General features: G+C 33.9%; 24 protein-coding genes, 11 long non-coding RNA genes, 3 other non-coding genes and 2 pseudogenes across 50 annotated transcripts in view; 22 read left to right on the top strand and 18 right to left on the bottom strand.

Annotated features, from left to right (window-relative positions):
• The window catches only part of LOC104703785 (uncharacterized), a 2,676-nt gene extending 1,360 nt beyond the window's left edge, over positions 1–1,316 (bottom strand). The window contains exon 1 of the mRNA XM_087457062.1: positions 1–1,316. This exon is cut by the window's left edge and continues 1,360 nt beyond it. Coding sequence (XP_087313188.1) covers positions 1–1,206 — 1,206 coding nt within the window. The 5' untranslated portion in view covers positions 1,207–1,316.
• A 2,191-nt stretch (positions 1,317–3,507) lies between these two features.
• On the bottom strand, positions 3,508–6,967 carry LOC104703783 (beta-glucosidase 45-like). Its single transcript, XM_010419856.3, has 12 exons — positions 6,636–6,967; positions 6,447–6,516; positions 5,963–6,021; positions 5,793–5,868; positions 5,511–5,585; positions 5,320–5,407; positions 4,955–5,207; positions 4,751–4,866; positions 4,427–4,685; positions 4,231–4,333; positions 4,030–4,138; positions 3,508–3,872 (listed from the first exon to the last, which is right to left on the bottom strand). Exons 1-12 carry the CDS (start codon positions 6,795–6,797, stop codon positions 3,686–3,688), a joined length of 1,557 nt encoding a protein of 518 aa, XP_010418158.1. The 5' UTR covers positions 6,798–6,967; the 3' UTR covers positions 3,508–3,685.
• A 1,537-nt stretch (positions 6,968–8,504) lies between these two features.
• LOC104703782 (beta-glucosidase 46) lies at positions 8,505–11,752 on the bottom strand. Its single transcript, XM_010419855.2, has 12 exons — positions 11,486–11,752; positions 11,307–11,376; positions 10,970–11,028; positions 10,763–10,838; positions 10,493–10,567; positions 10,301–10,388; positions 9,968–10,220; positions 9,761–9,876; positions 9,397–9,655; positions 9,194–9,296; positions 9,002–9,110; positions 8,505–8,885 (listed from the first exon to the last, which is right to left on the bottom strand). Exons 1-12 carry the CDS (start codon positions 11,630–11,632, stop codon positions 8,681–8,683), a joined length of 1,560 nt encoding a protein of 519 aa, XP_010418157.1. The 5' UTR covers positions 11,633–11,752; the 3' UTR covers positions 8,505–8,680.
• Positions 11,753–13,414: 1,662 nt separating this feature from the next.
• On the bottom strand, positions 13,415–16,754 carry LOC104703781 (beta-glucosidase 45). 5 transcript variants are annotated; one of them, XM_019228098.2, is made up of 12 exons: positions 16,575–16,748; positions 16,394–16,463; positions 16,149–16,207; positions 15,953–16,028; positions 15,728–15,802; positions 15,272–15,359; positions 14,908–15,160; positions 14,711–14,826; positions 14,355–14,613; positions 14,155–14,257; positions 13,956–14,064; positions 13,415–13,811 (listed from the first exon to the last, which is right to left on the bottom strand). In XM_019228098.2, exons 1-12 carry the CDS (start codon positions 16,731–16,733, stop codon positions 13,616–13,618), a joined length of 1,563 nt encoding a protein of 520 aa, XP_019083643.1. In that variant the 5' UTR covers positions 16,734–16,748; the 3' UTR covers positions 13,415–13,615. The 5 variants fall into 5 exon arrangements, with proteins under 5 accessions (XP_019083643.1, XP_019083645.1, XP_087316208.1 ...); XM_019228100.2 differs by lacking the exon at positions 16,149–16,207 and having other exon boundaries at positions 16,575–16,754; XM_087460082.1 differs by lacking the exon at positions 16,149–16,207 and having other exon boundaries at positions 14,908–15,069; positions 16,575–16,754.
• A 3,469-nt stretch (positions 16,755–20,223) lies between these two features.
• LOC104703779 (tubulin alpha-2 chain) lies at positions 20,224–22,685 on the top strand. The gene is made up of 4 exons (XM_010419854.3): positions 20,224–20,673; positions 20,999–21,233; positions 21,332–21,702; positions 21,792–22,685. Exons 1-4 carry the CDS (start codon positions 20,581–20,583, stop codon positions 22,443–22,445), a joined length of 1,353 nt encoding a protein of 450 aa, XP_010418156.1. The 5' UTR covers positions 20,224–20,580; the 3' UTR covers positions 22,446–22,685.
• Positions 22,686–22,937: 252 nt separating this feature from the next.
• LOC147941973 (U5 spliceosomal RNA) lies at positions 22,938–23,053 on the bottom strand. Its single transcript, XR_015563039.1, has one exon. It is a non-coding gene; the product is annotated as a U5 spliceosomal RNA (small nuclear RNA).
• A 546-nt stretch (positions 23,054–23,599) lies between these two features.
• LOC104703778 (glucose-6-phosphate/phosphate translocator 2, chloroplastic) lies at positions 23,600–25,908 on the bottom strand. Its single transcript, XM_010419853.3, has 5 exons — positions 25,281–25,908; positions 24,790–25,015; positions 24,453–24,675; positions 24,084–24,297; positions 23,600–23,936 (listed from the first exon to the last, which is right to left on the bottom strand). Exons 1-5 carry the CDS (start codon positions 25,773–25,775, stop codon positions 23,925–23,927), a joined length of 1,170 nt encoding a protein of 389 aa, XP_010418155.1. The 5' UTR covers positions 25,776–25,908; the 3' UTR covers positions 23,600–23,924.
• A 2,506-nt stretch (positions 25,909–28,414) lies between these two features.
• Positions 28,415–30,049, top strand: LOC104703777 (uncharacterized). 2 transcript variants are annotated; one of them, XR_015562701.1, is made up of 5 exons: positions 28,415–28,702; positions 28,791–28,919; positions 29,253–29,400; positions 29,483–29,637; positions 29,753–30,049. It is a non-coding gene; the product is annotated as an uncharacterized LOC104703777 (long non-coding RNA). The 2 variants fall into 2 exon arrangements; XR_015562702.1 differs by having other exon boundaries at positions 28,496–28,702; positions 28,791–29,139.
• A 1,584-nt stretch (positions 30,050–31,633) lies between these two features.
• On the bottom strand, positions 31,634–32,921 carry LOC104703776 (CRIB domain-containing protein RIC9). Its single transcript, XM_010419852.3, has 4 exons — positions 32,604–32,921; positions 32,404–32,501; positions 32,164–32,224; positions 31,634–31,966 (listed from the first exon to the last, which is right to left on the bottom strand). Exons 1-4 carry the CDS (start codon positions 32,662–32,664, stop codon positions 31,803–31,805), a joined length of 384 nt encoding a protein of 127 aa, XP_010418154.1. The 5' UTR covers positions 32,665–32,921; the 3' UTR covers positions 31,634–31,802.
• A 5,985-nt stretch (positions 32,922–38,906) lies between these two features.
• On the bottom strand, positions 38,907–40,309 carry LOC104703775 (putative dolichyl-diphosphooligosaccharide--protein glycosyltransferase subunit 3B). The gene has a single exon (XM_010419851.3). It carries the CDS (start codon positions 40,174–40,176, stop codon positions 39,112–39,114), a length of 1,065 nt encoding a protein of 354 aa, XP_010418153.1. The 5' UTR covers positions 40,177–40,309; the 3' UTR covers positions 38,907–39,111.
• Positions 40,310–43,218: 2,909 nt separating this feature from the next.
• LOC104703774 (uncharacterized) lies at positions 43,219–45,072 on the top strand. 2 transcript variants are annotated; one of them, XM_010419850.2, is made up of 2 exons: positions 43,219–43,737; positions 43,939–45,072. In XM_010419850.2, exons 1-2 carry the CDS (start codon positions 43,219–43,221, stop codon positions 45,070–45,072), a joined length of 1,653 nt encoding a protein of 550 aa, XP_010418152.2. The 2 variants fall into 2 exon arrangements, with proteins under 2 accessions (XP_010418152.2, XP_019083122.2); XM_019227577.2 differs by having other exon boundaries at positions 43,219–45,072.
• A 224-nt stretch (positions 45,073–45,296) lies between these two features.
• On the bottom strand, positions 45,297–47,611 carry LOC104705167 (acid beta-fructofuranosidase 3, vacuolar-like; annotated as a pseudogene). Its single transcript, XR_015562030.1, has 5 exons — positions 47,594–47,611; positions 46,374–46,673; positions 45,870–46,281; positions 45,679–45,766; positions 45,297–45,575 (listed from the first exon to the last, which is right to left on the bottom strand). The product of XR_015562030.1 is annotated as an acid beta-fructofuranosidase 3, vacuolar-like (transcript).
• A 2,232-nt stretch (positions 47,612–49,843) lies between these two features.
• Positions 49,844–52,698, top strand: LOC104703773 (defensin-like protein 54). The gene is made up of 4 exons (XM_010419849.3): positions 49,844–50,230; positions 50,325–50,405; positions 50,512–52,270; positions 52,423–52,698. The coding sequence occupies exons 3-4, from the start codon at positions 52,183–52,185 to the stop codon at positions 52,572–52,574; spliced, it is 240 nt and encodes a 79-aa protein (XP_010418151.2). The 5' UTR covers positions 49,844–50,230; positions 50,325–50,405; positions 50,512–52,182; the 3' UTR covers positions 52,575–52,698.
• Positions 52,699–55,289: 2,591 nt separating this feature from the next.
• On the bottom strand, positions 55,290–56,278 carry LOC104705166 (protein neprosin-like). The gene is made up of 4 exons (XM_010421142.2): positions 56,153–56,278; positions 55,990–56,043; positions 55,397–55,783; positions 55,290–55,301 (listed from the first exon to the last, which is right to left on the bottom strand). Exons 1-4 carry the CDS (start codon positions 56,276–56,278, stop codon positions 55,290–55,292), a joined length of 579 nt encoding a protein of 192 aa, XP_010419444.1.
• A 5,087-nt stretch (positions 56,279–61,365) lies between these two features.
• On the top strand, positions 61,366–63,152 carry LOC104703771 (uncharacterized). The gene is made up of 4 exons (XM_010419846.2): positions 61,366–61,586; positions 61,868–61,985; positions 62,734–62,831; positions 62,932–63,152. Exons 1-4 carry the CDS (start codon positions 61,571–61,573, stop codon positions 62,994–62,996), a joined length of 297 nt encoding a protein of 98 aa, XP_010418148.1. The 5' UTR covers positions 61,366–61,570; the 3' UTR covers positions 62,997–63,152.
• Positions 63,153–63,255: 103 nt separating this feature from the next.
• Positions 63,256–65,768, bottom strand: LOC104703770 (chaperone protein dnaJ 50). Its single transcript, XM_010419845.3, has 10 exons — positions 65,488–65,768; positions 65,319–65,381; positions 65,160–65,226; positions 64,930–64,989; positions 64,785–64,835; positions 64,603–64,683; positions 64,127–64,239; positions 63,917–64,034; positions 63,701–63,827; positions 63,256–63,581 (listed from the first exon to the last, which is right to left on the bottom strand). Exons 1-10 carry the CDS (start codon positions 65,604–65,606, stop codon positions 63,478–63,480), a joined length of 903 nt encoding a protein of 300 aa, XP_010418147.1. The 5' UTR covers positions 65,607–65,768; the 3' UTR covers positions 63,256–63,477.
• A 2,214-nt stretch (positions 65,769–67,982) lies between these two features.
• Positions 67,983–68,791, top strand: LOC104703768 (NDR1/HIN1-like protein 26). Its single transcript, XM_010419844.3, has one exon. The coding sequence runs from the start codon at positions 68,008–68,010 to the stop codon at positions 68,683–68,685; it is 678 nt and encodes a 225-aa protein (XP_010418146.2). The 5' UTR covers positions 67,983–68,007; the 3' UTR covers positions 68,686–68,791.
• An 821-nt stretch (positions 68,792–69,612) lies between these two features.
• Positions 69,613–70,914, top strand: LOC109125514 (cysteine-rich repeat secretory protein 1 pseudogene; annotated as a pseudogene).
• Positions 70,915–73,980: 3,066 nt separating this feature from the next.
• LOC104703767 (sulfite exporter TauE/SafE family protein 2) lies at positions 73,981–77,507 on the top strand. The gene is made up of 4 exons (XM_010419843.3): positions 73,981–75,055; positions 76,438–76,584; positions 76,679–76,834; positions 76,937–77,507. The coding sequence occupies exons 1-4, from the start codon at positions 74,276–74,278 to the stop codon at positions 77,243–77,245; spliced, it is 1,392 nt and encodes a 463-aa protein (XP_010418145.1). The 5' UTR covers positions 73,981–74,275; the 3' UTR covers positions 77,246–77,507.
• Positions 77,508–79,176: 1,669 nt separating this feature from the next.
• On the top strand, positions 79,177–80,734 carry LOC104703766 (putative transcription factor At1g61730). Its single transcript, XM_010419842.3, has one exon. It carries the CDS (start codon positions 79,338–79,340, stop codon positions 80,499–80,501), a length of 1,164 nt encoding a protein of 387 aa, XP_010418144.1. The 5' UTR covers positions 79,177–79,337; the 3' UTR covers positions 80,502–80,734.
• Positions 80,735–82,050: 1,316 nt separating this feature from the next.
• Positions 82,051–84,849, top strand: LOC147941972 (anthocyanidin reductase). The gene is made up of 6 exons (XM_010419840.2): positions 82,051–83,355; positions 83,431–83,597; positions 83,686–83,886; positions 83,968–84,127; positions 84,203–84,416; positions 84,535–84,849. Exons 1-6 carry the CDS (start codon positions 83,223–83,225, stop codon positions 84,686–84,688), a joined length of 1,029 nt encoding a protein of 342 aa, XP_010418142.1. The 5' UTR covers positions 82,051–83,222; the 3' UTR covers positions 84,689–84,849.
• Positions 84,850–86,034: 1,185 nt separating this feature from the next.
• On the top strand, positions 86,035–87,772 carry LOC104703765 (anthocyanidin reductase). Its single transcript, XM_010419841.2, has 6 exons — positions 86,035–86,293; positions 86,368–86,534; positions 86,628–86,825; positions 86,907–87,066; positions 87,144–87,357; positions 87,486–87,772. Exons 1-6 carry the CDS (start codon positions 86,161–86,163, stop codon positions 87,637–87,639), a joined length of 1,026 nt encoding a protein of 341 aa, XP_010418143.1. The 5' UTR covers positions 86,035–86,160; the 3' UTR covers positions 87,640–87,772.
• Positions 87,773–88,280: 508 nt separating this feature from the next.
• LOC147941971 (U5 spliceosomal RNA) lies at positions 88,281–88,395 on the top strand. The gene has a single exon (XR_015563044.1). It is a non-coding gene; the product is annotated as a U5 spliceosomal RNA (small nuclear RNA).
• A 1,216-nt stretch (positions 88,396–89,611) lies between these two features.
• Positions 89,612–89,727, top strand: LOC147941970 (U5 spliceosomal RNA). Its single transcript, XR_015563038.1, has one exon. It is a non-coding gene; the product is annotated as a U5 spliceosomal RNA (small nuclear RNA).
• Positions 89,728–90,207: 480 nt separating this feature from the next.
• On the bottom strand, positions 90,208–91,716 carry LOC104703764 (DNA-directed RNA polymerase subunit 10-like protein). Of its 2 annotated transcripts, none has more exons than XM_010419839.3 (4): positions 91,536–91,716; positions 91,335–91,393; positions 90,600–90,694; positions 90,208–90,488 (listed from the first exon to the last, which is right to left on the bottom strand). In XM_010419839.3, the coding sequence occupies exons 1-4, from the start codon at positions 91,569–91,571 to the stop codon at positions 90,463–90,465; spliced, it is 216 nt and encodes a 71-aa protein (XP_010418141.1). In that variant the 5' UTR covers positions 91,572–91,716; the 3' UTR covers positions 90,208–90,462. The 2 variants fall into 2 exon arrangements, with proteins under 2 accessions (XP_010418141.1, XP_087315469.1); XM_087459343.1 differs by having other exon boundaries at positions 90,208–90,452; positions 90,623–90,694; positions 91,536–91,702.
• A 38-nt stretch (positions 91,717–91,754) lies between these two features.
• On the top strand, positions 91,755–95,954 carry LOC104703763 (uncharacterized). Of its 2 annotated transcripts, none has more exons than XM_010419837.2 (3): positions 91,755–92,093; positions 92,336–92,504; positions 92,598–95,954. In XM_010419837.2, the coding sequence occupies exons 1-3, from the start codon at positions 91,980–91,982 to the stop codon at positions 95,828–95,830; spliced, it is 3,516 nt and encodes a 1,171-aa protein (XP_010418139.2). In that variant the 5' UTR covers positions 91,755–91,979; the 3' UTR covers positions 95,831–95,954. The 2 variants fall into 2 exon arrangements, with proteins under 2 accessions (XP_010418139.2, XP_010418140.2); XM_010419838.2 differs by having other exon boundaries at positions 91,803–92,093; positions 92,601–95,954.
• Positions 95,955–96,747: 793 nt separating this feature from the next.
• LOC147941969 (uncharacterized) lies at positions 96,748–97,779 on the top strand. The gene is made up of 2 exons (XR_015562893.1): positions 96,748–96,943; positions 97,519–97,779. It is a non-coding gene; the product is annotated as an uncharacterized LOC147941969 (long non-coding RNA).
• Positions 97,780–98,845: 1,066 nt separating this feature from the next.
• Positions 98,846–99,539, top strand: LOC147941968 (uncharacterized). The gene is made up of 2 exons (XR_015562687.1): positions 98,846–99,108; positions 99,256–99,539. It is a non-coding gene; the product is annotated as an uncharacterized LOC147941968 (long non-coding RNA).
• A 1,334-nt stretch (positions 99,540–100,873) lies between these two features.
• Positions 100,874–102,686, bottom strand: LOC104703762 (uncharacterized). 2 transcript variants are annotated; one of them, XR_754243.3, is made up of 5 exons: positions 102,550–102,686; positions 101,550–101,771; positions 101,417–101,463; positions 101,261–101,345; positions 100,874–101,163 (listed from the first exon to the last, which is right to left on the bottom strand). It is a non-coding gene; the product is annotated as an uncharacterized LOC104703762 (long non-coding RNA). The 2 variants fall into 2 exon arrangements; XR_015562686.1 differs by having other exon boundaries at positions 102,523–102,640.
• Positions 102,687–109,397: 6,711 nt separating this feature from the next.
• LOC147941967 (uncharacterized) lies at positions 109,398–112,028 on the bottom strand. The gene has a single exon (XM_087460330.1). The coding sequence runs from the start codon at positions 111,811–111,813 to the stop codon at positions 109,681–109,683; it is 2,133 nt and encodes a 710-aa protein (XP_087316456.1). The 5' UTR covers positions 111,814–112,028; the 3' UTR covers positions 109,398–109,680.
• Positions 112,029–112,452: 424 nt separating this feature from the next.
• LOC147941966 (uncharacterized) lies at positions 112,453–113,157 on the top strand. The gene is made up of 2 exons (XR_015562685.1): positions 112,453–112,682; positions 112,832–113,157. It is a non-coding gene; the product is annotated as an uncharacterized LOC147941966 (long non-coding RNA).
• Positions 113,158–114,192: 1,035 nt separating this feature from the next.
• LOC147941965 (uncharacterized) lies at positions 114,193–114,817 on the bottom strand. Its single transcript, XR_015561166.1, has 3 exons — positions 114,681–114,817; positions 114,554–114,601; positions 114,193–114,429 (listed from the first exon to the last, which is right to left on the bottom strand). It is a non-coding gene; the product is annotated as an uncharacterized LOC147941965 (long non-coding RNA).
• A 403-nt stretch (positions 114,818–115,220) lies between these two features.
• On the top strand, positions 115,221–115,921 carry LOC147941964 (uncharacterized). The gene is made up of 2 exons (XR_015562682.1): positions 115,221–115,374; positions 115,694–115,921. It is a non-coding gene; the product is annotated as an uncharacterized LOC147941964 (long non-coding RNA).
• Positions 115,922–117,319: 1,398 nt separating this feature from the next.
• LOC147941963 (uncharacterized) lies at positions 117,320–118,397 on the top strand. The gene is made up of 2 exons (XR_015562680.1): positions 117,320–117,459; positions 118,139–118,397. It is a non-coding gene; the product is annotated as an uncharacterized LOC147941963 (long non-coding RNA).
• A 211-nt stretch (positions 118,398–118,608) lies between these two features.
• On the bottom strand, positions 118,609–119,218 carry LOC147941962 (uncharacterized). Its single transcript, XR_015562684.1, has 2 exons — positions 119,109–119,218; positions 118,609–119,024 (listed from the first exon to the last, which is right to left on the bottom strand). It is a non-coding gene; the product is annotated as an uncharacterized LOC147941962 (long non-coding RNA).
• A 271-nt stretch (positions 119,219–119,489) lies between these two features.
• LOC147941961 (uncharacterized) lies at positions 119,490–120,074 on the top strand. Its single transcript, XR_015562681.1, has 2 exons — positions 119,490–119,639; positions 119,785–120,074. It is a non-coding gene; the product is annotated as an uncharacterized LOC147941961 (long non-coding RNA).
• A 2,090-nt stretch (positions 120,075–122,164) lies between these two features.
• Positions 122,165–124,617, top strand: TPS14 (terpene synthase 14). Of its 3 annotated transcripts, none has more exons than XM_019228168.2 (7): positions 122,165–122,459; positions 122,571–122,820; positions 122,916–123,294; positions 123,383–123,601; positions 123,699–123,837; positions 123,944–124,192; positions 124,280–124,617. In XM_019228168.2, the coding sequence occupies exons 2-7, from the start codon at positions 122,652–122,654 to the stop codon at positions 124,556–124,558; spliced, it is 1,434 nt and encodes a 477-aa protein (XP_019083713.1). In that variant the 5' UTR covers positions 122,165–122,459; positions 122,571–122,651; the 3' UTR covers positions 124,559–124,617. The 3 variants fall into 3 exon arrangements, with proteins under 3 accessions (XP_019083713.1, XP_087316185.1, XP_087316184.1); XM_087460058.1 differs by having other exon boundaries at positions 122,185–122,484; XM_087460059.1 differs by having other exon boundaries at positions 122,183–122,820.
• Positions 124,618–126,005: 1,388 nt separating this feature from the next.
• LOC147941960 (uncharacterized) lies at positions 126,006–127,184 on the top strand. The gene is made up of 2 exons (XR_015562683.1): positions 126,006–126,151; positions 126,958–127,184. It is a non-coding gene; the product is annotated as an uncharacterized LOC147941960 (long non-coding RNA).
• Positions 127,185–127,670: 486 nt separating this feature from the next.
• On the bottom strand, positions 127,671–130,206 carry LOC104703760 (uncharacterized). The gene is made up of 5 exons (XM_010419834.3): positions 129,796–130,206; positions 128,761–129,694; positions 128,431–128,526; positions 128,186–128,322; positions 127,671–128,055 (listed from the first exon to the last, which is right to left on the bottom strand). Exons 1-5 carry the CDS (start codon positions 130,023–130,025, stop codon positions 127,908–127,910), a joined length of 1,545 nt encoding a protein of 514 aa, XP_010418136.1. The 5' UTR covers positions 130,026–130,206; the 3' UTR covers positions 127,671–127,907.
• A 2,261-nt stretch (positions 130,207–132,467) lies between these two features.
• On the bottom strand, positions 132,468–133,415 carry LOC104703758 (uncharacterized). The gene is made up of 2 exons (XM_010419833.3): positions 132,863–133,415; positions 132,468–132,753 (listed from the first exon to the last, which is right to left on the bottom strand). Exons 1-2 carry the CDS (start codon positions 133,275–133,277, stop codon positions 132,698–132,700), a joined length of 471 nt encoding a protein of 156 aa, XP_010418135.1. The 5' UTR covers positions 133,278–133,415; the 3' UTR covers positions 132,468–132,697.
• Positions 133,416–134,905: the final 1,490 nt, after the last annotated feature.

Below are 134,905 nucleotides of genomic sequence, written 5' to 3'. Positions count from 1 at the left end.
TGTGAGGGCATGGTCATGAGTTTTTGGTTGGTCTACAACGAAGGGTATTGACTTCATCGCACAGATTGTATGCATTACAGCATCACATGTAGTACAAGAATACACCAGATTTATTGCTCTTCGTCCACAACATGAACACTCAATACTAGGAGCACTAGCCTCACGATAAGAGAGTTGTAGAGAATGCTCGGGATGATAAGGGTGATTGATTATAAATGGAGATTGGACGCATTCTTTGTGGTAAATTTGAGAAGAGAGTTCACAAAAATAATAGTCTGTGCCAGAATTTGAACCCCCGCATATCTGGCACCCACCATTAACATCGAAGACTTGATTGTTGCACCAAAATAACGGGAGTACTGAATGATCTTCATCAGTTATTTTTGTAGAGATATATTCAGGGGAATAACTAACCTCATAAGTGATAGAGTTGGATGTTTTTTTTGTACATCGTGGATAAGGACATAAAAAAAGTGGTTGAGAAGTGTGGTTGTGGCTGGGTGCTTCATCGTCGGAGGTTGGGCTGTGTGTTTGTGGTATGGGTTGGTATTTCGGGTGATGATATACAAGCTGAGATAGTATACTATCGTTTTCCACTTCATGAAATCCTCCCAAAGGTATCGACTTCATGGCACAGACTGTATGCATAACAACATCACATATGGTACAATAATATACCAGGTCAGTTGCTCTTCTTCGACAACATAAACACTTTATATCGGGAGAACTAGGATGACGGTAGGAAATTTGGAGAAAATGCTCAGAATGGTAAGGGTGTTTGATTTTAAATGGAGATTGGACGCATTCTTTGTGGAAAACTTTATCACATTTGACACAGAAATAATAGTCTGTGCCAAAATTTGAGCCGCTGCATATGTCACACCCACCATCGGCATCAAATTCTTTATTGTTGCACCAAAACAGAGGGAATAGTGGATCTTCATAAGACTTATCACTTCTTGTTGTAGAGCTGACGTATTCCGGGGAATAACTAACTTTATAAGTGTGAGAATCGGAGTCATCTTTTACAATTCGTAGAAGAGGACATAAGAAAAGGGGTTGAGAAGGGTGGTCGCGGCTTGCTGCTTTATCGAACGAGGTTGGTTTTTTGGTTTTTGGTATGGGTTGGTATATTGAGTGATAATATACCAGCTGAGATAGCCTATCATCGTTTTGCACCTCGTGAAATCCACCGATGGAATCCATGGCTTTTTTCCTAGTAATTTTGATAGCTTTTTCCTCTTTTTTCTTTTAGGTGAAAGACTTTTTTGGTATGATGTTCGTCTCCTGCTTGTCTTGCACATATACACAAACAAATAAAAGTCAACTTGTCTTGCGCATAGTTTCTTTTCTAAAATTGCTTTCGATCAGGCTCTAATTGTTATTTTATTTCGTGATAAATATCATTGTCTTATATTTTCTAGTTGCCAACTTGCCATACTACGTATATACAATTTTAGTGAAATAATTGAGCTATTTGAGATTTAAATATCATTGGCATTTGGTTTTTTTACTTTTATAGTATAGTTAATTTCCACCACATACTATAATTTGATTCTTTTTGACATTTAAACAACTTTGATGTAAAATACACTTACCACAACTGTATATATAGTACATTGCGTAATCTTCAAACTCCCAAAAATATTCGAGATGTTTTTTTTTTCAAAAATGATTCTTTTTTACATATGATTCAATTTTATCCTTTTTTTGTTTGTAATGACTATGTACCCTTATTTAAAAAATAAATAAGTAAAAAAAAAGTTATGCATATTTATAAATTGAAAACTTAAATAAATTTTTGGTTATTTTTATGACATGTTATAGAATATACTACAACATTATAGTTTGAAAATACAACATAAAAATTGATTTATAGAGATAATTATATAACTTTATTTTTGAAAACTAATAAAACATACATTCATATATCAATTTATATATATATATATATATAAATTCATAAGATTATTAATTTATATTAAGGGGACCATATATTTACATAAAGACTCTAAAAAATATTATTTTGTTATTTTATCAAATTTGGTTAATTTTTATATCAATCTGACTTTGAACTAAAGTAAATTATTATTTTATAGTGTTTATTAATTTATAAAGTATTAATTTAACAGAGGTTTTTACTTTACTTATAATTTCTATATACACAATCAAATAAAATTTAATTAATTAAAATATACTCCAACCTAATCAGTTTTTACCAAAATAATAAGGAACTCTCACTTTGAAAGCTTGACTTGAAAGTAGTGCTGAATCACGGCATTAAGTTTGTCCACACAAAAAAAACCATGGTATTTAGTTAATTTCTAACTTGGTAAGTTTTGTGACGTATGAGGAGGTGTGAGTGACTGTTTGAGTTATAAGACTTGGGAAAATGTCTCTGCAACTGATTCTACTGGAGTTCGACTCCATTAAATCGTGTTCCTCCGTTTAATAGGTATTAGTTGTGAATCGGATCTCATCGAATGATAACAAAAAAATATAAAACTCTACAATATGTTTTTTTTTATGTCGTGCAAAATTTATAATATATCCAAATATTTTAACAAAAGATGCGAAGATAAAGAATGCATTTGAAATTTGTTCTAGTCGTGAGCATTTTAGTATTGCACGCATCACTCGCTGTCTAGTAACACTGTATCTTGTGATTAATTAATCATAGTAAAGAAGTGCGCAGGTCAATGATTAACTGAGAATAATCTTTATCAAAAGAAAAAAGAAACTGAGAATAATAAGCTGCATCACGCAAGTTACAGCTGGAAGATTAGAACCAATCAACCTATTGGTCTCTACTCTCTAGGGATTAAATATTTACAAGATAATTGACTTTAGCTTAAAAGGACGTTCATGATTTATGACTAACAAACTACATTTAAATTTTATAAAGAAGACGATCGATCCACTCTAACAATAATTTATGTAATTGTACTAAGCTTCGATAGTTCAACTGTCGTCAGTTCCAATGATGCTGCTTGAAAGAAGACCATATATCTCACCTAATTATTTCAAGGTGGTAAGGAGATGGTAAGGAGATTATTGTCTGCTCTATATTTAGCACAAGAGATGGTAAGACCATCTCTAGTGGTCGTTACTCTTCCCAATTTCTCGTAATTAAAATTAATTAAAAAATACAAAAGGAAGAGAGAAAGAGAAGAACCGTTACTTAAGTTACTCGCTAAAGAATCGTTTCTCAGTCTTTTTTAACACATGTCTGTTTCTTATTAGTTATATATTAAAATATATTTTTTTTTAATTTTGAGTAACGGTGAATACGATTTCTCCGGTAATGATGTTCTAAGGAGATAATTAGCCTGTTCGTTAAGTTGTCGCAATAGTGCATCCTGCGACTAAAAATATAAAGGTTGCCAGAGTTTAAAACAAGTCGTCGCTTCCGTTAAATCCTTGAAATGAATCGCCGCTTCCGTTAAAACAAGTTGCAGCGGCAGTGTAACTATCGCTTGTTTTTCATGGCGATACATGATACACTGGTATTCTTCGTAAAAGTAGCCGCAGCGGCAGTTTTCACGTTTATTTGGGCATGTTAACATTTAAATTTTGGCCGCCGGAAGGAGACGCAGCGGCAACGTAACGAACATGCTCAATGTCTTTTTTTTTTTTTTTATAAGGAGATAATGTTATATAGACAAATATAGTCATATGTTTATATCTAATCATATCTTCTTCTAATGTTCTCTCCAATGTAGTTTCTGTACCATGAAGCTGAACGTTTCGGTGTCCTTTTGAGAGTTACGGGATCCACGTGATATAGGCCAAATCGAAGCTTGTATCCATACAACCACTCAAAATTATCTAATAGCGACCATGCGAAATAGCCCTTCACATTTGCTCCATCCCTACACGAAAAGTCACAAAATATTTACTCTACTAATAGATTATGCAAAATATATCGATGGAAATATCAGTGTGATATATATAAATTTGTTCGAAGGGTTAAATGTATGCGATTAAAATCCCCAAGTTGGCTCACTGCACAAATCACAGTCTCTTTACCTCATTGCTGACTGCAAAGCATCCAAGTATCCACTCATGTATTGTATCCTTTTTGCATCATTTAAAAGTTCTTTTACGGTTGTCTCGGGTTTTTGCAGGTCTCCGAAACCTGTAAACACCAATTTGTATCCTCGGTCAAATGTACATTCCAAATACATATGAATATGACTTGATCATTAATTGAGCCGTGAGGTCTTGTACCGTTTTCAGTAATGAACATTGGTATGTTATGGTATCTATCTTTTAGGTAATTCAACATTTTCCGAAATCCTTCAGGATGAATGTGCTGCCAATTTATATCGGTCTATCATAAAAAGAAAAATACTTTTCAAGTGGTTATACTATTATCGCGAGTGCGAAAATAATTTAGAAAAAAAAATGATGGAAATGTACTTACAGGTTCTCCAATGGTAAGATTGCCCTTTCGGTCTAACTTCAGTGCATATCCTTCCACTTTCGAAGCTCCGACTCCAATATTACAAGATGATAGCAAACAATCTTGAATGAAGTAACTTGTATAGTGATTAATGCCCACAAAATCTGATTGTGACTCCTTTAAGCACTCGACTTCCTTTCTTGAAAATCTTGGCAAGGCCGACCCAAGTATATTCACCATTTCTTTTGGATACTTTCCATATATAACCGGATCTAGAATCCTGGTATAAACAATTACATATTTAGTATGTGATTGTTAAATCTTAGTAATCATTATGGAACATACCAATTCGAATAAAAAGCTTGAGCTCTCTCTGCAGCTGCTTTATCTGCAATGGAATCACTGATGGGTTCAAACCATGATGTTTGCACTACAATGCCGATTATTCCCTTTTGTTCTTCCTAAAACGCATCATATTTTAATCAATATTTAGACCGAAATAACTAAATAAGTTTATAGACGTATTATATCGACCGGTTTGTTAGTTACCTTATACTTAGTTCGATATAATTGAACTGCCTTTGCATGAGCGAGGATTACGTTATGCGCGGCTATGAAAGGCTCGGTTTCCGAGTTCCCTTGACTACAGTTTCCGTACGGTAAGGAGCATCGAGATGGTGGAAATGTGCCTCTTAGATGGCTCAAAATTATTTGGTTGTTCGGTTCATTTAACGTGGTCCAGAGTTTAACTCGGTCACCAAAATGTTTAAAACATATATTAGCCAAGTACAGGAAATCTTTCCTTCAAAATTCAAAAGATGAAATTAGAGATTAATTAGTTAAAATTGATATATTTATTGGTCTTAATTGAAGGATTGATTGACTGATATAAGAGATTTTATTTAACTACTCACTGCATCTCAGGGCTTAGCCAACTTTGAAACCGGTTCTCGAGTTCTTGAGGATAGTCCAAATGGTTCAACGTCACAAATGGTTTGATCCCTAGATACATTTACCAGTTAGTTAAACTTCAAAATATATTTGCTAAGTTTATTGGTTCAAATAGAAATTACAAGTAAGGATAGCTAAATACAAACATTTTTACCTCTACTAATGAGAGCGTCGATTAATCTGTTGTAATACGTTATTCCCGAATAATTAATACTTCCAAATCTTCCTCCTGTCTCCCAAGTAATAATTTTTTTTACTGAATAACCGATTCGGTATTTTTAAACATATTAAAAATCGTAGATGAATTGGTTCATATTTCTTGTGTGTATGTAATAGATATCATGCTATTTTATATGATATATATCACATTATATTTTTAAATCACGAGAAGAAAAAATTCTATTGGTTATAAAAATGGTAAATAATAACTTCATACTTGGTAAAACTCTAGACCAAGAAATCGAAAATCTATAACTGTTGACCCCAAGCGAAGTCATTAATTGGATGTCCTCCTGCAGTAACCATATAGACAATTAAAAGTAATTAATCACGTTTTCAAAGTATACATAATATAAATACAAATTTATTATTTATAAATTGTTTGACCATAAATCGATGATATTGATCGACAGCCATGTCTCCATTGTTCGCATCACGTATTTTACCTAAAACATAAATTTTGTCAACAGAATATAACGATGGCGATTAATGTTTTTTTAATCAAGTACCTAATTGCTATAATATTCACACATATATACATATAGAGATATGTGTAGCTACTGTAGTACTTTTATCAACAACATACACACATATATACATATATATAGAAGACTAGTTGTGCTGAGGACCTGATCTAATTATATGAGCAACTTTGTATACACATATTATATTATAGCCAAATAAACCAAACTCGAATACAAAACATAATAAAATAATTAATTTCTTGTTAGGAAATGGATATTACATCGATGTAGCTAATCCAAATACCTCTATACCAGAACAATTTAATTTCGATTAGTTGTATTTTACATTTTGCTCTTGATTTTCTTCAAACTCAACAATCTTAACTAAACCAGAAATCTTTACATACCAGGATATTCATGCGTAAATATGTCCCAATTGTTCAATCCTTTTCCTTCGGCCAGGAATGCACCTTCATACTATTTACATCAAATATACCAAAATTATTATAAAAACAAAAAAAAAGTAAAACAAGTCATGAAGTTTTGTAATAAGATGAACTCAAGAACACATATACGAAAGAGATAAAAGGAAGTACCTGATAAGCAGAAGAAGCCGTGCCAAAGAGGAAATCAGAAGGAAATGAAAAAGAATCTTCTAATATGTTCTCTGAAGAACTTTGATTAAGACATGAACAATATACATTACACATTAAGCTTTGTAATGAGATGATCAATACGAAGATTGCTAAATCTCCCATTTTCTCTGGCTCTCTCGTGTTTATGTTTGTCTTCTGACTTTTGGTGTTGTCTTTATATATATAGTACTATAGTAGCAAAATATTAATCAAAACAAGAACCTTATTGATTTGATAATCTATATTTTTATAGGTTACATCTTCTTTTAGTGGAGATTTACATACTTTTGACTAGTTATTGCTTTGTGTTGTATATCTTTATAGGTTACATCTTCTTCCATGATTAAGATATTACTTTTAACTTTGATTATTTTGGCTTTAAAATATTTTTCTTATTTTGTGACCATAAAGAATAGGTTCGACTTATGTAAACTATTAATATACAATATATAAATAACTCACGCCACAAAGAGAAATAATCAAAGGATGCATGCCATCAACTGTAAATGCATAACATAGGAAATGCTCAACCACTAAGCTTCGTTATTCTGGATGCATGCCATATACTCCATCGATTTGAATGAGTTCTGTCTTTTGATATTAAATTTCCACATATACATATATGATGTAAAGCAATAATCTAGAAAAATTGAGTTGAATGCTATCACCTTTATAAAAAACGAAAAAAACAAGTTTTAATGCTTAGTTTTTTTATTTATTCAGTAACAGTCGATATCGATATGATTAGCGACAACGGTAGTGACAGCAACAACAATAATTAAGCTATAAGCGGCACAGTTTGTTTTTCATTCAATAGTCATCATCAACAACTACACTTTTTCATTTCATACTTATCGTTGTAGTGAAATTTGCAAAACAAACATAATTCAGTAGATGTACTTTACATATTTTTAGTTTTTTCCTCACCTTTTCATGGTAAATTGCATGTAACTAATTTTTTTCTTCTCTACAATATGTATATAAGAGGTAAGCCATGATAAAATTTCTTGGCTAAAAAAAAGTAAATCTCTTCCTTTTTGTATTTCTTTTGTTAAAACAATTCATCAGCTAAGCAATAGTGACCAATAGACCTTTGTATTTTTTATTCTTGATGGCGACCTATTCAACTATATACAATATGTATATGTTTCTGTTTAATTTATTTTGCTTAGTTTAGATTAAATCGATGATGGTGTTGCCTCGTCTATAATTGACTAACTAGCTCGTTGTTTGTGCAATATTTAAATGTCATTGCTTCTTTTAATTTATCCACTCTTGTCTTTCATTTTGGGTTTTTGGTATCAATTCGCCATGAAACTTCTTGATGATCATGATGTCTATAGCTATATAGATATAGACAAACTGACCACTAATTAGAGATGAACATTACTTTGAATTCATGGCCATATGTGGCCTAACACTTTTTGACCACCAAGTTGATGACGATTTCGTTTCCCTTGCTAGTTTCTACAATAGTTACTAACTTATAACATTTTAACACACTCTGGTATGTTTGCATCTATGGTTTCTTGTGGCTCTTAATTAATGTAATCACTTCAAAAAAAAAATATTTTCTTGATAAAGTAATCACTTTGATGTTCACCTATAATGTAAGAATAATAAGTTTCTAATACAATAATTGATTATTTATGTTTTAACACAGTTTAGTATGTATGTTTGCATTCATACATCATGGCGGATATTAAAACAATATTCGAAACAAAGAACAAATTTTCAAATTTAATGCTAAAAATATGGGCGAGTTTGAAATTATTCTAACAATAATTAATTATTATTTCCATAAAATAATCTTAATAGAGTACCCCAAACTTTTCATAAACACGAATTTGTATAAAAATTCTAGTTCAAGATTAGCGAATAGATGTGTATAAGATACACAATATACACATTCAAAATAAAACAACAATAAGAAGATTATTAATGAATCCTTCCTAGTTTTGACTTCTTTTGTTCATCAAGAACACTAATTAAGTCTTAATTAATTTTCATTTTAGATATTTATCTATGTGATCTTCTATATTCACGTGCTGTTCAATGAAGTTCTTGTACCATGAAGCGGATTGCTTTGGCGTTCTTTTCAGAGTTGCATAATCAACGTGGAATAGCCCAAATCGAAGCTTGTATCCGTACAACCATTCGAAATTATCTAGTAGTGACCACGCGAAATATCCCTTCACATTTGCTCCATCCCTATATAAGTGTTTGCGATTAACTTATTAGGAATTAGTAATTGCCTAATTGGTATATATCTTGCATTCAACATCTCTATATGTTTGAGATCCATAGTATATATACAAGTCGCATACCTCATTGCTGCTTTCAAAGCATCCAAATATCCACTCAAGTACTGTATCCTTTTTGTATCATGCAGAAGTTCTTTAACCGTCGTCTCGGGTTTCTGCAACTGTCCGAAACCTGTAAAACTATATATCGTTAATAATTTGTTCAAATCCATTTTAAAAAAATGGACGTAACCCAAGAAAATGAGGTAGATGTACCATTTTCCGTGATGTACATTGGAATGTTGTGGTACCTATTTTTAAGGTAATTCAACATCTTTTTGAATCCGTCAGGATCAATATGTTGCCAATTTACGTCGGTCTAAGGTGTGCCAAAAAAAACCAAGGAATTCAAAAATGATGTTAAAAATACTAAAGAATCCAAAAAAAAAAAAAAAACTAATATATACAAATATACTTACAAGTTCTCCGATTGAGACATTGCCTTTCAGATCTAATTTGAGGGCGAACCCTTCGGTTTTAGAAGCTCCATCTCCAGAATTACAAGCGGTGATCAAACAATCTTGGATGAAGTAACTTGTATAATGATTAATACCCAAAAAATCTGATTTATAGTTCTTGAGGTTAATCATTTCATTGCTCGAAAATTCTGGTAAAGCTGATCCAAGTATATTCACCATTTCTTCCGGATATTTCCCGAATACAACAGGATCTAGGATCCTGACATATTTTTGAACACATCATATCAGAAAAAAATGAGTTGTGAATATTATACCTACTCGTATATGAATTTGTTATGTTCTGCATAATTGTAACATAACATACCAGTTCGAATAAAAGGATTGAGCTCTCTCTGCCGCTTTTTTATCCGCAATGGAATCACTTACTGGTTCAAACCATGATGTTTGTACCACAATGCCAATGCTTCCCCTTTGTTCTTTCTACAAACCAACGTATATATAACGTTATTATCATTATATACAAAATAGTTAAAATTAAGTCATATATATGGATATTATATTGGTTTGTTACCTGATATTTGGTTTGGTATATTTGAACCGCCTTCGAGTGTGCAAGGATCATGTTATGTGCGGCTATGAAAGGCTCAGTTTCCGAGTTCCCTTGACTACAATTTCCGTATGGCATGGAGCACCGAGCTGGTGGAAATAAACCTGAACGATAGGCTAAGGTGATTTGTTGGTTTGGTTCGTTTAGTGTCATCCAGTGTTTAACTCGGTCTCCAAAATGTTTAAAACATATATCAGCTAAGTACCCGAAATCTTTCCTGATAAAAAATAACTAAGTAAATTAGTTTTAGAAGTTAGCTATGGTTAATTTAGTTAGTGGCTTAATTTAACAACTTACACCATCTCGGAGCTTAACCAACTTTTGAACCGGTTCTCGAGTTCTTGAGGATAGTCGAAGTGATTCAACGTCACAAATGGTGTAATCCCTGGAAACATTTACATGAAATAATTTAATATCTCGAAGTTGAATTTCTATATATGCATCATATATAATAAACCAAGATTTTTTTAAGAAAAAGTAGAAAAGTACCTTTCCCAATGAGAGCATTGATCAAATTGTTGTAATACTTTATTCCCTTATAATTAATACCTCCAAATCTCCCTTCTGTTTTTTCCCAAATACAAAAGGTACATACATTTGAATTTCATAAGATAAGATAAACAATTTGTTTTAATTTTCAACCAAGCAAAGAGATCGGTTTAGAACATTAGATATCTGAACCGATCGATTTGATGGTAGAATATTAAGTTTAAACTGAAATTAATTATTACAATCATGACTAAGAAACAAAAGACTTACTAGGTAAGACTCTCGACCAAGAAATTGATAATCTGTAACTGTTGACTCCAAGAAAGGACATTGATTGGACATCTTCCTGATCATATAAAGTAGCAGGTGTCAAAACGTATAAAGTATATCTAAAATAATAATAAAATGAACAACGGTTTTTAAGTATATATATTTAAGATAAAGGCACAAAAATATTATAACGAAATTCTTCTTAACCATATATCGATGATATTGATCCGCAGCTATGTCTCCATTGCTCCCATCAACTATTTTCTCTGCAATTTTCAATATAATATTGTCAATGAAATCAACATGCATGATAGCATTTACAAGATTAATTAAAACTTTGCCGACAAAATATAAAACAAAAGCAAAAACTGTAACTAATGAAAATATGCATGAATACATCAATAATTACAAATTAACATAGAAACACACACACTTACTTTGAACCCAGAACTAAACAACAGGATTCACTCAAAACATTAAAATCATACAGGATGAAAAGACAGAGAAAAAAATATATCAAAAGAATCCAATACAAAATACATACCAGGGTTTTCATGGGCAAAGACATCCCAATTGTTCAGACCTTTTCCATCGGTTAAGTACGCACCTTCATACTAAATACACCAAATAAGAACCACAAAGATTAGAAAACTAAAAGTATGAACTGACTCCAAAATCTGATTACAGAAGCATATATAAAAAGAGAAAGAAAAAAAAAAGTACTTGGAAAGCAGAAGAAGCTGTGCCAAAGAAGAAATCAGAAGGAAATGGAGATGAATCATCTGAAGTTTGCTGAAGACATGAACTGTAAAGAGGAAACAATAAGCTTTGTAATAAAAATATAATTGCAAAGTTGACAGAAATTTTCATATTTTTTTCTTCTCGTGTTTATTTCTGTGGTTTGGTACGTAGCTACTCCTATCTATACGTGTCTATATTTATATGAAAATTGGGGCAGTCTTGTCTACTTATTTAAAATTCCCCAATTTCTACCTACTGAATATATTCAAACTGTTAAATATCATAAACTATACATCAATTTGGTTACAAATAGTAAAATAAAGATAAAGCGTACCGTATTTTACAGTATATTATAATCAAAAGGTATTTTTACATGCATTATCATAAAGTTCAATAGAAATCATTAAAATTTAAGATAAGAACTCGTGCCTACCAACTCCATCTAGTTTCGTACGTTAATAATTTACGGATTTTATTTTCCACAAATATTATTACTTTAATTAGATATACTATTGTTTTTTTCTACATCATGTTTTTTCATATTAAATACTTCTTATCTTTCACAAAACGTGTCATTATTAAATACTTCTTCTCTTTCACAAAATTCATATTATAATTTATTTTAAAAAAAATTGTAATTTTGTGTGATAAAATAGATTTTAAAATTTGTAACTTTACAACGTGAAAATATGATTTATAGCTTAGTAGTTTGTAATAAATGCTGACACTGTTCATGGTTTAAGATTAAAAACTCAATATTTCACGTTATTGACAGCCTAAAATATTTATCAATTAATGTTATCCAACTTGTTAACAACAAACGTGTTCACTGAAAAAATCTTATAATATTACTCGCGTGTTAAATATTTTGACATTCGTCGCCATAATTTACGATTCTATGACACGACTAATTCAAAACTAACCTTTTTCTACAATTACTCAATTCCTTTGCAACATACTAAGAATTGGGAGATCTAAATGCAAGTAAAAAAATAAAAAACTTACGGTTTCGAACAAGAAGTGGTGGTGCGGCCGAGAATGTTGACCAGTTTGGTTAAGGAGTTGGTGGTCCGGCGGCTGTGGATAGGATCAGTTACGTGGCTTCCCTTAGCTTCATAGCTATCGTCGGACGTTTCGTATCTCAACTTACTTCTTTTGAAGTTTCCAGTGTCTGAAATTTTTTCACAGAACAAGGTAGCGTATACTGCAAGAAATACGAAAAGTAGGAGAGAAAAAATGATAATCACAATAGATTTATAAATTGACATCTTCTTCTTCTTATTCAACTCTTTAGCTATTTTTTTCTGCTGAATTTAGATCTCTAGTATATATATATCTATAAAATTTGAAGTTATCAACGATGGGGACTATACGATTAACTCAACCACGCAAACATTTTAAAATTTTAATTCTCCATTAAAATGTTGCAAATAAACTTATACTTTTTAATTTAAAAAAAAAAAAGATTATTAAACCTGATTTGTCACGAATAACTGTTATACAGTTTATATGGCAGAGAAGTTGACTTCTATGTACCTAGAAACGATCTTGTCGTAAAAAGACCAGAGGAATACATCAACCACGCAACCATATTAATATATGTTGCCAAATTTACGTTATCATTTGTTCCAGTGTCTTTTTCTTTAGTTTGTTTAACTAAATCGATAGTCTATCTGTAATTTACTAACTTTTTATCTTTAAGCAATACCTCACAGTTAGACATTACGTAGATGATTTATATTTCAAAATAGAAATGTTCAACAGTTTTCTTTCCAACCAATAAACGTGTATGGGTACTTTTGTAAATTAAAAAGTTCTGAGAGTGAAATGAATTGGAATTAGTGTTGACCCAAAGTAATATATTATTTCCTTTACGTGTTCTTCAATATGTTACAAAGAAGAAATCTTCAATAATTAAATTGTATAGTTCTCTTCTATTCACGTGTTCATCAGTTATCGTACAAGATTAGACAAATAATCATGTAACATATCAAACATTTTACTTTTAGAAGAAAAAACAAACTTCAATCATTCAACAATGATAAGTTTTAAACTTTAGTGGTTTGACTTTCTTTGACAATGTATACGAATAAATAAATGTTAATGTATTTGTTAATTATCAACGAGTTCTCTTCTATTCACGTGTTCTTCGATAAAGTTCTTGTACCATGAAGCTGATTCTTTTGGTGTCCTTTTAAGAGTAGTATAATCAACGTGGAATAGACCAAATCGAAGCTTGTATCCGTCCAACCACTCAAAATTATCTAATAGTGACCACACAAAATAACCCTTCACATTTGCTCCATCCCTACCAAAAAACAAAAATCACAACTTATATTAGAATTAGTAAATTGGCATTAGATAAAATGGTTAAAAAAACTAACTAAAAATGCATTGATCAAAATTCAGAACTGGATCGTTGCCTGAACTTTACGTAAATATAATCATTTACCTCATTGCTACTTGTAAAGCTTCCAAGTATCCACTGATGTATTGGATCCTTTTTGTATCATGTAGAAGTTCTTTATCCGTTGTTTCAGGTTTTTGCAAGTCTCCAAAACCTTCAAGCCATTAATAATAATTGTTCATTGATTTTAAAATGGATCATGACTCATTGACTTAATCATTGGTTAAATCTCGAGGTCTTGTACCGTTTTCGGTTATGAACATCGGTATGTTTGGGTACCTATCTGTTAAATAATTCAACATCTTGTGGAATCCTTCCGGATCAATATGTTGCCAATCTACATCGGTCTATATATCATACGATAAAAAATATTACTGAAAAAAAAAGCTTACTAAAGGAGTCGCGAATATTGAAATATAAGAAACTACGAATGAATGTACTTACAAGTTCTCCAATAGAAACATTGCCTTTCCGGTCTAATTTGAGAGCAAATCCTTCGGCCTTAAAAGCTCCGTATCCGGCATTACAAGAAGAGGTCAAACAATCTTGAATGAAGTAACTTGTATAGTGATTAATACCAATGAAATCTACTTTTGAGTTGTTTAAGCTCTTCACTTGATTGCTTGAAAATTGCGGCAAGGCTGTTCCAAGAATATTTACCATTTCTTTTGGATATTTCCCATATATGACGGGATCTAAAATCCTAGTATGTTAGAATACAAATAGATAAGACAATATATATGAGTGAACTATACTTAATATCTAGAAATAAGATATCATATTTAGTAATATTAACATACCAATTCGAGTAAAATGACTGAGCTCTCTCAGCAGCATCTTTATCCGCAATGGAATCACTAATGGGTTCAAACCATGATGTTTGTACCACAATGCCAATGCTTCCCTTTTGTTCTCTCTACGAAAAAACTATATTATATTTATATCTATAACTTATGAAAGTCATGTTTTATGTATATATATACATAAGTTAAATTACTTGATATTTGGTCTTGTATATGTTAACCGCTTTTGCGTGTGCGAGGATCATGTTATGCGCGGCTATGAAAGGTTCGATTTCTGAATTTCCCCGGCTACAGTTCCCGTACGGTGAGGAGCAACGGGACGGTGGAAATCTACCCGTTATATAGGCTAAGATTACCTGTTGATTTGGTTCGTTTAGCGTGGTCCAATATTTAACTCGGTTACCAAAATGCTTGAAACATATATCAGCTAGATAACCAAATTCATTCCTATTAAAATCACAAGCAAAAGACAAAAAAATGTTCATAAAATTCACTGCAATTGTAGTAATTAGGGTTAATATATAAATAGTAATTCTATATTTCTATTTAAACACTCACTGCATCTCGGGGTTTAACCAACTTTGAAACCGGTTCTCGAGCTCTTGAGGATAGTCCATATGGTTCAACGTCACGAATGGTTTGATCCCTGGATTCATTAGTGGTAACAACTTAAAAAATTACGTTAAATTATATGTTTGGAGAATAATTAATTAATCACTGAGATCATCTTTTCGGCAGTCAATATCTGAGATTATAGTACTCAATTAAAATAATACCCTCTAATAAAGCGTGTTATTTTAGCATTTTCACACAAATTAGTTATACATAATTTAATACTAATATTTTTAGCATTTTCTATATAATACTCTTTCTCTAATGAATGAAATCACATAATAGGAGTAACATTGAAATTTAAATAAAAATTTGCATTAAAAACACAAAACAACATTTTTATAAAATAGAAATATAAAACGGATTGAGTAGTTATAATAAGACGTAAGAGACCAATACTACCTCTACTAATAAGAGAGTTAATCAATATGTTGTAATACTTTATTCCCGAATAATTGATCCCTCCAAGTTTCCCTCCTGCTCACAAATAATAAACTTTGGTTACTTTATTCCCAAATAGTTAGATTCAGTTTCGATCTTTTATATCTATCATCTCTGGATAGTAATGATACAATCGATTTTTTTTATTATTATTACCAAGCAATGCTTAATTCAAATAGGACTTACTAGGTAATACTCTACTCCACGAAATTGAAAACCTATAACTGTTCACTCCAAGGAAAGTCATCAGTTGGATGTCCTCCTAAGCATATTATAGTAGATAATATAAAATAAGACATAATATCAAATCATTTCAGAATATCATAAGATAAAAACAAGTTGACAAGAAGGAAATATAAAAATTATTCATAAGAGAAATAACCCTAAATCGATGATATTGATCCACCGCTATATCTCCATTGTTCTCGTCAAGTATTTTCCCTGCAATTCCCATATATATATATATATATATATAATCTAAGCTATTCTAAAACTGTTTTTAATGAAAGATAAATCAAATGGAAACCAAAATAAAATACATACTTTTCAATCGAATAAGTGAATAACCAAAATTCTAAGCTAACGTTAAAAAAAAAACGAAATGGATACCAAAATCTTATTATATACCAGGGTTTTCATGGGTAAAGACATCCCAATTGTTCAAACTTTTTCCATCGGTAGAGAACGCACCTTCATACTTTTACATCAAATTACATAACAAAAAGAAGAAACATTATTTTTAAAAAAATGAATGTAGAAAAAAGTTTTTAAAATTATATAAAAAACCAAAGGGAATATAAAGAAGTACCTGGTAAGCGGAAGAAGCTGTACCAAAGAGAAAATCAGAAGGAAAAGTTGAAGATGAATATTCTAAAATGCCATTTGAAGAAGTTTGATGAAGACAAAAAATATGAACTAATAAGCTTTGTAGGAAGATGATAATTACGAAACTGGTTAAAGTTTTCATTGTTCCTTTGTTATCTTGTGTGTCTTCAGATATTGTTATATACTATTATATATACGTACGTACATGTAAGAAACGTGTGATCTTTTGGTCTACCTTATTGAGAAATTGTCAAAATCTGTCTACTCTATGTATAATATTTAAGAATCAACTGGGAAAAGTCGCCAAGTTAAATAGAGAAAACAACAAAGGTATATAAAAGGAGCAACGTCAAAATTGGAAAGGGTCTTGACTCAATAAATGTGGATAATAAGTTTGTCCCTAGCAACAAAATTTAATTTGGGGTCAAATTAGTTGAGAGAGTGTCCATTAACCATCTTAATTCTTAAAGTTACATAACGATATAATGTGTTCCATGACAAAAATGAAAGTTTTTTTTTTTTTTTTTTTTTTTTTTTGAACAAAGACAAAAATGAAAGCTTATGGGACCATTTTTGCTTCTTGTTTATCATTTTCTATTCATGGCTAGGGAGTAGGTGATGACGATGGCCCAGAATGGTAACTAACATGATTAGGTGTATTAATGTGGGATTATCCTATCCATGATTAACCAATGAATGGTAAACCGATTTATCAAAAATGGTGCTTGGTGAGACATAAAGCTTTATTAGTTCAATTAGTTTTTTTTTTGTCAAACAGTTCAATTAGTTCTTTTGTTTTTCATTTTACAATATGAATCTTACTGAGTTTTTAACAAATACTTTGAAAATTATACTCCGTCCCTATTCAAATTGATAGATGTTTTATTTTAAAAATTTTAAGTTTTCTATGCATTTTTATTATAGTTACTGATGATGAATCTACATTTCAAGATAAATGACTGAATTTAGTAAATACTATTGGTTAGAGTTATAGAAAATTATATATGAATCACAAAAAACGTTGTAATCAAATTTTAACTTATTTATTTAATATGTGTGAAAAATAAAAAGCATCTATTAAATTGATTCGGTTTTCTAATTTTTCTCCACAAAAAGTATCTCGTCAAAACATTGATTCTAACTTATTTGCCCAAAAAAAAAAAAAAAAGAGAGACGGTCTCAAAGCCTCTCTCTTGAGGTTAGTTTTTACTTTCTAGTATCCTCCTAATAAAAACAATCCTAAAAAACAAAGACAAAAAAAAAAGTCATTTGAATCGATGGTATTAGTAGGTAGGTATTGGAAAAGGAGTAAAGATTAAAAGATGTCTAGTCGGTTGTTTGCCCTTCGTTACCAAACCGAAAAAGAATAAGATTCCGTGAGTTGAGTAAGTTTGTCTTGCCATATCTTCGATAGATAACGTTTTTGTAATGAGGCGAGACGAGACGAGATGTGAGATCTCCCCATCACGTCCAATCAAATGAACGTAGCACTTGGGCCTTTTTCAGTGTAGTTGTAAAGATAATTTATTGTAGTTTTAGATGGTTGTAGTTCACCCAAAAATTATAAAAGATTATTTGATTTAAGACCCCAAAAATTATGTGATTAAGTCGAAACCTTAAATAATAAATACTTTATCTAGTAATTGACCAACAACAGTTTCCAAATCTTCTCGAATATGATATGTATAAATGTCTCCATCTCGTCCGCCGATAAGATTAGCACAAAATAATTGGAATCACAAGTTGGAATTGAATTACGTTTTTTCTTTTTTTCTTTTGGTGGGTGTCGTCGCACCAACTTCACAGAAAATAAGATCACAATCTAGTAAAATATTAATTTCATATTATTATTCGTCTAATCATTGTTAAATCAAACGCTCATTGTGATTTGTTTGTTGGAGATAATGTTCATGCGAATGCCACATGACCACAAGTCCCACAACACATGCATCATTTTTATCGGAATCGTCTTTAAAACAGCCAACGAAATACCCGGACCGCACAGATGACATGCATGTAATGGGCTATCCCGTCATAACTATTGGAACATTCATAACAAGCCCAAAAGTATCAGTTTATGACATTGAAAAATCCAATAGAAGCCCATCTAATTTGGTTATCTAAGCAAATAGTATATAGTCACGTAATGAGACGAATGAGACTATCCTTGTTTACATTCCATTAGAGGAGGATGGTACATACAAAAGAGCCGGAACTGAGAACTCAACGACGAATACAACAACGACATTAAGAGGAAAAAACCTAAAGAGATAGGAGATAGGGTCAAAGGAAAACTTGACCTTCCAACAACGCATCTACAACACAATAGTCGCCAAAGCTAAAAAAATGGGACCAAGCCCTTACCCATAGAAAAAGTTAGAACAAGTCTAACAAAACCCTCAGTACAAAGGAAAACGGAAAGACCATCAAAGTGATCCATACAATCTCACACCAAAGCGAGGCAAAATAAACTCCAAAGACTGTCTACAAAAATGCATTCCGTTAAGAGACATATAGTCATTCTAGCAAAGTTAAGCAGAGGTTGACATTGAAACCACCATCTTACTAACTCTCTCTGGAGCCGCAGACCCTTAGTGAACGGAATATAAATACAACAAGAAATCCAAAAGACAATTTATGCAAATGTACCTCAAAAGGATTTTTTCACATATTCGGCGTAGTGTTGGTTTGAAAACATTAAAAAACTCTAAAATGTTTTCGTATACCGGTTATAACTAAATTACGAAAATATCCTTAGATTTCAAATTGTACAACTTATTACCATTTATCGGGATTAGAGAGTCAAATCTAAAATGTTTAACCACTAGTTTACCGGACAAAAAGAAACATAACGTAAACATTTTTTAATTTAACGTACACATAAAATGTTGAAGTTTTGGATAGAAAAAAAAAGATTTAGAAAATTAGTAATCTACCGAGTTTGGAGAACAAATAAATACATTTGAGTAATTTGCGTCATAGTATCTTACTATCTTACAGAAAGAAAAAAAAAATTGTTACCTTCAATTTAGATCCCATTATTTTTTATTTGTTTTTTCAAGTCTTAGATCAATTTTTAATATTTGTATAGTAATATGAAAATAATATTTAACATTTTTATTTGATTTACAGGAAGAGATGAAGACATTTTTACTTTGACCAAAAAAGCTAAATTTGTATAGGATATGACTTAGATATAGGATAAATTTCTCAAAATACCATATTTTCAAGTTTTGTTGTCAAAAAATACACATGTTCCAAAAATACCATCAAAAGTATAGATTTTTAAGGATTTTCAGATTTATTTTAAAGATTTTGGTTAACTAATTTAAATTTAGGATACATTTTTTTTTTGTCGTCATTTAGGATATATTTTTTTAAGAGTAGGATTTTGTTTTGTTTTTTTTTTTTTTTGGACAAAAAGTTAGGATTTAGTGATTAATTAAGCTAGAAAAAACATGCTGAAGCTGGAAAGTGGAAGCCATGATGAACGAAAAAGACTCGGCAACACGAAAAACAATGGCCGTGCAGCCGCCAAAGATCAGTCAAAAGCTTCGTCAATCGAAGATTTTGGTTCAGTTCTCATCGTTTCGGTTTACTTTAAATATCGATTTGATCCGGTTTAATTCCCCACAATTGAAGGGATTTTTTTGTTTTTTTTTTTTCAAAAATAAAAACAAACGTTCAAACGAAGCGAAACGAGCAAAATTCAAAATTAGAAAATACACCAAATTACACATAACGTGGTTTAACAGCAACCTAATTACACCATTTACACGTGTCATATACGTGCAGATGGGAGGGATACGTTGGGCTTATAAATATAGACAAACACCTTTGGGGGAAAACCTAGAAATCAAAAAAAAAAACAAAATTCAGATCTAGAAAAAAAGAAGAGCGTCTTCATAAACGCCCTTCTTCTTCCTTCGTCGCTCTTCTTCTCTGTAAAATCTCAAAGTTTCTAAATCTTACCCTTCCCCGAAACGAAGATGAGAGAGTGCATCTCGATCCACATTGGTCAAGCTGGTATCCAGGTCGGAAATGCTTGCTGGGAGCTTTACTGCCTTGAACATGGCATTCAGGTTCGTCTCTTCCTCTTCCCTCTAATCTACATTCAGATCTTTGTGTTTTCGTGTGTTATGTAGATCAGATCTGAGATATTTGTCCCTTAAGTTTTTCGGATTCATCATTTTAAATGGCAGATCTATAGTACCTAGCTGTTTAGATCGATGAACGATACAACTCTTGTAGATGTTAGATCTGTGTTTGATTGCGACGCCTTGGTTGATTCGAGATCCGATTCTTTTTTTTTCAAAATGTAGGTTCGATTTGATTCTGTGTCTTGGATCTTTGGATCCTCTTATTGATTGTGGTGGTTTTTTTTTTTTGTATGTGGATTTTACACAGCCTGATGGTCAGATGCCGAGTGACAAGACCGTTGGCGGAGGTGACGATGCTTTCAACACCTTCTTCAGTGAAACCGGTGCAGGGAAACACGTCCCACGTGCTGTCTTTGTTGATCTTGAGCCAACTGTGATCGATGAGGTCAGAACTGGTACTTACCGTCAGCTTTTCCACCCTGAGCAACTCATCAGCGGTAAAGAAGACGCAGCTAACAACTTCGCCCGTGGTCATTACACCAGTAAGATACTCACTCATCCCTTGTTTTTATATCTCCCGTGTATTTTTTTTTGTTGATTCTATTAGACTAATTTGATTTTTGAAATCTTATTATCTCAGTTGGGAAAGAGATTGTTGATCTGTGCTTGGACCGTATCAGAAAGCTTGCTGATAACTGTACTGGTCTCCAAGGTTTCCTTGTCTTCAACGCTGTTGGTGGAGGGACTGGATCTGGTCTTGGATCTCTCCTTCTTGAGAGACTCTCTGTTGACTATGGTAAAAAGTCCAAGTTGGGTTTCACAGTTTACCCATCTCCACAAGTCTCTACCTCTGTTGTTGAGCCTTACAACAGTGTCCTCTCCACTCACTCACTCTTGGAACACACCGATGTCTCTATTCTCCTCGACAATGAAGCTATCTATGACATCTGCAGACGTTCCCTAAGCATTGAGAGGCCAACCTACACTAACCTTAACCGTCTTGTCTCTCAGGTATAGAACCAGCCTCCTACAATTAAACACTAATCTTGCTGCTGCTGTTTTGTTTCTAGTGTTTACTCTCTTTATTTATTTGGTTTCAGGTTATCTCTTCCTTGACTGCTTCTCTGAGGTTTGATGGTGCTTTGAATGTTGATGTCACTGAATTCCAAACCAACTTGGTCCCATACCCAAGAATCCACTTTATGCTTTCCTCCTACGCACCCGTCATCTCTGCAGAGAAAGCCTTCCACGAGCAGCTCTCAGTTGCTGAGATCACGAACAGTGCTTTTGAGCCTTCTTCCATGATGGCCAAGTGTGACCCACGTCACGGGAAATACATGGCTTGCTGTTTGATGTACCGTGGTGATGTTGTTCCCAAGGACGTGAATGCAGCTGTTGGTACCATCAAGACCAAGCGCACAATCCAGTTTGTTGACTGGTGTCCTACTGGTTTCAAGTGTGGTATCAACTACCAGCCACCAACTGTTGTCCCAGGAGGTGATCTTGCTAAGGTGCAGAGAGCTGTCTGTATGATCTCCAACTCCACGAGTGTTGCTGAGGTATTCTCCCGTATTGATCACAAGTTTGATCTTATGTACGCAAAACGTGCTTTCGTCCACTGGTATGTTGGTGAGGGTATGGAAGAAGGAGAATTCTCTGAGGCTCGTGAGGATCTTGCTGCATTGGAGAAGGATTATGAAGAGGTCGGTGCTGAAGGTGGTGACGATGAGGATGATGAAGGAGAGGAATACTAAGAAACATGTTTCTAAAAGCTCTTGGATTTTGTGTGGGTTACCGTTTATCTCGTGTTGTGTGAATGGGCTCGAAACTCTTACGAGTCTTAGTTGTGTGTTTTTCGAAACTTACATTTCTATCTCTTGCTTGCGGCGTTAGCCAGTTTATCTCATGATCATTGTCTATTATCTCCTTTGTGTGTTGTTGTTGACTCGTCTCTCTGCCTCTCTGGTTATTAAATATATCATCTCTATGATCAAGTCAACCTAATATATGCTGGGATTTGGTTTGGAAAAATTCAAAATCAAAATATTCTTGTCAGATTCCAGCTTTTTGTTTCCAAATTCACCTTTAACATAATATTTGAATTTTGAAATGAAAATAGTCCGAAAATCTAATTTATCTTCAAATGTGGCTACTGGATACAAGAAACAAAGAATGAACAATATATTGACTATGGCAAGAGTTCAACGTAATTTGAGTTCAAAGTTATAAACTGATAATAATGTTGGGTCGACCCGAAGATCGATCCCTCCAAAAATAGGCGTATGCCACTTAGCGTGGAGAGCACACGGTATTCTTTAGTAAAAGGCGAAAGAATAGTTCGCTTTGTGCTCACCACATGGCTGCGTGATTTTTAACAAATGACCAAGACCCTTCTTTTATATGCATCTTTCACTACTATCAAACTCTCAGCTCTCCGATGTGGGACTCTCTCCCAAACTACTTCTTTTTACACTAAACGCTGTCGTTTCATTTTTGTATTATTTTACAGATATAATCCATTTTCCCATATTTCCACCAATAGAATTGTTAATCATAAACCAATAAATTGATCTTGCTATCAATTCGGTCACACTCTTTCACTATTTTTTCTTCTAGATCCGCCACTGTTCACATGTATCTGCATTGTTCGTCTCCTGCATCTTAGCAAATTAAGGTCTCATCTTCTTCACTGCTCAACTGCTAAAATCTCAATAACAGTCCAAATCAAATATTATCTAAAAATCTAAAGTTTTACCAGTGACACCCAAAAATGAATTATGTAATTTCTTAGAAAATTATAAGGAATAGATTGAGTGGATTGTTCAACAACACAAGTGATGTCACTAAGTAATATATATGCAATGACTGAGAAAAATCCCAAAGATAATTCAGTAACTGGTCTGAATTCTGACTAAAAAATTGCTCTGATTTATTTATTATCACCATCATTCAAACAAAAAACAGAAGACACATAAATAAATTCTGTAATATATAATTAGTCTAATATAAAGATACATACAATGTAAAAAAAATAAAAAAAATAAAAGCAAACACTCATCATATAACATGCCTACTCATGAACTTCAAGCTCCACTTTGTTCACATTCATTGACGGGAAAAAAGGACTTTCCGTTGTTGATCTCACCCGAATATTCTCTCCTATCTGGCCACTTTCATGTTAGTAATTTTTTTCTTTCTTTTCAAGATCAACCCAAGAAATTGCCTAAACCATTTTACTGTTTCGCCTGCTCAAGAGTTAAAAAGGAACAGAGGAATAACGTTACTGAAAAGTTCATTATAACTATAAATTCTTCACTCTAAAACCAAATATTTAACCTAGTATCACCAAGTGATTCGGCGGCTAACCAAGAAACGAAGTTTGTCTTATTTACCTGTGAGTAGAGGAAAGTTCCAAGAATCGCAATGGCAGCACCGAGTGCATTAACCGGTTGAATCGGGGTATGGAAAATGATGATCGATGCAACAATGACGGAGATCCGCTTCATCGTATTACCGATACTGAAAGTCAACGGCGAAATCTGGTCTAAGGACATGTATGAGACCTGATTGTACAAATGGTAGAACACACTTTGTGCCACTACCCACCTGTTGAATACCAAAAATGTAACGCAAAACGTTAAGTTTCTTGCAATTTATACAAGAGACATTAACCAATCCACTCATTGCCACTTGAGTTGGAAGTCTATAAATCTTTACAAAATACAAAAAAAAAGAGTATTCGTTTGGTTTTTAGTTCTTACCAGACAAAGTTTGGTCCGACTTGAGAAACAGCATTTTGCCAAACAGCAGCCCACATTTGAGGACCTTCGACGGCAATAGCAAATGGAGTGAGGATCAAAAGAGACATCATCGATAAGCAAGCGTAGTAGTTCATTCCGCTCACTGAGTTCCCTTTCATCCCTTTCTTGGAAAATATATTCCGAAAAACAAATGCCAAATTCGATATCATTGCCCCCATAAACCCTGCCAAAGTTTTTCACATAAGACCATATATAAATCAAACAACTGTCACAATGTGAAATCCCATTGGTTACAAAAGAAAAAAATCAATCTTATAGGATTGTGAGTATTTTTTACCAGTGATGTTGAAGTTAAGCTCTGTAACAGCAGCGAGAGCGCACCCTCCGATGATTGGTAAGAGAGAGAGATAGACAGGAAGAGGAAAAGTCTCGCCCATGAATAATCTTGAGACCAATACAGTAAACGCTGGTTCACCACTTTTGATGATGTGTGTGAAGGAAACTGCTACTTTTGACATACTCACTGTTGCTGCCACATGTCCTATCGTGTGTGCTACAGCGACCTTGAAGGAAAAAAAGAAGCAAACATAAATCACAAAACATACTCTTCACTATCAGACAATCACAAAACATACTGTTCTAGTGTTTTAGTTTACAACTAGCTTGACCTCTGAATCGTAATAACACAAATTATAAATCCATCTAGGAACACGTCATCAAGAGTAAAACTTAAATTCTTACAGTAAAACAGAGTAATTACTAAATAATTACCCTAAAACAGATCACTTTTACCGGAAAACAGAGTATTCAAGAAACCTAAATTCTTACCGGGAACAGAGTTTTCCAGAAATCAAGATCAGTTTTAGGAGCATCTGCGATTCTAGTAGCCCAAGAGACAAGCATCATCAGAGAGCCACAAGCGAGAGACAACGTCGAAGTAAGCCACGGGTAAGGAAAAGCATTGAGGACTTTCTTGTTGTAGATGTTGAAAACAACGTTAAGTGCCCACCAAGTCGCGAAGTAGATTCCGATTTTAAGCTTCTGCGCCGACTGTTCGTTGGGAAGCTCGATATTAATGTCTAGTGGACGAGATCGATCCGCCTCGTAAGCTTGAACTTTAACCTCACGCTTCAAACTCGAAGCGGATGAAATGTGTAGAGGCTTTTGATGGGAGTAGACAGCATTGGAGTTGAAGCTTTGGTTATGGCAGTTTTTGATTATGTGTAAAGGAGAAAACTGAAGCTTTGTTGGAATTGATCGCCTAACCCCGCCGGAGAAGGCGGTGGAGAAGGAAGATGAAGTAGGTTTAACTGAAGAGATCATTGTGTGTTATTTTCGTGAGTAATTCAAGAAGACGATGGTGTCAAGGTGGGTTTAAGAGAGGGAGAGAGAGATAGAGAGAGAAGAGACGTTTGTTTAGTTGGGAAAGTGAAAGAGGAAGAAGAAGAGAATTTATAGGAAGAGATTGAGAACAGAGGAGGGAAAGGTTTCGTTTTTGACTGTAACGACAAGTTACGGTTATTCAGATTTTTTTTCTGGAATATACGAAAATACCCTTTGTAATTAGGTTTTGTGGTTTTAAATTGTATGGGTACATTCGTCAAAATATGGGGGAGGTGGTTTTAATTTCCGGTTTAAGAATTTGATAAAACTATCTAGTTTTTTTTTGTTTCTTCTCAGAATTTGATATTTATGACCACGAAGAAACCAAGTGTTTAGTCTTAAGGTCTTACGTTACGTTACGTTAAAGAAGCAAAGATCAATTTTGGAAATAGTCTACACGTACTGATCAACTATTTTCTTGATATTTATCAAAATTTTAAAGACTAAACTGAATATATAAAAATCTGAAACCTTCATGTTTTGAATTTGCTTTTAAATTTTCTATATTACAGAAAAGAATATTCAATATTCGAGATTTTTATTTTCTCCTCCTTTGTGGACTTAAATAATTCCAATTTTGGTTTTATATTCTTGCCGTCTATAGTTATCAAGAGTCAATGAGTAATTTACATGTGCCAAAGTTTAGTTTGTAAGTTGAGCTATATAATTCAATGAGAATTATATCGTTGGATTATCAAAATCATCATTGAAAAATAGATAGGTGTAAAATGTAAACCAACGGCAAATATAATTAACTTATATACATCATCGTTTTGGCAGCAATAACACGAACAACACGATGTATCGTTTGTCATTTTCATTCGTCATCGATGCTAACGACAATAAAAGGTACAGGATCTAGAGTATTAGATTTATTATTATATATGTGTAACGTTAATGTAGTATTAATGTGGACCGTTGAAATCAAAGGAGGTCACATGTTGGCCGTACAAAGGGCGCTTCGCCAATGATGCGACCTCGCAAATGGAATTCTCACCGTAGAAAATATCCCAAAAGGAAAATTACAAAACATAACAAAGTTGTTGAACACATGCAACTCTCATTACACGACAAACTCTCTCTTCACCAAACACTGATTCATACAACACATGTGTCCATTTGCATGTATATATGTGTGTGTTTATAGGTCGGGTAATAAATTAAGTTCATGTTCGACGGCTAGGAAAATTTGGCAGGAAAGTTCGTAAGATTGGGGAAATCAACGAATCGTCAGAAACATCGCTGTCCAAATTGTTCAGTTGATGGATTTTCCTGCATGCGCGATTTGCTCCGTGAAATATGAGTCGTTGATTCATTTAACTATTAGATATTGAAATGACCATGAATTAGTAACAAAATAGAGTTGTTATGATGTTCTCATGTTCATGGTTTACACAATGTTCAGTTAAAATTGTAGAAACGACACAAATGACGTTTTGAAAATAGTAATAGTACATTTTAAGAAACAAAAAATTCTAAAACAACCCCATTTGCAGAGATTTTCTCTTACAATATAATTAACAGTAACTTTTATCTGTGTTTATATTTTAATAGAAATTTGATAAGTAATTTTTTTTAAAAAATATTACTGTTAAAATTGACTATAAATTTGAAGTTCACAAAATTTACCGCATTGAGAAATTGGACACCACCAACGAATGATATTGGTTCTCAAGTCGTTTTCGTATGCGCTGTTCAGATTTTCTACAAGTTTGTAATCATTTTTTTTGGGGTTAAAATGCATGTCTTGCTAGTTGCTACTATTCTCTTTTTATTCAACAGTGAAATAGAAATAATTAAAAAGATATGTGCTATATATAAGACTTTTTTACATAAGTTGTTGCATTTTATGGTCACTGAACAATATCATTTCAGTTCCTTCTTTGCGACTACTTTATCTACAAAGCGATTCTTCCTAAAGAAATATATAGACATATATGGGCTGGATCATATCTGCCAGAAAAATGTTTGGTCCAGATTTTAAAGTGTGTCCATTACTATATCCGCTTAAGCCAATGATCCTACTACGAGTCTACGAATACATGTATATATGACTTTATTGACCATTCGTTTTTTTTTTTGGGTTTCTGTAACCAATGGTTATTCGGACTTATAGCTTATTTGTCGAATTTTTAATGAGCTTGTAAACATAATAGTATAAATTTGACTGGTCACTGAACGAAATGTCATTTATAGCTATCCACGAGCCCATCAATAACAAGCAAGTAATATATATAATGACCATATTCATGATAATTCGCATATGCAATCTCCAATGAGCTAGAATGATGAATTTCTCCATCGTTTAGAACCTATACCTGAGCATTTGGATGTAAGGAGATGACAAGTGAAAAACATAACGCTTGTTGTTACTTGGAGGACTTTTCTTAAGATGAAGAGTTTAGCGCTGATGTATTCGAGGATCCCTTCAAAATTGCTTAAAAATCACCAAGGCGAATTCCCATGTGTTAGAGCAAGTTCAACGGTGATTTTAAAGGGATTTTAAAGAGATGCTTACATTAAAAATAAATCAAAATACATTATAAATGTTAAAATCGATCCTAACTTAAGCATTTTTAGGATCATTAAGCATCTCATATGTGTTGGTCTCTGATTGGTTGCTGAAAATAACAAAAGAAACAAAAATAGAATTCTCGACCGAAGCTTTTTTCTTCCTCTCTCAGAAGAACAAGTCGTGCCCCAGAAGAAGCTTTTATCTGATTGGTTGCTGAAAACAACAAGTCGTGCCCCAGAAGAAGCTCAGTCGAAACCTAGCTAACGGTGCGGCTGATTGGGAAGTGTCTTTTGCGAATGTTGCGGCAAAGATGGGTCCTTCAGATCTAGCGGATTTCCTGGACAAAGTGCCGGTACATGCAATCCTTCTCAATCTCTCATCTTCTTAATCAATCAAAATTTCCCAATTTTTTTTGGTTTGGTTTGTTAATTTCCCAATAGGACAAGTATCCGCCTGTGCCCATGTCTCGGCTAACGAGATTTCTCGATTACTATGACACTGCACTTTCCGGAGTATCATGTCCATGGCGTGAGATTTTCAAGGACTCTAATTTGGCCAGGCTGATCAATGTGAGCTTTTACCTTTCTGTCTAGTGTGTGAATCAATCAACAAAATTATTCTCTTACCTAGGTGGCTAGGTATCTCACGTGAGAGAGGTTGATTATGATGATGATGATTGAGTTATCTCATATTCCTGAACCTGTCTTCCAAACATCAGTCGAATGGCTCAACCAAACAAGTTCCAGGGAGATTTCGCTGTGACTTTGGAGTGTCGACATCTAAGATTATGTAGAGAACATCAGTTGAAGTGCTATGTTTCTGTTTAGGATTGATTGCTTCACTGAATTTTTCAAGGCATTAATTGTATACTAAAATTCTCTTTTTGATCGTTGATTATGTAGAGAACTGTAGAATCTCCATCTTCAGCTTCAGTTTCCTGCGAGCCCAAAACCTGTGAAAGAATCTGGAAATGTCCACGATGATAAGTTAGTAGAGATGGTAAACACAACAATAGTGGATAGAAGCCATCTGTGAAATGGAATGATGTTGGTGAGTGTTATTGTTATGCTTATCTTCTTGTTTCCCTTTTTGATGCAATATGTGGAAACACACTTATGCTTAATTATTGCAGCTGGACTAGATGGAGCTAAACAAGCTTTACTGCAGATGGTTATACTACCGAGAGTACTCTTCATACAAATGACTTATAGCTGGACTTGATGGAGCTAAACAAGCTTTATTTTGTAGGATGCCAGTCTCTCATACAAATGTCAAAACCTTGCAACTGTAAGACTCAAGAGTACTCTTCATAATTCATTTTTTTCTAGGGTCTGATTTTAGCCAATGCCCTGTTTTTCTTCATCATTTTTGTTAATCTTATACTTTCCTCTTGATTTTTCAGGCAGCAGCGAGACATTCTCTGCTCTCCAGGATCATATAAAGCTTGCTCTCAAGTCTTCAGGATCTTATACATTTCTAACTTGTTGTTTTGTTTTTTTTTCTTCCAGGGTTTTGGATGATGTTTATATCAATCAATGATGGCTTTGTACTTAACATATTATAATTTTCAAAATAATTTTTTTTAAAAAATTAAGAACCCAAAATTATGATTTACCATTGGACCATACCTTTTACAGTTTTTTAAAAAAGTTTTTAACTTCATTATTTCTAAATATTATAATTATAAACATACTTAACAATCTTTTTTTAGCATCCACCGTTGAAGTTGCTCTTATAGACTTACATTTATAATATAATATGTTACCAGCCTTCAATAACATTAATGTAACTCGACAAAATAAAACTAAAACGAAAGAGATTAGACTGATTTGACTCGAAGTTGGTCTAGTTGAGCTGACTTGAATTCGATCATGTGACGTACTTGTTTTCCAAGGTGGAATAAATATGAGTGTTATTTTTATTTGTGGGAGTGTTAAATTTTCTATACTCGAAATGATATATTGTATTTTGTTTAAGGGAGGTTAGTGCAATTGCAAAAAGTTATACTCATGTGCATATACAGTAGGAACCTCCATCAATTAATATTTTTTAAATTAATACTCGTTATAAATTAATAAATTCTTCCGATCTCGAGTTGAACCGATGAAAAAAATGACACATTTCGATAAAATAATAAGACAATAATTTTTTTAGAAATCCTATGTAAGAATATGGTCCCATCAATATCATAAATTAATAATCATATATATATATATATATATATATCTAAGAAAACCTAGCGAAATATGATTCTATTGTTGTTTGTCTATTCTTGAATTTGCATTTTAGTTGGAGCTCATCTCTAATTTTTTCATTGTTGTATTTTCAAATCTCATCAATAAATTGTGAAGAGTCATAGATGCGATAATTGCTTCTTTAGTAATTAGTTTTAAAGATACCACAATATTATATGCGACGTCATCATTACCATGAAGGATAGTAATAACAATTTTTTATAAACTCTAAACTTCTAACCTTTCTCATTTTTACCTAAATAATCTATTAAACAATTGACAGTCATCCTATTACGATAATCAAGATTATAAATTAAGAATTTTTTTTTAAAAATGTGAATGATAACAAAATTATCTTATTTTGTAATAGATTTTTTTTAATATGAAAATGAGAAAATCTCTTTATAAATTGATAAAATATTAATTTATCGATAAATTAATAATTATTAATTTATCGATAAATTAAAACCTCTATAAATTAATAAAATTTCATGGTTCCGACCTTATTAATTTATAGAGGTTTTACTGTAAAATATTTTAAACTACTTTTGTTTGTTCTATTTTGTTAGATTTTCTCAAGTTTTTATGCATAAGCGAATAATTAATTAATGAGTCTTTGTTCAAAAAAGAAAAAAAAAACTAATAATTAATGAGTATTTGAATTCTGCAATAATTTTTTTCTTCTATTAGTTAAGTTCTTATTAATGACAATAGATTTATTGTTTTTTAATATTTGTGTTTTAGCTAAAAAAAAACTATTAAAACGTGACACAGGGAGTAAATTTTTAGTGGTTGTAAACTTATAGCGATAAGTCATCTATATTGTTGAAAAATAAGATGGAAAAGAAATTCAGAAGCTTCTAAATTTTACCAAATATCACTTTATGAAAAATGAGCAGACAAAAACAAAGGATATAGACTTGTGAAGACACATAAATAGTAAATAAACAGAGGTAGTGAAACTGTGAAATAAGTAGATTTTCTTCCAAACTAATTTTTTTTCCCATCACATTCACAACCATATTAAACTAAAAGAAGTCATAATCATAGATAAAAAAAAAAGTAAAACCATTCCAATATCATTGCAAAGACAATATGAGTATTAATTTGTACACACTTGATATCTTGAACGGAAGCATTAAGATTGATATCTCACCTATATTCTCTACATATATTATTATATAAACAATGGCATGGGAAATTAGAAACGAAAAATAATTAAGCAAGGACCTTGCTTGATCTTGAGAATCTTGGTGACCATGAATTACACAATAGAGAAGCTTTTGAAGAGAGTTTCTTCTTCAGGTTTTGTTTTGTTGTTTCTCTTTCCATCTCTTTGCTGCTTTGAACTTCTCCAAATGCCTCCATCGCTGATTTCAAATCTATAAATTTTTTAAAAATACATTTCATTAGAATCTATGTTGTCAAACATATATATTAGTGTTTTATGTATTCATCAATTAAGTAATATATATCTAATGGTCTGCTCAAACTTTTTTTTTTATATGAGTTTCAATGAGTAATGATACATTAGCTTATTTTATTGACCGAACGTTAAACAATAATAGAAAGAACTTGCCTTGAAATGGCCACGATGAGTTTGGCTCTAAAACATTGTTGCTCGTCTTGAATTCATGTAGCTGCAAAATCCCATTAACCGGAATCAATCAACGTTGTAATCTTTTTTTTTTTTTTTTTTTTTTCATTTGATATTACAAAAACAATTAATGAAAACCATTAAAAAAAACAGAGACATTATCAACGTTGTAACTCTAAAAAAAACCCATAATTTCTAAATTGTTGCAAGAAAATGTCTTACCCAACTAGGTGCACTACTCGATGAACTATCCCAACCAATATGTGAGACGTGTCGGACATCTGTTGGATATCCAATTTCCATCTCTTCCTCCTCCTCATCTGCAAAACAAAATCCACATTTAATCCGTATTGTTATCATTCTAATGATCATTCATTACCATTTAATAAAACTAAACAAGACTAGAATTCTAATCCAATTACCAAAAATGTCGGAGAAACACTTGAAGCTCTTGTGATAAAGCCCTTTGAATCTTGTAGTCATGCTCGAATTCAACACAACAATATAAAGATCCGAACACTTCTTACATTAATGTTTATGGTATAGAAAAGCAATGAATCGAACAGAGAAAAAAAGAACAGAAATGAGAGGATGATGAAGATGAAGATGGAGATGAAGAAGAAAGAGAAAAGAGACAAAACAACCTTTCGTTTGAGATTGGAATAGTATTTAAAGACAAATAAGAAATGGAAGGAGACATGAAAGAGTAGTGGTAATAATAATTAATATCCCTACAAAGTATATTCTTGATCAATTATTGGAGACTATAAAATTTGCGTGTTTTTTTTTTTTTTTTTTTTTTTTTTTTTTTTTTTTTTTTAATAACGGAAAACAGAAAAACGAATATGTTACCCGATAAGGACAAAGAGAATAGTGTTTTCGGTTTTTGTTTACCAATGATGTTATGTAGTAAGACAATAAGCAAAATTTGTTAAAGGTTTAGGTGATCCATTCCATGAGTTTTAGTTCAACTACCAATTCCATCCGTTTACTCTTTCATTATCCACTCCAATACAAACAGTTCAAAAAGTGGGTTACGCTGCGTTTAACGCATATTAAGACTGAAATCTATAATGGTACATTTCTTGTCTTTCCAATCTGACGTTTATATGAACACTGATTAGCGGATAATCGTCTAATTAAATGGCATGTAAGTGGTGGTCTAAGGACTATATATTGATCAAGGATGTGAGATAAGTGACAAGTAATCTCCTGTCCGTACGACTGTTTGTACCAATCATTGATGGGCTGTAATCCGTATAAGAATGTGGTGAAACAGAGGCCCTATAAGCATCGATACATTGGAATAGAAGGATCTAGATGATGGTGATTGCAGGGTGTCATAGAGAGAAGTCACATGTTGTCTTGGTGAACGAGTTCAACTAGTCAAACAAGGCAACACATGTCGCTCTCAATATAAACGTTCTGTAACAAGTCCATGTTCTGTCTTTTTCATTCTTAATGTCTAGCAACGGCTACATGTGTAGTAGCAGTCTCTATATATGACTTGTAATTTACATTTGAGGCAATCTTATCTAAGTATTCTATTATGTTCTTTGTTTATTCTCTCTCTGCAATTCTACTTCTGCAATTCTAACATGGTATTAGAGCATGTTTTTCGATCCTTGATTCTCTAAAACCTACTCTTTTATATATTCGCTAGTCTACTTGCTCACTCAGTATAATTTCTCTCATACTCTGTTTCTACAACAATCTCTACGGTTAAAACTCCGTTCGAAGAGTCATACTACTAGAACATGGAAAACTCAAAACCACTTGTGTTACCAACTGTTCTTAAGGGAGGAAACTATCTCTTGTGGTCAAGGACCACCAAAACCGCACTATGTGGCCACAGAATTTGGAGCCATATTGAAGGAACAAGAGCCCCAAAGAAAGTCGCCAAAGAAGATGGTAGAGAAACTACCAAAGAAGACGAAGAAGAAGCCAAGCTCGAAGAAGAAGCCAAATGGTTTCAAGAAGACCAGACTGTATAATGAGAGAAGGGAACAAGATAAGGTCTTTGCTCTCCTCCTAACTCTCAATCCGACCTTTAATGACCTCATTAAGCATATCCTTCGAGCAGACAAACTACCTAGTCTCGACGATGTCTGCTCACAAATTCAGAAGGAACAAGGCTCACTCGGTTTGTTTATGGGATAAGGTGAACTCTCAATGACAAACAAAGGAACCTATCGACCTGATGAGAGAAGATCAAAGGGAGGATGTGAACACTGCAAGCGTAAGAACCACACCAAAGATAAGTGTTGGTTTCTGCATCCTCATCTAAGACCAAGTGTGACCAACAAGGAGCCCAGAGCCAACATAACTAGAGTTAAAGACGAACAAAGTGACGCGGGTGCATCAAAGAATGGAGAAGGAATGGTGTCAGGAGATTATGTGAAGAAATCAGACCTGTAAGCCTTCTTCAAATCTCTAGCTGCCAATAAAGACTCTGGTAAAACCTTCTTCACTCATAGTTCAAATAGGTCTCTTGTTGTTGACTTTGGTGCATCACACCACATGATTAGTAACTCGAACCTACTTGACAATATAAAACCGGCTAGAGGTAACGTTATAATAGCTAATGGTGATAGTATTCCGGTTCAAAGAATTGGTAGTTTAAGGTTATTTGATAAAGAATCAAAAGCTTTCTACATGCCTAGGTTTACTTCCAATCTTTTCTCTCTTAAAAAGGAGACGCTTTGTAAACCAAAAATGGAAACGCTTTGGAAGCAAAAAAGTGAGGACTCATTGAAAACCAAAAATATATAGTTTAAATATAAACTTACTTTTTATATCTATAAATGTTGCGTACGCCTGATTCTTCAAAGTTAAATTACCTATTATAATACTGGATTTGACAGCATAACAACTAGAATTTGGAGTTAGAAAAGTATGATATCAATATACTAATAAGCAAATTTGTTCTATTCACTAAACATTTTTTTCTTTATAAAATGTAATTATTCATTGGTTTTTCTTAGTACTTAAAAATGTAATTTATTAATTAATTAATTATAAATAGTTTTATTTCATTAGCTTTATGTCATAGTATTTCAAATTATTATTATAAACCGCTTAATTTTTTTTCTAGGTTCCGATTAAATGCTTAGTGTGTGAATTAACAATGACGGTAAATCTTTACTGTGCTTGTTAGAATATTTTTATATATAAATGAAGAAGGCTACAATACTTTGACTCAATATATTGATAACCTTTATTATATATTTTTTTATCTGTAATGTTTTTCAAACATTGGTTTCATTTTGGGTTCACAAAGAGGGTTCATATAGTTAACGAAAAAAAAGAGGAGGGTTTATATCATCATATGGTATAATTAATCCATGAAAAAAGATAGGATCGAATCTTAGCCCTTCGAGGAAATTAACCACCATAGTGGTTAACAACTAGTGTAAAGGTCTGTAGTTTTTTTTAAAGAGTTGGTTCAGCTATATAATATGACATATGCTAGCGTTTAATTATTTGTTTCGTCCATCAACTAAACCAATATGGCAAGTGTAACCAAAGATTTGGTTCAACAACTTGGAAAACTAAAAAAATCTGTTATAAACTGATTAAAAATTTATATTATCAAAGTAAAATTATAGATTCGAAAGGAACTTATTCTACGCTTACTGCATATTATTGGATGACCAAATGGATATAAATAAAACTATTTCCGTGTAATTGAGGTAAATATATATATATATATATATATATATATATATATATATATATATATATCGTAATGATTTATATAACATGGTTATTGATATTTTGTGGATTTTTTCATATGATTTGTTAACATCATAAGAAAATAAGATCCACAAATCTAAAAACAGACAAATAAAGTTTGGAAGTTCACGGGTAAAGCAATCGAAGCATTAAAAAATATAGACAGGTTCCACCATATCATATAATTTTTGCATTATACACTCGATCCAACAATTTTAATATACATGCCTCTCAAGTTTCAAACACAATTTTCGATTTCTAAACATACTTTGTTTTTGCTATTTACCAAACGACTTTTGCTTTAATAATCAATATATAAGAGAGCTGTCGTTTATTATTATATTAAGTATAGCTAATTATTGTCTAATATATTCATAAATCATATTCTATACAAGGCGCAACAAAAACAATTCTATTGCTGTCATATCAAATGATTAGCCTTAATTTTTCATTTATAGATTTTCGAAAGCTACACATTTTGAGTTATTTGAGTTGAGGCCTCCACGTTTTCTGGTTCTCTATAAACCCATAACTACATACGAATATATATGTATATATACATTTGTATGTATGTAGATGCAATCGTCATTGTCTTATATTGTAATAACATACAATGTGACTGTGTGAGACAGGCTGTGTGTGTGTTTTGTATAATAGGTTGAAATATATGCTTAGTCACTTTCAAGACACCTCGTGCCTTTGGGTTATAAAATCCATTATCCCCGTCGAAAAATGATTTTGATTTTTAAGTCTTATTTACCCAATTTTTATTAAATACTAAGTATCTTCCAAAAATTATGGTAGACTAGTGTATCTTAATTAGATATTTATCCGCGGTATACCGCGAGACTATATTTATTAATAAAAAACAGTTCATTTAATTTGTTTTATAGATTAACTATATACATAACTAAAGTTTTACTTTTCAAATGTACAACTTTACAAATATATATCTATTAGGTAGTGTAAAAATTGTTTTGTTTGAAATTTATTGTTTTTACTATAGGAACTATATCATATAATTGTTTTTTACTTTTTAAATGTACAACCTTACAAATATATATCCACTAAGTAGTCGTGTGAAAATTGTTTTGTTTAAAGTTTTTTTTTTACTATAGATACTATATCATATAATTCAGTAAGTAGTGATTTATTAAAGGAAAACTGTTTGTTTCTTTTTATTTTTCAATTTAAAGATAGTTGTATTGTTATTATATTGTAATATTCTAATATATATGTATAGTATAATTTCTGTATTGCAGTTTTGTATGATTTTTTTTTTTAACATCTCTGATTCAATCATTCATCATAATTTATTAATAAATATAGAAAGTTATGTATGTTTAATAATAAATATAGTTCCCATTGTTTTGGAAAGTTGCAAATAGGGGGGGGGGAATAATTGTTTACAAAAATTGGAAACTTTATCATAATTTAATAAATTGTAAATTAAAAATTAAAAATATTTAATATCAATAGCATAATTGTAAATATGTATGAATTTTAGGATTTATTTCATAAATGTTTTAAAAAATGTATATATAGATATGGGTCAATCTATGTAAGTCCATTATACTTGATGTCAAAACCCCTACATGCGTCAAACCAACTCAAACCATAATCAATTTTATTGTAATGAATGGCTAAAACCTAAAAGGTTCTCGTCTCAAATGAGAGAGACCAAAAGTAATATATATAAGAAACGTTTAGCGGTGGTCAAGTAATTTTGATACATGAACAATGTGCATCTAAAACTCAAAGGCCCAATATTTTGTGTGGGCTTGAAATGGATCGAATAAGCTAAGTCAAAATTATACAAGCAAATCCAAAGGAGAAGGAAGATATTCAATTATTCATCAACCATTTGATTCGACTAAAACCAAATCAAAGGTCATTTTGATCTCATCTCGTATGGGATGGTTGTGCTTCATAGTTGAGGAAGTTCCCTTGCTAGACAGTTTTTTTTGCTAACTGCTCTATGTATCACCGCGGCAGTAGGTGTCGTCTCGAAGACTGCACTGGATGCAATGAAGGTTTCAAGAAGTCCCTACTTTGGAGATGTGCTCGTCGGGCTCATAAGGTTTCCATCACTTGAAGGTCTTGTCTGGCTGGACTCATAAGGCTTCCATCATTTGAAGGTCAAACTAATCACGACTCTGTTTGGCGAGCTTTTGTGCACTCAACTCCTATTGGTGAGACTTTTGATTGTATTTAAAGGCCAAGGAAGATGCTTTGAGATTTGGATTTTCAGAGATGAAAGGCAGGCTCCCTCAGTTTCATATGTACTGATCAAGTTTCTATCCGAAGGTGGACTTACCTCTATCACTATTAAGTTTACTCGCTTTGTTGTTGTTGATCAATTCCTCCGTTGGTGTAGCTAACTTGTTTTCAATTTATAAAATATCGTTTGCCCAAACAAAAAAAAGGTTATATTGATCATACTATATGAAAACCTCAACTGTTTCAAACTTCAGTTTCTACGTGTATTTTAAACGCAAACAAAACAATCAAAGTCATAATGATGTATTTGAGAGGCGTGATTTACATTTATTCAAGTTTAAATGATCTCAGAAATGTGCGAACTCAATGGCCAATGCAACAATGCCTATAAAGAGGAAACATGGTTCCCACCCTCGCAAGCCTGTGTCATGTCAAGTGGCTAAACCTAACAACGGTGTGTAAACCAAAACTCCCATCTCTATCGTATTATAAATGGTACTAAACAACTCATACTTGCAAACCATTCTTTTCTCACTCCTTCTCAAACAGAGAGTAACATGCACATAAGTAAAAGGTTCCATAATGCTTACACAGTTACCATACTCTACTCTCTAGGACAAAATCCTTTTTCTGAATAGATGAAGTAAGCAAGACTAAAGGGAAGATATAAGCTCCAAGTGGTACAGTATCTGAATTTCCAAATATGGTTCCTACATTTCATTGACTAAGAGATCCCATATACTTGGTTCTATATGTTACTCACTCAGATAAACAACTTAACAAGATACTAATATAGCAGTAAGGAGCTTAAACCGTTTCTGAAATTATAGTACTACACCGATTCAAAAGTATATCAAAAATCGAAACACAAGACGTCCGAAAACATCATTACTCAATTCCCAGAAATGTTTTACAAAATCTAAATCCATTACCTTGTTGTAACCACACCACATTCCTCAAGAGTGTGATGAAAAATCAACGCCAACTCGATGGCCAATACGGATGAATACCGTATCCGGTCTTCCAATTATCCAAGTAAACAACTTTCTTCACAGCCCAGAACGATATGAACAAAGCCAAAAGCATAACCAGTCTCTGTGCATTAAGATTCTTCACTCGAACAAGCACATTAGTAACAAACGCCAATAGCAATCCAACAACAGTATACAAGAATCCAACAGCGAAACCTTCAGCTCCAAGCTGCATCCCAGATCCTTGGTAAAAGAAGACAAGCTTATTCGGATCGTTACGATCTTGAAGAAACATAGGCATTTTCCTGATAATGTTGTGCATTGTACCAGCAACGCTAAAGAAGTAAACGAAGATAGCACCAGCTAACCAAAGTCTATGGTCATGAAGAAGTGTTTCTCCTCTCAGGATCCGTTTGATAACGAACGGAGTAGCGATAACGATCAAGGAAACGATGACTCCGATCTGAGACTTGGAAAGAAACGGCGGACGTTGAATAGGACCGACCTTGAGTTTAGTTCGTTGTTCGACGAACTCAGCCATTGATTCAGCTAACCTAGAGTAATCAGATTGATCCATCTGACCAGATTCATCACGTAGGTTCGATATAAAAGGACTTACGAGACGGATGTGAGGTAAAGCGTTAACGCCGAAGAGCTGAAACGAGGACTGAGACTTGGAGAACTCGATCTCGCAGAAGAAGAGCTTGGTTCCTTCAGATCCGTTGTTGTTAGCGAGGTACGAAGCGGAGACGACGCCGAACTCGCGACGGAGCTCTTGTAAACGAAGCTCGGTTTTGCTGTGGAGTTGAGTAGCGTCGAAGAAGACGAGTAAAGAGTAAGGACGAGGAGTGGAAGCAGAGGTGAGGAATTTAGAGATCCCATGGTCGTCGAGGTGGATTACGCCTGATTCGGTGGCTGATCTGAGTGAAACAAGTTCGTTGACGAGATCTGAATCGGAATCCGAATCGGAAAACGAAGCTGCAAATGCGGATGAGAGTGTTGCTATGAGGAATAGAAGAGAGACGAGTTTTGATTTGACCGCCATTGTTGTTGTTGTTGTTGATCTCATCTCTCTCTCTCTCTCTCTCTCTCTCTCTCAGATTCGAGAAGAAGACGAGGAAAAGTGAAAGAAAAAGGTATTTTGCCGTTTACCAGAAAGCCTCTAGTTGAAGAAGAAGGTCTTTGAAGTGGTTTCGCTGGTTGTCCCATGTGGTACGTTTTGATTGGTTGATATATCCACGCGGATCGTTACAATTCGACGGATGAAATCACAAAAAGCTTTCTTTGACGAGGGTTTGTTTTTTGAATTCGGTAAAATAGCCCATTGGGCCAAACCGACTTAAGTTAAAATAGTCCAATTGCCTTCTTGGCCGTCAGATTTCAATGATAGTCAACGATTTTTACGAGTTCGAGGAATCAGAGTTGCAGTTCAATTACAAACCAATGGAGGCTGGATCGTCTCCGGGAACTCTTTCTTCCGGAAGAGATTACCTTTATTTTAGGGTTACAACTGAATCGTACTGTATTAAATGATGGACATTGCTGGACTATGACTAAGTCTGGGAACTATTCAGTCAAGTCTGGATATGAGGCCGCGATAATCAGTTCTCTTTCTGTTTGTGAACTCCCTCTTCAGGGCCTAGTGTTACGGCACTAAAAGCACAAGCTTGGAAATTAAAATCTACACGGAAGTTGAAACATTTCGTGTGGCAATGTATTACTGGGTGCTTGGCAACAAGCCAAAAACTTCAATATCGCCATATTGGTAGAGACAAAGGATGCTCAAGATGTGGAGCAGACGAAGAAACCATCAATCATGTGATCTTTGAATGTCCCCCGGCTAGACAAGTCTAGGCTTTGTCGAATATCCCTTCTTCGCCTATGTTGTTCCTGTCACCGTCGATATACAATAATTTTGATTATTTATATTGGTGGGGCAAGGACGTGGGAGCGAACGAGGAGAGCTTAAGAGTATTTCCATGATTATATGGTACATTTAGAAGACGCAAAATAAAAAAATCTTCGAGAATATTTCAGAACCACCGCAAGAGACTCTTGATATCGCAATTCAAGAGGAAGAAGTGTGGAGGCGAGCAGGGACAGAGCCCATAGTGGAGATCATACCAGTTCCATCTGATGTTCCTGTTTGTTTTATTGATGGGTCTTGGCATGCGTCAGATTCACGAAGTGGACACGGTTGGATTGTGTCTTGTGGAGGGAGTTTGAGGCATTTAGGATTAAAGGGCTCGCGTAGAAGTCTTTCCCCCCTTCATGCCGAGTTGGAGACCCTTTTATGGGCAATGAAGTGCTTATTGGCGATTCCGTTGATAAGTATCCTCATTATGACAGATTGTTCGGACCTTTTTGCTATGACTTCAAACCCAGAGGCATGGCCTGCATTTGCAGCAAAGCTGAAGGATTTTGTGTATTACAGGGACTTATTCTCTTCATTGATTATTAGATATATCCCTCGTAGTGGTAATACCTCCGCTGATCATCTTGCGAAATGTGCAAAAGGTCGTGAGTTTTGTTTTTCCCATGTGAGTTCGACGGTTCCTCACTGGCTCTCTCTAGAAAAGAGTTCTTAACCGTGAACTAGTATTTGGAGTTTAGACGACAAAAAACAAAAAAAAAAGTTGCAGTTCAATGATTGGATTCGTCTATATTTGGAACTTGCCCTTTCTGCAAACGACAGGAGGATTGAAGAGAGCGAGCTGTCCCAGTTGCAGATTGTCAAAGCTGTAATTGTAACACTTCATGAGCCACTCCAAGCCTCAGCTGCAAATGTCTACATCACGTTTAAGGCTCGCGTTGTCTTGTGTTTGTGAGATTGGTGAGCATGTTTTACGTAAGGTTATAGTTAGAAGAGCCATCAATGACCGTACTGGATGCTTGACTGCCCATGGTGGATATGGGTTTTCCATTGGAGAAGTAGCTGAGGAGCGTCATATATCCGGCCCAGGCTATTAATTATACTTTGTTTAATGGAATTATATTTTGGGTTACTCCCATGTTCACGACTCTTTTCTTCTTTGTACGTTGTTTTGAATAGGTTTGATAATGGTCGGGCAATGGCTTGTTACGCAGGTGGGTTTTGACATTCCAATTGTTGTTAATTATATACTGTAATATGTGCTTTTGCATTCTTCAGTTTACAAAATTTGTACCGTAGACTCGCAACAGGAGATAGGATGGTAAAATGGAACACCACTGCAAATACAGGTTGCATTTTCTGCAAAAATCCAACGGAGACAAGGGCGCACTTGTTCTTTGAATGTCCATACTCGCAGCAGGTTTGGGAGTCGCTGGTAAACAGGCTTCTTTGGCACAAGTACACCATGGACTAGACGCAAGTGATACAACTACTCACAGGAAATGATTTGGACAAGACTCAATGGTTTCTACTCAACTACACTTTTCAAAATGTTCTCCACTCAATTTAGAGGGAGAGAAATGATAGGCGCCATGGAGAACCACCATCCCCGGTGGAGAAGCTGGTGAAGTTGATTGATAAGAATTTTCGAAACAGACTAAGTACAATGTCTGATGTAGATGACACACTCATTCAAGCTTGCTTTGCAACAAGATTTTACTGAATTGTCAGGGTTTTTTTTAGCAAAAACAGGGTCTAAACAAAGTCTGGTATCACTGTTGTACCGTAGATCAATTCATTGGACTGTGATCTATAAAGCTACTAGTAATCTCATTGGATTGTACTAATTAATATATGTATTAGTCATCATGTTACCAGGTAATATGAGTTGTGTAATATTGCTGAAAAAACGATACAATTTAAGAAAATAAAAACTAAAAATCAATTAAAACATTTTCCAATTCAAAAAAAAAACTAAAAAAAATCTACTCTTTTTTGTTTGAGAAAGAGTCCTAATCTAGTATTTTTTTTTTTTATGTTTCAAAATAAGTATTGAGGGTATAAATATATTTTCTTTAAAAAAGTATTACTATAATTTATAAATATAATAAACCAAACCGTACCAGAGTAGTCAGAGTGAACCGGTCGGGTATTAAAATCGGAGATGATATCTCTGTGTCGTCTAACAAACAAAAAAAAAATCGAAAAAAGCAGTCACACTCTTTTCTTATCGAGAAGATGAGATTTGCGATTGGATTGACGGCGAAGAGATTTGTTCTTCTGAGGAAAGGTAAGACTGGAACTACTTCTCCCTCGTTTCTCCTTTGCTGGGTTCGATCTCTTTCTGATTTCAGAGAGAAACTGAGTAGAAGTGATTTAAAGCTAGACGATGTTGTTGATCTGTTCAGTGAGATGGTCAAGTCTCGTCCTTTGCCTTCCACTGTTGATTTCAATAGATTGTTGAGTGCCATTGCTAAGATGAAGAAGTTTGATGTTGTCGTCTCCTTGGGTGGGCAGATGCAAAATTTGGAGATTTCATATGATCTCTTTACTTACAGCATTCTGATAAACAGTTTTTGTCGGCGGTCTCAGCTCTCTCTTGCTTTAGCTGTTTTGGGGAAGATGATGAAACTCGGCTATGAGCCCGATGTTGTCACGCTTTCTTCTCTTGTCAATGGTTTCTGTCAAAGTAAGAGGATTTCTGATGCCGTAGCTTTGGTTGATCAGATGGTGGAAATGGGATATCAACCCAATACCGTTACATTTACAACTCTGATTCATGGCCTTTTTCTCCACAACAAAGCTTCCGAAGCTGTGGCTTTAGTTGAACGGATGGCTTTGAAAGGTTGTCAACCGGACCTAGTTACTTACGGTGTAGTAGTAAACGGAATCTGTAAAAGAGGTGACACTGACTTGGCTTTAACTCTGCTCAAGAAGATGGAGAATGGGAAAATAGAGCCTGGTGTTGTAATCTACAGCACAATCATTGATAGTCTTTGCAAATGCAAACATTTGGATGATGCTCTCAACCTGTTCAACGAAATGGAGAAGAAAGGAATTAGACCGGATGTTGTTACCTACAACTCCCTCATAAGTTGCCTTTGTAATTACGGACGATGGAGCGATGCCTCTCAACTACTCAGTGATATGATCAAGAGGAATATCAACCCTGATGTAGTCACTTTCAGCGCATTGATCGATGCGTTTGTGAAGGAGGGGAAGCTTACAGAGGCTGGAAAATTGTACAAGGAGATGATCAAAAGGTCTATAGAACCAGATAATTTCACTTATAGCTCACTCATCAACGGGTTTTGCATGCACGATCGTTTAAACGAGGCTAAGCAGATGTTTTCTTTGATGGTTAGCAAGGATTGCCTCCCAGATGTAGTGACATATAATACTCTTATAAAGGGATTTTGTAAGTCTAAGAGAGTGGAAGAAGGTATGGAAGTCTTCCGCGAGATGTCTCAAAGAGGATTGCTTGGAAACACAATCACTTACAACACTCTTATCCAAGGGTTATTTCAGGCTGGAGATTGTGATAAGGCCCAAATGGTATTCAAACAGATGAATAATGATGGTGTGCCTCCCAATATCATGACATACAACATTTTGTTAGTTGGACTTTGTAATCATAGGAAGCTAGAGAAAGCATTGGTGGTATTCGAGTATATGCAAAAGAGTAAACTGGAACTTGATATATATACATATAATATTATGATTGAAGGGATGTGCAAGGCTGGGAATGTGGAAGATGGGTGGGATCTATTTTGTAGCCTCAGCCTTAAAGGAGTGAAACCTGACGTTGTAACCTATACTACAATGATCTCAGGATTTTGTAGGAAATGTTTAAAGGAGGAAGCAGGTGCCTTGTTCAATAAAATGAAAGAAGACGGACCTCTTCCAGATAGCGGTACTTATAATACGCTGATCAGGGCGCATCTTAGAGATGGTGACAAAGCAGTATCAGCTGAACTCATCAGAGAAATGAGGTGTTGCGGGTTTGTTGGAGATGCTTCAACTTTTGGCTTGGTCACAGATATGTTGTTTGATGGGAGATTGGACAAAACCTTCTTGGAAATGCTTTCTTAAGATATTCATAAGGTTCATCATAAGCCTGTTATGTTTCTTTTCTGGTAATTACTGTCTAATGCCCCAAAACTGAGAAAGCTTCCACTCTTAACTCTAAAAGTTGCTCAAGTGGTGAAAAGGAACTCGTTATGCAGATGGAGTAGATTTCATTTTTCTTCTCTTCACTCACGTGATGAATCAATCACAAAGATCAAATCAGACCTTTATATTAAAACTACCAAAAGACTAAAAACTAAAAAATTAAAGAGAAAAATTTCCATTATTATTTGAAAAAAAAATCAGGTGTGTCAGAAGAAGGAACATCAAAGATCGTCTGCGAAGTAAGGATGTAGAAAAGCACTGATCATTTGCCAGACCGTAAACGTCGCCGTAACGGTCGCATCAATGGCGTTATTGAACAAGAAGAGCTTTGTAGCTCCATAGATGGCTTTTGTCGGATATGCTCTTGAGGTAATACATGTTCTTCCACCTTGTCCGAATCCTTCTATCATCGAATGGTCCACCTAATTAATTTTTAAAAAATTGAAAATTAATAACTACACAACTAAATTAAATTCTTGTTTTATTGTAATGAAAGCTATTCTATGGAAACTAAAAAAAAATTACCAAGATTCTCATGGTCAATTTCTCTCCTTTTAGGACGGGTACTAAACTCCCATAGATCGATGTCACTACATCGTTTGCCATGGTCGACCTATCAAAAGAGATTTTGATTAGCTAACCACTAACCAATATTCTCTCATAACCCATCATTATCCAAACTAATATTCAGAATATGCAATCTATGGATTGATTACCTTAAGTTGTCAGTGCAGAAAAATGTCTTGAGTTTTGAATCTTTTCCCTTAGTCACGTAAAAGTAAACCGGTGTGTGTTCCGACAAGCTTTGGTCAGCGAAAACAGAGAATCCGAAAGGTCCTAAAGCCCCACGCACTGTGGAGCCTCCATTGGTTTCGCAGCTAAAGTCCTCGTCGTAGCCCACCACGGAGTTGTCTCCAAGGATTATTTCGAGATCGTCCTTCCTGATCACGAACTCAGCCTCTATATCTAGCTGAGAGGCAGAGCCCACATCAACCGGGCCACCGTCCCTGGTCCAACCGTCATGTTGAATTTCTTGCTGCTCAGTCACAGTGATTCAGTTTCCTCTACTGGCCATAGGATTAGGTTCTTCCCTGTCTTCGTGTCCAAAACAACAATTCTTGGAATGGTCTGATAACGGTTTAAGAAGATGATCAGCCCTAACTTGGTTCATAAGTATTAAAAACCTAACTTACACAGTACGCTACAACAAGAAAGCATACCTGAACAGAAGCCCAACCCTTCTGTTGATCAGCTTCTACACTGTCAGATTCAATGGTGAAACCCCATAATACTCTGCGTCCCTTATTTTGATCGTAAAACGTCTTTGATGCATAAAATGTCCCGTAATCGTATCTCAAAGCGGTACTAATTCCGACATTGATAGAAGGGTTATCAGGGATCCATGAAGCGTTTGAATCAAAATACGTTCCAATGGCATAAAGGTCCATTCTAGTATCGTCCATGCTAGCCTTCACGACATGCTTCACGTCTGGTCCCTTGACTGAAGTGTCAAGCCCATTCTAGTATCGTCCATGCTCTCATCTCTTACCAGGATCCCTAGTCCACCACCACTGAGGAGTGTTTTCTCGAGGAAGGTGTTAAGATATATATCATCATCAATTAAATAACCCCAAGCTTTTTTTTTCTTTCTTTCAAGTGTGTACTGTTTTTGAATACAGTTTACGTTAATAATTATTGATATGTTGTGCCCATAAATATGGGAATGATCGAACACACTCTACTTGTCTTTATTCGATCCAAAATATTAGGAAAATAAAATTATCTTGTAACTTAGATTCTCATATAAATAGAAGGGAATAGAGGGTTATCCTCTCATTGTAAATCCATCCAGCAATTAATACAATAGCTCTAATTTCTTCATTTTTCTTGAGATAAAACATAACTTCTTTAGCAAAAATCTTTTTTTCTTCCTTTGCTTTGCTTGAGCATTAATTCAGTTTTAGAGAGAGTTCTTAAGTGAATTTGTTTTCCAACTTTAGATAAATTCATTGTGTGAAATCCAGTTTCTACGGTTTTGTAGGTAAGTCGAGTACCAATTTACATGCTGGAATTCATATTGGTTGGTCCAAGACAGTGTAAATAAATAGTATGAATTTGCTGTCGAGATTATAAGTTGGTTTTTACTTTTTAGTGCCGTGTAATTATTGAGGTAAGGTTTTGTTGTAAAGATTGTCTAAATGAATCTAGCTGATGATTTCGGGGGCGTGAGCCCGTGGAGCATTATTACTTCCAGCTTATATTATATCTTAAACGTCAACGTTGTAGCTATTTTTGAGTTGCGAACTTCTTACGAGCTATTTCTTCTTGTTGGGGTTGATTAACCAAACAGTTTCAGATAATTTTACCATCACTGGAACAATCTTTAAAACCCAATTTCGTTACTCAAATCCCGCTCTATTAAAGCCCAAGAATCTTCTACTTTGCTTTCAGTTTCCATTATCAGCATCCCAAGAGATCAGTTCGCCTTAAGGATTTAAAGCAGAATCTAACCAAAGAGAAAACACTCATAGACTTTTCCTTGTAATAATGATAATTCATAATAGAAAACGTAACGACGACAATTTGGTTCCAACAAAACATTCAAAATGGAACCTCAATGCTATCACCTCAAGAGAGTTGGTGGAAAGGAGAACACTTAAAACACGTTGTAACAAACCTATTTTGTTCCTTCCAATGAATAAAGCCAAACCCAAAAATCTTATCCGAGATCCTGGTTCTCACAATTACAATCTTATTCTTCTTTCAATGTATCTAACCAAATACAAAAATCTTATCAATATTCAATAAATCCATAAACGTTTTTCACCCGTTCTTTACGATAATTGTTATATATTTTATTCGTAGTTTTTTTATCCACAAAAAAGTTTGTTTTTGATATATAGTTTTATTTACCTTTCCTATTTTATTACATAATTTCATTTTAATGTTAGTTTAAAATATATCCTTTCAAACTATTTCATAATATATAATGTAACACTATTCTAAATGTTATTTTCTTAAATTATTTGAAACGTTTTAGAATATTTTCTACCCCAAAAATTATTTTGTTATCCAAGTAACACAAAATTTTACCAGCTACATAAAATTGAAATATTAACTATACAGAAAGGGATCCACAATATTGACTTATACAGTGTCAGTAAAGAACAATTTCACACGAAAATATATCTTCCACTACAAAACATAAACAATCTTAACTTTGCCACCCCAAAGACAAAGATTTCTCGTATGTCTGTGCAGTAGTTTGTGGTCTAGCCAGTGACTCATGAGCTTGAAAGAGAGGGTGGTCCAGCCAATGACTCATGACCTTGAAAGAGAGGGTGGTCCAGCCAGTGTAGTTACTCTGCAGAGCATGAGATAAATGTGTAGAATGAAGTTTGTGGTGCCGAAATAGTAAAACAATTCGTATTTATCAAATATTTCTTTTGTTTGAAACCTATATTATTATTTCTAAGTGTTAAAGACTGATTATAATATGTAATCTCCAATTCTGATTAATGAAGATAATGTATGTTAAAATGTTCCGGATGCTGCCGATGGGTGGCTACGAAGTCAGAGACTATGTTAATCAAGTTCATCAGCACAACGTAATTGAAACATATGATATGTATGTATATATATATATATATACACACTATAAATTAAGTATAATTGAGAACGTATACTTACTCAATATTTGTTCATGTATGTTTTGGAGTAGCTTTTTTTGTTTGTTTAACGGATTGTTCTACTTCAAAGTATCATGTTCTTGGAATAGCTATGTATCATGTTGATGTCCTTTTTTTGCTTTGACTATGAAACGATAAAAGTATCTTACTATTACAAAAATTTATATATACAACATTTCCCCCAGTTACATACAAAATATTTTTGCACAACAAAATCTAATCGACAATTTTTTTTTGTAAATCCATCTAATATGAATATAAATAATAATGAGAAGGTTTGTACAGTAATTACCAAAAGCTTGTAAAGCCATACACTTTCTTTACAAAAAATAAAAAAATAAAAGTAAGGTGAAACTAAAATAGATTAAAAATAAACGTAAGGCATACAGTATACGGACATGTGAGATAATATAATACCCACTTCATTTTTCCTCAATATCACCCTCCCGAACCTTAATTCGTCTTGAGGAGGCGTGCATGTTAGGATACTATGCATTGTCAGTATCTATTTTTTTTTTTTCAATGTCTGCATCTCCAATGGTCATTTACTTTTACTTCTATAATAAAGGAACTCTAGAATAGAGGTGAGTTTTACTCTAATGGTACTCTATTCTCACTTCTAAAATAGAGATTACTATTTTTTTCTCTATTTATAGAGGAACCATATTTTTTTTTTACAAAGGTTCCTCTATAAATAGAGAAAAAAATAGCAATCTCTATTCTAGAGGTGAGAATAGAGGACTATTGGAATAAAATTCACCTTTATTATAGAGTTTTCCTATTATAGAAAAAACAATTGGAGATGGTCTTAGGATACTATGCATTGTCTGTATCTCCCTTCTTTTATTTTACCTTTTAAATATATTACGTTATGTGTAGATTATATTTTAACTTTCCAAAATTTAAATTAAAATTAGTAAAAACAAACATAGTTAAGAAGTAATATTTGTTAGCTATTGCGATAGGGTGGTCCAACCAGTGTGTGGATTCTATAAGAGCATGATAGAAAGGTGTGGAATACATTTTGTGGTGACAACTGTAGCAAAACTAGTATATAAGAATGTCTAGTTTCATCACCATTTTATCAACACAAGCATTAAATACAAAGGGTTTCTCTAAATTAAATATATATTGTGTGATCAAACAAGTAATCAGTCCCAAGATGGAAGGCAAAACTCTGATTCTAAGTGTGCTCATGATGAGTCTGTTCATGGCGCAAATTCAAGTTGAAGCAAGGAGCTGCTGCCCTTCTTTGATTGCTAGAAATTTCTACAAACATTGTCGCTCTGAAGGAGGCGCCCGAATTATATGTGCAACACAAAGTGGATGCATACTCTTTGACGGACAACATTTGGGGCCATGCCCGAATAAATTTCCCTATGACTCACGTAATTTATTTCTGCTACTATAAGCTTTATCATGTCAGTTTTTATCAGTTCCATCAAGATTAAATACTTTTTTTTTTTTGAAATTTGGCTCTAGTTGAAGATGGTGTGAATGAGTATTGCAAGTTAGGGTGTGTATCATCTCTGTGTGGTGCCATTAAAGCTCTCACAAACTCTGGTAAAACGAACCATCCAATCTCATAATACTATTATTATTATATATTTTGGAATGATAGAAATTAATTATAATATTTTAATCCATTCTACTATTGTTCGGTGAGTAGACACAAGTGAAATTGGGAATGGATCGGCAGATAATTGCGCAAATGCATGTTCTACTCTATGCACCAAAAGCTCTACGACTGGAGTTGAAACTGCCTAGACTAAACTGCATATCCACGGAGATACCCATATCCATGTTTCAGAGTAATGATTTCCCTGCTTTTAATAATTGTCGTGTGTGTGACAAAAATAAAAATACTAGACTTTGATGCTAGTATCTGAATAAATAAAAACGCGTTCTGTGTATGCCCATTGCAAAATATTTTGCTTGGACCGCCTTTTAATTAGGCAGAACCATGCTTGTGAGTATGTTGCCCCAATATGCGGTTACACTAGCTGATGAAGCTAGTCATTTAAGTTACTTTCTGTTGGTGGTGTTGAGATATGGAGAATTTTGAATTTTGAATGTTAGACATGTTCATAGAAAGGGAATGGTGTGGTTGGAATTGTTTAGCCGCATCTATAGATTAAATAGATTCCATGGTCTAGCAAGCTTCAATGGATGACCTGATCTCTATTAGAACTTAGAAGTGTCTATTGTATTGAGTTTGGTGAATCCAAGGCATACAGAAAAGGAGCTGGCTAGTAGGCTTGAGGCATCTTACTTTTGCTAGTTTGAAGTTTCACTTGAAGCACAAGTGGAGAGATCTAGGCTATTGCAAAATAATTGTAATAATCAGTTTATTTGCCCGGACCAATATTGTAAGCCACACTTACTATCCCTTCAAATGAGGCAAAGATATATCTTAAACACCATCATCTCATCCCCTAGCATCTCAACCCCAAATTAGGGTTCCAGTGTTCAACAACATCAGCGAATCATAATTTAAAATTAATTTCTATTGAGAAAACTTCCTGAAATTATGTGGATTTACATAGTCAACCTTCCAAAAATCGCTATAAAGGCATGGTTACTACTACGTATCATTGAAAAACATTCAAATAACTAACATGAAAACAAAATTTGAGCGTGATGACAAAAAGGACAATTTCTTAATCTTAGGTATACTTGCTCAGTTACCTAATCAATACCCAGTCTTTTTTTTTGGGTCAATACCAAATAGTCCAATACTCAATACTCAGTCTATGGACTTCAGCAAAAATATTGGTAAATAAGATTTTAAAGTTTAAAATTTAAAGATCATTTTGATTAAATTTATAGATTTAATTCCATTTTTTAAAAGATCATTTATAAAGAGACTGTAGATATTTTACTTCTTCTAATATGCTCACATTTATTGTCTAGTCAAATTTAATTTAAATAGTCAGATACTCAGATTTATAGTTGATTATACATAATCAATTTTAGTCAAACTCCACATGATTTTTATCCATTAATGGTCTTATATTGTCTTGCAAGTTGCAATCAAGGTGATTGGCATGTGATCAATACAAATATATGTTGATATAGTTACTTATTTTTTCCGACATTAAGTTTTGCATTAATATTGACGTATCCAGTTATAATCGTTTTGAGATTCTTTCTGTTCTAAAAAGATAAGAAAAATAAATGAAAATCTCTCTTTTATCAAAATATATATAGAAGATCCAGTTAATTTTGCAAAGACATAGTAGAAAAGTGAGACTTTTGGAGAGAAGTAGATAAACAAAACTCTTAACAAAAAAAAAGAAAAGAAAAAGAAATCAGAGAACATATAATTTCTTGGTATATAATGGGTACTATCACAAAGACATCTGTAATTGTTTTTCTTGTGGTATTGACAATTCCATCGTCTTATTACAACGTTTTGGGTGGGTCAGGTATGTTGTTCTCTTAGAAGATTTTGATTTATTTTTGTTATTTTTTAATCATCTTTGATCACTTCAACAACAATAATTTCACACATTTTTCTTTTCTTAAACGTATATATAAATAGAAATAGAAAATTACATGTATGTGTGTATATGTGCAGTGGTCGAACCAGCCGAATCTCGTCTATGCCTTTTTAAATGTGAAGGTGTATTTGATGATCATGCATGCTTCCATGACTGTTCTGGGAAGGTGGGATACAAGAATGGATACTGTGTTGGAAATCCTCCACGATGTTGTTGCACCCATGATTAGCTCCACGATGTTGTTGCACCCATGACTAGCTATATTCATAAGTAGTTGAACTTTCAAGTTATGCGATTTCTAGTATGTTTCTTTTAAATTTTGATAATAAAATAATAAATGAGAAGAAAAAAAAGAGCTAATAAAGAGATGAAAAGACATACCATGGTAAGTTGGTAACGTCATTGAAAAACATTCAAGATAAAATAATATGAAAACAAAATTTGAGCGTGATCCCAAAAAGACAATTGATTAATCTTCAGTATACATTCAGTTACTCAATACTTAGTCTTTTTTCAATCGGATTAAATATAAAGATGTTGTTTTTTTTTAAGATCCATTTATATAAAGACTGTGTAAATATTTTTACTTCTTCTAATATATATGCTCACATTTATTGTCTACTGAAATTTAATTAAAATAATCAAATATATAGTTAATGATACATAATCAACTCTAGTCAAACTCCACATGATTTGTTTCCATTAATGGTCTTGCGGTCTTGCAATCTAGGTGATTGGTATATGAATATACGAATATATGTTGATATAATTGTTTAGCCTATAATTATTTATTTTTCGCAACATTAACTTTTGCATAAAATTCGATATATTCAGTTATACTTTGAGATTCTTTCTGTTTTAAAAAGATAAGACAAAGAAATGAAAATTTATCTTTTAATCAAAAATAAATTTGATATATTCAGTTATACATTAACTTTTTGCTTTGTTTGGTTGATATTTACGCTCTGATTTTTGGCATTGATGTTTTGTTTGCTCATCAACACATTTTACACGTCATTTTGATCAAAGATAGTATACAGTCCAGACGAGGAAAAGTGTTTTGAAAAAAAGAGTGTTGTGACTCTATATCAAATTGGTGCGTCCGTGGCGGACCGAGGAACATTTATTTACGGGGGGGGGGTGCAATTTGTTTTCTCAAACGGTTAAAATGTTTTGAAAATGTTGTTAAGAAACTATTAGTGTAATAGGGTGGGAGTCGAACTCGGGGTAAGGACGGTCAGCTAAGTAGGGACAAACCAACTTTGCTACAGATAGTTTACAGATTAGGGATCGAAGAACGACAATTCAGAAACCACAAGTCTCGCATAGATCGGAGGTATCAGAGGCTTCGGGTGGTGATGTTAATCGACGAATTATGGAGGTGGAAGGTCAAATCGGACCGATTAGATGAAGATGCAGTGGCTGTTGGACGAGAGAGTTTTACGACGGAAAAGGTTTTGGAGAAATTGGCAAGACAACGTTTCTCAGGCTTCACACACGTTCTAATGGTTGCATAGAGCCAGCGCAATTCTGTTCTCAGGTACATAACTCAAAACCTGGAACATCGAATTAGAGATTCCTCACTAGGTTAGGTTTATTGGGGAATGAATTTGGATTTTGGAGAATCGTGAAAAGTTTGTGCCAGAGACTGCGTTTGAAGGGTGAAAAACAACATACAGTATAGAGTGCCAGAGACAAATTCTGCTGGAAGTAAAGATTCAACAAGTTAAATAGGCAGAACCATGCTTGTGTACAAAAGCAGAAAAGTTGAGATTAGTCTCTTTGAGTATAGCTGCTGGTGGGTGATGTTCTTAGTTGGTATGAGTGATTCAGAAACAAGAGTTTTTATGTGAACCAGAGTTGATTGCAACATTGGAGATGACTGATTCGATTAAGCCAACATACAGTATACAGTGCCAGAGACAAATTCAGCTAGCTGGAAGTAAAGATTCAAAGCGTTCAAGATTCTAGTCCGGCGACAACACTGGTTTGTGCCATAGGATTGACTGACTCCAACTTTGGGCACAGACACATTCGAAGATTAATTTGGTGCTTCAAACATCCAAAGATGTAGAATTTGGCTTCTACATTTTAAAAAGGTCATTGCAACCGATCAGATGTCTACTAGTTTTCGTGAGACACTTGAGGACCCTCAGTTTGTGGTAGTGTGCTTGAAGCAATCCCATGGTTGCGTGGAAAACATTACTGATATTTTTGAGTGTGCACTAACTAGATCGTCCTTGCAAAACACGTACGCTCACAGACCAATATCGAGCTCCCTTCAGTCCTTACCAGTTACCAACAATTAACCGTGACCAACCTCATTATAAAAGTATGTTTGGTATTGACCCTGAGATTTTGAGATTTGAGTGTGACAAAGAGAGAGTATTTGTCCCCCCCCCCCCCCCAATCATCATCATCACAAAGAGTTAGTGTGACCCCGAAGAACACTGATTCGATGATGGTTAGAAAATGTGTGACCTGTTTAACAAGCTTCAATGGATGACCTGTTTTCTATAAGAAGTGTATTATTGAGTTTGGTGAATCCAAGGGATACAGAAAGGAGTTGCTAGTTAAATGCCTGAGGCATCTTACTTTTGCTAGTTTGAAGTTCCACATGAAGCACAAATGGAGATCTAGGCTATTGCAATCATTTATTCAGGGTAATTGTATTAAAAGAGGGTGTATTTTAAATAGGAAGAAGCAACAACAACCTATTTAGTGCACACTTTGGTAATATAAGGAATCAAAAACCATATTCATCTTCTTTACTCTATTTCTCTCTATCGACCATCATAATCTTGTCCCATCATCATCATCATCGAATCAGTGTTCTTCGATCGGGGTGATCAATCACTAATAACCTGTGCTACCATTCATCTAACTAGATCAGAAATGTTATATAAGATATTGTATTACAATATGTTCATAATAAACAGTGTTTTTACACAAAAGCCTTAACCGAACAAACATAAATAAGAAAATAAACTAAATGATAATGAAAAAACTAAAACATAAATAAAGAAAAAACTGACTAAAACTAAGAGATACGACCCCTGAATGCGTATGGCCAAATCCTGGTCCTCCATAAAAGAAATGAGTTCCCAACTCATCTCTATGCAAGTTCTTGACGTCATAATAAGCAGTACTTGTTGCATGTGTAAACAACTCAGGGGTCGGCTGGAAGCTGCAAGTGTAATCTACCACTTGTATGTTCCTGAAATAACTCGCGTTTCCAAACCCTTCTTGGGGGAAACGCCCTGAGCCCATCTGCGTCTTCGTGTGTCGTCCGAAGCTCTCTGAGTCAATGATTTCTCCACCCCAATCGATTTTCCTTGCATGATCGCCTAAAGTGGTGAAAAGTTCCCTAGGCCAGTATCCTACCAAGTCGGTGCCTACACGCAGCCACCAGTTTCCACTTCGGGGATATAGTTGGTTCTATAGTAAATCCAGTCAATTTAAATATCTATATATTGTTGATAATCTTGTTTTCTTAACCTAAAAGTATAAGAGCAATGCTCCATTAACGTATACTGTCTGTAAATACTATATAGTATTATTATGGACAATAACTTACTGGTAATAAAAATAAGGATATGTTATGTTTGAAAATGTAAAAAAAAAAAAGAGTAAAATAGACGTACCGTCCAATAAATGAACAATCTTGGCTTGTTGTCCTTGTAAAACACCTCGCACACCTAAATAGTTAAATTAACAAAATTATTTACTATATTAGTCTCATGTATTTGATTTAAATTAGCGGTTTAGGAAAAAAATAATAATAAAAAACAAAAAATTATTCTAAACCTGCCAGCCGACTTCAATCGTGTTGAGATCTTTTGTCTCATAGTCTCCCGAAGTTATCCACACTTGGGCAAGACTCAACTCGCCACTGTTTCCAACGACCGGTTCCCACACGTTGATCGTAGCCATGGTCCCATACAGCTTCTGTAGGCGATCTGTAGCCACCTCTGCATACTATTATTTACAACCAAAAAGATACCACAGTTAATAAAGTTATAAACGGCTGATTTCTTAAACATTTACTACTGTTTTATAATATTTGTAAACTAAACAAACTTCTAATGATGATGACTGACAAAAGAAACAAAAAAACATTGATCTTGATTCCAAAATTCAATAAGAAAAAAAAATCAGGCCCGGCCGAGTTAAATATTAGGATATTCTCTAATCTAAGCTACGTACATACATGCCCAGTAATATACAATATGAAAATTAACATACATGATATGGAAAACCCTTCGGCATAAGGCCAGAAATAGAAACATTTGAAATAAAGTTTCGTTTGACCATTATAAACTATAAAGAAAAAAGTATAGACTAAAACGTATATTTTCTTGAATCTACACCGTTTAAAACGTGTAACTAGTACAGTAAAATAGTATATAATAGGATTAACCGTACAGTAAACCTCGTGTTGGTAACTACGGTTAACCATGTCCGTTTGGGGTTTCGCCCGATGATCCAAAGCGGTAACGATTTGCACTGGTATAGTATGTACGGGACACTTCACTTTGCTGACGTGAGCCTCGTATGTTGGCCATTCATTTTTTGCCCTAGTTCCAGTCGTTCTAGGGATCTCTGTCGGCGATTTCTATAACAAAAAAAAATAAATTTTTTTAAGTTACACGAAATTAAATTATAAATGATAATCAACACATACTACAACAAATAAAATAAATTTTCTAAAAACGTAATGAACAAACCTATATTGTGTGATTTTTTAGAAGAGGATGGGAAAAAGCCGGTTGGTCATGTATGCCGATGCAATAGTGAGACTAATCTGAAGCCTGTAAAATTAAATTTCAAAAATATAAAACATATTAGTATATTTTTATCACAAAAAAATCAACAAAAAAAAAGAAGATATATAAAACTATTATCAGGTATGGATATATCGATTTTCGTGTGAAATAAAAACTAGTAAAAGAAATGTTTCACGTAACTATTTTATTTCGCTTTTTTTTTTTTTTTTTGGATTAATGCAACAACGACGGAATGTTAGATCTAAGAATATATATATTGATATTAGGATATTCTCCAATATCATGTATGTTAATTTTCATATTGTATATTACTGGGCCTGTATGTAGTAGCTTACACTAGACTCTCACTCTCTAGTATTTATACCTAATTAATAAATTATTAATACAGGATATACACCTAAGATCTCTAGATACGTGGTCTGAGAGCATAAAAAAAGAACCCTAAATTTTCTGTTTGCGCCTTGATCTTTATTTGATCTGATTCTCGGCGAGACTTGCTGCTTGTTTTAGTATACTTCTCTTTATTCATTACAATTTTGATTCTTCGTTACTCATCATGACTGGAATTGAAGATTCTGGTTCTGCTACAACCAAATCCAGTCATGATAATAAGATGAAGAGAATACATCCTTCAGATCTGGTGATTCCGGTGGATCGAATGGGAGGAGAGTACTCCAAGTGTTCATCACTCGACAATAAAAGAGTAAGCGTTCAGTATCTGGTCGGTTTTCTCGCCGGTGCTACAGGTGACTGGCGGAAATAGAGAGAGAAGAGTAAGATCTCACCAAAAACCATGGTGGAAGCAGAGTAAAGAGATCTCGTCGGTTCACCAACGGAATGAGAGAGTGAAGAGGAAGGTCTCTCCAAAAACCATGGTGGAAGCAAAATAAAGAAAGGAATGTGAATCATAGTTTTCGGACTAACAGATCCGTAAGAGTGGAAGAAAAAGGCCAATCAAAAAGAGATAAGAGTGGGAGAATTGTCGCCGGAGAAAACTCATTTTTTTAAGATGAGCGGCTATATTTGGGTTTACTTTTGGTCTTGAAAAAAGATTATAAAGAAAGAAAAATTTTGAAAAATGTTAAAAGAGTTTTTACCTGCGTCTGCGTGATGATGAGCATGATCATCCACCAAATTTCTCCCCCCTTCATTCTTTGGATCCGGTTCTGAAAGAGATTAGGAAGAAGAAGATTGAGGAAGAGACTGAAAAAGAAGAAGAAGATCTGAAAGAGAACGAGAAGAGATAAGTTTTGTAAAAGAGGAAGCTCGGTCTCTCTCTCTCTCTTACCATATTTGGGCGCCAGATTCCCTAGTTTAAACAAAATGACTCCAATCAGTTTAGGGCAAAAAAATTAGACATGTATGTATAGGTTCAAGTAGAGATAATTTTTAATATTTTTTTGTTCTGAGGAAAACTATGCAACGTCTATTTACAAAAGAAACGAAAATAACTACATCTACTTGAAAATCAACGAATTTTTTCTTGGTTGTGTAGTTATAATTCCCTGTCATTGAGTTTTTTTTTTTTTTTTCCTGAGTTGACGAAACAAGAAATCCATGCGAAGAAGACCTGAAACAGTGTGGGATCGCATTATGGACAAAATAAAGAATGGTTTTTGAAAATCGTGACATTCATATCTTAAATATACGAAAGACGACAAACTGGAAGTCTTGGCATATTCGAAAATAGAAAGAAACGCGTCTCTCTCTCTCTCTCTACTCACTAATTATTTTCTGGCCATTTAAATGGGGACTATGGACTAGGGAGCTTTTAATTATATGGGACAGGACACAGTAGAAAATTAGCACTTCATTAGCTACCAAAATACATTAATATCTTAGGATCCTCAAATTTACAAATATCACATTGTTAACAATGATATACTTATATGTATGTACCTCTTAATTAAGTATAGTATTTACTAATATACATCACCTTACTGATCTAGCTACCCATCAAAATCCAATGATGTATATATATAATTTATTTTCAAAATCCAATAATGTATAGGTGACTAGGTTGGAGAAGTCTATTTAATATTGAGAGTATAAAGGGCAGATTTTATATCGATCTATTTGTATTGCTTGATGTCTAGCTTCATGATCTGCAATAACGTTACTTTTTTATTTTGCAAATATTTTCATTTATTTTTTTTTAGAAATATTGTTATCTTCCGCAACATAAAATCACAAACTACATTTGATCCACGTAAGAGATAAACTAGAGGTTTTTTTTTTTTTTTGCAATTCTTATACTAAATTTGGTCCACGTTGTAATTAATCATGTTCACTTAACTAAATACTAAGATTTGATCTACAAAATAAACTTAAAACTTAAAATAAAGATAATTATATATATGATGTGTGCTTACGTAACAACGGATCTGATTGGTCGTTTTATAAATTAAACTACAAGATTAGTCGCATAATGATTCGCTCAATCATCGTCACGTGTAGTGGTTATTAGCTAATGAAAAGGAATCGCTCTTTTTATTATGACCATAACAAAAATGGATTTAGTTAAAAAAAAAAATTACACGTTTTGAGCTGGTTTGACTTTAGATTTTTAATCAACAGGACAAAAGAAGAGGACAAAATGAATGATTAGCTTGAGTTTTATCACAATTTGACGACAAGTCTCTCTTCTTCTCTTGTAAAGTACAACTCGAGTTAGACAGAGGTGGTACGTCACCTCAGGTGACGTGGCGTCAAATGTCCGCAGAGCGAAGAAGACCCTGCTTGAGAATCAGTGTTTTCTTTGGAAAAATGGTATGGCCCATTTATTGGGTTTTTTTCTTTTTGGATGAAAAAACTTGTGGGCATATGTTTAATGGATATTTATAGAATTAGGTATTTTGTGGATTGAAACTTTAGAATAGAATACTTTTGTCCATACTTGCGTGTTTAGGCTGGAGAAGGGAATATACATTTTTCTCTTGTCATTATTGGGTTTTATTCCAGTTTTGAATCTTTAAATAAACTAAATAGGATCGGATCCGCGCTGTAGCGCGGAGGAATATTTATGAATATATACGACTCATAACAAATTAAAATATGTTACATTTTTATTTTGCTATAATACGGTTAATTATGATAAACTATATATTTTTGTAAAGATTTTGGATAAAATAGTAATATTAAATAAAAAAGAGAATATAATAAATAGTAATATAATGAGTTTTGAATTTTGATATAGCAAAAAGAATTAAAAGTGAAAAAATTGAGCACCACGAAGAATATTTGTGGATACTATGATCCATAACAGATTGAAGAATCTCATATTCTTGTAAACTATATATTTTCATCTGGAAAAAAATAATAGAGATAGTTAATTAATACTTCCTATATTTAACTATGTGTCATTTTAGAATTTTTTTTGGGATGTTATTCTATACTGTATATCTAATGTGCTTTTTAATGTTACATTTTTTTTACCCCTAAATCTAAAGTTTTTTTTCATTGAATTTAAATCATTAACCATTTATTAAATAAAAACAAACATTTATAATTTCATACTTTTCTTAATTTGTATGAAATGTGTCAAAATTAAATGACATTTTTTGTGAATCATATGAAGTAACTTTTTTATATGATCTGTTGGCTTGGCTCTAACGTATGTATGCATTTTATATTATTTGATTTAGGATACATAATTAAACTCGTCTAGAAAAAGTAAGCACATACAAAATTTTAAAATTGTAAGCTGGTATGCTTTGTATAGATTTCTTAACTATGATTTCACTATTTCTAATTTTCTACTTTTCTTTTGAGATTTAAAAATATTTTTTGTTTTCAAAGTTTTTTTGTTAAGATTTTAGGAATTGAGTGAGAAGTGGGTATTGAATTTGGTCCACAATATATATGATTAAAGATATCCACTAAAATTTTTTATGGGATAAATCTGTTGGCTGTAATGTGTGCATTTTATATTATTTATTTATGATACGTAATTAAACTCGTCTGGAAAAACTAGGCGCATACAAAATTTTAAAATTCTAAGCTGGTACCTATAGTTTTTAGGAAAAAAAGCCAAGAAAATACATTATTTATATTTTATTTGGATATTTAATAACTTGATCTTTTTAGATTAGAAGAAAAATACTTCATGTAGTTATCTTTGACTTAAAGTTATTTGATATTTAAATGATTGTTAAATTTAAATCCGCTCTTAATCGTCCCTTAACGTACGTCACAGATGTTAAAATATAACTACGCGTGTTTGTATCGATATATATATAAATACGGGGACACGATGTATTGAATAAGTTGACGTGGCCTGGTGGTAATTTGTGTTCCATAAGCCTTAAGGACGATGTCACCCTAAGCCAAGGAAAAAAGGAAAAAAGGAAAAAAGAAAAACAAATTTAATTGTTAAAAAGTTAAGAACTCATTCGAATCGATTTAGGGTTTCTTCATCTATCTCTCGAGGAAGAAGACAATGGTGTGCGATAAGTGTAAGCCTTAATCTCATCCTTTTTCTCATTTCAGATTCCCTAATTTCGCCAATTCGTAGTGATTTTCGTATTGTAATTGAATCAGTCTCTGCTTTAATCGGTTTCAGTTTGCTTGATATCATGGTGTTGGGTTGTGAATCCATCGCCTTAATAATGATTTTATGATTCGATTTTGGATTTTTAGATCGAAACCACTCCTAATATGAGTTTTTGGATCTGTGGTTTTTAAGTTCAAAGTATGAACCTTTTTGACTCGATTTTGTTTTACTTTGCTTTTTTAGGTGAGAAGAAGTTATCTAAAGTGATTGTTCCAGATAAGTGGAAGGATGGTGCTCGTAATGTAACTGAAGGTGGTGGTCGTAAGATCAATGAGAACAAGCTTCTCTCCAAGAAGAATAGGTAATGTAATGTGGTTTCTCTCTTCAGTTTTAACATCTTACAATTTTACTCTTGTTCTTCAATTGAATGCAAAACATGTGGAAGTAGCAATCAATTTGTATATTTGGTGATGTTTGTGTGTTGTTAGGTACGTATTGGTTTGGTTCCTGTAGTTTCCTGTCGTCTAGGTTCTTCTTAGTAACATTAGTAATTCTAGAACTTCTCATGGAAATACATTTGTAAGTTTTGGAGTGTCTTTATTTACTTTTTTGAGTTGGTATTGGTTTGTTTCCTGTAGCTTCTTGTAAGAATCATTAGTAAATGACTAAATGCAGAACTTCTCATGGAAATAGCGGGATGTGTCACTTTGGGATGTTTGTATTGTCTTTTCTGAGTTGAATATTGGTTTGTTTACTCTATATTCTTGTAAGAATCATTAGTAGCCTAACGATGAATTTGTAAATGTTCTTATTTTCTTTTTATGTTGAGTATCGGTTTGTCTCCTCTAGGTTCTCTAGAATAATTAGTAAATTGTACAACTTCTCATGGAGATAGTGATATTTGTAGTGTCGTTGTTTAGTTGAGTTATTGGTGTGTTTCCTCTAGGCAAGTCCAAGAATCATGAGTAGATGTTTATGACTATTTTTTTGTGCTGTAGTACTTCTTGTCGAATAACTAGTTAGAATAAACCGTTTAAGACTTGGTGCTCTTGTTGTTATCTTTCTTTACTGCTTCTGAATTTGTCTTTTGATGTTTGTTTGTTTTGTAGATGGACACCTTATGGTACCTGTACCACGAAGTGCATGATCTGCAAGCAGCAAGTGCATCAAGATGGTAAATACTGTCACACATGTGCTTATAGCAAAGGTAAATAGTAAATACTTATGTTTCGCTGAAACAAATTCTTAGATAGTAATATTATAACAGAGTAACTCAATAAGTGATAATTCCCTTCATGGTTGTGCAGGAGTGTGCGCAATGTGCGGGAAACAAGTGCTGGACACCAAGATGTATAAGCAAAGCAATGTATAAACAACTCCACAAGCGTTCACATTTTGGTTTCAATCCCTTTGATGTCAACTTTGTATAACTGGGACAAATTATCTTTGTGTTATCATCACACTTTTGTATACTTTGTAACGGTTTTCTTCGTTTTTAATATAACAACACTAAATCTTGTTTGTTTCACTGTGTTTCTTGTCTGATCAGAAAGTCCTAATGCTTTCGCTTTAGAACTCAAATTCAAGTATTAAAGATAGTTTTGTACTGAGCAAAATTGATTTAAACAAAATTGAGAGTCAAAACCGAACCATGTCCATTGTCAGACATGATTCAACTTGTATATGCCAAATCGAGATTTGGTTCTTGGTATAATTGTACTACTGTCTCTTCTTGTAACAAGTTCGTTGATCAGATCTCTTTAACATTATAGTAGAGTGACAATGGTAACAAAAGTGTCTATGAAACTTGAATTTGTGTCCTGTGTATCCTTCCATGGTTAAGTGATCATGACCTATCTTCTCCGCTTTGATTCTTTACGCATTTCCGCAAAGTAATTCTCAAGATTCTGCTTTTCCCACAGCCTTTTCTCCACCAGATCTTCCTTCCTATACTCATCTGAAAATTATCGCATTTGTACAATTCGTTTTAGTCATATTGTTACACACAAATCAATCTTTATCCATATGGGAGGTTCAGGTTTGGGAAGTAGAGAACAAAGGCGAATAGAAGGATACCGAGATTAGTCCATGCGTCGGCAGACACACTGAGTGATCTTCTGGTTAGGTATGATGCATCTTCCCATGAATAAGGAGCTTTCTTCACCTTATATCTCCATACCCAGCTGCTGTACCATACCAGCAGCTACAAGGAAAACATAAATGTAAATCAGTGATCTCGAGAAAGGAAATACGGGAATCTGTGAAATGTAGCAATTTTTAAGAACATGAAACCTTGATGATAGTGTACGGTAGGAGGATGAATCTAACACCGAGAAGATCCCAGACCGATGGTTTTTCAGCTCCTTTGATTTGTAGGTCGAGTTCGCTGCTTAGCTCTTCTTGTAGTTTTCTGCCAAAACAAAAATTTGCACATGATATAGTCAGCGATATGCCACATTCTCAGCTAATAAGAAGGCAATTTAAATACATAGAACAGCATACTTGTCGATCTGCTTTGAACCTTTCTTCCTGTTAGTTACTCCACCCGTGCGTTCAAGTTCTAAAGCCTTGAGCTTATTCTTGTAAGCAGGAGTTCGCTTAACCGTCGCTATAGCCTGCATCATAACAAAGACGGAGGGCCTCATCAAGAAAACAAGCCCAAAGTTTGTAAAAGTACAATACAGTATCTTGTATGGTTTTCTAATGATACGCTTTAAGAGTTTAAGCCATATTTAGTAGCACAAAAAGTGTATGAATCACATTCAAAGAGTTCATATGTCCAAAAAATTCTACAATTTATGAGAAGCTATGATACATGTAATGAGTTACGCATACCCCCCATAATTCTCTACTGTTTAGTCAGGGTTATGTAGATGATTACTTCTGATCCTTAGTGAGGCTTAAAATATAACGAGATACGTTTGGCATGCATAAGAAAAAACCACTAGAGAGCAGAGACTTAGACTACTAATACATACCTCATTATACCTTGCCACGTTGTTCAGATATTGAAATGCAGATAAAACAACCAATAGACCAACAAGAACAGCACGCGGATCCTATGAACACAACAGTCAGTTGTATCAGTTAAAAAAAAAAAAGATCCAATTTTTTTTCACCGAGAAAAAAGTCAACAGAATCATTCCAATAAAAATCTTACCGACTTATGTCCATACTTCGCTCGGTAGTACTGAGCCGTGTTGTAAAACACCTAAACACAAAAGAAACACAGATCTAAGCAATTCACACAAAACAAGAATTGACATTTTGACATATATATAATCAGATAAAGTTCTTCTACTGACCTCCTCTGGATGTTCAATTGCATAATCGTATTGCGCCCGAGTCTCATTATCTTTCAAAATCTGAAAAGAAGAAAAACAAATTACAAACAAATTTGAGAACCTTCATGTTCCTAATTATTATCAACTATATACAAAAATCCACCAATTCGCTAAAAACTAAGATCATCCTTCCCTAAGAACTATACAAAGCAGATGTATTTATAATGTGATGGGGACTCTAAGTAAGTAACCTCGTAAGCAGTGGCGATTTTCACAAAGAGCTTCTTGGATTCAGGATCCGGATTCTTATCTGGATGACTAAAACCAATTCATCAAAATCAGAAATCAAATCAAAGATCAAGATCAAAATCAAATACAACAAATGTCTAAACAAACAAAAAATCCCTTACTGTTGAAGAGAGAGCTTATAATAAGATCTCTTGATATCAGATGCGTTCGCATCTTGAGCAACACTGAAATCGAGAGAATGCGAACGGGTTAAGGAGGATAATGAAAATCGAAATCTGAATTTTGGAAACGGAGATCGGAAGCTGAATTTAATAAAAAAGAAAAACAAACCCGAGGAGAGCATAGCAATCTTCAGCACCGCAGTAAATAGCCGTCGAAGATTGGACGAACAAGGAGAGAAAGAGAAGAATCAAAGCCCAGCACCACCGCTTCGTCACCGGCGGCGCCATTCCGGGATTAGTCGTCGTCGTCGGCGAATTGGGGGGGAGGAGAAAGTACTCTTTTGGGTTTTTTGTTTTTGTTTTTGTATTTTGTTGTTTTATAAGAAAACAGAAATTGAGAGTTTTTTTTTTATATATTTTTGTAAATGGTCCAACAACACAAGTGGTCAAGTGTAATGTAAATATTTACGTTAATAACTTAATATATGATTATGGTGTTAAATAATTGAGTCTTATCGTGCGAAATAATAGGATTAAAATAATACAAATTGTATTTGTTCTTGTTCAGATTATAATTTTTTTTTTTGGTTCCATAATCGTTTTAATATGTAACTATGCAATATTGCATTATTAATTTCTTTGTATATATATATGATTAGACTTGAAGATGATTTTTGAAAGAAAAAGAAAAAAAATATTAGAAGATGATTCAGTTTTGGGCTTATGGGCAAAATTTCAAAATAGGGTAGGCCCATATATTTATCTAATTTGACCCTCTTACACATTTGTTCTTCTTTTTTTTGTCAAAACCACATTTGTTCTTGATTTATTTATTTTGTTGGTCGCAATGCTCCTCTCCAACACTTCCTTCACATCACATGTTAGCAAAGGAGAACAAGAACAACATGTCTATAACTCTTAAATATAAGGGTAATATTAGTAACTACCATGAAATTCAAAAGAAATTAAGATGATACCATAGTGTCAGAAAATTTAAATAACTACTATTTTTAAGAGAAAGAAAAATTCAAAACTACTCTTAAACAAATGACAAAAGTACAACAACGTTTGCTATTTGTAGAAAAGACATATCAGTTAATAAAAATATCATTATATACTAAAAAAAAAGCGTATCATTTACAAAAACAATATGTTTTTATATTAAAAATCGTGATTTTAAAAGAAATCACATGTAATCTTAATACATAACGTGTAATTTAAGAAAATAATTTATTAAAGAGAGAAATATTATGTTATAACGTGTAATTTGATAAAGTAATGTGTTATAAAACAAAATATCATGAGTTAAATAAAAACACGACGACAGAAATTCCAACAGAAATTGAAATCCAAAGAGATAAAGTGAGATATCTTCTCCAATTTGAAGGAGATAAACTGAAAAGAAGAAAGAAGCAGGAAAAGTAAGAATTGATGTTGTTTGATATGTTTATAACAGAAGAAATAATGATATCTCACCATAAGAAGAAGGACACCAATGGAGATATAGAAAGAGAGAGAAACCAAAGAAGAAATATGGAGAATAAGACAAATCTTGGTAATTTTATTACTCTTCTGACAAAAGCACTGTAGACAAATGGTACTTTCTTAACTATTTTTTATTTTTGTGCTATCTACTGCATATTCTCTAAATATAACCTCTTATAATATAAACTACCACTACGGGATCTAAGAAAAATATCTTTTAAGATTTTTAGACACACGGAAATTTGAAGAAAAGTTAAAACTTAAAAAGACCATAAGAGTTTACTTTTTGTTTGGTAGAAACAGAGGATTTATGAGAAGAAAAAAAAAACAGAGGATTTATGAGACTCATGTCAAATATTTACTAGTTTTCTACAGTTTGAAAAAGTTCTGATGAAGTTCATCTGCCGTCATCTTTAAGGTTCTATGTTTTTTTTTTAAAAGGTATTTAATATTATAAATAAATGCCCAATGGGCTATTTTCGGATTTAAGCCCATTTACAATAATCCCCTAAAGGCCTAAACCACATACATCAAACCAAGTAAAACTGAAAATCGAAATTGATCCGAGTTTATCTAATAACGAACCGGAATCAAACCGGTCGTTCTGAAACCCTAATCCTAAACTGAAGAACTCAGGTGTGAGCCGCCACCCATGATATTGCGGATAATTCTGTCCAACCTTTCCCAAGTTTGTTTGCCAAACATATTTTCATGTAAACTGCTGTGAAACATACACACACCCATCCAAGTGAATCAAAATATGTTCATGTTAGCCGACATTAATTAGTCTTCAGTCTTTTAAGGTATTTTAAAATTACTTTGTAAACATTCCAAGTTAAAATAAATAAATATAGTACTAAGGAAAATGTCTATTCGAATAATTATGGGTACCGCATCAGATATGTTTATAGTAAAACATATAATAAACAACAAAATACGCAGTTAGATACTTTAGTTTTTCCTTAATCTTTTTTAGTAGTACACATTCTGGGTAGATACTTAGTTTTCCTTTATAATTTTTGTTAAAGATTTAGATAAATAGTTGTCAAATTCTTTTCTTCACAAAGTGTAATACCTATAGTATTTTCCAAGGTATATTTTGCTTTCTTCTTTACTATCACTATCTTAAAATATATATATAACTATAAAACCCATCCATCTCATTTCACTTCCCATGACCCACCAACATTAAATCTATAAAAAGATGCACAACAAGGTCGACTCCTTACCGGTCAGAAGATCAAACCCACCAACCCCACCCATATCCCGTCACCGCTCGGCCAGCGACATCGTTCATCGTGTCAAGGAAAGCCTCACAACAAGAGTCTCTAAACTCATTTGTGGCATTTTCTTATCTCTTTTACTATGTTTAGGCATTGTCACTTTCATCTTGTGGATCAGTCTACGACCACACCGACCACGCGTTCATATCAGCGGGTTCTCGATCTCGGGTTTGAGTCAATCCAACGGGTTCGAGACATCACATATAAGCTTCAAGATAACAGCTCGTAACCCGAACCAAAACGTCCGCGTTTACTACGACTCCATGAACGGATCCGTTTACTACAAAGAGAAACGGGTCGGCTCGACTAAACTCACTAACCCGTTTTACGAAGACCCGAAGAACACGAGCTTGATTGAAGGAGCCTTACGTGGACCTACAATGGCCGTAAATAAGGACCGTTGGTTGGAGATGGAACGAGACAGGAATCAAGGGAAGATAGTGTTCCGTTTGGAGGTAAGGTCCGTGGTACGGTTTAAGGTGTACACATGGCACAGTAAAAGCCATAAGATGATCGCAAACTGTTATGTTGAGGTCGGTTGGGATGGAATGTTGTTGAGTGGGACTAAAGACAAAAAATGTCCGGTTTATTTCACTTGAACAAAAGTGATTGTATTTCTATAATAGTTTACATAAATCTTTATTTAACATATCAATAACATTTTTGTTTGAATGATTAGAATATTATTCAAATATTATTGTTTTATGTGTATTGAATTGAATTTGGTTAAACTATAACATTCGACCCATGATGACCTGTACATTTTTTGTTTTGTTAACCACTTATGATTCGACATGATTGTTTTTTTTTTTTCATTGACGGCCGACATTAGTTTTTAATTTTTTATATAATCTTATCGTCAGTCGTCATGCATGCACTGATGCACCTAATGATTTACATAATTTACGCGCTTAATTAATAAATTATAATAAAATGCTTAACTGATAAATTATAATAATAAAAAACTTTGCTTATGTCGTCACGTCGTCGAACTTAACATATATGGATAGTATTATTATTTTTAATTTGAGAGATTAAACTATGCGTTTGACAATAACTGAATAAAATAGGTAAGATAACAAAAATTGGTAAATTTATATAAGTACTTGTACTAGAAAAAAAAAAGGTCACTTCTTGTCAATAAATAAGTAATAAATTTGAAAGAAGAAAAAAACTCAATCTATAAATATTAAAATGGGAGAATATGCTTTATATCCTAAATTTAAGATTTTTATTTTTATTTTTTTTGTAAAAGATGTGATTCGTAAGTTAATTTATCTTATATTAAGTTTGCAACCTCGTTCTCACATATATATACACATTATCAAGTTCACTACATAAAAGTCAAATCGAACAGCCTGGCCCAAAGTTGACCAAGAAAGAAAAAAACCTGTACTATGTAAGTTTTGTTTTGTTTTTTGTTTTCGAATGACAATATGTGCGAACCAAAATAGTGTCTATTAAAAGGATATTGTATATAAGGAGAGTCAATCCAAATAATAAATAACTCGATCATAGTTGATGAACATAACAACGTTACTCCAAAGATGGTCTCTCACCCTCTTCATCAATCAAAGTACATCTTCTTCCTTGTCTTCCTTCTCATCAAAACCCTAAATGCACAACCAACTTATCTCCTCAGCTATTGTTACACATCAGGAAACTACACGTCAAACAGTCTGTACAAATCCAATCTAAATTATCTAGTTTCCGTTCTTCAAGCGCAATAATCGGACAAAGGATTTTACAGCTACGCCTCGGGTTCTTCCCCAACCACAACAGTGTACGGAACTTATCTATGTCGCGGAGATATCTCGTCTTCAACTTGTGAAACATGCATCTCAAGAGCATCCAAAAATGTTTTTATATGGTGTCCGGTCCAAAAAGAAGCTATTATATGGTATGAAGAATGCTTCCTCAGGTATTCCAACCGTCAGATTTTCTCAATTCTTGATCAAGGGCCATTTGTCACATGGACGACTTACGATACCATGATATATCAATCTTATTTTATCAACACTGGAATCCCGTATAGATCGGTTGATAGGAGAAGCCTACTCGAGCTCTTCATATTTTGCAAAAGAAACTTATCAAGTGAGTTTTCTTGGAGAAGTTTACGATCTAAATGGATTGGTACAGTGCACGCCCGATTTGGATCAGTATGATTGCTATAGATGCTTGAAATCCGCGTATAATGAGACTGAAGATTGTTGTTATGGAAAGCGTTTCGCGTTGGTTTACTCTACCAACTGTATGTTGACATATAAAGCTACTTTATTGGCTTCACCACCCCCTCCTCCGCCTCCGCCACCCCCACCACAACCTTTTTACCGCGAAAATGATGATAGTCCTAGTTCCGACGAATCATTTTCATTTAATTTAAAAAGTGAGAACTAATTGTACTCTAGCGTTTCATTGTCTTGTCATTTATGTTTGTGTTCTACACATGTGAAAGTTACACTACACACGTACTGATGGGAAACTTAGAATGTATCAGTATATGCATGATATAATTTAGTTAGATTACTAGTATTTGGCTATATCTCAAATGGTTAAACGGAACAGACTCTTTATTTAGTGTTGTCAAAATTGTCTTTAACATAGAGTTTGGTTATACATGTCTAGGTAAAGTTTTTCGAAGAATCATAGCTCCAGTGATAGCTGAGGTGCTAATGATCTTGGCGATTTGCTTGTGTTCTCTTTGTTGTTGTTGCATTAAGAAGAAAAAGAAAACGAACGAAAGAGAAACTTCGATAGAAATTTCGACGCCTAACGTTGGTGAGAATCTCACTGTTGATCACCCAGTGGAGAAAATCGAATCAAAATAATTTTCCAATTTAACTCATCTTTTGTTTAAATCAGATTTCAATTACTATGTTATGCTTGAACGTAAGTGATTGATAATTGTTGAAACCAACACATTTCAATAGTTGTGTGCATTTTTATACCATCAATTTCGAATTTTCGACTAAAATTTGGACTTATGCCAAACCGCGCGTAACTTCATGGTTAGAAATTGGTCTCTTCTTCTTCACTCGACTACAACAGAATAATATCATTAAATTGCAAGTTGCTTTTACAGGTTGCGTGTTAAACCCTATAATTGAAAGATATACCTTGTTCATATATAATCATAATTCTTTGTATAATCATATAATTGCAACATACATAATTATTTTCATCCTCATAGTATTTATATACTCATAGCTAAATATGTGTCGGTTCCCACATTGCGTGGACTTTAATAATTAAATACGAAGCTCTCTTCTCTTATACTCAAATTATATTGAAGATTTCATTATAACTCTAAAAATATCTACCCCTCCTCTAAAGAGAAAACATAAGGTTGTACTTCACTATTTCAGATATTTAAAGAGTATATGTGAATGGAAGCCTTACTTGATCTGAGTGGTTGTCGAAATTTTCGATTTCTGAAGAATATACAATTTATGTTAATTAATGGAAATAATAGTATCGAAAATCTCCAGTTTGGTATGATAACATGCATTACACTTACGATTATTTTATTTCCCTGACGATGAATGGTACAATTGAAATTATAATTTCATATATTAAACGTTCTATAGAGTAATTAATTAAATTAAAAAAATCACTCATGTTGTTAATTCATCACGTAAACCAAACGTAACGATCTATCAATGATCTGATCTGGAAAACTATCCTATGTCTGATCATGAGAATGTAATATTGATGACTTTAAGAGCCGGCACATATACTAAATACTAATCATTGTTTATATAACGTATATGTATAGCTTGTAAGCTGAATGTTTATATATAGTTGGATCATAGTACAAGCATGACTCGGAAGACTTTCCAAAAGCCAAAAAGTATATCAAAACAAATCGATTACGACTTTAACCATAAAGGACACAAAACTTTTGGTTAACATAATAAATTGCATGGAAAATATTATGCACTAGGTTGTTCTAGATAATGTAAAGAACATACCTGATCATGACTGTTTAAAAATAGGAAGATGACACATACAGCTTTTAAAGTCTCCTTTCAGGTTTTAACGAAATATCTATTTCTCCATATGGCTTGATATATTAAATTATGTACAAATAAAACATGTATATAATTTTTTTTGTTTAAAAGTTAACTTGTGTAGTTGTACAAACAATAATTGGAATATTCATGTTCCTAGATTCAGTATCGGACCTGTAAATGTTAATGTATATGTGGAATGCGTGTATAGTTTTATATTCTCCAGTTTAATTGATATCAATCTCGTATTTAAACATTATACTAGATATCCATCAGCATAACTATACTAACTAAAAAATTTATACAAAATGTTATCTTTTTGGATAGTTACGAATTTATAGCACGATTAAAGGATCTCTTTTTGTTAGGTAATAAAGCTTTAAGATCAACATAGTGTTATAACATAAATATACTATACAGATAATTAGATTGTGGGTCACGTATATACGAATGATTTCTTTTTATTTGTGTAGCTTAAAATCGCCTGCTTTATTATAAACTTTTCGTCCAAGAAACCTATAACACCACACAATTAAGTTATCATCATTTTACATACAAATTAACTACATCTTGTATTTAAAAAAAGTTCAGAGCAAGAAACGTATAGATCACAAAACATATAATTCCATTCCATCAGAAAAGGTGTTTAAAACTTTGAAAACATTTATGATCAATTTTAGAATCAGTTATTAGATCAAATTAGACGGCGTATAAGTGAGGGTCGACAAACATATACATAGACAAACATAGATACTCTATATTATTATTATCAAGTTGGTCGTATATGTGAGCTGCAAGTTGGTCGACATAATACGAAACATTACAATAAGTTTTTTTTTTCAGCCTACTCATGACTTTAAAGATAAGTATTCCATTAAATAAATATAACTTTCACATAAATTATTGTACACTGATTTGACAATTACCTGCTTACTTGAATTAGATTAATATTTAGGGGGGAAAAAGCATGAGAATGTCTCAATATCGTTCGACTAAACATTAATTGACACATTTATTCATTATAAAAATAAAATAAAACTCCTATTTTTTTGGTTAAAGTCAACAAGATTAACATGCATGTGGATTATATTCTGGTATAAAATTTTGCTTGTTGGTACTTTGACATATTAAAAACAAACTGTTTCCATGTGGTCGGACGGAACATGGGGATTTCAAAAATATAGAAAATTTTACATTTGGCTTTTGGGTATATCTATATTATATGGGTTTCAGTAGATCAAAATTAAAACATTGTAAGTAATATATCAAAATTGTATATTATCTCTTAGAAAGGTGTTTTATGTTTGGATTTGTAAAACAGCAAATCATGGTTACCTTTTTTGGTTATTTTGGTTTTTCAAGTTAAAAGGTGACTTTTTAATTAGTATTGGGCAGTTCGTGATTTCCAGGTATACTGTCTATATATCATACAGAGAATTCGGAATCATCTACTCGTCATTGTTAGCTAAAATGAAGAAGGTTGATTAATACTATTTCAAATAAATAAAAGTTTAATAATAAAAAAAAGACTTGGTGGAGTAAAATATTGATTTTATTCATAATTTCATATCATCAATCATAAAAGTGATAGAAAATATATTATTCTTTTTCTTCTGGACTCAAAAAACAAATTATTAGGTAATATTATCACAATTCAACCTAATTAAATACTCAAATTAAATTGAACCAAATGAAATCTAGTGTTATCTGTTAACTAACAAAATTATTTGTTGAAAAATATAATTATTTTGACAAACTTTGAAAATTATAAATATCTCTCACTTTTAAAAATTAGTGGATCCTATGAAAAACAAAGTCCCCCTCCATAATTTGTATGGTTTAGATACATTACTTTACATTTTAACAAAAATAAAAAATAATGGTGGGAACAAAGTAACATAATGCTAACAAGGTCTAATAATGGGTGTATATTTTATTTTCTCACCACTTGCCAAGGAGTTGATTTGCCCCTTTTATCTTTCTATTTCTGTTTTTATTTTCTTCCACTTTCTACTTAACAAATGCAAACATCACTCTCTCTCGCCTCTCGTCTCTCCAATTCTTCTATATAAAGTTATAAAAGAGAAATCAAACACACACACACACACAAAAATCCCAAAATCTCCTTAGAAACCCCATAACTTTCAGAAACTTAACCAAAAACTCCCCATTTATAAAAATGAGAAACAATTTCATCCCTGTGATTCTCTCCTTCATCACCTTCTTGATCTTCTTAACTCCATCAATCGCAGAACAAGAACATTCAGTTCTCTCCCCCGTAGATCAATTCCTCAACCAAACAAGCTCATACCTAAATTTCACAGAAAAATTCAACCAACCAAGAATCGAGTTCACAACATCAACAATCATCGCAGCTTTACTCTCTTTCCTCGCTTCATCGATCTCAAGCGCCGGTGGAATAGGCGGTGGAGGTTTATACGTTCCGATAATGACAATAGTCGCAGGTCTTGATCTAAAAACAGCTTCAAGCTTCTCAGCTTTTATGGTTACGGGTGGATCTATAGCTAACGTGGGATGCAATCTATTCGTTAGAAACCCTAAATCTGGTGGCAAAAACCTAATCGATTTCGATTTGGCTCTTTTGTTGGAACCATGTATGCTTCTTGGTGTTAGTATTGGAGTGATATGTAATCTCGTGTTTCCCAACTGGTTGATTACGATTCTCTTTGCCGTGTTTCTTGCTTGGTCCACGTTAAAGACTTTTGGAAATGGGATTTATTATTGGAGATTGGAATCAGCGATGGTGAAGATTAGAGAATCATCAAGTCAAGAGGATGATGGTGAAGATGATGAGGAGGAGAAGATTGAGAGTTTGAAATTGCCACTTTTGGATTATGAGAGACCAAAGAGGTTTCCATGGATTAAGCTTGGAGTTTTGGTGATTATTTGGTTATCTTACTTTGCGGTTTATCTTCTTCGTGGAAACAAATATGGCGAGGTAATTAAAAGGTTTTTCATTTAATTTCAATTATTAGTAAGTAGTTGTTGTTACATTTAATGAACCGTATTTAAATGACTTTTTAGATCTGCTTAAAAGTCCAAAATTTGGAATTGACAAATTAGACTAGAGACAGACAACAAAACACAGTATTTTTAAGGAAAGAAAAAGCCAAAAGGCTTGAAACTTTATCCAGAAAAAAAAAAATTATTTAGTTTTCATGATTATCTCAATATACATGAAACTACATTTTTTTCTCGTTCTGTTGAATTTTTTTACAAGTTACCATCACTTTTTCTGGTTACCCAATTTCTTTTTGATTGGATAATTTGTAGATTTCATTTCACTGATATGTACCTTCTCTAACCGAAACTTCTAAAACTGTTTCTTGAAAAGAATTTTCTTACCATTAAAGGAAAAAATAATGTCATGAAAAAATAATGATTCTGTAAGATACAAATCGTGTATTCTAAAGCTAGTTTTAAGTTTCATTTTCATATATCAATTAATTTTTTTTTTGCTTATACTAGGATTATACAGATATGTCAAAAGCACGTTAATGGAGTAGTTAGGTGAACTTTACGATTAAGATTAATGAGGAGTAAATGAAACACGTTTGAATTGTTCGATCATCTACCTTCATGACATATATCTTTTCTTTCTTTAAATTTGTGGTATCATCACGTGGTGAAGATGCGTTTGGAAAATGATAGAGAACATTTTTTTTTTTTTTTTTATAAAAGCGATAGCGAACTTGTTCACGTGAAAGACAGGTCATCATCATCAATAATGTTTTGGTTTTTTGGGATCGGTCGTAAGTGAAACAATAATAGAAACAATACTTACGTGTCTTTTTCTTCCTAAGATCTTTTCCTAAGAGTTGCACTTTTTTAGATTCCGTTACCCTTTCAAAGATGCTTTGGGCTACTATTTTTTTTGTATTTTCAGAAGTGACATTTTTACGTGGCTAGATATATAATATATGTGTATCAAAAGCAAATTCTAGGTTACAAAATAGATATCTACATTATTTTTAGAATTTTGTGAAAGTTGTTTATGTTCATTTCTATTTTATTATTATTATTTTGGGTAGGGTAGATTCTCTTTTTGAAAATCTAGATACAAACAATCTCTTTTGAACCGTCCAGATTTGTTTTTTGTCACTTTCGTTTGGATTCGACTTCATTTTTTTTTTCTTTTTCTCATAAACCAATTTTGAGTAATAGAAAACCATAACCAAAAAAAAACCGGATCAAACATGATAATAAATTAATAAACCGACTGATTACATTAGAACCAAAACCATATCAAACATGTTTTAGTGTAACCCAAACCAAAATAAGATTAACCCAAATCAAACAGTTCATACTTTGCAAATTTAGGGAATCATATCGATCGAGCCCTGTGGAATCACTTACTGGCTTCTCTCGTCGACTCAAATACCACTCACTCTCTTCTTCACTCTTTGGATTTGCTTCAGTGACAATGTTCAAAGCCAACAATCATCCGAGTACCAAGTCTCAGTAAAGGTTCGATTTCACATTAATCCAACAAACATTCATTAGTTTTCGAAAAAAAGACAAGAGAATTGACGAGTGTCCGAAAACAATTTTTTGCTTGCAGGATGTAGAAGATTTGAGATCAAATGATGGAGCAAGATCAAACAAGTGTATGTTTCCTATAATGGCTCTTTTAGCTGGAGTTTTGGGTGGTGTTTTCGGTATTGGAGGTGGAATGCTCATTAGTCCTCTTCTTCTTCAAGTCGGCATCGCTCCCGAGGTAATTCAAGTTCTTGGCTCGATCCGACAACACTCTGTTTTTTTCTTGGGCCTCAAGTTAAAATCACTCTGTTATTTTTGTTGTTGTTTGTTCTATATACAGGTAACTGCAGCGACATGTTCTTTCATGGTTCTGTTTTCATCAACAATGTCTGCGATTCAATACTTGTTGCTAGGCATGGAACATACTGGAACCGCGAGCATATTCGCGGTTATATGTTTTGTGGCGTCACTCGTGGGACTAAAGGTGGTTCAAAAGGTTATAACCGAGTATGGAAGGGCTTCCATCATCGTGTTTTCGGTTGGGATCGTCATGGCATTGAGCATTGTGTTGATGACAAGCTACGGAGCTCTTGATGTTTGGAATGATTATGTCTCTGGTCGTTACATGGGTTTCAAGTTACCATGTTGAGACCAAAAAAAAAAAGCTGGTTTCTTTGGTTAAATATTATTTCACAATAGATGTGTATATCATCATATCATCGTGTTTTTGCTCTTTCATTCATATGGTCATTTAGAAGTCAAGAAGCTCTCTATTTCTTTCTTTTGTATGATTTTTAAATTCACTATTCAGAATGCACATCTCGTGCATTCGAATATATTTGATCAAAATAAGCTATGTTGTGGATCTAAATTCAGATTTTGATATCAAATTATATAAGTTATAATTGTCATAATGCTGTCCACAATTGCCGCTTTTGTAATCTGGCAACTACATTTTCACCAGAAGGAGATTTGAACTATAGTTTTGAGTTACTCATAAATAAAAAAGTTCTTGGATTAAAACACTTGGAGACACTCTTCTTAACAAAGATCAACTCTCACAATCGGTTCCTTTTTACCCAAGAAATCAAAACAACATAAGCTAAACTGGTTTATTGGTTCTAAAGCGAATTATAAGCATAAGATTAAAAGATACCTGTAATAAGTACTCTTATATATAGCTCATCTGATGCTTACGCCGGAAACACTACCAAAGAGAAGACGAACACCGGCCTAATGTTGCTGTCGGAGATGTTGGAGTGTACTTGGAGTATCTCCAACAACAACAATCCGGATGAGTTTCAGTGGACGAGGTTTAGGATTTTTAGGGTTCTGGTGGAATTGGACAATTTGAGGTGGGTTTGAAGAAACCAAGCTAGAGAAGAGAAAAAATGGTTTTGGTGCCACTCGGAAACAGAAACAAAAACAGAGCAAAAACAGAAGAACAAGTCGATGTTAACGAGTTCGAGCTCTCAGAGTGTAAGGCACATCAAGAGAGCCAATTCGGACAATGGCTTTGGTGCCTTAATGAACATCTAAGGTAGCCTCAAAGTGTCAGTTTTGTAGGCAAACAAAAGACTCAGGTTAAAGCCATAACCATCAACAGAAGCCTAAAATCCTGGAAAATCCTAGACGATGATCTTGTCTAGGTCATCCCATGATTTTAAAACTCTGTTGAGGTCGTGGTTATAATCCCAACTAAATTCATCTCCTGGAGTTGAAAGTCATGGCTCTTGTTTGTTTTTTGGTTTACAATATTGTTGAACAATTTTGGTATCATATATTGAATGTACTTGAGAGCACAAGAGTATGGCGTTTTGTGGGACAAGACAAGGATCATGCATTTGAACCATATTTCTTCAACTTCACATGTTATGTTTCGGGCTTATTGACCAATAACAAAGAAAATTAAACTTGTTGAAATGACTATTTCCTTTATTCAAAACAATCAAAGCCATGGACGCATTTAATATAAAACAAACTTTTTGCTACAGTAAATAAATTTTACATTCATACCAAAAAAAAAAAAAAAACCAACAACAACCAACAATCAAGGACCATGGTGTTCCTACCAAAAAAATATAAAATGTACCATCATGGTGTTCATCACGATTCACGAGTCTCATGTTTTTTTTTTTTTTTTTGAGCTAATTGTGTCTGGGAAAAAATGGGCTCTAGGCCTGTTAGTAATTCATGTGCGTTCTACAGATCTTGGACTTCTTACTTCAGATAAAAGAAGAATAGAAGTTAGGCATGAACAACAAAGCTAATGCCCAAATATTTACACACACCTTAATCTGCTACAAAAGAGTAAACGATTATGTAATGTTTGGGCTAAGGTAATGTTTAATCTTTATCGGCGGTGTAAAGTGTAAACGATTATGTAATGTTAATCTTTCTTAATGATTTGAAGGTAATAAATTCAAAAAAGTCATATTCCATTGAAACAAAATATATTTTCCAAAGCGACGAAACTATTTAATTTCCTAATTTCTTTGACCCAAAAAATAAAAAGTAAATTACCCAATAAATAATTATTTAAAAACCCTAAAATAAATACTAAATAAAAAGATCTATTGTTGGAAGACAGCAAACACTTGAAACTTAAAAAAGCTCACACCTTTTTATATACCTCTCTCCTCCTTCACCCTTTCTCTTGCCGTCGTCTCCTCCTCACGCTCTCTCACAAACCCTAAAAACCTTCTCTCTCTCTCTCGATTTTCGATCTTTTCACAGCTCCAATGACAAAAAAGCTCAATCCTTTGGAAGACCCACCATCCGCTTCTTCAAGCGACGACGACGACATCGAGACTTCAGAAGCTGGTGAGCCTTCAGACGACTCTTCTTCATCTGAAGATGACGAATCCTCCAAAGCTCCAATCAAATCCCTCGCCTCCGCTGCCGCCGCCGCCGCTTCATCTAAATCCACCGTCGTCGCAGAATCGGATTCTGGATCGGAGACTGAAACAGATTCGGACTCTGAATCGACGAACCCTCCCAATTCTGGATCTGGCAAAACAATCTCAGTGAATCTCAAGAAGAAAGAGGATCCGACTTCGTCTGCTGCTTTAGCTTTACCGGCTGCTAAATCAGGAGGAACCAAACGCCCAGCGAGTGAAGCTGCTACAGCTTCAGCTAATAAGCGAGTCAAGAAGGGAGGGGAAGAAGAGAGTGTAAAGAAACCAGGTTCTCACAGACTATGGACTGAAGACGATGAGATTGCTGTGTTACAGGGGATGATCGACTTCAAAGCCGATACAGGGAAGTCTCCTTATGAAGACTCAAATGGGTATTACGATTTCATCAAGAAAGATATAAGCTTTGAGGTAAGTAAGAATCAATTCATGGATAAGCTTAGGAGTTTGAGGAAGAAGTATATGGGTAAAGAAGTTAAGAATGGTGTTGAACCTAGTTTTGCTAAACCTCATGATCAGAAAGCTTATGAATTGGCAAAGATTATTTGGGGTCCTCAAGGGATTGCTACTGAGTCTAATGTTAAGTCTAACGGTGTGTCGAAAAAGAGCAAAGCTAAGAAGAAGCTTGATTCCGTTAAGCAAGAGTTGGTGTATGCTGGTTCTTCACCTAATGGTAAAAGGGATGATGATGGTGATGGTGATGATGATGATGATGATATGGATTTGGTTGTTCATGGAGGTGGTGGTTCGAGGAAATCTGATTTGTTTGAGAGTTCGTCTCTCGTTCGAATGATTGCTGGTTGCGGTGTTGATGAGTATTATGTGAAGCGACAGTGGAGTTTGTTGCCTGTTGAGACGAAGAAGGTTGTTGAAGAGAAGTTGAAGTTGTTGCAAGCTAAGGAGTTGGAGTTTGTGATGGAGAAGACTGACTTTTTGCATGAGGTTACATCTATGATTGTTGAAGCTTCTAAGAACAAGAAGAGCCATTAGATATATATAGATTTAATCGGTTTTTTTGAACTAAAATTGAATTTGCAATGTCTTCCTCCTTTTAGTTTCGAATTTTAGGATTTACTCTTCTTCTTCTTCTTCTTTCCTTTGATCTTTCTATGTAACTTTTCTGGTTTTTTTTTTTTCATGTGGTTTCATCTTTTGTTAATCTCTCTATTTTGGATTTGTAGCTTATATATTATGAAATACCATGGAAGTTAATTCTGCCAAAAGCTTGAGGCCTCTTAATGTGACACTCCGAACAAGAAGATATCAGACGGACAAGTTTGGTAGGATTGAGTAAAAAACATTATGTGTTCTCTTGTTAAGTATATATAACTGCAAAGATGTTGAAATCTACATTTCAACAACACAAAGGTCAAACTGGTGATAGGAACTTTGAACTCTTTTTTTTTTAATAACTTAGCACAAAGTAAAACTGAAGAATCACACAACCTTTCTTTAAAGCATTCTTTTCTTTAAAACTTTTGGTAACATTGCTTTGTGACAATCATCAAAATTCAAAATCGTGGGTGGGATAAATTGGTCGATGATAACGAAGTAGCAAGTTAATAAAGTTTTTGAGTCTTTTTTGAATCTTAGGTGTAGAAGTTGTTATCACAAAGCACACGTGCTTAGTACTAGGCTACTAGCCAACCTATTAGCTATTAGCCTGGCTTAGGTCGAAAGGGCTTCCCTGTTTTCTGCTTGACCTTCGTAGCGCATCAAAGAGACTTCACTACATCACTTTTTTCTCTCCAAGTAGTCAATAAGACTAGAGCCAACTATTTGATTCGGCTACACTTCTCGACTTCATGAATTCACAGAATGAAAATGAAAAAGGCAACCATTTAGAGGGGGATTTGCGGGTCTTATTCACCACTTTCAACTGACTCCTTATCCCATCAACAGAAACCTACTATAGAAGTCTTGGCTTAATTAATATCCGTTATCTGCGGTATCCATATCCATATTCGTATAAAAAAACAGATATACGGTAAGACGGATACAAATATAGATAGTAAAATAACGGATAATTCTAAAGTTTGGACCGGATAACGGATATCCAGATATGTTTAGGCTCACTTAAAAATTTGTCACTTAAAAAATTGTCATTAAGGAAGGCCTTATGACTTCATTGTTAAGTGTTAAAAAAGCTCAACAAAATTGTAAGCCCAACATTTTTAAGTGCTTTTATTTTTATTTTAAATATATTAAATAAATCATATGACAAAAGAAATAAGAAAAAGCCATGCCGACAGTATTCCTCCTCTGCAACAAGGTTTTTCTAGTTCTTAAAAGAAAATGGACTAAACCACCAGCAGGTTTACTGAAATGCAATGTCCATTCTTTTTTCTTTTTTTTTCTTTAAATAAAATGTAAAATTTATTTGATACAACTTTTTTACATCAAGGGTAGTATTTGTTTGAAAGTTTTTAACATATAATTAGCCTAACAATATAAAGAATATTGTCCTCATCTCGTTGCAGACCATGTAGCCATATAACCTGCATATATATAGCTTCCATTGTCTTCGTCACGGATGGAAGATATCCTATTTCGAACTTGTTTGTCTATGCGTTGGATGAGAAGAGTTGATGAGATCGAAGCTTCCCCATGTCGACGACTGTTTCTTTCCTTCTACAGACTACAGCAAATGAATTGTAACCTGAAATGTATATCTTAACAAATACTACATCTTGTCTTTCTCCAAAGACTTGTACCCGTGATAAGTTTTAGCTTGTATAGTCACCCAATCTGTCGAGAACTTGATTGTAAGAACTAAGAAGCTTGGAGGTGAGACCTTTCGGTCCTTTCCACACATCTTTTGTGTATTGACAATTTGACATGCAAAGAAGAGATGGTTTCTAGTTTCTTGTGGATCACGGCATGTATAGAACATAAGATGAAGTGGCTCCCGCATTCCATTTCAACATTACGTCTCCGTTCGTTAGTCGATTCCGCGTTACAAGCCATGTGATGAACGAGAGTACTTATTCTGGCTTGTGACAACCAGATTCCCTTGTACAACTCTATCTGTGGACCTGATTTACACGCGTAGCTTCCCACGACTCCTCCGTGTTTCAGCTTCCGCCACGTCTCCTTCGTGTTTCAGCTTCCGCCAGAGATGTGTGTTTTACTTGCTTTTGACCAGATTGCAGCAGAGCTTAATTAATTTTCTTCTTTTGTCTCTTCAGAGGTAAGTGATCTCCAAATTGATAAAGTTGAGATATGGTCTGATTGTGCAGCTGATGTTGAGGCAGTTAAAATTCCGGTTAACTGGCCTCGTTACCACACATATCTAGAGAAAATCCATCGACTTTTATCTTGTTTTGAAAGACCTATAGCTTTCACCTTGCTGTACCAAAAGCTTAAAATTCTGTGGCTAAAGATATTGTCATGTGTAACTCATGATGGCCGCTTCAATTCTTATCTCTCAATGGGTGGACCATCTTAGATTCTTTAAGGATTGAGGACGAACAACGTAATGTGAGAACGACGTGGTTTGTTTGAGTCGTTGTTATATTTGTTGGTTCTTTACTAGATTTTGGCATTTGAATTATTGTAGCCGACAGAAGGAAAAAAAAAACCCTGCCGACAATTTAGCAATTTTTTACTTCTTATATATATAGAAGTCTCAAGACCCTAAAACTCATAATATAACAACCGAATCTCAATCTCTCTGTTTTTAACATTAAAAAAAATCAGAATACAGTCGACATGGCACAGACTCTTACATCCGCCGGAACGAAGAAGGTTTGTGTTATCGGTGGCACAGGAAACTTTGCCTCAATTCTCATCAAGCATTTGCTTCTAAGTGGCTACAAAGTTAACACCACAGTTAGAGATCCAGGTTCTTCACTTTCTTCTTTCTTCTTCTCTTTGTGTCTTTTGAATGTTTAGTGACTCTTTAATCATAACATTGCAGAAAATGAGAAGAAAATGGCTCACCTTAGGCTACTTCAAGAACTTGGAGACCTCAAGATCTTCAAGGCGGATTTGACCGATGAAGGGATTTTCGATTCCTCATTCTCGGGATGTGAATACATCTTCCATGTCGCAACGCCGATCAACTTTAAATCCGAGGATCCTGAGGTCTATCTTAAACAGAATGTGCATGCTTTTTTTTTTTTTTTTTTCTCATAGAAACAATTTTCAAGCTATTCTTTTTTTCAATGTTCAGAAAGACATGATCAAACCGGCGATACAAGGAGTGATCAATGTGTTGAAATCTTGCGTAAAAGCAAAATCAATCAAGCGTGTGATCTACACTTCTTCAGCTGCTGCGGTTTCCATCAACAATCTTTCTGGACCTGGACTTGTGATGAACGAAAAAAACTGGACTGACATTGATTTTCTCACAAAGGAGAAGCCGTTTAACTGGGTAGCTACACTTTCTTGTGACACAAGCTAAGTTTTTCTTTTATAAACCAGCTTAACTTACTTCTCTGTTTTTTTTTCCTAGGGTTACCCTGTCTCTAAGATGTTAGCAGAGAAGACAGCTTGGGAATTTGCAGAAGAGAATAACATCGATCTCGTTACCGTGATTCCGGCACTGATAGCCGGAAACACTCTACTCTCCGATCCTCCGAGCAGTTTATCTCTCTCCATGTCTTTAATCACTGGTAAGCACGAACTTCGCCATATTATTACCTTCTGTTTCACGAAAAGAAATCAAGATGATCTTGTGTTGTTGTTAGGGAAAGAAATGCATCTGACTGCTCTCAAGGAGATGCAGAAGCTTTCTGGCTCGATCTCGTTTATTCACGTAGACGACGTAGCTCGTGCCCATTTGTTTCTTGCGGAGAAAGAAACTGCTTCTGGTCGCTACATTTGCTGTGCTTACAACACAAGTGTTCCAGAAACTGCGGGTTTTCTCAGACAGAGATATCCTAAGTACAATGTGTTGTCAGAGTAAGCATTGTTTTCAATAGAAATTACATTTTCTCTCGATAGAAATTACAAATTTTTGATGGAAATTTAGTTTTTTTTCTTTCATATTTCTCATCAATTTTTGTTGTAAATCTGTCAGATTCGAAGAGTGCTTGTCGATTCCGAAATTGATGCTTTCTTCGGAAAAAATCATCAATGAAGGCTTTCGATTCGAATATGGGATCAATGAGATGTATGATCAGATGATAGAATACTTCGAGTCAAAAGGATTGATCAAAGCTGAAGACTCTTGACTCTCATTCTATGTTGGCTTTAAATAATATGTTGGTAGACTTTATATGTCTTCTGATACATAAAAACTACATACCTTTAAAATGAACTTTAAACAAGATTTGTTCGAGCACGGTTGATATACCTATTAAATTCTATTACTCTAAGAAAGCTTGTTTCTAAATTTGCTCTTTAAATACAATGTTACAATACCATATTCAAGGAAGATCCTAATCTATTATTATAAAAATAACGTGTAGAAATTATTATTTTGTTTGTCCATTAACCACCGAACCATATACGTATCCTAGTTAAATAATAGAATTTTACTAATCAGTATGACAGTGGAAGATCTTTACTAATCAAAACAATTAATATGACAGACTTGAAAATATTTTTGGAAATATGTCGTACTTTGAACTAGTTGTGACAAACAAATATGTCGTACATATCTAATGGTGAATCGAGGTAATCTGATTGGTTCGATAACTCGTCTCTCGTTCGAACGATTGCTGGTTTCGGCGCTTACGAGTATTATGTGAAGCAACAGTGGAGTTTGGTTCCTCTTGAGACCAAGAAGATTGTTGAAGAGAAGTTGAAGTTTTTGCAAGCTAAGGAGTTGGAGTTTGTGTTGAAGAAGATCTATGATTTTTGAAACTCTTAAGAACAAGAGCCATTAGATTTAATCGGTTTGTTTTTTTCTTTCTAAAATCGAATTTGCAATGCCAATGCCTTCTTCTTTTGTTTTTGTTTTCGAATTTTAGGATTTACTCATCTTCTTCTTCCCTTTGATCTTTCTATGCAACTTTCCTGGTTTTTTCATGTGGTTTTTTTTTTTTTTTTTTTTGAACAAATATTCATAAGGTTTTATCTTTTGTTAATCTCTCTATTTTGGATTTGTAGCTTTATGTATTATAAAATACCATTGAAGTTAATTCTGCCAAAGCTTGAGGCCTTAATGTGACACTTGAACAAGAACATAGCAAATTATGTTAAATCAAACGGACAAGTTTGGTAGTATTGAGTCAGAAACATCCGGTGTTCTCTTAGTAACTGCAAAGATGTTGAAACCTACACTTCAACACAAAGATCAAACTGGTGATAAAAAATTTCAATTTTTTGTATATAACTCATTTTAAGATCGGCAAGGTAAAAACCCGAAGAAAAACAACCTTTTTATAAAGCATTATTTACTTTTAATCTCCGTTACATTGCTTTGTGACAATCATCAAAACTCAAAGTATTGAGATAACTTGGTAGATGATAACAAAGCAGCAAGTCAATAAAGTTTTTGAGTCTTTTTTTGATTATTAGGTGTAAGAGAAGTTGTTATCTCAAAGCACACGTGCTTACCTTCTAAAAAAGCTCTATCGATCAATGGTTGTACCTAATGAGCGAAGACTTTACTTCTTTATATAGAAGTGTCAAGACCCTAAACTCATAACAACCAAGTCTCAATCTTTCTGTTCTAAACTGTAAAAATCAGAATACAATCATGGAACAGAATTCAACACCCACTGCAACGAAGAGTGCTTGTGTTATTGGTGGCACAGGAAACTTGGCTTCAATTCTCATCAAGCATTTGCTTCAAAGTGGCTACAAAGTTAACACCACAGTTAGAGATCCAGGTTCTTCACTTTCTTCTTTCTTCTTCTCTTTGAATATTTTGAATGTTTAGTGACTCTTTAATCAAACATTGCAGAAAATGAGAGGAAAATGGCTCACCTTAGGCCACTTCAAGAACTTGGAGACCTCAAGATCTTCAAGGCGGATTTGATCGATGAAGGGAGTTTTGATTCCGCATTCTTGGGCTGTCAATACATCTTCCATGTCGCAACGCCGATCAACTTTAAATCTGAAGATCCTGAGGTCTATCTTAAACAGAATGTGCATGCTTTTTCTTTAAACTCTAGTAGAAACATTTTCAAGCTATCCTTTGTGTTTTTTTTTTTCAATGTTCAGAAAGACATGATCAAACCGGCGATGCAAGGAGTGATCAATGTGTTGAAATCTTGCGTTAAGAACTCTATCAAGCGTGTGATCTACACTTCTTCAGCTGCTGCGGTTTCCATCAACAATCTTTCTGGACCTGGACTTGTGATGAAAGAGAATAACTGGACTGACATTAATTTCCTCAGAAAGGAGAAACCGTTGAACTGGGTAGCTACACTTTCTTGTGACACAAGATAGGTTTTTCTTATATAAACCAGCTCAACTTGCTTCTCTGTTTTTTTTTTCTAGGGTTACCCGGTCTCTAAGTTGTTAGCAGAGAAGACAGCTTGGGCATTTGCGGTAGAGAATAACATCGATCTCGTTACTGTTATTCCGACACTGATCGCTGGGAACTCTCTCCTCTCCGATCCTCCGAGCAGTTTATCTCTCTCCATGTCTTTAATCACCGGTAAGTGTACGAATTTTACCATTTTATCCTCTCCTGTTTCACGATAAGAAATCAAGATGATTTGGTGTTGTTGTTAGGAAAAGAAATGTATCTGACCGGTCTCAAGGAGATGCAGAAGCTATCTGGCTCGATCTCGTTTATTCACGTAGATGATTTAGCTCGTGCTCATATGTTTCTTGCGGAGAAAGAAACTGCTTCTGGTCGCTACATTTGCTGTGCTTACAACACAAGTGTTCCAGAAACTGCGGGTTTTCTCAGACAGAGATATCCTAAGTACAATGTGTTGTCAGAGTAAGCATCTCTTTCAATAGAAATTACATTTTTTTTCTCAATAGAAATTACAAATTTTTGATGGAAAATTTAGTTTTTTTTTTCTTTCTTTCATATTTCTCATCAATTTTTGTTGTGAAATCTGGCAGATTCGAAGAGTGCTTGTCGATTCCGAAATTGATGCTTTCTTCGGAAAAAATCATCAATGAAGGCTTTCGTTTCGAATATGGGATCAATGAGATGTATGATCAGATGATAGAATACTTCGAGTCAAAAGGATTGATCAAAGCTAGAGACTCTTAATTTTTGTTATGTAAGAATGGAATTTATGAGTATATGAGATCTTTGATCTCTTTCTCATTCCTATAATAATGGCTTTAAATAATTATGTTGGTTTGACTTTATATATCTTTTGAATACATAAAAATTACATACCTTTAAAATGAACTTAAAATAACAAGATGGTTCGAGCACGGTTGATATAGCAATGGTAGGTACATGTTAAAATTCTATTACTCTAAAGAAGCTGGTTTGTAAATTTAGTCTTCAAGTGAAAAAGACATGAAAAGACTACTTAAATACATTACACGAAATTTTGTCTTTCATTTTTACGAAATTTTAGTAATGTTGTCATTGTTATTGAGATTTTAGCAAACCGAGCAGTGACGATGCGACCTTAATTTGCTTAGATGCAGGAGACGAACAATAATGATTCTTTGATTTCGTTGAAATATCAATTTGGTTGTGGTTAACAATTCTATTGGTGGAAATACGGGGAAATGGATTTAGTGTATACAGAATAAATCATCAGTGAAACGACGGCGTAAGAGTAAAAAGAAGTATACGTAGTTAGGGAGAGAGTCCCACATCGGATAGCTAAGAGTTTGATAGTAGTGAAAGATGCTTATAAAAGAAGGGTCTTGGTCTTTGGTTAATAATCACGCAGCCATGTGGTGAGCACAATGCGAACTATTCTTTCGCCTTTTACTAAAGAATACCGTGTGCTCTCCACGCATAAGTGGCATACGCCTATTTTTGGTGGGATCGATCTTCGGGTCGACCCAACATTATTATCAGTTTATAACTTTGAACTCAGTTAATTACATTTAGCTCCTGCCATATAGTCGAGATATATAGTTAATTACTTAACAACAAATTTGTTGTGTTAGCTTTGTCCTTATTTTATCGAATTCTAGATTTAAAACATGCTCACTACTAATTTCTGTCAATCACTACATCATCAATATAATAAGCTTTTCAAAATAAAATTAGTTTCAAACTTTCAAAAAATGTAATAGAAATTCGGATTATTTTCATTTCAAAGTTCAAATATTATATATATTAAAGGTGAATTTGGAAAAAAATTGCTGGAATCAAACAATAATTTTGATTTTGAATTTTTCCTAACCAAATCCAAGCAGCATATATTTAGGTTGATTTGATCATAGAGATGGAGATATTATTTCCAGAGAGGCAGGGACGAGTCAACAACAACACATAAAGGAGGTAGACAATGATCATAGAGATAGGATGGCTAACGCCGCAAGCAAGAGATAGAAAAAGTAAGTTTTGAAAAACACACACAACTAAGACTCGTAATAGTTTCGAGCCCATTCACACAACACGAGATAACAGTACCACACTTAGTCTAACAAGAGAGTAGCCAGAGAGGAGAGAATATTTCGGTGATATCAACATTGGAAAGTGCCTTCTCCCGTGAATGGATGTAAAAAAAGTGGAGCTTGAAGTTCATGACTTTGATGAGTGTTTTCTTTTTTACATTGTATGCATCCCATATTAGACTAATTATATATTACAGAATTTATTTTTGTCTCTTCTGTTTTTTTTTTAATCCGCATTCAGACCAGTTACTGAATTATCTTTGGGATATCCATCAGTCACTGCATATGTACTACTTAGAGAAATCACATATGTTCGTTGTTGAACAATCCACTCAATCTATTCCTTAGAATTTTCTAAGAAATTATATAATTCATTTCTGGGTGTCAATGGTGTCAGTCACTTTAGTAGTAAAACTTTAGATTTTTTTTACCTAAAGCATAATATTTAATAGAGCTATGTGAAAAAGTGTGACCGAATTGATATTGGTAAATGGATATCTGTAGAATAAAAAACAAAAGTGAAACGACAGCGTTTATGATAAAAAGAAGTAGTTTGGGTTAGGGAGAGAGTCCCACATCGGAGAGCTGAGAGTTTGTTAGTAGTGAAAGATGCCTATAAAAAAATGGTCTTGGTCGTTTGTTAAAAACTACGCAGCCATGTGGTGAGCACAAAGCGAACTATTCTTTCGCCTTTTACTAAAGAATACCGTGTGCTCTCCACGCTAAGTGGCATACGCCTATTTTTGGAGGGATCGATCTTCTGGTCGACCCAACATTATTATCAGTTTAAAACTTTGAACTCAATTAGTTGAGCTCCTGCCATAGTTAGATATAATTAAACATCCTCTGTTTCTTGGTGTTCCATTGAACTTATCGAAAATTTTGTTGTATTAGCCTTTTAATTTCCATTCTTTTATCGAATTCTAGATTAAAAACATGCTTACTACTAATTTCTGTCAATCACTACAACATCAACTCTTTCACTAACCAACCAATGAGATATTACAGTAATCTGTTCCAGGTCCATGAACTCCCCTAAGTTCATCTACATGCACAAAGTTGAAAATTTATTATTCTTTATTTCCGTGGAAAGAACATTATCACAACTACGACGAAAAGAATAAAGTTTTCAGATTTATAGAGGGACACTGTTAAATTTTTTGTGTTTTGCATATATGTTTCTTGTTGTTTTCCTTTTAAATATGGTTTATTTACTTTTTTTTTTTTGTTTCTCGGGGAAAGCCTATTCTTACTTCTAAAACCCTGAAACAATCACATAAAATTCAATAGATGACAGAATCTACTATATAGCTTTGAGCTTTATTTGTGGCTCAAAAGGTTGTCTACATTTTCTAAAACCCCACAAGAACATGAGAAAACTCAACAAATTTTTGAAACATTGAGGTTTATTATCGAGAGAGAGAGAGAGAGGCAAGAGAAGCCTTTTCATATGGATGAGCATGAGATCGATGCATCACTCCTTCACTTTTGTAGTGCATCTTTTTTAGTTGGAATCAGATTTCTCCATAGCTGCAAGGAAAAAAAGTAGTTCAAATAAATTAAACAAAATTTACAAAATAAATAAGAAGAGAGGATAACGTAGAGCGTGCAAGGCAAAAGAACTAGGTGTAGAGATATTACTGTTGTAGTTTAGAAGCTTTTCGATTAGATCGACGTGAGTCATAAGCATACGCCTGCAGCAGTAACGGACTAACCCAAGTGCATCAAGAGCATCACTACATATTCCAAAACCAAATATCAAATTTGCAGTTAGAAAAAAAACGCAATTTGAGAACAGAAATTATACAAGCCAAATCATGGAACCTAACACCTAGTACCAAAATGGCTAAAAGATTACAATAGAGATACAAAATAAGAGAATTGAAACATCTCAGTAACATGATTTCATGCTTTTAGTAACAGAGATAACATCTATGAACCTCAAGATTCTATGTAGCTTACCACCTAAAAACAAAAGGGGATGAAGATTTATAAAACTAGAGAGGAAAACAAGAGAATCAAATACTTTCAGTGACCAACCTTCATGCTTCTAGTAAGAGAGCTAACATCTATAAACCTTCAAGATGATCATACAATACAAAATTCAATCTTAAACCATCAAACCATTCTATTATCATATTCCTCTATTGTTCATCTTTTAGAGGACTATACGGATACGAGTTTCATACTCTCGTTTTAACATATAATGTCAGAAACATGAACACTAATAAATATAAAACTATCAATATTCTTCGTCTATACAAAGAAAAGATGAATAATCAGAATCTCATCATGTTCTTCCAAACAATTTCTCTCATAAATTATGACAAAATTTAATAAGCATAATAATTAAAAGATGGCTCTATATATACATACCCTTCGGCGTAATCAGCCTGGAGAAGCTCAAGGTATGTATCCCATTTATTCCCAATCACCTAAAACACCAGAGAGTAAACAAAACAAAAAAAAGCTTCGTAAATCTCAATTCTAAAAACCCTATAGAGAGATTTTGTCACATATATATATATATATAACGAATCGAGATCGGAAGATAAAGAGAAGAAAAATAAACGAAACCTTTCCACAAGTAAAGCAACGAACTGGGACGATCATCGTGAACAAATCGAGTTTTTAAGACCTTTTTTTTTTATCGTCTCTAAGCGATTGATTCTTCTTAGGGTTTTATGATCTCTCTCTCTCTCTCTCACTTTCGTTTCGTCGTCGCAGAAGCAAATTTAGTTTTCGTGTCTATTTGCTTAATTCTACTTTAATAAATAAAATCTCCTTATTAGCTACACGGCACCGTATTTGATTTAAGTAAATTAAACTAAACGTCATCGTATTAGGTTTTAGTTAGAAGAAAAAACATTTATTATTATTTTATTCCTGGGGAAAATAAAGAGAAAAAGTTGTCTTCTTCTTCTTCTTCTTCTTCGTCTTCATCTGCTCGATCTTTTTACTTTTTCCGGTGAAATCAAATTCGTCTCGCGGCGGAGGTAAGTGAAGAAATCAGACGGGAAAATGTTGGAGAAGATCGGATTACCTCCGAAGCCATCTCTAAGAGGAAATAGTTGGGTCGTTGATGCTTCTCATTGTCAAGGATGTTCTTCTCAATTCACTTTCATCAATCGCAAGGTTTTTTTTTAATGTTCTTCTCTCTCTCTTACTCTTTCGTCTTCTCTCACTTGCTTTATCGCTATCGCCAATCTTTTTAAAAAGTTCTTCGTCGAGTAGTCTTCTGGATCTAATTTTGAATCCCGTTCATTTGAATCATCTGTTTCTGGCAATAGTCTCATTCGATTGATGCGATTTAATGATAGAGAGATAAGGTTTATGAGTGAGTTTTATGTAATTTTTTTTTTTGTTTTGGTTTGTAGCATCATTGCCGGAGATGTGGAGGATTGTTCTGTGGAAGCTGCACTCAGCAAAGGATGTCACTACGTGGACAAGGTGACTCACCTGTGCGTATATGTGAACCATGTAAAAAACTTGAAGAAGCTGCACGGTTTGAGTTGCGTCATGGTTACAAAAACAGAGCTGCTAAAGGTAAACACATACCTATGCTTAGGTTTTCGTTACTGATCTTATCGATGATCTGCTAGTTTTTTTTGGATTTATAGAGGTTGTGGATTTGTTCAGCAGGTAGTTCTAAAAGGAATTCAAAGAATGAGGATGATGTTCTCAGTGAGATTTTAGGCTCTGATGTTGATGTATCTTCTTCTTCGGAATCAGTGTCTAGTACTGATAGGATTGTTTCGAAAGAAATGGGAAGTAGCAGCAAAGATATGGAGTTGGATGCTGTCTCAGCTAGTCCTGAAGATTTGCGTAAACAAGCAGTGGAAGAGAAGAATAAGTACAGGGTTCTTAAAGGAGAAGGAAAATCTGATGAAGCTTTGAAAGCGTTTAAGAGAGGGAGGGAACTTGAGAGACAGGCTGATGCGTTAGAGATTTCTATTAGAAGGAACCGGAAAAGGGCACTCTCTATGCAAAATGTTTCCGAGACGAAGAACAAGGCTGCTACAAAAGAGTCTAGCAAATCTCAAAAGCCTCCACGTCAAGGGGGTAAAGGAAATGATGATTTGGCAGCTGATATGAGGGAGCTCGGGTGGTCTGACGATGAAGAAAAAAAACCAGCAGCTGTAAGTTTGGAGGGAGAGTTTTCGTCTCTTCTCCGTGAAATTCCACTAAGGGCTAACCCTCAGAAGAGTGGGGGAATTGACAAGAGTCAGGTTATTGCCCTTAAGAAAAAGGCTCTTGCCCTGAAACGTGAAGGGAAGCTTACGGAAGCTAAAGAGGAACTGAAAAGGGCTAAAATTTTGGAAAGGGAACTTGAAGAGCAGGAACTTTTGGGTGGGGCTGATGAATCAGACGATGAGCTATCTGCACTTATTAATAGTATGGATGACGACAAAGAAGATGATCTGTTAGCTCAATATGAGGGGGGGAGCCATGATTTCGACATTAGTAATCTTGTGGGAAATGTAGATGATATTGGAGTTCATGGTGAATATGATGTCACAGACGAAGATATGGAAGATCCAGCAATCGCTGCTGCATTGAAATCTTTGGGTTGGTCTGAGGATCCTGGACACCGTGAGAATGTCCACACTACAAAGAACAGAGATGAAATCTTAGCTGATATTCAGACATTGAAAAGAGAGGCTCTTAATCTAAAACGAGCTGGAAATGTCGCAGAGGCCATGGCTTCACTAAAGAAGGCAAAATTACTTGAGAAGGAACTAGAGGCTGCTGATACACCCTCACGAACTGTTGAATCAACTGGGACTGAGAGGGACACGAGTCCGAAAATTCCTCCCAGAAGCAGGCTAGCGATTCAGAAAGAACTTCTTGCAGTGAAAAAGAAAGCGCTTACTTTGAGAAGGGAAGGAAAGTTTAACGAAGCAGAAGAAGAATTGAAGAAAGGAGCAGTTCTCCAAAATCAGTTTGATGAGCTGGACAATTCGTCAAAGCTAGCTGCCGTGGGGAAGGCCACTCGTGAAAAAGGAAATCTTGGAAATGATCTGCCTGATATTAATTCTCTGGATGATGATGGAGAGGTGGATGTAAAAGATGAGGAGTTAAATGATCCGAGTTACTTGTCGATGCTAAAGAACTTAGGTTGGAATGAGGAAGATAATAATCCTGCAGGTTCTTCATCAGAAAAATCTGACCCAGTTAGTTCTCTACCAGGGAAAACAACAGAAACTCTAGGTGCATATGAAGTCCGTGTTACTAAACCAAGAAGAAGTAAAGCTGAAATACAACGAGAACTCTTAGGGTTGAAAAGAAAGGCTTTAACTTTGCGACGACAGGGTAACGTTGATGAAGCCGAGGAAGTTCTGAGCCAGACAAAAATATTGGAAGCTCAGATAGTGGAGATTGATTCAGGCAAGAATCTTTATGCTGACAATGATCAGCTGAAAAAACAATCTAATGATATTGCTGCCGCTAGTGGGATCAATGAAGGCGATGATAGCGTTACAGAAAATGATATGAAGGACCCAGCATTATTGTCGACTCTTAAGAATTTGGGATGGGAGGATGAAGAACCCCAAAAAAGTGAAGCTGCCTTAAGTTCTATGCAATCAACGGGTCCACGGATAGCAGCCAAAAGCAAGGGCCAAATACAAAGAGAACTTCTAGACTTGAAAAGGAAAGCGCTTGCCTTCAAACGTCAAGGGAAAATTGGAGAGGCTGATGAATTATACAGTAAGGCCAGTGTTTTGCAGGCACAACTAGCAGAGTTAGAAACCCCCATGATGGAGACGAAAGGCTCAGCTTCTGCAAAAAACCCTGAGAACTATATGGACGTTGATTTATTAGTTGGATTGCAAATGGAAGACAAAGCAGTAAAATCTGCTAGTGTTTCTCATACTGCTCAAGATAGTTATGACTTGTTAGGAGACTTTATCTCCCCTGCTAAATCCGGTTCCTCTAACGTTGTTTCTCAACCAGGCCAGCAGCAACCAAGTATGATGGATTTGCTGACTGGTGAGCACTCTGAGAGGTCTGAGATTCATGCAGAAAAAGGAAATGCTGAGACCAAGTCAGACTTTGGCTCAGGAAACAATCAAGGCACTGTACAAAGAGTGGCACGTGAAGAGTCAAAGCCCAGTAATATTCAATCAGCTGCGGTTCAAAATACATCTCCTCAGAGCAACCTTAAACAAGAAATTCTGGCTCATAAGATAAAGGCACTTGCGTTTAAGAAAGAAGGAAACATGAGTGAAGCCAAAAAGGAATTGCAACAAGCAAAATTGTTGGAGCGGAGACTACAGGAAGGAGAAGATCCCTCTCCTGAAAAAATGGGACGAGATAATATGGTTTCTACAACGCAGGATCCTCCTGCTCGAGAGAAAGAGAATAGTCCTTCAAGTTCAGCTCCAAAGGCAATGTCTGGTCGTGACCGTTTTAAGCTGCAGCAAGAATCACTAAGCCACAAACGTCAGGCCATGAAGCTTCGGAGGGAAGGTAAAATGCAAGAAGCTGAAGCTGAGTTTGAAATTGCCAAAACTCTTGAAGCTCAATTGGAAGATTCAACATCCTCTAAACCAGAACCAGTGGACGATGTAGCAGTGGAAGATTTTCTCGATCCTCAACTCTTATCTGCCCTTAAAGCTATCGGATTAGACAATCCTATAAATCCCCCATCGGTGAGCAAATCAGGCACAACACAAGCTGCTGTGAAACCAAACCCAGTGAAGGAGAGTAATAATAGTAATAATAATCAAGAGAGAAGTCAATTGGTGGAACGCATCAAAGCGGAGAAAGTAAAAGCTGTGACACTGAAACGTGAAGGGAAACAAGCAGAGGCATTAGATGCTCTTCGACGGGCAAAACTTTATGAAAAGAAATTAAACGCTCTTGCTTGATTTGATTCTTCCTTTAATTAGGAATTTGTAACATAACCGTAAAATCTTGCTGTGAGTGTTTTTTCAGATTGGTATACTGGTCAGAAACAAATTACATTTCAATAACCGTATTTGTTGATGGAAACTACATAGAAGACTCCTATACATTTGAAATCAGACCTTTCTCATTTGCCTGTTACTTCCATTTCCATCCATTGAAGCTTATCTCTCCCTAGGGTAAGATCCCATCATTTCATCATGTATGATTCTCGATTCATTTTCATAATGGTCTATCTCTAAACTTGGTCATCATCATGGTGACTATTTGAAAGCTGCAACATAGCTCTTGTTTTGATTTTGTAAGACTTGTTACTAATTGTAATATAAAATTGGCAAATAGTGTGACCGTCCATTGATTTTGTATCAAGTCTTCGATTTCAACTATTTACCAATAGTGTGACCTTGGAAAATCAACGGTCTTGTTTTGTAACTATGACCGTCCATAGTTAGACCTTCGTTCGATTTTCTCGAATAAAATAATTGAAGACTTGTTACTAATGGTAAATAAAAATTGGCAAATACCAAATAATTAGTTGCATTTTAAAAAAGATTTTAGGCGAGTGACATTTTTAAAAAGATATCTCAAGATATTGGCATTTCTGAATTTCCCAACTTTAATATTAAATTTAAAATTTAAAACAACATAGAAAATAAATAACATATGTATATAGGTATATATATACGTTATACAACTATAAATATCATACTACCCCTGGTCAAACTTAACTAGATGAAAAACAAAAACATTCAATGTAGTTTCTTTTAAATTTAATTCTATTAAAGAAATAAAGGAATTTTCTTTTGACTATAAAAAATCTATAGAAAATATATAGAAAGGTTATATTATTTTCCAACTTTGACAAAGAAAAATTCCCTCTACGTATATTTGTGTTATTATATAAATCAATCTATGTAAAGAAGAGCTCACTAACAAACAAAAAAAAGAATATAAAAAAATGGTTATCACCATAAAAAGTTTAATCGCAATTGTTTTCAGTATCATTTTCATCATATTTTATGTTCATTGTCAAATAATAACAGCTAGTGCTCCAGATAGCGGTGGACGCGCAATAGGTAAACTATACCAACCATTAGTAATCTTGAGCTGGACTTTATAAATGACATATGTCAATGTTTTTTTTGCATGGTCTTTCACTTTCACTTTCATTTCACTTGAAGATTAAAGAAAAAAAAACAAAATTTGTTTCTTTTTTTATATATCTTTATTAAAAAAAATTTACAATTTAATATAAAACAAGCAAATAAATTTCATTTTTATTTGGTTCCTGACGATTGGCCCGCTTTTTCTCATCTTTTTTACGACTTCAAAATTCTTCGGGTCGTCATCCCTCACTTCTCTTTGTCCAAAATTTTATGCTCATCGAATTTCAAGGCGGATTATTTTGCTCTGTATTCTAAAACTTTAATTTCAACAATTTCATTTGTACAATTTAGACTAACAATCTTCGAGTTAGTTTCTAATTAGTATTTAGTTGACAAAAAAAATTTCATTTTTATATATTTTATATTTTTTAGATGAATTGGTCATTGGTTTATCTTTATAACCCATTTTTTAATTATGAACATGATTTTTTCCTATCGAAAATAAATACTCATATATTGGTGTACTCTTTTGTATTAATAAATAGGTTATGAACCTCCGCAGGATGATTATTGCTTCGATTCAGTGGCGTGTAAGTCCTCACAGCAAATAGGTTGCCTTGTGTTTTGTAGTGAAGCAAAATATGATCATGGCGAGTGTTTATCGAGCGGATTATGTTGTTGTTATGATAATGGTAGCATAATATGATTAAATGTTATTTTATCTGCCTGAGAAATAACAATTTTCATATGTTTTTAATATATATATATATATATATATACTATTTATGTTGGAATTCTCAGTTTAATAACCTCCAAAAACATATTTATCGGAATTTTCTTAGCTGAAGAACTTTTATTAAAAAACGACAAACAAAAGAAAAAACAAGAGAGAGACTTTGCTAGAAAGAGAGACGTTTTAAGCTTTCTTTAACATTTGTTAGAGCATCTCCATAGATTAAAACAAAGTTGCTTAAAACATATTTTATTATTAATTTTGAAAAAAAATAGATAAAAAAAATCTTAAGAAACATTAAAGTTTTATGAATCTACTAACATTTGTTAAATTTGGGGTTTTAAAGAAATATATAATTTTGTAAATTGTTATAGTATAATCACTACAAGACTATAGTGAAGGTATTGCAACATAATCACTACAAATTTGGGGTCTTTTGCATCTACTAGATTTGGCCATTTCTAGGGAACTTGAGTTATTGTTGTCGATTGGATTCCTAGAAACCAATAGAAACTAAGAAAGATTGGTAATTAAACCGCTCCTATTTGTTTCAACATAACTGTGAGCACTAATGGGTTAAAAAAAAAAGGCCCAAATCCAATTACCCTTTGTCTTTTTCCTCTAATCTGATTTCTTCTTTCTTCCTTTCTAACGATCTCTTTCTCAAGTCTCAACTCTCCACTTTGTTCTCTCAAAAACAGATTCTTATTTCCAAATTCGATGATTAATCAATGATTGAATTCCAACACATATATTCTCCAATTTAATTTATAGCTCTATCTAGGCAAAATTGAAGTTTAACTCCATTCGTATGAGAAAACTTAATTAAATGATAAATTTTTCGTATGAGAAAACTTAATTAAATGAGAAATTTTTGTTTTCTTAGTATGTATGTAAAAAAACTTTAAACATCACTTAAAATGAAGCATATAGATCATATAATCATTACAAATTTGCAAATTATAAAACAAAAGTTTAAATAATGATAGAGCAATTTAAAAAAAAAAAACATATATATAACTAGGTATAAAATAATAAATATCATATTCAGTGTTCAAACCTAATTAGGTAAAAAATATTTCCTTGTATTTTCTTTTGACTACAATTCTATAAAGATATACTTTTGGATATAAATCTATAAGAAATAAATTGAAAGATTTTTTTCATTTACTGCAACTTTGACTAGGAAAAAATACCAGTTACGTATATTTGTATTATTATATATAATCAATCTAAGTAAAGAAGAACTCATTGAGAAAAGCATAAGAATAAAAACAAATGGCTATCACCACAAAAACTCTAATCACGTTAGTTTTCAGTGTCATTTTCATTGTATCTTATGTTCATTGTCATACCACAACTGCTAGTGCCCCAGGCAAGAGCATACCGGAATACACAATAGGTAAACTATATATACCGGCATATGCGTTTTTTGCATCTTCTTTTATTCTATGTTCCATTTTTATGTATTTAATTTTGTATGTATTGGTCTATTCTTATTTCTTATACCCCATTTCATATGGGTTTACTAATTTTTATTAATAACTAGATCATGTACTCGAGAAGAAGCCTGAGTATTGCATCGTGTTAAAAGCGTGTGAATCGAAATGGCCAGGCGATTATGTCCCAGGTTGCGTTCAGTATTGTCATAACAACCAGTATGGTTATGCTGTTTGCATTGGAGGAGAACAATGTTGTTGTAAATATCCTTATGTAGTACATGCTTAAAAAATACCATCGACTCTTTTTTGTTTTCTTTTTGACATCATATCAACATGCACTTTTCATATATTCTCAATAAAATATCTAAAGCAAAGTAAAAGATCTACAACATGTGAAAACGTATTATGTTGTATTTTTTTAATCGCATTTTAGTGTGTTTTTTTTTTCAAATGCAAAACAAAAAAAATAACGGTTAACTTAAAGGTATATATTTAATTATATTTTTTGTTTTGCAATTGAACAAATTCTAAAATGAAATCGAAATACAACATAATGAATATTAGACCGTCCAATACGGTTTCACATGTTGTAGATCTTGGAGCAAAATTAATGCAAAACTAATAAGAACATAAATTTTGAAGAGACAGACATGAATCTTGAGGAATAAGATGGATCAAAGTTAACAGAAAAATAAAGAATATAGAAAAAAAATATCTTTGATGCCTTTGAGGGGAAGGAAGCCAGCGTTCTTGAAGCTTTTGCTCCCTATTAGTATTTTCTTGATTCCACCCAGCAGACCCCATAGGGTATAATAGTAATGTTATTGTTGAGTGGCTAATTAATTAAGTGACTCCGGACCAAAAGCTAAAGAGTAGAATTGGAAGGCACCACACACAACAAAGCCAAGCGTTTTTGATATCACCATCCTTTCTCCTTTTCTTCAATCCTTTCCAACCGTTCATTTGATCCCGAAGCATTCGTGTCTTGAGAGTATCTTCGTCCATAGATGATAGACCTTCGTTCGAGTTTCCTCAAATAGAAAAATTGAAGAGTTGTTACTAATGGTAAAATTGGCAAATACCAAATAATTAGGTGCAAAAGCATATTTATCGGAGGACAATAGTACAACGTAGACACTAGTTTATAAGGTAAAACTTCAAATTAAATTGTTTTGAAGTTTTTCCTTTCTAATAAATGTGAAATTTGATCACATACATCTAATCAAATTTAGAAGACCATTTATAAGGTCAAACTTCAAATTAATTGTTTTGTGGTTGGTATGTGATCGCAGGACAAAAGACTCTACAGTTAGAACTTAGATGAAGAAGATAGACCTTTCTCACTGTAGAGATTTGGCCATCAGGAGCCAGGAGGTGTTACGGTATGATTGACCAATGCCATGGCAGGTGGTGTGAGTGAAAAAAATGAATCAAAATCAACTATTTTTTACTAGTAGTTGTAGTTGTGACACCATTACTTTATGCTTCTTGGATGTTTTTCAGCATAACGATTAATGTTCCTCTTTATCTTTGACGATTTTTCTCATCGTTTGGCAAATTGTAAGCAGCTGTTTGGAGGACTCAAGAAACAAGTGAATCATGAGTAAATGCTTATTATACATTTCTTTCCCTTCCCTTCTCTCACAGATGGATGCTGAGGGGACAACTATTTTGTATACACTATTCAAGTCGGAGATTCTATTCCAATACGAACGACATAATGAATTTCTTAATGGTGGTGTTTCATAATCAAACTAAATAAGAAAAGTGCTTAGCATATACAAACGAGACAATGGACTTAACAGTTATAATAGATAACTGGAAATAAAATGTAGAGAATACATACAAGACAATTAGTACCATACCATAATCTTAGTAATTTTAATGTATGATCAAATATCTCTCTAGACTTTGTTAGCCCGCTGACAACCAGTTTCTTTTTCATCTTATCGCATGGAATGCTTCAAATTCTTCAATATAAAGACCTTCAACTGCGGGAATGAGAAAGGTGAAGTCTATAATGAAAAAAAAAAAAACTTTAGTTACAGTATATCCAAACAAAATTTCTAGTTCATATTAAAAGTTACAATATTGTGAAAGGAAATTACTAACCTTTGTTACTGGTCCTTTTTGGCGATGGTCGATTATCTTCTGCACTTGTGTTTTTTTTAACATTTTCAGCTTAGCTAGTTCTTCCCTGTTAATAAAGACATCAGTTAAATTCACTAAAATATTAAGAAGTATCAAATTTTTATAAGAGTGACTTACTTTGACGAGTTGTTTAAGATCTCGAGAAACTGTTCAACAGTAGAGTCCTACAAAAACAAAAACAGAACACTAATAATATAATAATCATAGTTAGTTAGTTGGAAAAGGAATATTTATATGATTTCTTTCTTACCGCCACGTCTTCATGCGAGAATTATCTCCATCATCTTCTCCAGAATAAACACCAGCTAGTTCTCCATCATCTCCAGCTAGCAGTTCGTTTTCTCCACTCGCTAAATAATTCTCCTTACGAGAGATTCTTCTTCCAAGAAAACGCATGAATATACTCCAAAGTGAAGGGATGAAACGCGATATTGCGAATTCCTTAGCCCTCATCCATCTTCATTAAAAGCCCCTGCAGAGAAACAGCAGCAAATCACTTCTAAGCAAGCATTCAGATCTAAAACATTTCACAAGTTCAAAAACTACAGAGGAAATGAAACTCAAAATGTTGTGAAATATTACAATGCATTCGGGATAGAAACAGAGAATACGAGAGTCAGTCTGGACCACCTCCTCAATACAAAAAAAAAAAAAAAAAAAAAAAAACATAAAACACAGAACAACTTCTCCATTCAGCAAGAAGAGCTTCAGCACAAGAAGAATCACGCACATCAAAAATAAAAGATGTCTCATGACCAGATTCTATGATCAGATTTTAAATTCCTACCACTACACATGCAAAAAAGTTAACACAGGACATAGCATTATCACTCACACAAAATCCAACCCAAAAAATAAACAAAATCTGGTCTAAACTAGTTCGTTCATACATACACACAACTTGTGTGACACCTACACTCGAGAAGAAGCTAGGCTTTGTAACATCTTAGCTATTTACACAGTGTTGTGTAAGCTAATAAGACTACACTCGAGAAGAAGCTAATAAGACTTTTAGTTATTTTAGTTATCTTATAATAATCTTCTCTCCACCATCATCACAAAAGATTCAAATCTTCTCTCCAAACATCATCACATAAGATTCAGATATCTAATGGCCACGACAAATTCGATGATATCTAATTAGCTTAACTATGCAATGATATAATTGAAATTACTAATGGCCATGACACAAAAAAAAAAAAAGACTCGATGATGAATTATACATAATTATCCTGGAAATCGAATCAAACCTAGAGAGATGAAGGTCCGTCGGAGATTCTTGGAACGCGACAATTAGGTCTCCGTCACAGGCGAAGCGTCGGAAAATTGTTTCATCGGATCGGACGCTGGGATTAAAGAGAAAAAAACATTATTGGGCAATGTTTGGGCCTATTTGTGGCCCAATAATTTATTAATTTAAAATGGAAAGGGTTTCGAGTCGGGTCATGTACTTAGACGGATCCTAAACAGTAAGCACCACCGATTTACGACGGGTCATGTCCGTAACCGTCCATAGCTTATGAGTTATGACCGTCGTTCGACTTTTCTCGAATAAAATAATTGAAGACTTACTTGTTAGTGTTACTAATGGTAAATTAGAATTGGCAAATACCAAATAAATTAGTTGCATTTTTAAAAAGATTTTAGGCGAGTGACATTTTTAAAAATATATCTCAAGAGATTGGCATTTCTGAGTTTCCCAACTTTAATATTAAATCTAAAACAACATATAAAATAACTAACATATACATATATATATATATATACGTTATACAACTATAAATATCATATTACCCCTGGTCAAACGTAATTAGATGAAAAACAATAACATTCAATGTATTTTCTTTTCAATTTAATTCTATTCAAAAAAAAGAACAATTCTTGGGTTTTCTTCTTATTCACCCCATCTTAGTTAAAAAAACAAATTATTGATTAAGGAAATAAATTATGTATATCAGTTAATTTTATAATTATTAATTTTAAACATTATATTATAATTTTAAATTATAACATCTAAACCCAAATCACTCTTTTTATAAACCCAAATTAAAATACAGTTTTCTTTAATTGTAAAATCTAAACCTTAACCACTATTTTATAAACCCAAACCGACATATAACTTTGTTTAATTGTAAAATCTAAACCCTAACCACTCTTTTGTAAACCCAAACCGACATATAATTTCGTTTAATTGTAAAATCTAAACCCTAAACTCTAACCACTCTTTTGTAAACCTAAACCGACAAATAATTTTGGTTAATTGTAAAAACTAAACTTTAACCACTTTTTTGTAAACCCAAACCGACATATAAATGACATATGTCAATGTTTTTATTTGCATCGTCTTTCACTTTCATTTCACTTGAAGATTCAAAAAAAACAACAAAATTTGTTTCCTTTCTTATATATTTTTATTAGAAAATTTAACATTTAATACAAAACGAGTAAATAAATTTTATTTTTATTTGGCTCCTGAAAATTGACCCGTTTTTCTCATCTTCTCAACGATTTCAATATTCTTCGGGTCATCTTCCCTCACTTTTCCTTGTCCAAGATTCCACGTTGATCGAATTTGAAGGTGGATTGCCTTGCTCGGTCTTCTAGAACTTTAATTTCAGCAATTTCATCTATAAATTATTTTCCTCCTGTTTGCACTACCAATTTTGGACTTAGCTTTTAGTTAGTGTTTGGTTGACAAAAAAAATTCTATTTTTATATATTTTATACTTTTTAGATAAATTGGTCATTAGTGTATTTTATAATCCATTTTTTAGTTATGAACATGATTTTTTCCTATCGAAAATAGTTACTCATATATTGGTGTACTCTTTGTATTAATAAATAGGTACTCAACCTCCGCAGGATGATTATTGCTTCGATTCAGTGGCGTGTAGTTCCTCACAGCCACTAGGTTGCCTTGTATTTTGTAGTGAAGCAAAATATGATCATGGCGAGTGTTTATCGGGAGGATTATGTTGTGGTTATGATGATGGTAGCATAATATGACTAAATATTATTTTATCTGCCTGAGAAATAACAATTTTCATATGTTTTTAATATATATATATATATATATATATACTATTTATGTTGGAATTCTCATTTATAATCTCCAAAAACATATTTATCGGAAATTTCTTAGCTGAAGACCCTTTATTAAAAAACAACAGACAAAAGAAAAAACAAGAGAGAGACTTCGCTAGAAAGAGAGACATTTCAAGCTTTCTTGGTTGTCGTGACTATTTCTATTTAAAAGCTGCTAAGGTCTTTTGTGTCTACTAGATTTGGCCATTTCCAGTGAACTTGAGTAATTGTTATCAATTGGATTCCTAGAAACCAAGGGAAACTGAGAAAGATTGGTAACTAAAGCGCTCATATTTGTTTCAACATAATTGTGACCACTAATGGGCTAATAAAAACTGGCCCAAATCCAATTACCCTTTGTCTCTTTCCTCTAATGTGATTTCTTCTTTCTTCCTTGTGACGATCTCTTTCTTAAGGGCTCAACTCTCTACTTTGTTCTTTCAAACAAAGATTCTTATTTCCAAATTTGAGGATTAATCAATGATTGAATTCCAACACATATATCCTCCAATTTAATTTATAGCTCTTTTTTTTTTTTTTTTTTTTTTTTGACAACAATAGATTAGCTCAAACGAGCCAATGCGTAGGGAACTTGTTTACATACAGAACACTTTGCGGAGAAGTGCGCGCATAGCGTGCAAGAAGATCCGCTTTTGAATTTGCATCTCTGGAAATATAAGATAAGGAAAAGGAAGAGAACTCCTCCCTGTCCGTCCTTATGTCATGTAGGTAAGTCGAGAAAGCCGGCCAGTCGTGCGGTGAAGACACCATCTTCACCAAGTCAGCGCAGTCCGAGTAGAAAGCCACATCACAGTAATCGTGTCCGATCATGCAGCGCATTGCCCAAATGAAAGCTTCCACTTCAGCGTGTAAGGGGGAAAGACTTTGCCGGAAATTAGTAGCACCCCTTCCTGGCCTTGGGTCATGGGGCTGGATACAGAACCACCCTGCTCCTGCGAACCGATCATTGGATTTCCAAGAACCATCCACAAAACATCGGTAACCTGTAAAGAACAAAGGTAGAGAGCCGTTGGGCCGCTGTGGGCGGGATTCGGCTACCGTAGGTTGGTCAGAGTTAACCCCATCTTCACCTCCCTCCTGAGCCTTATGCCAGGATACAGCCTCACCTTCAGCTATCCGGACCGTTTCCTCTGGGCGTTCTGTAATATTTTCGAAAACCTTTGCATTACGCGCCTTCCATAAATACCACAAAATCCACGGGAAAGCGGACACATGAGAGCCCGGGCTATTGGGGTCCAATAAATGATCCATATTTGCAAAAACTGACTCCACCGGAAAACACTGTGAACCGACCGGTACCTGGGATAATGCCCACACCTGACGTGCCGGGGGGCAAAGGAACAAGACATGATTTACTGTCTCCTCCTCTGCACCACAACGTGAGCAGGACAAATCACATGAAATGCCACGTTTCCGCAAATTTCGTGAAACCGGGATACACCCTGACAAAACCTGCCACATAAAATGGTGCAGTTTTGGTGGGCAACGCACCTTCCAAACACTAGCCAGAAGAGAAGTAATCTCTGGTCCGACCCCAACCGCCTTAAAAGGCCCTGTTTTCGTCAAACGGGCCACATGATAGCCAGACTTAACAGTATACCTCCCATTTTTCGTAAAATGCCAACCAAGAGTATCATCCTTGGGGCAGCTTCCTAAGGGCAGTGCACCTATCAATGCAACATCGCCAGGATCAAAGTGGTCCGAGAGCACATCCATCCGCCATGAACGTGTCCGAGAATCAATCAAGTGTGAGATTTTAAGAGAAGGGTCCTTAAAAGGGCCCTTACTAAGAGCTGGTCTCGGGGATTGAGCTGGTATCCAGGGGTCAGTCCATATTGAAATGGACTCGCCCGAACCAACACGTTTAATAAGCCCTTTTTGTACCAGAGAGCGAGCTGAAATTATACTCCTCCACCCGTAGGAAGGAGAGTAGGAACGAATCGGTTCCATGGGATCCGAGTTCCGATAGTACCGACCCTTAAGAATCCTGGCAAACAAAGAATCCGGATATTCAATAAGCCTCCATAATTGTTTTGCCAGCAAAGCCGAATTAAAATCATCGACATTCCGAAACCCTAAGCCGCCCTGTTGCTTACTACAACAAAGCTTCTCCCAGGCAAGCCAGTGCATACCACCCGTCCTTCCATCCGAACTCCACCAAAAATTTGCCACCGCACTGGACAATTTGGATGTGATCGTCTTCGGTAGCCGAAAGCAAGACATCACAAACGTCGGTACCGCAGTAGCAATCGATTTGATCATAACCTCCTTCCCTCCTTTAGAGAGCAGTCTCGCCGACCAACCCGTCGTTCGACCCTGCAATCGTTCCCGGACAAACGAAAACACTTTTGTTTTCGACCCCCCTAAACTCTCGGGCAGCCCCAAGTACGATCCCATACCACCCTGAGCTGTGATCCCTAGAACCCCTTGAATCTCCAGTTTTGTCTGTTCCGCAACCGTGTGACCAAACTGGATGGAGGATTTCGCAAAATTAATTTGCTGACCCGAGGCGGCCTCATAATTCCGTAAAATCCTCAAGATGGCCTCACATTGGTCCTTGGCGACCTTACAGAAAAAAAGACTGTCATCCGCAAATAAGAGATGGGTGATTGGGGGGCATTTGTTGGCCACCTTAATCCCTGTAATTAATTTTTCTGCTTCCGCCTTCCGAATGTTGGCAATTAAAACCTCTGTGCATAAAATAAATAAATAAGGAGATAAAGGATCTCCTTGTCGTAATCCCCTTTCCGGAATAATCAGACCATTCGGTTGACCATTCAGAAGAACTTTGTACTCCACCGAACTAACACAAAACATAATCCATCTAATCCATTTCTCATCAAACCCCATCTTGTGAAGTAATTTGTCAATAAACTCCCATTCCACCCTGTCATATGCCTTGCTCATATCTGTCTTAATAGCCATAAATTTCCCTTTACAAGACGGATTAGTCCGTAAGCCGTGAAACATCTCCTGAGCAATCAGGATGTTATCCGAAATGAGCCTTCCCGGGACGAAAGCTGATTGTGTTTCTGAAATAAGGTCCGGTAAAAGCTTCTTTAGCCGTTGACACATGATCTTAGAAATAATCTTATATCCCACGTTACACAAACTAATTGGACGCAGCTCCGTCATCCGAGTCGGCTTAGCCACCTTCGGAATGAGACAGATATGCGTAGTATTCAAACCTCTATCAAAAACCCCCTCCTCGAAAAAACCATTAACTAGTGAGACAAGGTCTCCTTTAACAATCTGCCACGCTTTTTGGTAAAACAAAGCGGTCATCCCATCTGGACCCGGAGCCTTATCCGGATGCATCATAAATAAAGCCGCGCGGACCTCTGATTCTGTGACCCGGGCTGTTAACTGAGCATTGGCCTCAGCTGTAATCACTGGGTGTACCTCACGTAAGACCTCATCAAAATTTGTCGGATGTAATGTTGTAAACAGATCAGCAAAATACGATACTGCAATATTGCAGATGTCCTCATCCTCCGTAGACCAAATCTCATTTTTATCATAAAGACCAATGATCCGATTGCGGGCCCGTCTTTGCTTGGTCAGAGCGTGAAAGTACTTTGAATTTTGGTCGCCCATCTGCATCCATTTATTGCGACTCTTCAAATACCAATACACCTCCTCATCCTTATAGGCTTCCCACAGTCTAGCATTTAAATCAGCGATAACCGAAAGTGGAGTTGCATCGTCAGCCTGCGCGACAGACAACTGGCACTTTAGATCCTCAATTGTTTCCCTACCAAAAGGAACGTGGTCCTTACGCCACCTAGAAATAGCCCGTCTACAAATTACAATTTTATCTAAAAAATTGGGTGAGCTCTGAGGAGTCCCCCCAACCCATCCTGCCTCGATTGCCTCCATCAACCCTTCCTTCCCAATCCACCGTGGGTCAAACATAAAACGTCTTTTTCCCCGTGGCCTTTTTGCCCCTATATTGACCACAACGGGCTTATGATCAGAGGCAATCATAGGTAAATACTCGAGTACCGTATCTGGAAATAGATCATGCCAATCTTCATTGCCGAGGGCTCTATCCAACCGACACCGGATTGGCTTTTTATCCCGCCAACCTCGCCAAGATAAGCAATCTCCTAGGAATGGAAATTCCAGAAAACCACAATCTTGGATCATTCCATTGAAAGGAAGAAATGAAGACGAATGCCGTAATTTGCCTCCTCGTTTCTCATGATTACCAGTTAATTCATTGAAATCACCAACAGTAAACCATGGAGAGGACCGAGACACACCAATGCGCAATAACCGCTCCCACACCATGTCACGGTTCTTCGGGACTGGATCACCATAAACGAACGTTAAATAAATGACCCGTCCTTTATAAACCGCTTCAATGTCGATTAACCGATTAGACTCAAATAAAATTGTAACATTAAAATCCGCTTGACTGTAAAAAAGTGCCAAGCCCCCACTTGAACCAATAGGTTCCACTGTGGTTAAATCTGTGTAGCCAAAATGCCCTATATATTTTTCCAGAACCACACGAGGCTGTTTTGTTTCCATCAAAAACAAAAAATCCGGGCGATGTTTATGCCATAGATCCCGCAGATTGCCGATTGTTGCCTTGTTACCTAGGCCTTGACAATTCCAACTGATAATATTCATTAATTAAACCCCCAAAAAAATGTGGTTAAGACCACATAATGCTACCCGTCCAGACCACGGACAAATAACCAAAGTAAAGAACACCACTTTAGTCCGAAAACCACCAATAATATCCACTAAGGCCCAAGGCCCACAACACCAGCCTGGTCCGAGTGTGAAACTCCAAAAACGAGAAACAACCAAAGAAAAACTAAGAGGCTGTGGTATATTGATGCAATACCTTAGACCCCAGTCCAGATTGAAATTATCCCATAGGCATAATAAAAATCCCCAATGAAATATCCAACACACGAAGACAAAAACAGTGGTCCGAAATTGAGAGAAACGCTGTGACCAACAGGAAAATACCCCATAGTAAGAACAAAGACACCAGCATAGTTTTATTATTGTTCTTATGAAAAGGTTACAACAGGTCAGAGCCTGAATTTGCGAAAAAACCCTTTTTAAAGGGAACTGAAGCAAAAAACAAAAGTGAACCAATGGGGCACCCATTATAGTATTATTGAAACCAAGAGAAAGAAAAGAAGAGATAAAAACCCGACTACGCCAGAACACAGTCTTCTTGTGGAAGAAACACCAATAACAGATGAGATGAATTAGACCCACCTCTCCTTGCCAGCACAAACAGACACTTAACATCAATTACCAGGATTAGTTGGAGGTTTTCCTCCATGAGTAGGACCTGCACTCCCTTGCACTCCTCCTCCCACCGTCGAAACCGACGAACCAAGTCTTTTGCGCGGCGAAGCTAATGCATAAAGGTTTCGCTTCTTAGTGCTTGCACCAGGAAGGACCCCTTTGTTCTTGACTGATTTGGACCGAGGTGGTAGAACCCCATTCTTTGCCTTGATTCCCTGCTCCGAAGCCGTATGGTCACCCTCCTTAGCGAGGGTATCCTCATCGTCATGAAGATCCTGCTCCTGGGACTCCCCTAGACCAGAGTCCTTGGTGACAAACGTCACCTCCTCATCAACGATGGGTTGAACCTCCTCAGAGGCTAACCCAGATGCGACCCCATGTTCCTCCATAATCGGACCCAGACCTCCGATCTCTTGTGCATCAGGGAGCTGAAACTCCTGAGCCAGCAAATCACTCAAAGCAGCAGAAAAGAGATCCTCCTGCTGGTCCTGAACCATATCCCGAGTAGTAACATTGTGAGTGTCAGATGCAGGAAAGAGGTTCTTGCACACCGGATTATTCTCACCAGAAGGGACCACAACAGTCAGCGGAAGAGCCCCCTGAATCAGAGATTGATCAGAAGAAACAGCAACCTCCTCCGTAGGAGACACCACAAAAGCGTCAATCAACTTTTGCTCTGTCGCTGAAAGGGAGATCCCTACACCCTCATCCGTACCCTGAGTTGGACCAACACCCTCACCCGCAATCAATGCAATGGTATCAGTCATCGGGACATGTGGTGGAGCTTGCTCCTTTGGTTGAAATTCCCTACGGCCCCGTTTTGACTTGTGTCCAAAACCTTGTTTGTGGCGATGATTGTCACGCTGACCACCTCCAGCACCCCTTTCTCCTCCTACAGCAGGACCCTGGGGATGAGCCCCTCGCATACCTGAGCCAGAACCAGAACTAGAACCACCCGCAACTGCTCCCTTGTAACTCTGTAACCTATCCTCAGGACGAGGATCCGACCCACCTGCCTGTTGTTGTTTCCCCGTATTACCAAATAACGGGCAACGGGAAACATCATGGCACAGGCTGAAACACCGGCGACAATAGCCATATAACCTCTCGTACCGCAGGGTTACCACCGTTTCTTCACCACTATGGAACTCGACCGAAGCTTCAAACACTAATGGCTTAAAACCATCGAACAAGACTTGAACCCGACCAGTATCGATGTCAACCTCTACAACCTCTCCCAGGTCTGAACCAATGCTGCGGAAGGTCTCGTCTGCCCAAAAATGAAGTGGGACTCCCATCATGCGGACCCAGAACTTGATGAGGTACGGATACTTATGGTCCACCACCGGTTCCCACCTGACCAGGGAGAGCATCCAATGATCAAAGTGGTAAGGTTCCATCTTCAGAACCTCCAAAATATCTTCCTCTTGATCAAAATCAAACTGAAAACGCCCCATACCCAGGTCCGCACCCACAACCCTCTCTTCAATCTTCCAGATCTTTGGCAGCATAAACAAAAGAGCCTTCATGTCCTGCATCGCAGGGTTCATGCATCGACCAATGAGTGTCTTTGCATACCCTTCGATGAGTGCCGAGTTATCAAACCTTGGGATCTTAATCTTCAGCTTACCAGTAGACCCCGACAAACTCTCCGAAGACCTCTGAGAAACCAATAACCCGGTTTGAGCCATAGTATCCGTACGAAGAAGAGAAGAAGGACAAACAGAGAATAAAGGAACCAATAACCAACAAGTTTCAGACCAGGAAAGTTTAAGTGAATAGACAAAAGAACACAGATGAGTGTGAGAAGCAAAGACGATTCTAGAGCCCCTTTTATAACCCATTCCAACCCCCTCGACGTGATCGACCATAATGACGATAATCACAACAATAATTGACCCAAAGATTCGGCCAGAAACCGGGCAATAATTGACGATTATCGAACCAGAGGAAACCAGAGCAAAATCCGTCCAAGCAAATCCCCTCATCTGAGCCCCAGGATCCGTAAACCCAACCCAAAATCGCCATTGAAATCGAACCAGAGCAGAGCAGATCAAAATGTGCCCAAACCTGGGAAAATTCCCACCGTGAAATCCGCCAAAGAGGATTCGATCCCCTACCTGTCTTCCCATCAAATCACCAAGGCAATCCCATGGAGATCCGGAAATTCCCAACACAGGAAGCCTCAAATCCGCAAACAAAATACCGAAATCAGGAGGAGACCGATAAGAGAAACCAAATAAAAACCCCCAGAATCTCGAGGCGAGATCCGCCAGATCGTAAGCTCACCGCAATCGAAAACCAAATCGGAAACCTAAAGACGCATCGAGAGAAAGAGATATTCTCCGCCAGTTTTTATTATCAATCAATTTAATTTAATTTATAGCTCTATCTAGGTAAATTGTAGTTTAACTCCATTCGCGTGAAAAGCTTAATTAAATGAGATAAATTAAATGAGAAATTTATGTTTTTTTAATATGTATGTAAAAACTTTAAACATCACTTAAAATGAAGCCTAGAGATCATATAATCATTAAAAATTTGCAAATTATAAAACAAAAGTTTAAATATTGATAGAGCAAAATTTTTAAAAAAAAAAAACATATATAACTATGTATAAAATAATAAATATCATATTCAGTGTTCAAACCTAATTAGGTAAAAAATAATTGAAAGATTTTTTTTCATTTACAACTTTGACTACAATTCAATAAAGATATACTTTTGGATATAAATCTATAAGAAATAAATTGAAAGATTTTTTTTCATTTACAACTTTGACTAGGAAAAAATACCAGTTACGTATATTTGTATTATTATTTATAATCAATCTAAGTAAAGAAGAACTCATTGAGAAAAACATAAGAATAAAAAAAAATGGCTATCACCACAAAAACTCTAATCACGTTGGTTTGCAGTGTCGTTTTCATCGTATCTTATGTTCATTGTCATACCACAACTGCTAGTGCCCCAGGCAAGAGCATACCGGAATACGCAATAGGTAAACTATATATACCGGCATATGCGTTTTTTTGCATCCTCTTTTTATTTTATGTTCCATTTTTATGTATTTAATTTTGTATGTATTGGTCTATTCTTATTTCTTACACCCCATTTCATATGGGTTTACTAATTTTTATTAATGACTAGATCGTGTATACGAGAAGAAGCCTGAGTATTGCATCAGATTAAAAGCGTGTGCATCGAAAGGGGGAAGCGTAGGTTGCATTGTGTATTGTCATAACAACCAGTATGCTTATGCTGTTTGCATTGCAGGAGAACGATGTTGTTGTTATCATCCCAATGAAGTATCTGCTTAAAAAATACCATCGACACTTTTTGTTTTTTTTATGACATCAAATCAACATGCACTTTTCATATGTTCTCAATAAAAAACTAAAGCAAAGTAAAAGATCTACAACATGTGAAAAAGTATTGGACAGTCTAATACACCTTATGTGTATTTTTTTATTGCATTTAAGTTTTTTTTTTTCAAATGCAAAACAAAAAAAATACGGTTTTAAGTTAAAGTTTGATTCTATTTTTTGTTTTGCACATTTGAACAAAATCTAGAATGAAATCGAAATACAACATAATGAATATTAATTAGACCGTCCAATACGGTTTCACATGTTGTAGATCTTGGAAAAAATTAATGCAAAACTAATAAGAACATAAATTTTGAAGAGACAGACATGAATCTTGAGGAATAAGATGGATCAAAGTTAACAGAAAAATATAAGAACATAGAAAAAAAAAAATCTTTGATGCCTTTGAGGGGAAGGAAGCCAAGCTTTTGCTCCCTATTAGCATTCCTTGATTCCACCCAGCAGACGAATAGGGTATAATAGTAATGATATTGTTGAGTGGCTAATTAATTGACTCCGGACCAAAAGCTAAAGAGCAGAATAGGAAGGCACCGCAACAAAGCCAAGCGTTTTTGATATCATCGTCCTTTCTCCTTCTCTTCAATCCTTTCCAACCGTTCATTTGATCCCGAAGCATTCGTGTCTTCAGACTTGAGAGTATCTTCGTCCATAGACCTTCGTTCGAGTTCCCTCAAATAGAAAAATTGAAGACTTGTTAGTAATGGTAAAATTGGCAAATACCAAATAATTAGGTGCATTTAAAAAAAAGATTTTAGGCTAGTGACATTTTTGAAAAGATATCTCAATGTTATTTCTTATTCCCAACTTAATATTTAATTATAAATAAATATAAAATTAATTACATAATATATATAACTATGTATAAAACTATTAATATGATATTACCCGTGTGTTCAAACATAATTAGGTGAATATCAAAAACATTCAGAGGGGGTATTCTACTTAGATTTAAAAAGATTTGGTAGGATTTTAATCTTTTAGGATTTTGGAAGATTTAGGTGAGGTTTTAGGGGATTTCATTGTTTTAGAGTTTTTATTTTTTTTAAAAGGAAATGAAATGTGATTCTATGAGATTTGATTGTAAAACTTTTAGGTAATTTTAACATATTTTTACATCTCAAATATATTTTTTTTGTGGTCTTAAAAATATTAAGAACATTTGCATCTTTTAAGAACGTAACAACATATATATATTCATATGTAGTCACCTGTACTGATTCCTTGATAGAGAAAATTTGATTCGGTTAAACCGCATAACTAATGGAAGAAAGTTTTGGCATGTCTTTGAGCATTGAACTGGTTTCTTCGGAGTTAACATAGTACCAGCACAAAAATCCCAGTTGACCATTGCATAATTAGCTGTAATTTACACCAAACTTGTTAAGAACTCACTCTTTGTTTCATTAACCAAAGGAAGAATTATTCACAACATTTCACGACATAGATTTTTTCAGGAAGTCGTGAAAGATCAACACAGTCTTACCAAAAAGATAGCTGATACCACAAGGCTAAAGAATTTTCGGTGATTCCGCTAGCAAATGCAATTCCAGAAATTGACAAGCTGAGTTCGATGGAGATTTAAATTAAGAGGGATAAGAGAGAGAGCTTACTGAACATAGATGGTGGTGATCTGATTCACAGGAAGACACAAAGCTTCAGATTCACTGGTTGAGAAGGAGGCTGGTGATCGTCTGATAATTTTTGGCTTTAGAGGTATCGTAAACTTTCATTTTTTTTTAAGTCTTTTAAAATTTTACCTCAGGTATGATTTTGAGATGGTATTTTTTAACTAGAAAACAAAGAAAAATCTTATAGAATCATTCAAAATCTTAATTTTTTAAAAGTTGTGATATTTTGAATAACAATATATTTAATAACATAAAATTCTAATAGATTTTTAAAAATCATCAATAGAATAACAAGTGATTTTAAGAATACTCTAGAATCTTCAAAAATATCGGTTGAATATCCCCTCTCAATGTATTTTCTCTTTAATATAAATATATAAAGAAATAATTTAATTTCTTTAGACTTTTAATCTTTTTTTTTTTGTCAGAATGATTATAATAGTTTCACACTTTGACCAGGAAAATTACCATTTATGTATATTTGTGTTATTATATATAATCAAACCTATGTAAAGAGGAGCTCATTAACAAACACAAAAAAAAAACAATATAAAACAAATGGCTCTCACCATAACAAGTCTAATCCCATTTGTTTTCACAATCATTTTCATCGTATCTAATGTTCATTGTCAAATAATTACTGCTAGTGCCCCAAATAGCGGTGGATACGCAATAGGTAAACTATACCAACCATTTAGTAATTTTGAGCTAGACTTTATAAATGACATATTTCAATTTTTTTTTATTTGCATCTTCCTTCACTCTCATTTCACTTGAAAAAAAAAAATCTTTGTTTCCTTTCGTATTTATGTTTATTGACAATTTTAACATTATTTAATACAAAATGAGCAAACAAATTCCTGTTGTAAATTTTTATCTTTTGTATGAATTGCTCATTGGTGTATTTGTATGACCCATTTTCTAGTTATGAACATGATTTTGTCCTTCCCAAAATGAATATTCATATTGGTGTTCTCTTTTGTAATAACAAATAGGTAATGAAATTACGGAGAATAGGTATTGCGTCGAATTAATGGCGTGTCATTCCTCACAGCAACTAGGTTGCCTTGTGTTTTGTAATGAAATCCATTATAGCCATGGCACGTGTTATTTCGGAAATTCTTGTTGTTGTTATAATGATGATAAGAATGTGTCCAGAGAAACATAATATAACCAAATGTAATTTTATCTACCTGAGAAATAACATCAACAGTTTTTAAATATATAAATACTATCTAATGCTTGCTACCTGAAATTTAGTCACGTTTGCCCTCTTCGACTTGAAGTTTGAGTATATATGAAAGGATCAAACGATGAGGAACCTGCCTCCAAGGCTCCAACGTACCGGAATCGTGGTTGGTTTTTGTACTTGCAGCAGAGCTTGCTTTTACTAATGGCAATAGATATTTTATCTCTATCTCTGTTTGCAGCTGAGAATATATAATCAACAAGACATGTTCGTTTGTTTAAATTTTCTGCAATTTTTATTTGTATTTTTTTGTTATGCAAGTAGTTCGTCAGAAATAGAACAATTAGTAATTATATACTAAATGTCAAAAGCTGCATCATTTTGTATCTGCATATGTGAAATCATTAAACATTTTTACATTTCCTTCCTATGCCGAAACTGATTGCATCTTAGAGATTAAATGCTGAAAGATGTGAAAAAGGGTTTAGTGGGTTAGCTATAGTAATTAGGTTAAGGTTGATGTATTAGTATAAAAGAGTTGTAATGTTGTAAGAGAATATTATCCAAGATTAACAATGTAGAAGATTAAGGAAAACGCCTCTTGTTGTCTCTCTAGAAATAAACAAAATCTGAGTGAGAGATAGAGAGGAAGACATCCAACACATAATAGTAAAATTTCTAGTTTCGGCAAAGATTCATTAGCAAATCAAAACATATATGGGAAGTAGATGAGTAACCTGTAGGGATGTTAGTAATGGGTCGCTCTGTGTTACACGAGTTTGAAAAGTCAGTGAGAAAGTGAACGAGACATGTAACATGACGAGCTTCTTGGTTTTCTTTCTTTGCCATTACTGGTTACAAATCGCAGCGATAGAGTTATTTTATAACTAGTGTTTGCCTGTTTGGTTGCAAAACAACAAAGCCTTGCGTCTTTTACGGTCGTTCTTTTTCCTTCTCTTCAGTAGTTTTCAACCGTTCATTCGATTCCCAAGCATTTGTGTTATGAGAGCGTCTCCCTTCCATAGGCTGACCTTCGTTCAAGTTTCCCCAAATTGAAATCAAAGACGACATAATTAATGGCATTTTTGAAACGACTTTAGGGCCATGATATTTTTGAAATTAAGTTATATGCCATTTCTCAAATTTTCCTGATTATAATACAAAATTGTAAATATATATAAAAAAACAAATATATAACTATGTATAAAACAATAAATATCATATTACCAATGTTCAACATAATTAGGTAAAAAAACAAATTAAAATGCATTTTTGAATATATTTCTATAAAGAAATGCATTAATGTCTTTTGACTATAGATCTATAAAAATAAATAAACTGAAAGATATATTATTTTCCAACTTTGACCAGAAAAATACAATTTACAGTATTTGTGTTATTATATATAATCAACATAAGTAAAGAAGCCCTCGTTAACAAAAGAAAATAAGAATACAAAATAAATGACTATCACTATAAAAACTCTAATTGTATTTTTTTTCATCATATCTTTTGCTCATTGTCATACAATAACTACCGTTACTACCAGTGATGGTCCTACATACCCGATAGGTAAACTAATATCACTATAAATTAATAATTTTACTTGAGTCTTAAATTAGGTCAATAAAAATGATAAAATTAGTATTTCTAAAAAAATAGATTTAAATATACGATCTCATCAATGATAGAAATTAGTAGTTGTATAAAATTATATATATATATATATGTAAGAAATTATTTAGAAATATGACTCAACTGTTGTTTGTGTTTTTTTTAATTTGCATTACTTTTTAATAGAAGCCATTTCTGGTATTTTTAGTGCATCAATATTTTTTGTGTTATATTGCGCTCTTACTTTTAATTATTTATAGATATTGATTATAATGGAAAACTTATTTGTTAAAAGAATACAAAATTAGGCAAGTCTAGCTATAAAGTAAAAACTAATAAATGATGAAGTAATAAAATATTATAGATCTATAGAGGTTTTACTATAGAAATTTTGACCCAAAACCTTTTTGAATGACCTATGTTAATTTTTCTGTTTACATCCTCGTTCCCTCTAGTTTCACTTAAAGACACAACTTCCACTCTTTGGTTGCTTTCTTATTTATCTTTATTTACAATTATAAAATTTAATACAAAATGGGCAAATAAATCAGACCGAAGACTCATAATACCATTTTTATATATTTAATTTTTTTATGAATTGGTGTATTCTTATAACCCATATTTTATTAATAAATAGGTCGCGGAACTCCAAAGAATGGGAATTGCTTCGAAACACAAGCATGTCTTACCTCATGGAGCAGCCTAGGTTGCACTGTGTTTTGTCAAGAAGCCCGTTATTCTGATGGCTTATGCATCAATGAATTATGTGGTTGTTATAATTAAATTAAGAATTCGTCCAAAATGAAATAATCCAACTAAATGTATCTACCTGAGAGATTTTATTTTTTTGTTTTGCATTTCAACAAAATCAATTAAAATAATCGAAATTCAACATACTGAAAATATTAGATGGTCTAATACGTGTACACATGCGCTATAGTCTATGCGGTCTATTTGGTAAGTCTATTGTGTTTCAGTATATATTTATAACCTTTTCTATTATTATCTCGTTCCGCTACTTTGTATCATTTTTAACTATTTTGTTATGTATTAGTATTACCAATTAAATCATTTATCTAAAAAAAATTTGGGCGGCTGAATTAACACAATAATGAATTAACATTTTAATTATATATGTAACAAATTTGTTTACTTATATTTATATAACACATACACATCGAGCATATTTTTATCACAATATACACCCGCGTTATACATATTAGAAATTACATAATCATGTTTTATATTTGTATAATTAGTTTATAAAGTAAATATATGTAATTAGTAATAAAATACATGTAAAATTTAGATTTTTTTTGACATTTGAATTTATTATTTATTACAAATGATAAGAACTGTTATAAAGACGATTTTACTATGGATTTCCACTCTATTAGATTCACGACAAACATCTTCTCTTCTAAATGATCTACGAGTGATGACACTTCCTTCTGTACGTAGAATCACGGTGAACGGCTAATTGCGCATTACTAGAAATCTCTTGTAAACTTGCTTCTATTAATCTGCAAAATTGTTAATAAATCAGATTATTGATACTTGAACTTGAGACATCTTGATGTGAAAACATTAATTAATCATTGGTCAACCATTAGGTCAAAGGAGCTTCAACCATAAATAGTTTATATTTGTGAGGTTTTAAAAACACAGAATACATAAAACAAACATAATTAAAAACTCTATTCCTCCCTAGTTTTATTTTAATGAATGTATGGTTGACCAAAAAAATATATTTGTCAACAGCTTAAATAGATTAGATTATACATACATAATTAGATTGAAAATTGTATGTATTTTGTTTTGACTACAATTAATAAATTGAATGAATCAGTTATTTTCTTTGACTATAATTTTGTTAGGAAATTTAATGAAAGATCATGGGTATCATAAGTTATTTACAACTTTGACCAGGAAAGTTACCATTTGCGTATATTTGGACTATTATATAAAATTAATCTAAGTAAAAAAGAACTCATTGACCAACAAAAAAATGGCTATTACTACAAAAACGCTAACCGCATTTGTTTTCAGTATCATTTTTATTATATCTTATGTTGATTGTCATGCAACAATTGCTAGTCCCCCAGCCCCAGGCATGTACGGAACGGTATCCACACCAGGTAAATTCTATATATATAGAAAACTTTCATTTTTGTATACTTCATTTTGTGTGGTCTTATACCCCATTTTTCAATTATTAATAGGATTTTTTTCCTTTTGAAAATGAACATCCATATTAATGTACTGATTTTTATTAATATATAGGTCATGATCCGTCGAAGTATGGAGATTGCTTTATAACACCAGCGTGTTTTGCCCCAGGCCAATATTCCATTGGTTGCATTGTGTATTGTAAAACATCTCATTATGCTTTTGCCCAATGTCATGGACCAAAATGTTGTTGTTATCACCATATTGATAATGCGTCTTAGGTGAAACAATCCAACCAAATGTAATTGTATCACTTGAAACATAACATCAACACTTTTATTATGTTCTCAATATACAAAAGGACTAAAGCAAAATAAATAAAATTCACACCTGTTTTTATTTTATTTTTTAATACATTTTTCATATGTTCTCAACACTGCTGAGGGAATAATTTATTTTTACAACAAAAATCTAAAATGAAATCGAAAATACAACACAATGAATATTAGACGGTTTAATACGTTTACACAGTTATACGTGGTCCATTTGGTGAATGTGTTGTGTAGGGCTGGGCATTTGGGTAACCCGTTCGGGTTTGGGTATTATCCGTTCGGGTTCGGGTAAACGGGTTTAGAAAAATAGAACCCATTGGGTATTTTTAGATATATGGGTTCGGTTCGGTTTGGGTACTACCGGGTTCGAATCGGTTTGGGTTATAAATTTTAGAACCCGATTAGTACTCGAACTACCGGGTACCCGAAAAATATAATTAAAGTTAATTAAATTTCAATAAATTTAGTTAAATTTTGACTTATGTGACAAAATATTTTAGATATTTTGATTATTTTTTATATTTAGGTATAAAACTAAATGAAATATTCAAAATTATAGTCATATTTTGAGATAATTGCATTATATTAATGATAAATATTATAAATATGTTTATGCTTTCGGGTTTAATGGGTACCCAAACGGGTACCGGTATTACCCGACCCTAACCCGAATCCACGAGTATTAGAAAATAGAACCCAACAAAGTTTTATAGGCAAACCCGTACCCAATCCGAACCCGGTTTTTTGGGTCGGGTTCCGGGTTGGGTATTCGGGTACGGTTTTTATGCCCAACCCTAGTGTTGTGTTTAACAATTTTTGGGTTTTATAGGTAACCCCTGCTGATATTTTAATGTTAATATAAATAATTTGTATCTCTAAATTAACAAAAACAAATTAACGGTTTACATTAGATAAATGGTTTGACTCATAACGGCACAAGTGGAGGAGCGGTGTTAGAACTCATGTGTTGGGTTGCATTCCAGGAAATCTGGGACCGATATAGTAGAACCGGTAAGTTGGAGCTCTGTGCATTCCAGGAAATCTGTAGCGGGTTTGGTGTTTCATCGGTTCGGCAATAGAGTTGGAGACTGAAAGCTTCCGGCAATGTTTTCCAATTCAATGGTGTTACTTGTTGCCACAAAACCGTGGATTTTGCTTTCGCTGGTGCTAGTGTCGGAGTCTTTGCTCTCTGGCCATCAGCAAGTTCCGATCCCTCTTTCCTTTTTTGTAACTGTTCTTTCTATGTAATGTCCAAGGCTTTTGCCCAATTTTGGAAGCCCATTAAAAAAAAAAAAATTATATAGCAAATCTCTATGGTTATGGGTTGGTATGGGTTGGTTTACCCAACTTGACACCCCTACAAATACACATGCATTAGTTTTTTGTCACGATACCTACGTAAATTAGAAAAAAATGAAATTGATAACCTAAATCTTTGTTACACCAGTTTAATCTCCAAACCATCTTGATTTACCCGGAGATATTGTAGACCAGCCTAATTCCTCTGCATTTACTTTGTCTTGCACGTGTCACTGAATGTACTGCATCCACTTTTTGAATTACAGCAGCCTGAGTTTCCACCAGTTGAACTTGAATCTCGGGCCGTTGGTTCCACACCATCCTCTAGTGGTGGGTTCACTACTTTCAGAGATCTTTAAAACTTGTTTATCGACGGTACAAATCATTACGTGTTTTTTTCCATGTTTTGTCTTCACTCGCGCACTATTGTAAATTACTTTCCAATAAGTCATCTATCCTAAAATTGTTTTAGCACAAGTATGTTTAATTCTGAAGCTCTCTCAAACTGCTTGACCAAAAAGATAAAGAACACTTTCGTGACATAGGTAGAGCCATATAATTTATTTCTAAGTTCATGAATATCTTGATGAAGACCACGATTGATCACTAACTCACTACCATTGGTTTCGACCGTACTGTGACAGTGTGCCTAAACCAGTGCTGACCCCTTTTTGATTTGGCGTTTTGGGGCTGAGATAATATATCAACTGACTCCAAACACGATATTTCGTAAGGTCACGTTATTGTTTAGTGGTCCTTTAGTAAGGCCTTAAGAATCATTGTGGCCAAGAAACGCTCATAGTTCCATCATACAAAAAAATATCTCATAGTATTTGTCAGCTTTAGAGGTATGGCCTAAAAATGCAGAAAATTTAGAATCTGTGACTCCAAAATTCCATTCGGGTAGTTTTCATTGAACTCTCATATATCCTCCAATTTAATTTATATATAGCTCTAGCTAGGCAAATTAATGATTAACTCTTTGCATAAGAAGCATAATTTCATACATCATTCATGGCCTTAATAGCTCCCACAATAAATTCACTTTCTTGTTTTGCTTCTACAAATCCAAGCAATTCTCCAACATCTCTAATCTCGAAATACCGCTAGAAGAACGCTGTCAACCTATATCTACTCTCCGGCTTCTAGCCGTTTGAAGTAATTTGATCACAAGAAATCCATAGTATCTACAAATATATTATGTCTTTTAGTTGCTTTGCAAATGTCACACTATTTTTCAAAATAAAGTGGTTTTTTCTGTTCTTGTAGGAAAATGTGCAAAACTTAAATCTCAAGAACGTGAAGAACATACAAGTTTCAAACCGAGATGATCCATTTGAGAGCTTGGAGATGACCAATGCCAATCAAGGTTTAGGCATTGTGCTCCATTTTAGACTCGAGATCGATCAAAACCTTCACATAATTTACAAAGAATGCACCCATTTCTATGCCTGTGATATTCATGAGCTCGCACTTTGCTTTAGAGTGCTGAGACAAGATGGTCACTATGTTCAAGAAAGTACGTGATACAAAACGTACACATATATGTACTTACTAAATTGCTCACGTTATATATGTGTATTTTCAAGTCATGATGTTTTTTAAAACATTTAGGTATTTTCGAAAACATCCTTAACAAGAAGGGTAGACTCGAAGACGACCCAAAAGTTGACGTGAAGGTTCTATTGTATGAAGCTTTTGAGATCTTTCTAGAAGACGAAGAAACACATGATGGAGTGAAAGAATTTATGTTTGACCGCCTTAATGAACTTTGCTCATGTCGAAAAAGTCATCAAGAGCGAGTTATGATGAGTACTTTGGCGCAGCCTCGCCACAAAACCTTAAGAAGATTAACGTCTAACAGGTTCATAAGCATGATCAAAATTGCGGGTCAAGAAAATAAAGAGTGGTTTCAATCTATATTGGGAGTGGCTGAGATTAAGTCCATTTTGTTGAAGTCCCTTGTTCATGAAGAAATGTCTCAAATATCAAAGTAATTTCATCAAGCTACGCCCTGTAGATCAATGTTATTTATGTCAAATATATGTGAATTCGAGAGAACATTTTTCTACTTTTTTCAGATGGTGGAGAGAGCTTGGTTTAGAAAAAGAGCTGAGGAAGATAAGAAATCAGCCATTAAAATGGTACACATGGTCCAGGGAAATTCTTCAAGATCCAACATTAACCGAACAAAGGCTTGATCTTACCAAACCAATATCGCTTGTTTACGTTAAAGATGACATTTTCGATGTTTATGGAAAGCTAGAAGAACTAATCATCTTCACACAAGTTGTTGAGAGGTACATACATATAAACTACACTCGATATGTTATGTTTATTCCCATTAATACTTATTTTAACTATGTAAATTAATGATAGATGAAAATATTTGTCTAGATGGGATCACAAGGGGCTTGAGAAGCTACCGAGATACATGAAGGTTTGCTTTGAGGCTCTAGATATGATCACAATGGAGATTAGCATGAAGATCTGCAAATCACATGGCTGGAACCCAACAGACTCTCTTCGAAAATCGGTAATTATCATTCAAAACATCATCATGTGTATAGATTTGTTTGTATCATATTATATAGCTCTACTGGTTCAAACCTTATTAACAGTATGATATCTTTGTTTCTCAGTGGGCAAGTTTGTGTAAAGCATTCTTGATAGAAGCAAAGTGGTTTAATTCAGGCTACTTACCGAATACTGAAGAGTATATGAAGAATGGGGTTGTGAGTTCAGGTGTTCATTTAGTGATGCTCCATGTCTACTTCTTGTTGGGAGAAGAACTCACAAGAGAGAAAGTTGAACTAATTGAGAGCAACCCGAGGATTGTATCGTCTGCAGCTACAATCCTCAGGCTCTGGGATGATCTCGGAAGTGCCAAGGTTATACGTACTAAACTAATGATACTAATGGACTGGAGAGACAATCTGAAACTTAAATCTTGTACATCGTTTTGTTTGTTATAACAGGATGAGAACCAAGATGGAGCTGATGGATCATACATAGAGTGTTACATGAACGAGTACGAGGGATCAACTGTTGATGAAGCGAGAACACATGTTTTCCACAAGATATCTAAAGCATGGAAATGTTTGAACATGGAGTGTCTGAATCCAAGTCCATTCTCAAGATCATTCTCAAAAGCTTGTCTCAATATTGCAAGAACAGTTCCTTTGATGTATAAGTACAACTATGATGATGATCAACGACTTCTCGGTCTAGACAAATATCTCAAGTCTCTAATGTAAAAAAGTTTACTCGTGTTTGCTCAATTATAGAAGTTCATCCCTTTCGAGTTTCGAGCTAAGATTTTATTATTTTTTATTGATTTAATATTTTTGATTAGGCTATTTAAATTTTTTGAGTTTGTCGGTTTGTTAATTTCTATAAATGATGGATTATTACCAAAAAAAACTATTATGAAAAAATTAATGAATTTCCAAAATAAAAATATTCGTGGAAAATAATATTTCCCCGTAAAATATGTAAACATGGTAAAGACAATATTTATAAAATATTACAATTTATGGCAATATATATTTTTGTATGTTATAAAGATCAGTTTCATATTTATTGTTATCGAGTAACTATAACAGTTTTACATAATCTAATAATCACTCATTTTAAATATATTATAAGTTTTTTAGTACTAAATTTATTTATAATGATAAGGTTTATGTCTCATTCCTTTTTAATAGAACAAAAATGAATATACAATTAGATCGTATATTTCAATTCGGTAATCAATATTTCAAATTTTAATTAATAATCACACTAAATTTTGAGATTAATTAGTTTACATACTTAGATATATATAAATAATCACACATCACGATATCTCCTAATTTGTTGTCATTTTTATATTTATTTATGAATATATATAAATCTATATTTATTGGGAATATGATTTCATTAATAAGTTATATGTTCTATATTTTATAAACTTTATATTAATTCATACGTTTTATAGCCTTTTTAGAATATTTTACTTATATTGATTTTAAGTTTATAAAATATAGAACATATATTTTATATTTATATTGATTTTAAGAAATCAATATTTATATTGATTTTAAGAAATAAATATAACTTTGACTTGTATATTTGTAAATATATTTTAGTGAAATTCTGTGTTTAAATAGTATGCAATTATTTAATTAGTTTTAATATGTAATAATTAAATTTGTGTGAAAATGATGATATATCTAATTTTATTCAGTTAATTGTTTTATTTGAAAATATAATAGCATATTAATGTTATTAAATAGAAAATTTAAGGATATTTTGCTAAAAAATACATATAGCTCTCTAACGATGACACTAACACATTAGCTTTTTTTATAGAGTGCTTCCATTTTAATATACAGGGGATAATACATATCCAAAATAATTAAAAATTTGGTAGAAGAAGATAAAAGAAATAAATACTTTTCTAAGTAAATAAATTTAAAAAATCAAACTTCAAATTAATGTAAAGTACATGTGTCGTAAAAATAGAACACCAAATGTCGCATCCGCAAAGTAAAAAAATGACATTACCATATTATATAAGATATCATTATATATAGAAATAAATTAGTTTCTTTTGACTACAAATCAATAAAAAAAAATACCATTGACCAAAAAAAATACCAGTTACGTATATTTGTGTTATTAATTTATTATATATACTCATAAGTAACGAAGAGCTCATTACCAGAAAATAAAAATTATGGCTATCACCATAAAATATATAGTGGCATTTGTTTTCACTATCATTTTCGTCGTATCTTATGTTCGTTGTCAAACAAAAACTGCTAGCGCCGAAGCCCCTATTTGGAGCGGACATGCAGACCCAATAGGTAAAGGCTATACCAACTATTTTACATTAAGTTTTTTTTCATAAATTAATACTTGATTAAAGTAGTATTCACTATGAATTAACTAAAAAAATTTTTTGTCCCAACTTGAATTAGTGTAACATTTGATACAATTCGGTAAAAATAAGAAAATAATTTATTTTAAATATACAGTGAAATATGATTTTTGCGTTGTTTTTTTCTTTCTTACTTTATTTATTCTTGCTAGAATTCATTTATAATATTATAACTGCATTTTTGTTTCAAGACATGATAATTTTTTTCTTGTAATTTCTAATGGAATATTGATTGTAACAAAAATATATTATTTTTAAATAGATTTTTCCAAAGAAAAATATGAAATTAGACAAATCTTGCTATTAATTTATTTGCTAAATCAGTACCTCTATAAATTAGTAAAATATTTTAGTTCCGAATTATAAGTTTATAGAGGTTTTACTATAGTAATTTACTAATTTTGACCCAAACTTTTTAAATTACCTATGTTTATTTTTCTGTTTTCATCCTCTCTTTTTTTTTTTTGGTGTAATGTTTTCATCCTCTCTTTTACTCTCTTTTATACAACTTTCATTCTTTTTTCCCTTTCTTATTTATCTTTTTTTAAAAGAATAACATTTAATACAAAACGAACAGACAAATCAGACCAAAGAATCATATTTCCATTTTATAAATTTAATTTTGTATGACTTGGCGTCTTCTCTTAACCCATTTTTTAATTATGAACATGACTTTGTCTTTTGAAAATGAATATTCATATATTGGTGTACTGATTTTTTATTAACAATTAGGTCATGAAATTCTAAAGAATGGGGATTGCTTCACTGCACCAGCGTGTTCTTCGCCATGGAGCGTAGGTTGCACTGTGTATTGTAAAAAAGCTCGTTATTCTGATGGCATGTGCGTCAAAGAAGTATGTTGTTGTTATAATAGAGATTAGAATGTATCCAAGATGGAATGATCCAACCACATGTAATTGTATCTGTCTGAGAAATAACATCAGCAATTTTCGTATGTTCTCAATATATTCACAAGGTACAAAAAAATTGGCCTAGGCGGCCGCGGTCTAGGCACTCATGAGCCTCTAAATGCCCGATTTTAGAAAATGGTGAATTAGATCGGTTAAATGGTTCAGGTGTTCAAAAAATCAGTATTAATTGCTCATATCGGCCGGTGGTTGTTTTTTTTTTTGTGTGTTTTTAAAATGTTTGAATAGGGAATGACAGTTTCGATCTTAACACCTGAACGAGTACAAGGGATCAACTGTTGATGAAGCAAGAACACATGTTTTCCACAAGATATCTAAAGCATGGAGATGTTTGAACGGGGAGTGTCTGAATCCAAGTCCATTCTCAAGATCATTCTCAACAGCTTGTGTTAACATTGTTAGAACAGTTCCTTTTTTCTGTACAGCTACGGCCTACGATAGTGATCAACAAATTCCTGGTCTAGGCGAATATATAAAGTCTCTAATGTAATAAAATATCCTTTGACGCTCTAGAAATGGGCAATTTGTAACTATCTATATAGCCGAAGATCCTCAATGGAACTTTTAATAACCGTAAACAAATAAGACTACAAGAACTTTGATCTGAGTAAATAAGTCCTTAAAGGTCAGAAAACAACCTACTCAGGTACAAAGGATAAGATTTTTACATAAAGTTGACATACCGGGAATGCAAGACATACACTAAAAACTACTCGGCGAGGTATAGACTGTCTAATGCTTGCTACCTGGAGCTTACTCGCGTTTTCCCTCTTCAACATCATCTGGAAGCCCAAATAGAAGTTCATTCCTTTCAACATCTTCTGTACTCTTCACTCCACTACCCGTCAATGAGACACCTTCCTCTTCAAACTCGTCCCCTGCTTCCGCTAAGTATGAGTACCTGCAAGTTTGAAATTAATTAGACATAAGCTGAGTGCAAAATGTAGTCTCTCGGTGAAGACGAAATAAGAGCCATTGGGAACATTGAAGTCCAAGACATTTGAGTAAATATTAATGGAAAGTCTTAAAACCTTGTAGGATTATTGGATGGAGCCCAAAGGATGCATATGACAACTAACAGACCATAAGAGAGTAAGTTCCAAAACGCTGGAATGATCCACGCCATTCGCCAGAGTTCGATTAGAGGGTCAGTTCCATTAAAGTATAGCTGATACAGAGACAGAGAAGAATGTGATTTCAATTACACTCCTCTAACTCTGGGTTTCAAGTAATACAGGAGAGATAGTCACTACTCACTAGAGTAGTGATTTGTTACCTCGAAACCAATCCAAGCAATAGACAGCAGAACAGCGATAGCAAGTGCATTGGTGAAGTTCCTATAAAGCTCAAGCTTGGCCATGTTTCTCTTAATCTGCAGTGAATAAAAGGTAAGAAGAACTGGAACGTTGTAGATGGCTTACGAAGCTACTGTATATGAGCAGCCACAGATTGGAATCTAAATAAGATAACATGGTTCAAACCCTTGAAAACCTATGGTATATATTAATCCTTCGGATATAATAATGTGACAGAACATGAATATCCAATATTCGTATCTGCTAATGATGAATAAAGAAATCAATTTGATATAAGTGTTGTATCTTACCTGAAGTTTCTCAAGTGTTCTTGCCAGCGATGAGAAAATCCACAGAATAAAGCAAGCATCCAGTAATGCCACAGGAATCACCAAAAATATCATGGTCTTTCCTGAAAAGTCATTGATGTTTCCCAAATGCTCAACCAACTCAAGAGCCTCTGTTGCGACAAAATATATGACTCCAAGAAGAAGCACCCTCGAGGTTATGCCACCAAGGGTAGGCTTAACTACCCCATAACCCATAGAGACAACCAGAAGCAGAAGCCTAGAAAGCGTCTTTTTGATGGACGAAAAGGTCACCGCCCACAGGGTAACGTCCATAGGCCTCATCCCAGTAGAGTTGAAATTAGCATATTCAAAGTATCGAACAGCCATTTCACACATGCCAAGAGCAATAACCAAAGTGATATGATAATGCAACTGAATTATATCCTTCCAAAACTGAACAAACCGCACAAACCAAACTAGGCCAAGCAAAAGATAAGCTAACGACATGAAGCCAAAAACTTTCATCAAAGGAGCTACCTTTCCCGGTAAATAACCATCAGGGTTCTTCCAAACTGTTCTTCCTCTGATTTTAGTGCCATCCAACTCCGGATCACATATCATGAAATAAAGATAGTACATCCCAGTCTTATTGATAAAAACAGTCTCAGGGGACATATTAACTTCTGTCTTATTCCCTTTAAAAAAGGTCTTGATCTGTCTTGGCCACTCAAGATCATTAGAACTTCTGTTGATAATAACTTCCCCTAGACTACAAGATCCAGTATCAGCAAGATCTGGCGTGCAACAAATTGCATCGGATTTGAGAAAAGCTCCCCCAATCCTATCACGGTCTTTCACCTCAAGTATTATAGCTTCAACCAACCCAGCTGTTGACTGCATTGCGTTCTGTTTACTAGCAGATTCCTTTGTCCTCACAAAGGTTACATCATCAAACCTAAAAACAAACCAAGAAAAGCACAAACTTAGTGTTACATATATATCAAAGAAGCTAAGTCCCTTATTCAAAATCCAGAGTGATGAAGGAGTGAAACTGACCTAATAAAGGACTTGCCTTTAAAAGGCTTATCATCATCAGGAGAAGAAGCATTTAGATCTTGAAATTTGGAAGCGTAGAGACCTTCGCTACCGCCATGGAAGAAGTGGGCATTGAATTTTACAGTGAATTTTTCGTTCTTGTACTCGTGAATGGAGCTATTCGCAGCTCCGATCAAGCTTCCGAGGAGCAAAACCCAAATCGCCAAAAACCCTAACGGACGATCGCACATTGTAATCTCCGATCCAATCGCTTCAAACTCAATAAAATTGATCCGATTTGAGGATCACGCAGCTATAAAATTGGATCATTCAGAGATGAACCAAACGAGAGAGAAGGTGTTGGGTTAACACTGTGTCACAGAGACACCATTCCTTAAAAACGAGTCTAGATCATTAATTTATTTTTTAGTTATACAATATAATTAATAAAAAAATATTTATTTTCTTTTTTTTGGGTAGTGAAAAAATATTTATTTTCTAATGTGTGTAAAATATTAATAAATATTTTTTTTAAAAATAAGTTAACATACCACTAAATCAAATACCACATTTTCAAGTTTTATTGTCAAAAATATTATATGTTTCAAAAATACTACCAATTTTAATTATTTTTTAGAAATTTATTTTCTTTATTTTTGGTAATAATATTATTTTATAATTAAACTTTAGTATATATATATATATACATATGTAAAAGAATAATTTAAATTGAAAAATATTTGTTATACAAATTTACTAAAAATTTGAGATATATGTTATACTTAACATAATTAATTTGAGGGATATTTCCATGCTAAGACACTTTTTAAAAAAGTCTTATCATGTTAACACATTTTTCATATGTGTATTGTCTATATTATCCTTAGTTTACTTTTGTTTATTTTCGTTGTGGATGGAGCTAAACCACTCTTTATATATCACAAATCACAATTTCTTTGATCAACGAGAAAAACCAATAGAAATTCAAATTCGATTTAAAACAAAGTTGTAGAAACTGGGTTTCATACAATGAATTTGTTTTAAAGGGGAAACAAATTCAATAAAGCTTTTTCTCTAAGAAATTGGATCTAAGCTAAAGACAAGGAACAATTGAGATTTCTTGAGGAAGAAGTTAGGGTTTCGCTCAAAAACAATGAAAACTCAGAATATTGTATTAATTGCTGGATGGTTTACAAGGAAGGAGGTATCCCCTTTTATATGTTTTCATATATTACAATTTATGTTCACTTTCCTAATCAATCGAATTGTAATTAGGAAAGTTCCTTCTTTTCTTCAGGTCGGTCTGGAGACGATTCGGGAGGTCGGCTATTCGATTTCGGGCTGGGCCTATCTGTCCTTTTGGACCTTTGTTCAAAGGCCGAGTCCAATCCCAAGATGAATTCCCGATTAGGCAATCGGTTTTCTTATAAGTTTAGACCGGTATGTCGGGGGGTGCCAATTCCCGCACCAACAATAGTGTTAATCAAAGCAAGATCCTAATATTTTCAACGTTAACTTAACCAATTTGCTCCTTTAACCCAAAGTGTTAGTCTTCTATGACCTCAGTTTTTTTTTTTTTTTCAATCTTCTTTTCGTTAGGAAACTATTAGACTTCTTCACTGTTTTTAATTTGTAACAAGATGATTCGCCTAACCACAAAGTAAACATAATCGTTGTGGTAAGGACTTATAAGCTGACACAATTCTCAAGCTCATTGATTATTTCGATTATCTAAAGCAAAATTTGTTATTTTTTATAAATATTTATCCTATAGATTGGAAGTCTATTCAAACATTTATTTTTAATTTTAAAGTTTTTTTTAGAGAGAAAACAAATATTAGGTTATCTAATTTCAACTACCATTTTCTCATTTAAGAATTTTAAAATTATATAGATTCTAAAATTAACCATAGAGTTAAAAAAAAATTGGTGAAATCATGTTGACTTTAGAAATTTGATCAAATGATACAATGTGGCATTCAACACCGAGAATTCCAAAGATGTTACTAACAATAGCACATAACTAACATATTTACAGTACAACGTATTGTAAATCTATTGAAATAAGAGGAATGAAAAAAATATATAAGATTCAAAACTTAATTTAATTTCATTCCAAAAAAAGAAAGAAAAATGTAGTATCCTAGTTTAAATGATATATGGTTCTGATCTGGATACATTTTTGGAAAAAACAAAAAATAATTCACTGAAATTCTTATTTTTAATACAATTTTTTATGACCATTTGCATTGTATACATTGTTTTATTATTTGTTGGATTATGTTTAGACAGATAATAAATTATGTTTTACGTAGAATTAAAAAGTTAAAAGTTCAGAAAAAGATTAATCATTGTGGGATGACGTTAAACATCATTTATACATTTTGATACGAAGGAAATATTAATTCTACCTAAAGTATCCACTCGATTTTAAAGTTAATGAAAGTTTTGAACACTTATTGTAATATCTAGAATTTTGTCATTATAAGTCTGTTGTCTTTTAGGTTAACAGCTGTGTTCGCCTGTTTGGTATAAAATGCAGCTTCCATTCAAAGCGTAATTTCATGTCAATGATTATGCTAGACGATAATGATTAAAATGCAAAAACATCATTTTCCAAAATTAAAGCAAAGTATAATAAACAACTAAAGTACTCTATATTCCCTCCATATAAAGAAAAAAAAAATGACAAGTGACAAAATTGATTACTTTATAGACCCCATAGTTTATACAAAGTTCCAAAATTTTCCTCCTTTCCTTCCAGATTTTACACATATTTCCCGACACTTTCCACATTTCCACAAACAACCCCAAAGAAAAAGGTAAAAGAAATTAAAAAAAACAAAAACACATTTTTTGTTCAAGTTTCAAGAGACAATTTTTGAGTTTTGAATCTTACACACCCCCAAAGAAAAAAACTCGTTCATCTCTTTAGCTGAATATCCATCTTGCTTTTCTCTAACTTCTCCATTATAGATCCTACAAACAAAAATATGATTCAATGGACTTTAGTATGAGTTTCTATCAATAAATTAATAAAGCACTTACCATAAAACATGACAACGTTTTGAGAAAACCAATAACTCACCAGGAGGGTAACAAACAGGAGGATCTTCAAAAAGAGAACGAGATATTTGTTTATGAGCAACACCGATATCGAATAGAACAAGTCCAGAAGAAGGATCATTCACTGCAATGCCTTTTACTGGTAACCAAAGGAAAAGCTCTTCTTGTTTCAAACCTTTAAGTCCAACAAGCCCACCATAGCTTAGGTTTGCTTTAATCACACTATCAAAGAAAACTCTGTTTTCGAACCGAGCGAAACAAGGATTCTGTAGCTGAACTTCGAGCTCCCCTGTCTTCTCATCTAGACTATAACTCTCCACGTTGTCTGGAAACAAACCACCTGGTAAACCACGAGCTTCGAGGAGGTTTCGGATCGAAGACTGTGAAGATGGAGTAATGAATCGGACAAGAAGAAGAAGAATAAGAAGTAGAGACATCTTCTTTTTTTTCGTTGGATGGTGAGATTTGTGTGTTATGAAGGGTTTAATGTTTGGTGTTCTGTTTTTGTCAAAAGAGTGGAGATATGAGTTGTCTTTTTTAGCTTATGAGCTGGTTAGCAATGAGTTGTGATTTGTGAAAAATTGTGATTATTTCGTATATAAATATATTTAAATATATTTTTTTGGTACCATGTTATGATTTTTAAACCAATCCACTTAATTTTGAATAATTTTATTATCTGTATAGTCTCACTATTTGAATTTATAGTCTTTTGCCTTAAATAAAGCCATGTTGAACTAATTGACGTTGTAACCTCCGCAAATCACGGTTTGTTTCCGGGAAACACTATAATTGAACACTATCATTTTCTTAAAACATAGATTAATGGATTTTTAAGTACCAATCATGGTTAAGTGTATCACACACATTAGTCTTTTTTCTCTCTTTTTTTTTTTCACTACGTTGTTTAATTTTATTTGTTTTGCAATTAAAATTTCAAAAAGAACCAAATATTGTTTCTTTTCCTTTAGAAAGGTTTCGTTATTCCTGTTGTCAAAAAAAAAAAAAAAAAGGTTTCGTTAAGTCAGTCTTCAATAAGACATTATTCTTTGTCTTGTCTGAATAATGGTACAAGAAACGTGGGCTGTGGGACCAAAAAAGAAATCCAAACGGAACCGAAAATGCAACGGTTTCTATCAAATTGCAATCTGAATTAACTACAAAAATTACATTAAAAGTATTTAATATCAATTTAAAATTTGAACTTTTTATATTAGCTAGGGAGATGAAATGATCTGACACTACATATAGACGTATGTATATGTTAATTTCACTAGCGGAATTCTTATTTTCCGTTTTCACATAATGACTTAGAACTTAAAATAAACCATAGTAATATAAAACCAAAAAGTAGTTTACACGGTTATTTAAGTTGTAAGCATTGGGTGACATTTAGACAATCCTTTTGGCCACCTAAAATCCATAATCCTCGTTTTAGTGTATTATTCTAACTATATAATTTAAATTTATAAGTTGGTATCTCCATGTACATAGTCATAAACGTTTATATGTTGTTTTATATGAATTGAATAAATACTTTTTTATAATTTTTACGATTTAATATTTTTATTTTTCTACTATATATGTTATTTGATTTTTATCTATAATATTAGATGGATAATGTTTTACGTTGTAAACGCTTAAATCGTCTAAAATCATCTAGGTTCAGTTAAGTATTTTAAGCATTAGGTACTTTCTTAAACATTAAATAAAAAAAATTCTTTATAATTTTAACTAAATTTTTTCATAAATGTCTTTGTGATTTTTTCTCTCTATCAAACTCAAGCAAATACAAAATCAAATATCATTATAACCATAACTCGTTGACCTATTGATATGTAGTGGTCTCTTCAGCCTGTGAGATTGCAACAACAAAAAATGGTAAGGTATGGTTCGCAACAAACTCACTAGAACTTTAGAGCATAGTTTGAACCTGCAATGCATTGCACTATCCATTAGTATTGACAACCTAACTTCTGTTTATTTGATGGATGGATCATGGTCTCATGGACTTGGTGATAGTAATAAATGTTAACAATGAGATGCTTGGTGAGACGTAATACAT

Source organism: Camelina sativa, chromosome 7 (genome assembly GCF_030686135.1).
Source record: "Camelina sativa cultivar CO46 ecotype springtype chromosome 7, ASM3068613v1".
Lineage (NCBI taxonomy): Eukaryota > Viridiplantae > Streptophyta > Magnoliopsida > Brassicales > Brassicaceae > Camelina > Camelina sativa.
This window is presented reverse-complemented; position numbering and strand designations above follow the sequence as displayed.

Coding starts and splice junctions, on each gene's coding strand:
- LOC104703783 (XM_010419856.3), bottom strand. CDS start 6,797: ATGGGAGATTTAGCAATCTTCGTATTGATCATCTCATTACAAAGCTTA. Junction 6,517..6,635: donor CGGCTTCTTCTGCTTATCAG/GTACTTCCTTTT, acceptor TGATGTAAATAG/TATGAAGGTGCATTCCTGGC. Junction 4,139..4,230: donor AATGTTCATTACTGAAAACG/GTACAAGACCTC, acceptor TGGTGTTTACAG/GTTTCGGAGACCTGCAAAAA.
- LOC104703782 (XM_010419855.2), bottom strand. CDS start 11,632: ATGAAAATTTCTGTCAACTTTGCAATTATATTTTTATTACAAAGCTTA. Junction 10,389..10,492: donor CAATGCTCTCATTGGGAAAG/GTACTTTTCTAC, acceptor AAATGTTTCCAG/GGATTACACCATTTGTGACG. Junction 9,877..9,967: donor TATACCAAACCAAATATCAG/GTAACAAACCAA, acceptor GTTGGTTTGTAG/AAAGAACAAAGGGGAAGCAT.
- LOC104703781 (XM_019228098.2), bottom strand. CDS start 16,733: ATGAAAACTTTAACCAGTTTCGTAATTATCATCTTCCTACAAAGCTTA. Junction 15,161..15,271: donor TGGTTAAACCCCGAGATGCA/GTGAGTGTTTAA, acceptor TGATTTTAATAG/GAATGAATTTGGTTATCTAG. Junction 14,614..14,710: donor CAGTCATTTTACTCGAATTG/GTATGTTAATAT, acceptor CTAACATACTAG/GATTTTAGATCCCGTCATAT.
- LOC104703779 (XM_010419854.3), top strand. CDS start 20,581: ATGAGAGAGTGCATCTCGATCCACATTGGTCAAGCTGGTATCCAGGTC. Junction 21,234..21,331: donor CGCCCGTGGTCATTACACCA/GTAAGATACTCA, acceptor TTATTATCTCAG/TTGGGAAAGAGATTGTTGAT. Junction 21,703..21,791: donor TTAACCGTCTTGTCTCTCAG/GTATAGAACCAG, acceptor ATTTGGTTTCAG/GTTATCTCTTCCTTGACTGC.
- LOC104703778 (XM_010419853.3), bottom strand. CDS start 25,775: ATGATCTCTTCAGTTAAACCTACTTCATCTTCCTTCTCCACCGCCTTC. Junction 25,016..25,280: donor TCTGGAAAACTCTGTTCCCG/GTAAGAATTTAG, acceptor TTTTCCTTCAAG/GTCGCTGTAGCACACACGAT. Junction 24,676..24,789: donor GCTTAACTTCAACATCACTG/GTAAAAAATACT, acceptor AAACTTTGGCAG/GGTTTATGGGGGCAATGATA.
- LOC104703776 (XM_010419852.3), bottom strand. CDS start 32,664: ATGACTACAAGATTCAAAGGGCTTTATCACAAGAGCTTCAAGTGTTTC. Junction 32,502..32,603: donor GTGTTTCTCCGACATTTTTG/GTAATTGGATTA, acceptor TTTGTTTTGCAG/ATGAGGAGGAGGAAGAGATG. Junction 31,967..32,163: donor CTCATCGTGGCCATTTCAAG/GCAAGTTCTTTC, acceptor AAAAATTTATAG/ATTTGAAATCAGCGATGGAG.
- LOC104703775 (XM_010419851.3), bottom strand. CDS start 40,176: ATGAGATCAACAACAACAACAACAATGGCGGTCAAATCAAAACTCGTC.
- LOC104703774 (XM_019227577.2), top strand. CDS start 43,219: ATGAGATTTGCGATTGGATTGACGGCGAAGAGATTTGTTCTTCTGAGG.
- LOC104703773 (XM_010419849.3), top strand. CDS start 52,183: ATGGGTACTATCACAAAGACATCTGTAATTGTTTTTCTTGTGGTATTG. Junction 52,271..52,422: donor CAACGTTTTGGGTGGGTCAG/GTATGTTGTTCT, acceptor GTATATGTGCAG/TGGTCGAACCAGCCGAATCT.
- LOC104705166 (XM_010421142.2), bottom strand. CDS start 56,278: ATGGCTACGATCAACGTGTGGGAACCGGTCGTTGGAAACAGTGGCGAG. Junction 56,044..56,152: donor CGATTGAAGTCGGCTGGCAG/GTTTAGAATAAT, acceptor TTAACTATTTAG/GTGTGCGAGGTGTTTTACAA. Junction 55,784..55,989: donor GATTGTTCATTTATTGGACG/GTACGTCTATTT, acceptor GATTTACTATAG/AACCAACTATATCCCCGAAG.
- LOC104703771 (XM_010419846.2), top strand. Junction 61,986..62,733: donor CTTCTCTCCAAGAAGAATAG/GTAATGTAATGT, acceptor TTTGTTTTGTAG/ATGGACACCTTATGGTACCT. Junction 62,832..62,931: donor CACATGTGCTTATAGCAAAG/GTAAATAGTAAA, acceptor ATGGTTGTGCAG/GAGTGTGCGCAATGTGCGGG.
- LOC104703770 (XM_010419845.3), bottom strand. CDS start 65,606: ATGGCGCCGCCGGTGACGAAGCGGTGGTGCTGGGCTTTGATTCTTCTC. Junction 65,227..65,318: donor TATAAGCTCTCTCTTCAACA/GTAAGGGATTTT, acceptor AATTGGTTTTAG/TCATCCAGATAAGAATCCGG. Junction 63,828..63,916: donor TACCGTACACTATCATCAAG/GTTTCATGTTCT, acceptor TTTTCCTTGTAG/CTGCTGGTATGGTACAGCAG.
- LOC104703768 (XM_010419844.3), top strand. CDS start 68,008: ATGCACAACAAGGTCGACTCCTTACCGGTCAGAAGATCAAACCCACCA.
- LOC104703767 (XM_010419843.3), top strand. CDS start 74,276: ATGAGAAACAATTTCATCCCTGTGATTCTCTCCTTCATCACCTTCTTG. Junction 76,585..76,678: donor AGTACCAAGTCTCAGTAAAG/GTTCGATTTCAC, acceptor TTTTGCTTGCAG/GATGTAGAAGATTTGAGATC. Junction 76,835..76,936: donor AAGTCGGCATCGCTCCCGAG/GTAATTCAAGTT, acceptor TTCTATATACAG/GTAACTGCAGCGACATGTTC.
- LOC104703766 (XM_010419842.3), top strand. CDS start 79,338: ATGACAAAAAAGCTCAATCCTTTGGAAGACCCACCATCCGCTTCTTCA.
- LOC147941972 (XM_010419840.2), top strand. CDS start 83,223: ATGGCACAGACTCTTACATCCGCCGGAACGAAGAAGGTTTGTGTTATC. Junction 83,887..83,967: donor AGGAGAAGCCGTTTAACTGG/GTAGCTACACTT, acceptor TTTTTTTCCTAG/GGTTACCCTGTCTCTAAGAT. Junction 84,417..84,534: donor AAGTACAATGTGTTGTCAGA/GTAAGCATTGTT, acceptor TAAATCTGTCAG/ATTCGAAGAGTGCTTGTCGA.
- LOC104703765 (XM_010419841.2), top strand. CDS start 86,161: ATGGAACAGAATTCAACACCCACTGCAACGAAGAGTGCTTGTGTTATT. Junction 86,294..86,367: donor CACCACAGTTAGAGATCCAG/GTTCTTCACTTT, acceptor CAAACATTGCAG/AAAATGAGAGGAAAATGGCT. Junction 86,826..86,906: donor AGGAGAAACCGTTGAACTGG/GTAGCTACACTT, acceptor TTTTTTTTCTAG/GGTTACCCGGTCTCTAAGTT.
- LOC104703764 (XM_087459343.1), bottom strand. CDS start 91,571: ATGATCGTCCCAGTTCGTTGCTTTACTTGTGGAAAG. Junction 91,394..91,535: donor GTTGCTTTACTTGTGGAAAG/GTTTCGTTTATT, acceptor CTGGTGTTTTAG/GTGATTGGGAATAAATGGGA. Junction 90,453..90,622: donor ATGACTCACGTCGATCTAAT/CGAAAAGCTTCT, acceptor AAAAAAGATGCA/CTACAAAAGTGAAGGAGTGA.
- LOC104703763 (XM_010419837.2), top strand. CDS start 91,980: ATGTTGGAGAAGATCGGATTACCTCCGAAGCCATCTCTAAGAGGAAAT. Junction 92,094..92,335: donor TCACTTTCATCAATCGCAAG/GTTTTTTTTTAA, acceptor TTTGGTTTGTAG/CATCATTGCCGGAGATGTGG. Junction 92,505..92,597: donor CAAAAACAGAGCTGCTAAAG/GTAAACACATAC, acceptor GGATTTGTTCAG/CAGGTAGTTCTAAAAGGAAT.
- LOC147941967 (XM_087460330.1), bottom strand. CDS start 111,813: ATGGGAAGACAGGTAGGGGATCGAATCCTCTTTGGCGGATTTCACGGT.
- TPS14 (XM_019228168.2), top strand. CDS start 122,652: ATGACCAATGCCAATCAAGGTTTAGGCATTGTGCTCCATTTTAGACTC. Junction 123,295..123,382: donor GAAATGTCTCAAATATCAAA/GTAATTTCATCA, acceptor TACTTTTTTCAG/ATGGTGGAGAGAGCTTGGTT. Junction 124,193..124,279: donor ATGATCTCGGAAGTGCCAAG/GTTATACGTACT, acceptor TTGTTATAACAG/GATGAGAACCAAGATGGAGC.
- LOC104703760 (XM_010419834.3), bottom strand. CDS start 130,025: ATGTGCGATCGTCCGTTAGGGTTTTTGGCGATTTGGGTTTTGCTCCTC. Junction 128,323..128,430: donor TTGCTTGGATTGGTTTCGAG/GTAACAAATCAC, acceptor TCTCTGTATCAG/CTATACTTTAATGGAACTGA. Junction 128,056..128,185: donor CCATCCAATAATCCTACAAG/GTTTTAAGACTT, acceptor TCAAACTTGCAG/GTACTCATACTTAGCGGAAG.
- LOC104703758 (XM_010419833.3), bottom strand. CDS start 133,277: ATGTCTCTACTTCTTATTCTTCTTCTTCTTGTCCGATTCATTACTCCA. Junction 132,754..132,862: donor TCCTGTTTGTTACCCTCCTG/GTGAGTTATTGG, acceptor TTTTGTTTGTAG/GATCTATAATGGAGAAGTTA.